Source organism: Indicator indicator, chromosome 2, assembly GCF_027791375.1.
Source record: "Indicator indicator isolate 239-I01 chromosome 2, UM_Iind_1.1, whole genome shotgun sequence".
NCBI classification, from domain to species: domain Eukaryota; kingdom Metazoa; phylum Chordata; class Aves; order Piciformes; family Indicatoridae; genus Indicator; species Indicator indicator.
In genome coordinates, this window is record NC_072011.1 from 18,624,280 (window position 1) to 18,768,458 (window position 144,179).

The window sequence follows — 144,179 nt, forward strand, 5'->3', positions numbered from 1 at the left end:
CGATGATAACTGAGTTTTCCATTTAAGTTTTTGAAAGACTAGAAATTTAATTATTTCAGCAAAATGCACTGTGCCATTCTGTATTTCTGTCCTTGGTTCTTGTTTCTTTTGTGTTCAGTTCCTGCTAGCCTTGAATATTTAGGATTAATCGATTCCCGTTGACTTAAATGGGGGAAGAACCTGCTGCGTGGCTGAACAGACTCAAACAACACAGCTATCTCCATCATCCAAGACACTCTTTTCTCCCTTGAATTTCTGAGCCTATATTGGCTCATAGCTAGTTTGGTTACACAGGGATGTCATCATGATGTAGACACCGGCTTCTGCATGTGGTGAAGAACTGTGATTTTCTGCATAGCAGTTTGTGTCTCTGCTGTGCACTGATCCCTATTTACCATCCTGAACCAAGCTTTGGTCCCACAGAAGTTTGTGCAAGTTTTGTCATGGACTTTAAGAGGCAACTGAATTACAGGAATTCAGTCTGTAATTCTTAGAACAAGTATCTCCTACACAACAGTGTAGGCACATACTCTGTAGTACTACAAGAAGAGATAACAAAGTGATTACATACAAGAAGGGCTCAGGATCTGGGAAGCAATTAATTACAGAACTCATTTGTTATGTATACATTCTCCTGTTGATTGCCTTTGTGACATAACGCATTTCAGGACTCCTTTGATTCATCACCTAATGCATGTTGCATGGGGCTCCTGAATTTATGCCTATGAATAAAGAAGGGAAAATTGGCAAACCTTAAAAAACCCTGCAGAAAGTAACAATGACAGCACAAAAAATGGAGCTTCATCACTGAGTACATTTTATAAATTATGGTATTTGGGAAATCTAATGTTCTGGTCTGGAGATGGGATGGACTGTGCCTTAACAATGAATCACTGCTCCACTATTCCTTGCAGAAGCTGATTGTAAAACTCCCCGAGAAGTGGAGCTGGAATACGAATGAATGTCCTTCTCCTTGGAGATTCCCTTAACAGCTAAGAAAATTCCATGCTCTTCTTATTGCAGCACTATTTGAAATCAGTTTTGTGAAGTCATACTGCAATAGTAAGTGAAGAAATGACGAAGATTTCAAAGCTGAGCTAACAAGTCTTTCTCTTTCTCTGCCACTGTGGTAAACACAGGGAGGCTGTTAGAATGTCTATGGGAAGAACACTGGCTGATGCACAGAATACACACATTAAAAAAGAAAAAAAAAATCCCTTTGAATGTCTTCCAGATACAGATGTCAATAACTGTTCCAAGGTTTGGAGGGATGGTTTTACTTATGCAGGAGGCCATTCCTGCTTCTCCTGCTGTGCAAAGGAGCTCTTTCAGCAAACATAAATGATAGGTTCCATCTCTTCCAACAGGTGGCTTGACTTCAGAGAGCCTGTTCCTCCAGGTCTGCCACAAGCTAAACAAAGTGAAGGTGCTTCCACCTCACATGGGCTATGTAGCACTAAGCACAATTGTGTGCAGGGCAGTGCTTTCATCAGAGAAACTTCAGACCCCCTGCTCCCACTTCAGGGGAGCAAGGGTGTACCTGTGGCATAGACAGGGTCTCACAGCTGGAAATCATGAAGGTCTCTGCCTTAGCTAAACTGGACTCACTTTTACACTCTGACATATATATTGCAGTTCTTTTGTTGGTGAACAATAATAACAAAACCAAACCAAACTAAATAGCAGATCCATATCTGGGTCGTGTAAAGATATTGATTATAAATTCACCTGATAAAATGTGCTATACATAAAGCTGTTGGGAGGAGAATTCCTGAAAACTGTCCAAATCTGTGAGACACTGACATGTCTTACAGCACTTCTGTGATAAGAATCTGATCTGGATCTTACACACATTTTTGGCTATTTTTTCAAAACCAAACATCTTGTACACAAACAAGTAAGCAGTGTTGTAGTTAGCATCCAGAATTTTACTGAAGGTGATAGATAAAAGAGTTTTAAATATTTAGTTTCTAATTTTCCAGTTTAATTTGTTTTAATAGGAAGTTTTGTGCCTAAATAAGAGTCAGGGTTTTATTTTGTTCAGTCTGAACTTACATATTTGGGATTTTAAAGAAAACGTAATTGTTTGGCTGACTACCACAGGTACAACTGAAATTGCTATTTCTCTGACATCCACTGACAGTTAGAGCTCCGCACTTGCAGCTTCCCATGGAGACAGAGCATGAACTCTACTGCATAAGTGCTAAGTGATTACTGAAGTGAGGGTAGTAGCTGTTGGAGGTATCTGTGATAAGATAACAGGGAACTCAAGGTCGCTCTGATCACCAGGTCTGAGGTCTTTCTCATCTTCTGCAGTGCACATATTAGTAACAGTACATACGTCGAGCACAATGCCTCTACCTGCACTGGTAGTGGTTATGAAGCTTGACTTAAGTATTCTCACTGACAGGGAATCCACCACACTCCTTGGGAATTGAGTAATTAATTACTGCTTTTAAAATGACAGCATATTGCTAATATATCTAGCTTCAGTTCAGTTCCCATCCATTGCCTGCTACCACTATGATGGCTGTGCTGACCCCAGGGATAACAAAGAGGTAGGAAAAGCTTTCCCTGTCATGCCAAAGCTCATCTGCCATGAAATGTGCCTTGTGGGGCCATAGGTGGGCAGTGCCTTCTTCCTCCGAGTAGGTCTGGATGCAGCATCCTACAGGATGGTCAGGCAGGGCATGGCTTCCCCAGCCATTGGCATCCTGTGCCTCCTGCTTCTAAATTCAGGAACGTTTAATTCAGCTATTTTGAGTTAATACTGAAACTACTTGTTTCCCTGTAAAATGAAAGGTGGCAACTTTCTTCAAACTGTTTTTTTTCTGCTTATTCATAACAACAAAAAGATAGAAAATAATTTAAAGCTCTGCGCTGGCAACAGGCAGCCTTGGTGGAAAGCAGAACTGGTGCAAATGGCACATTCTCCATTTTCAATGCTGCTCTGCAATTTTCTGACTTCAGCAGTTCAATATTCAAGTTTCTGAGAGAGTGCTTGGACAACTATCTGTGCAAGTTCTTTGTACAGACAGGGTTTTCCCAGTCAGGGTCACTATTGTCCTTTACAAGTGCTGTTATTTCTACCCATCACTTCAACTTCCATCTCTGCCCTGAGGTTTAAGAAAAGTGACAACAGTGACAGTGAGTATTTAATTAACTCTACATCTCCTGTCTCAAAACATGGAGTGGCTTCACATCACCACCTATGGAGGGAATTGCGCAGAGCCCAGTGATGCAACACAGAAACTCTCCTTCTTTGCAGCGTACCCAGGAGTGTGTTCTCTCCCTGACTTCATCGCCAAAGACTAATTTCAAAACCAGACACAACCTCAAGAGAATCATGTATTGTTAGGAAGGAAAGGTGCCAGCCAAGCCAGAGAAGAAGAGAGCCTTGAAATTAGCAAAGAACTGACTCAACACAAACTATGAAGATGACCCTTCAGCAATTCTGGTGAAGCAGTTAAGGTTATCCTATGGAGTAATGCAACTTAACTATTTCTTACAAGATAGAGTGGGGACAGGTATAGAGCTCTTGAAGAAGCTGAGGTGAAGTGAAGCTGCTGACATATCTCTCTTTGCATAGAATGCAAACACAACAGAGTGAGAAAAATCATACTAACAACTTTTTAAAATGTTGGTTTCCTTATAGATTTATCATTAGTTTTGGTTACTGTTGATTGCAGTGCAATAACTTCTCATAAAATATTAATGAAATTGCCTAGCTCACCAGTGGCTTGGCTCATCTACCTATACACTAGAATAAATTTATGCTGGCTGGAAACTTCTGTAAGACTCCCTTATTTAGTATTTGACAAGTGTTTGGAGATTTCTAGATGAAGGCTGCAACAAAGAATTTGAAAGGTAAGACAGATAATTGCGTATGAAATATGCCATTGTTTCTCAAAAACTAGTGATTTTTTTGAGTAATAACTAAATGATAATATGATAGCCAGCTGTTGGAGTTTACCTTGTATGAACAGCATGAATCAACAGTAGCATGTACATGCACACATATTAAAAATCCAGAGGAACATAAATGTAAGCAATTCAAAGCAAGCTAGTATTTATAAAAGCCCATGCCATTGCAGCAATGCAGACTGGCAGTAGGAACAGAACTGCGGTTAGAGGTAAGATTTGGTGTGGTCAGCTACATGTTCATACTTTGTCACCAAGATGTGACCTGAAGAACCAACTTTTTCGTGGATATCTAATAACCAAACAACACTGAACAAAAGATCTGTCTCTAAACCTACTATTTATTTCAGGCCTGGGCCCTGAACAGCTGTTCTTATTTTTGGAATAGATTATTCTCTGCCAAGGAAATGACTTAAGACCATCTTATTTGAACGTGAACCTACATATTCACATACTGCATTCAGTCAGGAAAACCAATGCTCTTGCCTGCTAAACCCATAGTCCACATTAATTATTTGTTCTAATTGTGCAAATACTGAATTGCTCTAAGTCATCAAGGTCAGCTACTACTGTTTGTAAAGACAGCACTGCCTTGGTTCAGATGTTTAATACTGACTTCTGAAAATACTGACTTCTGAAACTTTCCTTTGAAGCTGACTGAAGTGATGGGTGCACTGCAGGTCTCTCCATATTCATGTCCCTTCACAAAGAAGGGCTTGTCCAGATGCCAAGGGAAAGCATGGGGAGGCTTCTCAATGGGCAATTCATTCAAAGAACAAAAAGATGAAACCTCTGCCCTCACTGGAGTGCTGGGAGGTTTCCCTATTTTGTTATGTTTTGTTTTTTAATCACTCTTTCAGCAGATGGGCAACAGTCACACATCTCATCAAAAAAGTTCACCCAACAGGACAGTTGAGCTTCCAGCAGCCTGTGGGTTACCACAGACAAAAAGCTGCTTCTTCAAAACAGGCCCTGCTCTTGGCACAATTCTTTAACATTCAAATGCAAATGGTGCCATGGTCAAGCTCAAGCATCTAAAGTTCTGGTGGGTCCAGCTGGACACGTAGTAAGCATATACCAAATTAACAGAAAAAAGGTCTGCTAGCACAGGAGACTTACACTTGCCCTAGTACTGCTACAGCACCCAGCTTTTGCTTCTGTTTTTCTGAAAATGTTATGATCTTCAAAGTAATTTGAATGGCAGGAATGCATTCCTTTCATGGCAATGGGTTTTTCTTGTATCTCAAATTCTGCCACTGAGCAGGTAATTTTAAAGGTGTTACTATTTCACTTTTTCAAATGGATTTAATTAACTTAAGTGCTTTATTTTCATTGTGCTGAATCAAGGAATACTTCTTATTCTTAGTCATAAGAAAGCTATGTGGTTAAATACAAAGTTTAGGCAGCAAGATTAGTCAATTGACTCTTTGACGGATCTGAAGGTGTGTTCCTCCACCAGTGTAAGCTGACCTAAAACTAGGCTGCTGATAAAAAGATGTTTGTCCTCACCTGCTTCCTGGTGTCAGACTGAACACCTGGCACAAGTGCTACACTCACAACGAGGATGTTTTCAGCCAGAGCAGGAAGCCTCATAGGTGTGCGGATATTGAGGGAGATAGGTGTGAGTGGGGCAAAAGGAGAAGATGGCACTGGTCGTTGGGAGCAGGAGTGCAGCCTCAGATTAGCTTAAATTGATCATCAAACTGCATTAACTGCCTTGAGATGCTGTTGTCTGACCCCATTCATGCTCAAATGTACTGGTATGGACTTCACAGTGGTGAGCACTCTGCCGTCTATACACATGCAGCTACGTAAGACACAGGATAATAGTGATGCCTGACTAAGAGCTTTCAAAGGACAAGGATGCTCCATTGACATGACCTCAGATGTTTGCTGTAAGCCAACCAGAGTGTCAGCAGGACAAAACTCTGCCCATAAGGCAGCACAACCAGGGCTACCTTGTCAGGACCTCATTAATTTTAGAAATGAAATGTGCAGTCTTTGCTGACACAAACTTAACTGTTACATGAAGAATATTTTTATAGTTTAAAATTTTGTCTTTGAAGAAGAAAATAAGAAGGAGGAACGAGAAAGAGTCCAAGTGGCTTTTAAATTCTGATGTACATATGTTCAGCATAATGCATCATCCACAACAAATCAAAGCCAGCTTAGACTCAGCTTTCCTGCAGCTTCTTCCTCCTATACCTTTCCAGGATTACTAATTAATAGAGACCAGATGTCAAATACTTTAGTATAGCCTTAAATCCAGGATGCAAAGATCCTGATCTCCTTAATGCCCTGAGGCCTCATGTGCAAATTGGATTTAAGCATCACTATTTGTTTGCTAACGTTTCCTATCCCTTTGCCTGCTCTAAATAATGTTAAAGGGAGGTTCAAGCATACAACTACCTTCTTCTCTTAACACTTTTTTCCAAATCTTATTCTAAACAGTGATCAATAGTAAGCAGGATTCCAGTCAAAGACTTGTAGATACAACAAAAAAGTAGAGAAAAATCGTGAGAAACAAAATTTTGAATTTAGATCTTTATTATACAGGCCCAAAGCTGTGGTCATCATGCAGTTACACTGTAATGGGAACCATCTTGCTGAAAGGATCTCACTAAGCAAATGTAAAGAGACCACAGGCTACAGCATTCCAAAACCCGTGCACTTTAATTTTTTGAAAGAGCAAAAATAAATAGAGGAATGGCAAGTATGTCCTTTTCGCATATGGTGGGGCAGAGACATGTCCTTCTTTTCTATAGCTACTCAACAGACAAAATTAGCAAATACTGCCCCAAACCACAGACCTTTCACGTGAGGGCTCAGCTTTTCCTGCCCTTGGCTATTAGATCAAACATACAGTGGGATAGGTGCATATGCCAAATGAAATGCAATGTATTTTTTTAATGCATTTAATTTCTACTTCCTGCCCTTTCCTCCTCCTTTCAGACACTAACAGGAAGTAACTGGAGATATCTATTCAAGTAAGAGCCCTGGAACTTTTCCCTTCTAGAATTTCATGATATTCCATATTTTAAGGATTCATCCCAAATCTAAAATAGTTCATGTGTCTCACAAAGAATTTGTCATTTCTGGAATATAGATAGCCACAGTGAAGAGCTGCACATAGACTGCATACATAGTGTTATGTAAAAGTGGTTATCTTTAAAAAAAACTAAACATTTTAAAAATTTTTAGATTAAAACAAAGCATGTCTTATTCCCTACAGGATTTTCTTGCAATCTTTTCTTCAATTATTTGCACTAGGAGATGCTACAAATTATATTAGTTACAATATACAGTCCACTGTCATCTTCTGGTCCAGCAGAAGAACCTGTCTCTCCGATGGACGCAAAACTGTTCATCTGAGCAGATCATCCTCAACAGCACAAATATGTTCTAGAAACTCATAGAGTTTATGGTTTTAATTTATAAAATTAAGCCTGCCCCAGACAGGTAATACTGGTATGTGAGCTTGCCATCCCTGGGTTCTGTCAGAAACGGGGTACTGAGGTGCTCAGAGCCGTCTCAGTCTGCAGCGCTGGGATCCTTCTGGCACTTCAGACCCAAGATGCGATGTGATGCATGCTAGCACATGGGCGCACTTCTCACTTAACTCTGCAGAGCCCGGGACATGGGAAGCTGCCAGAACCTCCTTCATCTTGCCTGTTGACAAAAGGAACAATAACTAGTCATCAGTGGTTGCTGGAGTGTAATTCCAATGTTTAAAAAAGCCCTATAAGTGAGAATTTTTTCCTTTTTTTTTTTTTTTTTTAATTCAACCAGGCAATAGCAAATGTTTCATAAGTAACGGATTTGGGATAAAGTTTACAGTCTCTCTTCTAGCCACAGAATACTTATGATGGAGAAAAGTGTCTTACACTGCATAGTTCCTAAAACGTTATATAGGATTAAACATGTCATTATTTTAAAAATACCACTAATTTTCCTTTTCAGGGTTCAGTAGCTTAGCACTTTAAAACCTTCATTAAAATATTTTCTTTGTAAAGAATAATTTTTATAGCCAAGTTTCTGGCTAAAAATACTACATTGTCTCTCACACCCACGGTACACAATTTACAATGTAAACCATTTAGAGGCTAAACAATTAATGAATAAGAATCCAGCAGATTAATAAATGGTTTATGTAAGTCTGGTGTAGAATTCTCTCTAACACATATTAGTAGTGTCAAATATGTCTTGATAGTAACTACTAATCATAACAACTATTAATCCTTCAAAAATGACTCACTGAATAGGCTTTACAGAACCTAGAATCAGATTATCTACTCTGATTTCCTGACAATTATAGTTTTTCCAGATAGCCCTCTGTGAAGCACAGACACTTTGGTTCTCAGAAAACCAAACTTTTGGTATCACAGAATGAGAAAATGAAAGACCAAGAATACACCTCCAATATATATTTTCTGCAGAAAAGGTGGAAAATAGATGTACCTCTGGAGGGTTATTCGCCCACTCCATTTCTAAAAGATGTCCCTCTTTTTCCATGGACTACAAGCAGACTAAAGACAATACTTTCTTACAGCCACAACTGAGTGCTTTGTATCCTACCACAGGTATCTGACTGTGTTCGTCATTTATTCACATAACCATACACAAAGCCATTAGACCCCAAATAATTTTAATCAATAATGACATGGGCAAAAAGAGCAAAAGTATCACAGAATCACAGAATTAACCAGATTGGAAAAGCCCTTTGAGATCATCAAGTCCAACCTGTTACCCAACACCATCTAATCAACTAAACCATGGCACTGGAAGTTCCTCATCCAGTCTTATTTTAAACACCTTCAGTGATGGTGACTTCACCACCTCCCTGGGCAGCCCATTCCAATGGCCAATCACTCTCTCTGTGAAGAATTTCTTCCTAGCATCCAGCGTAAACCTCCCCTGGCACAACTTGAGACTGTGTCCTCTTGTTCTGTCACTGGTTGCCTGGGAGAAGAGACCAACCCCCACCTGGCTACAACCTCCCTTCAGGTAGTTGTAGAGAGCAATAAGGTCTCCCCTGAGCCTCCTCTTCTCCAGGCTAAACAACTCCAGCTCCCTCAGCTGCTCCTCATGGGGCTTGTGCTCCAGACCTCTCATCAGCTTTGTTGCCTTCTCTGGACACATTTGAGCAACTCAACATCTTTCTTGAACTGAGGGGCCCAGAACTGGACACAGTACTCAAGGTGTGGCCTAACCAGTGCTGAGTACAGGGGCACAATGACTTCCCTGCTCCTGCTGGCCACACTATTCCTGATGCAGGCCAGGATGCCATTGGCTCTCTTGGCCACCTGGGCACACTGCTGGCTCATGTTCAGCCTACTCTCAACCAGTACCCCCAGGTCCCTTTCTGCCTGGCTGCTCTCCAGCCACTCTGTCCTGAGCCTGTAGCACTGCATGGAGTTGTTGTGGCCAACATGTAGAACCCAGCACTTGGATGTGTTAAATCTCATCCCATTGGACTCTGCCCATCTGTCCAGCCTGTCAAGGTCCCTCCAACAGAGCTCTCTTACCCTCTAACCAATCAACACCTACTCCCAGCTTGGTGTCATCTGCAACCTTACTGATGATGGTCTCAATCACCTTGTCCAGATCATCAATAAAGATATTGAACAGGATGTGGTCCAACATTGATCCCTGGGGGACACCACTAGTGACAGGCTGCCAGCTGGATGTGGCACCATTCACCACCACTCTCTGGGCTCAGCCCTCCAGCCAGTTCCTAACCCAGCACAGAGTGCTCCTGTCCAAGTCACAGGCTGACAGCTTGGCCAGGAGTTTGCTGTGGGGGACGGTGTCAAAGGCCTTGCTGAAGTCCAGGTAGACTACATCCACAGCCTGCCCCACATCCACCAGGCGGATCTACTGGTCATAAAAGCAGATCAGGTTGGTCAGGCAGGACCTGCCCCTCCTAAATGTGTGCTGGCTGGGCCTGATCCCTTAGCCATCCTGTAGGTTCTGTGTGATTGCACTCAAGATGACCTGCTTGATGTCTTGCTGGGCACTGAGGTCAGGTTGACAGGTCTGTAATTCCCTGGCTCCTACTTTCGGCCCTTCTTGTGGATGAGCATCCCACTGGCCAGCTTCCAGTCGCCTGGGACCTCTCCAGTGAGCCAGGACTGTTGAAAAATGATGGAGAGTGGTTTGGCCAGCTCATCTGCCAGTTCCCTAGGATGGATCCCATCAGGTCCCATAGACCTGTGGGGATCCAAGTGGCTCGGCAGGTCTCTCTTCTTCCTCCTGGATTACAGAGGGACTATACTGCTCTCTGACTCCGTCTGCCAGCTCAGGAGGCCAGCTGTCCTGAAGGCAACCTATACTACTATTGAAAATTGAGGCAAAGAAGGCATTAAGTACCTCTGCCTTTTCCTCATCTTTTGTTACTATATTCCCCTCCATGTCCACTAAGGAGTGGAGGTTGTCCTTGCCCCTCCTTTTGCCATTAATATATTTATAAAAACATTTTTAATTGTCCTTCACAGAAGTGGCCAGTCTAAGTTCCAAATGGGCTTTTGCCTCTCTAATTTTTTTCCTACATGACCTAGCTACATCCTTAAACATTTCATGGGGCACCTCCCCTTTTTTCCAAAGGTGATACACTCTCTTTTTTTCCCCTAATTTGTTCAGAAGCTCATTGCCCATCCAGGCTGGCCATCTACTCCAATCAGCTCCTCTTCCGCCACATGGACACAGCCTTTTCCTGCACCTTCAAGATTTCTTTCTTGAAGCAGGTCCAGCCCTCCTGGACCCCTTTGTTTTAAAGGGCTGTTTCCCAAGGTACCTTCTGAGTTAGTTCCTTAAGTAATCTGAAGTCTGCCCTCTGGAAGTGCAGAGTGAAAGCTTTGTTGATGCCCCTCTTAGTTTGACTGCATATTGAAAACTGAATTATCTCATGGTCACTGCACCCCAGGCAGCCTCCGACCACCACATCTCCCACCAACCCTTCTCTATTTGTAAAAAGAAGGTAAAGCAAAGCCTTACCCCCAGTGGCCCCACACAGCAACTGTGATAAGAAGCTATCTTCCATACACTCCAAGAACCTTCTAGACTACCTCCTCTCTGTTATGTTCAGCTCCAGTAGATATCTGGCAGGTTAAAGTTGCCCATAAGAGCAAGATTTGGTGATCTTGAGAAAGCCTCTAGCTGCTTAGAGAATAATTCATTAACCTCTTCATCCTGGTTGTGTGGTCTATAACAGACTCCCACCAAGATGTCAGCCTTGCTGGCCTTCCCTTTAAGAAAAGGCTTCCATCTAATTTAAATATGGAAATGATGCAATAATTTCCAGAGCTAATATTAAGTTTTCTGTTACATACCCTGAAATTCTGTGGATATATCTAAAATATTTTTTGCATGCATTGGGATTATCATTATCACATAGATAGAAATCACTAAAGGAATAGGGCTAGCACATAATTTGAGAGATCTCCATGCCCATTCCTGGACCACTGCTGACGTCTATCTAACCTTTTGCTCAACACTGCAAGGCTGAAGTTTCCATGACTTCCCTCTAAACCGCCTATTCCAGAAGTCCATTTTCCCTGATGCTTATATTAAATCATCCTTGTTGATATTTAAGCATATTGTTGCTTTCCTGTACTGACATGACAGATACACAGCAGCTAAATCTCTTCCTCTTTAGAGTCACTCATTGCTATAGAAAGGCTGCTGTGATGTCTTCCTTTCCTCTGCTCATTTCCAGACTAAACAAGCCCTCAACCTTTCCTTCAAGACCCCTGTGTTTTAGAACTTTGTGCCCTGTTTGCTTTCTTGTGGGGTCCTCCCTGAACTGCAGCTCTGACAAGTGGGTAAAGCTCTTCCACTGTGGCCTTACTAGCAGATGAGCAAAATAATTACGTTTCATGCTTAATTACTCCCCTTCCTATAGCCCATAATAGTGCTGGCCTTGTTTGCTGTAGCACATCACTGGGGCATGCTCAGCTTGTGATTATTATGACACTGGGTCTTTACTGCAGAACTGCTGCTTGACCAGTTGTTTCCCATTTGTATTTATGTGCAGCTCATTACATTGAGCTCCGTGACAGTTCTGCATTTGCTCTAATTGAACTTCCGGAAAGATGATGTTTTCTAAGCTACTCTGCTACTTTATGAAGGTCATGTTCATCTCCTCACTTCCAACAAGCTTGTTTTGCTCTATGCATTTATTAAGTGTACTTTCTAACCTTTCATCCAAGCTGTCAGTGAGAATACTAAATATTACCAGAACATGGAAAAACACATGCAGAACTACAATTAATGGTGTATTATTGAGAACTGCTCCCTGTGCATGGTTTCCAAATCATTTATGCACTCACATAATGATCATAGAATCACAGATTCACAGGGGTTTGAAAGGATCTCTGGAGATCACCTAGACCAACCCCCCTGCTAATGCAGGTAATATCTAGATCAGGTTGCACAGGAATGCATCCAGGCAAGTTTTGAAAGTCTCCAGAGAAGGAGACTTCACAACCTCTCTGGGCAGCCTGGTCCAATGCTCTGTCACCCTCAAAGTAAAGAAGTTTCTCCTTGAGTTTAAATGAAACCTCCTGTGTTCTAGTCCAGTTTCCCTAGCACACATGAGAACAGAAACCATTCAAGTAGTCTGCCCTACAGTCTTGTTGAAATAAAGCAGATTATACTAGTAGCTTTTAAAATGAAGTATTGTATACACTTGGAAAATGAAAGCATTATGGAGAAAAGATTTCAAGTGAGAATACAGTCTGACTGACAACTGATTTTACATCCATATATCTACTTCTATGAAATATGTGCTCTACTGGAATATTGTTCAGTTTAGGGTTTCATAGCCTCTTAAAATTGAGTTTTGTTCAGTGGAAACTCCCACTAAGAATGTGACAAAATCATACCACTACAGTACTTCCTTTGGAAATAAATCAGTTTCACAGCTTCACAAAATTCCAAGATGCAAAATTACTGTTTACTATTTATCTTGCATAGCTTCTTGATCAGAAACATACTTAACAAGGACTGCTAAGACCAACAAGACTGATGATACTGAGCCTTTCAAAGAAAGGATCATCATTTACTGAATCTTTATGGAGATATAAGCCAATTTCACAAATAAAGGAGGCACAGATCACTGTTACCTAATATGGGTTATTTGGCAGACCTTTTCTACTTCTCATTCTATGATATATTCTGCTTATGTTATCTGAGCTACTCACAAGATTGCTTCCTGAGGCAAAGACAGAGCCCCCAGTTCCTTCCCAGTGACACACAATATTATATTTTCAGTTCTGGACTGGAAGAATTAGGGGCCAGGAAAAACTGAAATATGAGCTAGTGATTAAATACAACACAAAGTCCATCTTCCCTTCAATTAACAAGAAATTTGATTTTATTTGATATCTAGGGCTACATCCCATTGGATTTCCAGTGAAAGGAATCATAGAATGGCTTAGGTTGGAAGGGACCTTACCATTTACTCCAACCCCCCTGTCATGGACAGGGACACCTCTCAACTAGACTTGGTTGCTCAAGGCTTCAAAAGAAGAGAGATACTGACTTTTCTCCAAAACATATCTGGTTACAGAGAGGCAGCAACATGAATAATACACACAAATACTTTTGACCTTCTCCAGTGCAACAGAAGGAAATAGGAGAAGGAAGGATGGGCAAGACAGCCTGACCGAGGACTGCTCGTGACGTACTGCCTGCTGTCTGACCACCGAGGCAGAGGATTCCCACAAAAAACTCCCTTGTTAGGGGAAGTCAAAAGTCCTGAGGCTGGGATAAACCAGATGTCTGTGTCTCTCTGAGAACAGATCTAAGGATTTTAAATTCAAAGATTTATGAGACTTCACTGGAAAATGTAGACATCCAAATACCAAAATTACCTTTGTCTTTTTGTCAGAGGCAGGGCTAGGATTTCTGACCTTTCCTGGGATCAAGACTTTTGCTAACAAGGAAAGAGAAAGACAGAAACACAGCTTGAGAAAAAAAAAAACAAACAAAACCAAAACAAAAAACTCCCAAAAACCCCACAAAATAACAAACAAAAAACCAAACCAAATCAACCAACCAAAACCAAACACAAACAAACAAAACCCACAAATAAACAAAAAAAACACAAACAAAACAAAACAAGCAGGCAGCATCTGGCTTAGGAGCAGAAGAGCTGATAGCCTTTTGACATGGAAAGATGTATGTGTCATAGCAGCTTCTCTCTTAAAAGATCAACATTGTTCTCTTTGCAATCTAGAAATGAAATCTGCTCAATTTGTCTACTTTACAAGCAAAGGAAAGATGAACTGCTAAGGGGTGAACTCTGCTTTCTGCGCAGGGTATCAACACACAGTCATGACCTGGCAGAGAAAGAGGGATGAAGGGGACTGCACCATACTGCTCAGTAGTTGAACTGCCCTCTCTCTCTGTGGATATAGGCATATCTTGCCTATGGGCTTCATGTGCTTAGAAGAGTCCTGAGCTCCAAGATGTGGACAGGATACTGCTTCGTTCCTCCCAGACCAATGACACCTGCATATGAGGTCATCCGAGTGAGTTCCCAAGGGAGGGAACGGACAGGTGTTAGCAGGGTTGGACAAGATGACCTTTGAGGGTCCCTTCCAACCCAAGGCAATCTGTGAATCTGTTAGCACCAGCTGGCTCATACTGTTACAGTGGGGCACATTTCACAGGCCCAAGGGAATGCCAGGCTCAGCAGTCAAAGCCTGTGATGCCTGAGGCAAAGCTGGATGATTTCAGAGTTGCACCTCAACTGCAGGCAAAAGAGACAGAGTGGATAGGTTGATACTACTGTTACCTGAGAAATAAAAATAATTCATCTGCAGTAATTCTATAGTGGTCCAAAATCCTTGCATGATTATGATGCATGTTTTTGAAACATCCAGTGTATTTTTCCTTACTGATGCTTTTCTATGGTGGCTGAAGTTGCACACAGAAATGCAGCTCCAATGAACACAAAATCTCTTCTTACACCTCAAACAACGTGCAGGGGAGACAGTTCAGTCATGTGGAATGGGGTGGGGGACCATTCACCTCACCTGAGTTGGGTACACAATGATGGCACTCACTTATCTATGCTTAGGTGCCTAGTGCCTTTTCAGACATCCTAAAGGTTTTCTGTCTCATTAGCATGGGAATCATCATAGAACAGTTTGGGTTGGAAGGGACCATAACAATAATCTGGTTTCAATCCCCTTGCCATTGGCAGGGACAGCTCCTACCAGGCCAGGTTGCTCAAGGCACCATCCAACTGAGATTTGAACACTTCCAGGGCTGGAGCATCCCCATCTTCTCTAAGCAGACTGTTTCAGAGCCTCACCACCTTCATGTTAAAGAAGTTATTCCTAATGTCTAATCTAAATCTAAGTTCTTCCAGTTTGAAGTCATTGCCTCCCATGCTATCACTACATGCTTTTGTAAAAAGTTCCCCAGCTATGCTGTAGGAACCCTTCAGGACATCTTTAATGGCACATACATGCATTACTCTTTAGGCAAGCAAACCCATGATACCTGCCATGTGCTCAGCCAGAGTAATCCATAGCCACTCAATGATGGGAGGAGAATTGGTCCCATGCTTGCCTCAGTGTCTAACAGAAGTGGCAGAAGCAGCTGTGAGCTGTGAGCAATTGCTCTATACTACAGAGACAAAGCAGGCAGCCACGCAGAGTAAATGTTCTGCAAGGGTAAGGTTAAGTGAGATGAGTCCCACACATTTTTTTTCAAAAGTAGACAATATGAAACTGGATATAGTGTAGTGTTGGCGTATGGACTGACACTCGGTGTAATTAAGACCATAGTTACCAAACAGAGATTAATAGCAAATGCAAAACTTTCCCTTATATTAGCAAGCAGTGTAAAATTGACAAAATTTAACTGAATTTAAATATCAATTAAAGTTTATGGGTAGAGAGTAGACTACATGAACTACCTTGATCTGATTGTTTCTTGAAGTCAAATGTCCTTTACAGTAAGGAAATGCTGATGATTGTTTACACTTGAATTACATTATGAAGGTCCTGATATTAGAAAAGACTGTCAAGGGAATAACAACATTTGGAACATCATGTGTTACATATTTTGTTGTCATATCTACAAGCAATAGGAAATTTGAAAGTTATAATGGTGCTTTCTATGACTAAGGAGGGTTTGGGGAAAAATGAATAGTAATGTTCAGTATCTGCAAACTGTTATTTCTGTTCCTGTACACAAAAAAAATCTTATAATTGATCATTTTCAAACAAATGAACAGGCAAACATTAAGCAGAAGTACTAGAATATATCAAAGAGACATGATATCATAAAGATATCAGGGATATAAGGAAAAAGGGAAGCCATAATGTGCTAAAATCAAATAACATCTAATTACAATGGATAACTAAACATCTAAACTTTCAAAAAATTTGTTTAGAAATATTCTTTATAACTAACAAGGATCTGCCAGTTTAACAAACACATGAGGCAGCTTAAAATATGAGAAAATACTAGACTAGACAGAGATAGTATATACTATTCTTGAAAGCAATTTAAAATAATTAGAACAAATCCTATATAACATGATTTTTAAATCTGCTTAACATTAAAAGCCTTTCTGCATTGGATATGGTGTCGCACGTGACATTGGTTAGAAATTAACTTTTCAAAGGCATACTGCATTCTGTAATTAAGACTGAGTCAGAAATGATAATCCAGTTGCCAGTCCAAAATACAGACTGGGACAACTTTTTATGGGAGTGGGAGAGTTCTGTGCTGGAGGAGGAATCTCATAGCCTTGCAGCAGTTTCCCTGGTGTGTGACTGAAAACACATGTACTGTACTGCACTGCACAAGTCAACACTGTAGCCACCTCTGACCTCTCCACTTTCTTCCCCTCCTTTCAGGTAATATACGCCTGGGTTTTTTTCACTCCATACATATCTTCCTTCAGCAAGAATTCTGTAATCTAAACTGTATCCTCATTGCAGCTGTGCAAACTCTGGCCAAACTCACTCCTTGGGTTTATCTCATCCATTGTTGGCAACTCTGAAGAGCTTCTCCTGAGCTCCATGATGTTATGTTTTTCTGCAAAGCTTCTCCTTCTGAAGAGAGCTGCTCACGTGAGAATCTGAGTTTTCATCTTTCAGTTTATTTTTTTATACTCATAGATGAAACGAAAAGGTGCAAAATATTATTTTAGCTGCTGATAGGCTCTGAAGAGGCTGAGAAAAACAGAAGGCAAAAGAAAATGGAATTCCAGAGCCTTAATTTTATGTTTTAAAGATTTTGAAACCAGTCTCATAATTTTTGAAGCCACAGTTTTAGAATGTTTGACATTTGCAAGACAAGAAACATCCAAATTTGCTGTCTTACAGCTTTTCAGGCTGAAGCAGTTATCCTACTCTGCCTTGCCATGAGAGAGACAAAGATTTATGTTTGTTATGGAGTATGTCTGTAAAGTTACATGACTGAATCTTGACCAAGAGCCAACTCTGGACATACTTGCTAGAGCACTTCATCTACATTCAAGCCAAACAGTGCTCATCAAGGTGGATACAATATGGCAGAGGGTGTGAGCTGGAAACTGCAAACAACACTTCAAAGTGTTAATGAAGAGCAGCCTTAATCTCTTCTCAGATGAGCTTGACTGCAGGAATGCTTCTGGTTTGCTTCAAGGCAAAGGCATATCCATAAGCACAGCAGGGTTCAACCCTTTTGTGCTGTGCTGAAGTAGTGAAGATGGGCTCACAGTCTGGTGGTGCAGAGAGCTGGTACACAGCATCCTCCTGGAAAAACTGGCTGCTCGTAGCTTGGATGGGTGGACACTTCACTGGGTTGAAAACTGGTTGGATGGCTGGCCCCAAAGAGTGGTGCTGAATGGAGTTAAATCCCATTTGTGGCCAGTCACAAGTGGTATTCCCCAGGGCTTGATATTTGGGGCAGTTCTATTTAGCATCTTTATCTACGCTCTGAACAAGGGTATTGAGTGAACCCTCAGTAAGTTTGCAGATGACACTAAATTGGGTGGGAGTGTTGATCTGCTTGAGGGTACAAAGGCTCTGCAAAGAGATCTCGACAGGCTGGATTGACGGGCTGAGGTCAGTTGTATGAGGTTTAACAAGACCAAGTGTTGGATCCTGCACTTGGGTCACAACAATCCCATGCAACACTACAGGCTTGAGGCAGAGTGACTGGAAAGTTGCTGGGCAAAAAAGGACCTGGTGGTGCTTGATGACAGCTGGCTGAATATGAGCCAGCAGAGTTCCCAGGTGGCCAAGAGGGCCAACAGCATCCTGGCCTGGATCGGGAATAGTGAAGCCAGCAGGAGCAGGGAAGTGGTCCTGCCCCTGTACTTGGCACTGGTGAGGCTGCAGCTTGAATACTGTGTTCAGTTCTGGGTCTTTCACAACAAGAAAGACATTGACTTGCTGGGGCATGTCCAGAGAAGGTCAACAAAGATGGTGAAGAACAGTTTTATGAGGAGCGACTGAGGGACATGAGGTTGTTCAGCCTGGAGAAGAGGAGCCTATGGGGAGACCTCATTGCTCTCTACAACTACCTGAAAAGAGGCTGTAGTAGTGAGGTGGGGGTTGGTCTCTTCTCCCTAGTATCAGGTGACAGAATGAGAGGAAATGGCCTGAAATAGTGCCAGGGAGATCTAGATTGGCTATTAGGAAAAATTTCTTTACTGAAAGAATAGTCAGGCATTGGAATAGGTTGCCCAGGGATGTGGTGGAGTCCCTGTCCCTGGAGGAGTTCAAGAAATGTGTGAACATGGCACTCTGGGACATGGTTTAGTGGCCATGGTGGTCATAGGCTGACTGTTGGACTTGATGATCCTAAGTGGTCTTCTCCAACCACAACAATTCTATCTTCTAAACATGGTGAGAGCATCCCAACCATGCAGCACATGTCCTGTCAGAGAGCCAGCAGTTGACAGCATGACTGCTCCTGTGCTGTGTCAGTCCTGTGAGATAAAGCCTTAAATTAACCTGGACCTCTTCACCTTGCAGGAGCCAGGACAACCTCCAAGTGGCTGTGACTTATTTAAGGGAGCTGTTTGGTGCCAGAGTCCAGGTGAATGCAATTTGTCCCAAACTGCTTGTTTCCCCCAGTGCAAGCCAGCGGGGAGAGGGAGTGCTCCCTGCTGGCACCTTCTGGCCTGACAGGCAGGTTGGGTGCTGTCACCTCCCAGCTGTGGGCCTGGAGTGTTCCTGTAACTGGTTGCACTGAGACAAAGTAAAAAATCATTGCACAATCACTGAAGATCAACTGGAATTAACTAACAAATTGTTTGCCAGCAGCACAGAGCACTTCTGTGTACTGTCTCGAAGCAGTAGCTGATAGTTGGACTTCCAACAATGTGGAGGAAGCAAGATGAAATCCAAATCAGCATCCCTACCCAGAAATGGAATTGAAGCTCATACAATTCTCTGTTTGTCAAAGCTGTATCACACAACCAACAAACTTAGATTTTTATTCTCTCTCACAGCTGAAGTCTCTTCTTGCATTTTTACTGTTGTGTCCCACCTCACCGAATACCTTATGAATGTTTGGTTCCCAAAGGCAATCTCAAGAACATACAAAACTGTCCATAGTCCTTTGCTATATAGAATAGGAGGGGTACAAGTAAGGAGCAGGAGATTGAATAATCTCAGCGTGCAGGCATTTGCTGTTCCTTTCCATTAACTGACCAAGCTCTATCCCTAAAAGTTGAGTGATTTGTTGTTGTGGTTTTTTTCAACACCTTTTTGCTTACTGCTCCAGAAATTCATTGCTCTGATGGCTGGATTTTTTTTTTTAATTTGCACCTTACATTTATTCATGATCAATTTATATCCCTGAGGTTTGTGTCTACAATAAGCATTTTTTCTGTTTTTGTTTGTTTTTGTTTGTTTGGGTTTTTTTTTAGGTGTATACTACTTGAAGACAGTCTCCTTTCCAGACTTCCTTTTATTGGGTTACGTCATCATCCTCTTCCCTCTCAGTTTTTCAGTAGTTTGCCTCTGAGTCTTTTGCAGTTTGACTTGATCTTTCTTGAATGTGGATGATGAGACTTACATACTTTATCCTACAAAGGCCCATTTAGGGGCCTGGTAGAGAGAATCCCTTGGTAGGTAGTTCTGAAGCACCATGGAGTCCAGGAAGGCTGGACACTGTTCAAGAAGGAAATCTTAAAGTTGCAAGAACAGGCCATCACCATGTGCCAAAAGATGAGCAGAAGAAGAAGAAAGAAGGCGGCCAGCCTGGCTGAACAGAGAGATTTGGCTGGAACTGAGGAACAAAAGGAGAGTTTATGACTTTTTGGAAGAAGGGGCCGGGAAGTCAGGAGAGCAGCAAGGGTGTCATGAGGTTATGCAGGGATACAATCAGAAGGGCCGAAGCCCAGCTACTGCCATAAAAGACAATAAAAAAAGGTTTCTATGAATACATCAGCAATGAAAGAAAGAGCTAAGGAGAATCCCCATCCTTTATTGTATGTCAGGGGAAACACAGGGACAAAGGATGAGGAAAGGGCTGAGATACTTAATGCTTGCTTTGCCTCAGTAAGACCAATTGTTCTCAGGGTACCCATTCCTGAGCTGGAAGACAGGGATGGGAAACCAAGATTATGAAGCCTCCATAATCCAAGGGGAAATGGTCAGTGACCTACTACACCACTTAGGCATCCCATCTGTGGGACCAGATGGGATCTACCCAAGGGTATAGGAGGATCTGATAGAAGTGCTCACCAAGCCACATAAAATCATTTACCAGCAGTCCTGGATAACTGGGGAAGTCCCACTTGACTGGAGGTTAGCAAATGTGATGCCCATCTGCAAGAAAGCCCTGAAAAAGGACCTGGGGAACTACAGACCTGTCAGTCTGACCTTGGTGCCAGGGAAGGTTATGAAGCAGATCATCTTGAGTGCTGTCACATGGCATGTGCAGGACAATCAGGTTATCGAGCCTAGTTAGCATGAATTCATGAAAAACAAGTCCTGCTTGGCTAACCTGATCTTAGTGGAAGAGGGAAAGACTGTGGATGTTGTCTATCTAGACTTTAGTAAATCCTTTGACACATTTCCCACAGCATCATCCTGGAAAAAACTGATTGCTCAAGGCTTGGATGGGAGCTTCACTGGATAAAAAAGTAGCTGGATGGCTGGGCCCAAAGAGTGGTAGTGAATGGAGTTTAATCTGGTTGGAAGCTGGTCACAAGTGGTGTTCCCCAGAGCTCAGTATTGGGGATGGTTCTCTTTAACATTTTTATTAATGATCTAGAAAAAAGGTTTGAATGCACCATCAGTAAGTTTGCAGATAATACCAAGCTGGGCATGGTTGTCAATCTGCTTGAGGGTAGAAAGGCTATTAGGAGGGTCCTGGTCAGGCTGGATCAATGGGCCAAGGCCAATGGTATGAGGTTCAAAAAGGTCAAGTGTGGGGTTGGGCACTTGGATCACAACCCCATGAAACGCTACAGGCTTGGGGCAGAGTGGCTGCAAAGCTGCCTAGCCCAATGGAAAAGGACCTGGGGGTGTTGATTTGACAGCCAGCTGCACATGAGCCATCAGTGTGCTCAAGTGGCCAAGGAGACCAAGAGCATCCTGGCTCGCATTAGAAATAGTGTGGCAGACAGAACTAAGGAAGTGATTGTCCTCCTGTACTTGGCACTGGTGAGGCTGCAACTCAAATTCTGTGTGCAGTTTTGGGCTTCTCACTACAACAAGAGCATTAAGGTGCTGGAACGTGTCCAGAGAAGGGCAATGAAGCAGGTGAGGGTTCTAGAACTAGAGCACAAGTACTACAAGGAGAGGCTGAGGGAACTGGGGTTCTTCAGCTTGGAGAAAAGGAGGCTGAGGCAAGACCTCATTGCTCTCTACAACTACCTGAAAGGAGGTTATAGCAAGGACAGGTGTCAGTTACTTCTCCCAAGTAGCTTGTGATAGGGAGAGAGAAAAGTTGTACCAGAGGAGGTTTAGGTTGGATATTAGGAAATATTTCTTCAGGGAAAGGGAAGGATGCCCCAGGAAGTGTTGGAGTCACCATCCCTGAAGGTATTTAAAAGACACAGAGATATGGCACTTAAGAATAGGGTTTAGTGGTGGACTTGGCAGTGTAAGTTTCATAGTGGAACTAGATGATCTTAAAGGCCTTTTCCCAACCTAAATGATTAATAATTCTATGATTCTATGATAAAGGCACTGATAACCTCACTCTCTGTTGGAGATATCTTTCATCCAAAAGGAATTTCAGAAACTGCTTATTTCTCTAAATGCCTGAATTTATATTTGTACTATGACATTTCATCTTGGTCTTTCAGCATCTCTTTGGGATAAAAGGTATCCCTCTGCAGTTGCCTACCAGGGTTTTGCCAATCTGCAGAATGAACATGTTGCTCTGTTTACATTGTCTTCTGCCTGGCTTTAGCCACACAGTGGAGACTATCATCTTCCTTCCTACATACCCTTTGCAGTTTCCACTCTGCAGTGAAATACCATTTCCAATAGCTGCAGTGCAGGAATTGCCTTCCTGGTTAATTAAAAATGTGTGAATAACCATGAAAGGTGAACTTTGCAACCTAGAGCTCCTCATGAAGATCCTGAAATTGCTTGAAAATATCAAATCTACATTTAAATGTAATTATTTATATTTAGCTTTAATTACTGTCTTAAATATCTTTATTGTAGGTGCAAGCTTTGATCTGTCATTACATTAGTGTGGTTTCTTTGTGACCTTAGCTGGTATTGATCAGAAAGCAAATAATTACAGTGCTCATTCTGTCATGTCGAGCCTGGCATTAAAAACATTTTAGCATTCTTAATTTAAAACTTATATATATTACACAAACAGAATGCCTCTTACTCCCATACTCTTGCTATTCTATAAATATCTCTGTATTGATGCTAGATCCATCCAGCAATAAATAAGCAGAAGACACTCTTCCTGTAGGTCATTTTCTTTCAGGTCATTAACCTAGTTTTGCAGTCTGGCTCATCTCTGCAAATTCTAAAAGCAGTGAGTGAATCTATACTGGTGTTACTGTGCATCCATTTCCCTTATTCCAACATAAAAATAATTCCTCAGAGAATCACTACAGGACTACAGAGCTTCAGGGCACAGGCAAGACTCTTGCACCTGCCAAAGGCTATTGGCTGCTAGTATGCCAGCTATGGTCTCTCAGTTACTTACTATTGAACCCATACTGGAGGTTTAACTGGATGAACAGATTTTGTTTCTATGTTCACACACATTACATTTTAGAATGCCTAAATAAGCTCTTTTTTCCCCTTTTTTCCTTTTAAAAAAATCTTCAATATCCTTCTTAATAAAAACCGTCTTTCTATAAATAATTATGATAATTAGCAAAACACTTAAGTAAGCAATGTTATTCACACTACTGCAAGAAATCTTAATGGAGAAGATCAGAGAATGCTATTATTTCACCAATTCCTGAGCCCACCTTTTTCTTCTAAAATACAGACCCAGCCACCCTTCGTGTTAACACAGAAACATCTCCATCACCACTATTTTTCTCCATTAACTCTGACAAAGAGTGTGATTTGTTTTTAAACAATGGTTTTTGCATGTTTGACATCACTGCTTTTAAAATGATCCCTTTTGCACATATCCACTTCTAGAATCCAGTGAAGTGCCAATGTTGTTGGGCATTCAATATCAGATTGTCAAAAACCTTTAGCTTTTTCAAACATATTATTGCCAGCAGATACTATTTTTAAAGAAATGATAGGATTAAAGTAAAATTCAACTCTGGTTGTGCAGAGACAAACGTTTTTTCTAAAAATGACAACCAGAACTATTCTTGCTGATTACTATAATCTTTCTTACTGTAACTACCACCGGCGTTTCTGAAGAGATATGACATTATGAAAAGCAGGAAAAATTGTTTGAAGCAGAGGAAGATAAAGAAACTTCAGACAACGGTTGGTTTCTAATCAGATTAATCTAACATCAAGAATATTAAATTCAAAATAATCTGAAGACCCTTAATTTTACCATGAAGACACATTCTGTTTCTTCTTTCAAACAAAATTTCAGCACAAAGGAAAATTCCTTTACTTTAAGCAAACTTTTACGTAAAACAAGGTGTTGCAGTAGAAGGCATATGAGATGTACTAAAAAGAGCAAAATATCTCAGTGCCAAAATAGCATGTAAAAAAAATTAAAATATGGTAATTGTCTTATTAACTGTTAGGCTGTGTGTGCTTTAGCTCATATCACTAACAGAAAAAAAAAAGTGCTATCAGTATTTATTAATTCTGCTATTTTAAAATGGACCAGTACATTTATTTTCTTCTCTAATTGTAGAACATGTTTCTGCAGTGATATAAATAGCTGGAAAAACCTATGTATGTAGAATGTAATGGAGACAACTGAGCAAGAAGGCTTAATCAGCCAAAGAAAACTTTATCCCATAGCTACTTTATGGAATTCCTACATATGTGGACATAAGATTAGGGAAATATAATATTCATCAAAAATATATACTTGCTATATTTCTTGAATGGTTTCAGCCTAGAAAATTGACTCTGGTGCCTTTAAATACAACTTCTTTGGAGATTCCTAAGAATGTAGAGGACTGTCCACAAACGTTGTTTGTAAAGTTGGGTTTTTTGCGAGTGCAGTGCTGCCAAATATTTTCACCACTAAAGAAATGCTATTTCAGCTGCATTTGAGCAGAGTAATAGTGGTAGCTAATGGCCTATTCAGTTAATCATAGTTATTCACTCCCTGGAAATGCCTCAGAATATAATAAATGTTTTGTTTTCTTTGTGTACTCTTAAATAACAGGCATTATATAATACCCATGATATATAACCTATCACTATGAATACAAAATGAATCCAAAACCACTCCTCTAAAATAATTCTAATATTTGGAGCCTCCAAAGAAAGAAAAATGCTGTTGCTACCCACAGAGCTACCGAAATAGCACTGATAGCAGGGTAAGAAATGGCTATAAAGAAAGTTCTGGTTTAACTAAAATGTGGCTATTTGTCATGCATTTACAGACATCTGAAATAACTATTACAGAACATTTTTTAAACAAAGAAAGCAAGAAACACTCTCCAATAGCTGAACCACATACATCCTCTACCAAAGGATAAAAAAAGCTGCAGATGCAGGGTTGCAGTTTGGCCCATAAGGTACACAAAGTTTTCACTATGAGACCAATGCTCTCATTGGGTGTTCTGCCAATATAGGATTTATCTTGTTCACTTCTGTTTTCAGATCCATATATGTTGCAGAAGTCCCTGTCAGACTTAGCTCTGCTTTGCCTGCTGCTCAATGAAGATTATATTTATTATGCTGCAAGTTGAGTACCTGTCAGAAGGGTAAGGTCATAGTTGGTTATATCCCAACGCTTTGTGGTTGCCATTACACTGATGAGGCATAGAATCTCTTGTAGTTTCTTCAGGAAGTTTCTTCCACATGTACTTTAAAAAGCTGCACAATATGATTTTAAAAAAATTTCAAGCTTCTGAGATCAGAGCAGGCTGTGTTTTTTAGTTGCACCTGCTTTGAAAAAAGGATGAAAGTACTAACTTATAAAAAAATATTCTACTGGCTATTTCTGGGAATGAAGCCAACCTTTAAACCAGCCTTCTGTTGGCTTCCTGGATGGAAGGACTCCTCCATGAAAGCACAAAGAAACTCAAAATCCTTAAAAAATTAGAATGCACACAAAGTTTGTTATTAAATATCCCTTTTATTTCTCCTGAAGAAAGAGATACTCATGTATTTGCTGAAAAAGAAATCTGGCAGGCCATAAAGTAACAAAAGATATTGCACAAGTGATGGTGTTCTAGCTTTCACTTCAGTTTTGTAGAAGAACTGTTAAGAATTCAGTGATTAAAAAAAAAATCAAATAAAACTGATTACAAAATGAGAGATTCATGACTCCTAGGAAAGGAAAAGCAGAGAAATGCTAGGAAAGCACAGGGAATGCAGCTGCAGGGAGCTCCAGGGACTAAAGCAGGATGCCCTCAGGCAAAGGGGGAAAAGTTCAGAGAGAGGACAAGTTTACAGGAAGGAATCGCTAAAGGCACAGCAGCCTGGAGATATTTAATTACCTTAAAGCCCCAAAGGAGTAATTTTACAGGCACTGATAAGTATACACAGCTTAGCATGTTGGGGGACAAAGGGAAAAGAAAGAATATGGAAGAAGAATGATGAGCAATGTTTTTAAACTAGGGAAGGGTAGACTTAGACTGGATATTAGAAAGAAGTTCTTTGCTATGAGAGTGCTGGAACACTAACAGATTCCCCAGAGAAGTGGTGATGGCCCCAACCCTGGAGACATTCAAAGTCAGGCACGATGGGGCTCTGAGCAACCTGATCTAGTTAAAGATGTCCCGGCTACTGCAGGGGGATTGGACTAGATGACCTTTAAAGGTCCCTTCCAAACCAACACATTCTATGATTCTATGAAACATAAGAAAAAAACTTGCAAATGTGTTAAAAAAAGAAGGAGCAACTGTGGTAGTTCAGAATGAGCTCTGCAAGAGAGAATACAGTTGCCATGACCTGCAGCTCCACACAGGCTAATTTCGCATCTGAGTGTTGCTTTTGGTGGAAACCAAAACATCATTTACCTCAGGTCATCATATCCTGTCACAGCAACCAGCAGACAAAAGTTTGACTACATCCTACAACGTAACTGGTGCCTGCTCACCAGAGAGGTGGACACAACCAGACAAAGACATTTCATTGTGTTTTTCAAAACAAGCTAGTTGTAATTCTGTTGCCCTGTGTACTTGTTGATAAATGAGATTAGTAAAATATGATGTGGTAAAAAAATGGGTAAGGTTGCAAGCAGTTTACAAGATTGGCTTAAAGTTCACCAGGATCACAGTAATTGGAATAATGTTTCTGAAATTAATGCATTAGAGAAATGTAAATTACCACAGAAGGATAATTAAGGTGCACAAATATATAAAGGAGCCTTGCCAGGCAGCTATACTGCAAAAAGAATCTGCAGAGGAGTCTTAGTGGTATACAAGCAAATTACAAATCAGGATTATATCCATCTGCAGAAAAGGTAACTTGATATATAGTCATAGTAATACTAGTAAATCAAGTAATTATTTTTCCCCTACTAGCAGTGGCAAGGCCCTGACTGCATTACTGTGTCCAGCTCTGCTGACCGGAGCTGTTGAAAGAAGGAGACAGTTGGAGGGAGTCCAGGCAAAAGCCAGAAAAAAATGATAACAGATGTAGAACAAGAGGAGGTTGGAAGAATTAAATTGTTTAGTCTAGAAAAAAGCAAAGAGTAAGAGAAGACATGATAACATATTTAAAATATGCACAGTTTGTTATGAGCTTTTCTCCACGTCCATCATGCAGAAGACAAGCCCTATTATGCAGCTGAGGAGAAAAGCTTTCTTAACACAATGACAACCAGCCCAGAAGCAGGCTACCTACAGGCATTACATGTAATGCTGTCACAGGAAGCAATGGGAGCAGTTGAGACCAACACCACAAGATGAGGAAAGGTATGCTTGATCCTCCCTGAAAGCAGGTGAGCAGCCCAGGTGATCCCATGTGAGATCATGTCCAGCCTTATGCCTCATGCTCAGCCTCAGAATCAAAGGGAGAAATCAGAGATTTCCATCAAAGAAACAAAATACCACAATGCAAATGACTTGTTTGTTGTTGTTTGCCAGGAAGGACAAAGACTGCAGGACAAGGGATGAATCTCTCAGATCTGTTTAGCTAATTATTTCAATTGGCTGGAAGTAGCAGGGAGCAACCCTCTCAGTCACCACAACATGCTTTTACTTCTTTAATGTGCTCATACCCAGTCACACATTTACTCCACCTTTGTTCCAACAGCCCTGTTTCCTGGTTTGTAGGACTGATCCAGAGTAATCAGGTGTACACTGCTGTCTGGCCAGTGGAGAAATGAGTTGAACAGGCTTTGAAAGAAATAGGGAGGGCCAAGGCTGCAGCAATGCCTGGCAGGAACCAGTTCTCTGATAGCCTAGAGAAAACAAATGGTGTGCAGAGGCCCTCAAGTTCTGCCACCTTTAGAAGAGTCTGAGCTGTAAAGATGAGGGTAAAAGGGCATGAAAGGTCCTGTCCAGTCACATAAGGGTGATGAGCTCCAGCATGAATACCCTCAGAGCAGCCTTGCCTTGTACACTGGTGTATTCAAAACAGGTCTCTATTATTATGTTTTTTTCTGGTCAGAGGTGTAGAATTCAACAGAAGTTAGCAGGGATTTTCCAAAACAAACCCATATGTAAGCTGGGGAATTTGGCTCAGCCATTCAGAGAGGAAGGGTCTGCATGGCTAGAAGGTGCTTCTGGGGTATGTGTGTGGTGGTTTTGCCAGGGCCCTCCACAGGTTCCTCCTTGCACTACAATCACACACCCTGTGCCTGACTACAGCCTGTCTACAAGATAAGGTACTGCATACGCTGAAACTTCTCATATGACAATGCAGACTATAGCTCTTGCCCTGGGAAAAGCAATTTAATGCATAAATGGGACTAAACTGAACCCATCAATTATTCAATTGTTCTTTCTACTTTCCTGCCAAGCCTAACACCTTGCTGAAAAAATACCTCAGGTTAGAACTGAAAAAAACAAAAGTTCATACTTAACCAGTTTTAATGATGATTTACATGTTTTTCCTGGCTTGACATCAAAAATGTTGTAATGGCATTAGTTTTTACTTTCAAATATACACCACTATGGATACTGTACATTTTACAAAAATTCAGATTTGAATCTTTTAGTGGTCCCTGCAGGGGAAGAAAATATATATATATATATATATATACATATGTATATAAAAGAAATCATATAATAATGATACAGAAATGTTTGTAATGCCACGTCCTGATTACTATTCCCTTTCAAATGCACTGAGGTAACATTTAATTGCCTAATGCCTTTTAAAACTGATGTAAATTTAACAGTTGTTTTCATCACTTCAGGGGATGGGATGCACCTCTAATTCTAGAAATGAGCAATAAAGCAGTACTTTTAAGAATTATTTCCTCCTTTGTTTCCTCAGCTGTTCTAGAGCCTCTGCAGATCTCATTTGCATGGGTAATGATGACTTATGAAGAAGAACAGTTCTGAAGGTGAGTTCTTGATAAACTGATGTAGATAAGTGGGACATTCCCAGAAAATGTCTGGAAAATGCCTGCTTTTCTTCATTTTGTAAGATTGCCCTAGTGGGCATCTACTTTAGTCTCTCCACTGAATGCCAGCACCAGCTAAATGCTATGAATATAGTAAATATTCCTCTTTTTGCTTGTATTATGTCATCTTCAGATTGCTGCAAGTTGAACAATGATTATAAACATTTATGGTGGCATAAACATCTAAGAAACCATGCCGACTAAGGATGCAGAAAAGAAATACAGGCTTCCAAGTACAGAAAACTTGCCTGTAAATGCCCAAATTACAGGATAGCATCCTTGTCTTTCTTAAAAAGTTGTGTCAAAGTCTCCTTGAAAGCATACAGGATGAGAAGGCATCACAAAATTGCCCAGTAGTGGCAGTAGGACCCAAATTTGTTCCTAGTGCTTCTGTAATGAAACCTACCACACACATGCAAAAACGTTCTTCAGCTAAAAATGATCACACTCAAAACAGAGAAGATAAAGAACTGAAGGAAAGGAAATGCCACTGCCATCCCTTTATCACAGAAAACCAAGGCACTGAAACAGCAAGTAATACCTTCAGTATCACACTGAAAGCCTACAGTAAGCCACCAATGATCTTAACTTTAGAGCACTTAATCCAGCTCCCATTAAACTACAATTCATATAACAATATTCCTATGAATTAGCACTATATATAGGACAAGGTGTCAACACAGGCAAAAATGCCTGAGTTCCCTGACTTTTCTGAAATCATATCATTGATATGTTTAAATCAGAGCCTCAGGTCCCTTCCAGCAAGAAATAAAGCAGGAATGCTTCTCATCTGAAATGGAAAGTTTGAAGTACATAGAAGAGAAACAGGCGCATGTTAGTCAAAGTGCTCAGGTGATGACATACAATAAGGAGAAAAATACAGACGTAATGAGGAATCAAGATTTATGAAAGTTAATATTGTATTTTCCTTTGATCTCTGCAAATCAAAGAGAAGGAAGAAGGAATTTGCAGAAAATCAGCAGACCTAACACTCTAACCATCACCACAACATTTTGAATTTTGTGATTTTAGTGATTTATCTGGCAGGTATTTTTGCATGAGAGCCTGAAAGATAAAAGAGTACATTTGTGTACCTGGCCATGATTCAAAAAGAACACAGACTTTTAAGCATTGCACTTCACAAATTAAAATCATTGGACACAAATTTAAGTTCCTTGAGAAATGAGGTGATGGTGTGTGGAAGAGCAGGGCAGTTCTATAAGAAGAGGAAGCCTGAACATAAGTGACATTACACTTTGTGGGAGGAGACAAAGAAATCCAACATGCCAGACTATGTAAGTGCATATTTGTAAGCATGCACAGAAAGCTTATTCTGTCATAATCCAATCCCAGATAGGCTGATTTCAGCACAACTACCAGGAACTATCAAACATTTTGATTAAAAATCTGCTTTACTTCTCAAGAGCAATTCCATCAGAATTTACACCCACCTGGTGGGGAACACAATCTGTGTCTTTGAAAACTTGTGCTTTTATACTGTGCACTGTATCATGCCCGGGGTGAACAGATGCCTCAAAAGAAGGGAATGATGGAGTTGTGTAATGTCTGACACTGAAATTACTATTTTATCTTTAGTACTACAGGCCAGATTGCCATGTCTTGTAATTGCTTACTATTTGTAGTTACACAATCATAAGCTCCTGTGCTGAAAAACAAGTATCTTTCAAGGGGAAAGAATGAAGCGGCATTATCATATGCTGCAAAGCTGAACTGATCTATTACGGCAGTGGAGTCCTTTTTTAATGTGATGACACATTGATTTCTGGAGGCAACCACAATGCAGCTTTATTTTGTATAGAAACTTCCATACAAATCATGTCTTCGTTTGAGTCTTCTTTTGTTTAAACAGTGCAGTAATTCAATAATACCAAAGTTCATGTAAAATAAATGCAGATAAGGAGGCAAATTAAGGATGCATAACTATTTACATCTTAACTGTCCAATAAGGACTTAAAAGTGCTTCAACTATTAAGTCTGCTTAAGAATCAAGCTAAATATCATACTGGACTAGAAGCAGTCAGACACCAGAAAGACCATAATTAAAACCTCAAGGATCTTAGTGACAAGATATTTACTCAGACAATACCCAGGCTTATGGACACTCATTTGTAGGTATTGGAATATGGTTCACACACAGAAATAAAACATCACTAAAATCTGTGTCAGTTAAAAAGCTTGCAGCCTGAAAAACATACTTGCTTTATGAGAAGCTAATAGAAGTTAAGGAGGGCATCATATCTAACAGAGCTAATGAAAAAAATCAGCATTTGTCTAACTTTATATGGAACTGAGGGAGATCAGCTCAGTTTCATGACTTATCAGGTGCTTTAAAAATGTGAGTAGTATTGCACGCTCTAGCATAGAAAAAATGGTTTCATTAGAAAAGCAAAACAAAACAAAATCTGAAAAGCTCATTTACTTTGAACTACAAGGACAATAGAAACCTGCAAAACAGAAAAAAAAACCACCAACAACAAACCACAAAAATCAAAACAAAAGGGAAAACTATTGGTGTGGTTTAACATATTAGACTTTAAAACTTGTCACTGCTTTATCAATCATGCTTACCCCAAGTAAGCAAATTATCAAGTTTATGTAAGTATTGTTTTTTAAAACTCATCTTTCATTTTTTAACATTATTTTCTATTTCTCCAGATTTGCCTTATTTATCCTTCTTCAAGTAGGCAGTATTGAAACTATGCACTCATGTGCTTAAATCTAAGCACAGAAGAAATTCAAGTTAGTCAGACTAGTTACATTTTATGTGCTTTTCTGTATTACTTTCTAGATTATTAAATTTTATGTTAACCATAAAAAGGAGTGGTTAAAACAAGCAGCACAATCAGTGGGGGAAGCAGTGTAACCCACATTTCAAAGCAGTAATGATAAATGAAAGGCATTTATTATGATAAAATTTAAAGCACTGCTGAGTGTCTATCTGAGCACTCTCACAGTTGACCATGTCTCCTAACGGATTATTTTTATGCTCTCTTTTTGTCAGCATTGTTCTTCAACCTCTTCAAATGTGGCCTGATCCTAAACACGGTCAAGGATTAAATAAAAGTGTACAAAAGATGTCACGAAAGCTTTCATCATTTTAAAGTAATGTTTAATTACTGCTTTCAGATAGTCACTATTAAAACCTTACACAGACAAATCAAATGTGCCACCAAATAGCCACCAAACTGACATCCATTCCACCCACTATCGGCTTACATATATGGGAAAAAAAATGCTATCAATGCTCTGCAATGGCAGCAGGAACTGGTCATAAGTTTTCTTAAATTCATCGACCTGCCCTCTGATAAGGAATGGTCTTATAATCTTCAAACCATCTCCACTAGAGGAGAACCTAATATAAGCATTGTCCTGATTTTGCTGGGACAGAATCACAGGCCTGCCATGGACTGCAAGCCACTAGCAGTTCTGAGCCAGCCAGGACAGCTGACTGGAGTTAGCCCACAGTGAATCTCATACCATAGCATCACAGTCAGCATGAAGAAAGAAATTTGCTGAGGAGAGGGGAGCTTCCTGCTAGAGCTCCTCCTTACCCTGTTCTTCCTTCGCCTGCTCTTGAGGACAGCCTTCCTGTGTATTGTGATTACTGCATTTTTGTTGGGCTGAGTATAACTTTATATACTTTGTATTGACATTGATACCAGTTTGGATATTCCATTAAATCCATTTTAATTTCATAGATCTTCTCTCCTTTTTCTGATTCCCCTTCTCTTCTGGGGAGAGGTCATCGAGTGATAGAGTAACTACTACTGTTTAGACCCAGATATGGGCTAAATGTAGACAACTGTAAATATCTGTGTACATAGTTGGGCAGTATTTTGTTTCCCTAGTATTAAAACTAACTTTATACTCTGTTGAAATGTGTATAAACAAGTACTGATTGAGGTAGGGTGACAGCTTGGACTCAGCTTCTTGGCCAGTTTGAAGGGTGCCTTCCTCATCCTCTCAGGAGGTTGGCTGAGCAAGATGAACATCTATTCCTCGTACCAGAGCTAGCATCAGAGAAAATAACTGAGTTGCTTATTTGACATCAAGTAGGAATTAGGGAAAGAGGTGAGGTAGATATCTTGCCAGTCTGGGAACAATTTCTATCATAATTAAGCCTCGGTCTCTATAGTAATCTCTGAGTTAATTTAAGTTAACATCTCTAGTTGTGTTGGTGCTAAATATCTAAGACATGCTTTAGAATAAGACATTTTTGTTAGGTATATAGAATGTGCCTAGAACAACTACAGGGAATTGTGATACCCTTGTAACTACAAAGAAGTCCTTTTAACACAGAGCCCTTTCTCTATTGGTTCCTTTCATACATTCCCACACCAGCTCAGACTTGCAGAATCACAGTGTAAAATATGAATGTTTTATAGAAGATGTGTAGCTCCTGCTCTCAAAATCTCATTCCTTTTCTAGACAGCTAAGTTTCACATGTTGGAGACTGAGAATTGTATATATCAATAAGCAGATTTGCTGACTCTTTCCAAACAATACCAGGATTTCTCCTAGGTCTCTCAGATTTTTGTAAATGTCTTGAAAGATAGAAGGGCTGTAAAATTAAATGAGAAGCAGCATTTTTTTCAAGATTTGTCAAGTAGCCAGGAGAGCTGTTTTCCAGCAGGATGAGTCTGAGATTTTGTGTTTCAAAGAAACACCTTTGGAAACCATCATCTTGCTGGGGCTTTTGCAAGCATACCCACTGGTGGACGAGCAACAGTAAGGTAAGTGGCTCATGACCTAATGACATGAGCATGTGAAAAAAGAATTTTCTTCTTAAGTATCTTTAAGAAAGCTGACATTTAGAAACTGACACCATTCACTGAGCAGCACAACCTTATCTGGAATATCCCAGGGAAAGCTTGCACTTTGCTCTGACAGCAATGAGAACTTTCTGCACCTGCATTTACTTGGCCACCAAAGAGGTGGACAGACAACTTCTTTGTTCCTTCCCACTCCACCACAATGGCAACCTGTGATTTTGCAGGACAGCCCACAAATCAAACATGGGTGACAGCACTGTTAAGCATCCATATCCACAGCACAGACACATGAAGCAGGAAAAGCACCCATTGCAGTTGTTCCCTGGACCCTGTGCCAGGCCTCAGCACCAGAAGGAGCATCAGGTCTAGCATTTACAGAGTCATTGCAAAACATGGAGAAGTAAAATTACTTTTGGAAAGACCTCTTAAGTTAAAAACAAAATTTAAAATAATTACAAGTTATTTAAATCAGAAAAAAAGAATCAAAAAATACTTGTTTTCCATTTGTCTTTTTTGCTGTGTTGGGTTTTTTTTAGTAAGTATTACTTCACCTGCTGTGGGAATGAAGTGACTCTACAGAAGCCCATCCTCCTCCTTACTTCCCTGACGCTGCTATGGAGAGCAGTCTTTGTGCTCTTCTGTTATCATAGAATCATAGAATGGTCTGGGTTGGAAGGGACCTCCAAAGGTCACCTAGTCCAACCCCCTCTGCAGTCAGCAGGGGCATCCTCAACTAGATCAGGCTGCCCAGAGCCCTGTCAAGCCTCACTTTGAATATCTTCAGGGATGGGGCCCCAACCACCTCCCTGGGCAACCTGTTCCAGTGTTCCACCACCCTCATAGTAAAGAACCTGTAAATCTACTCTTCTCTAGTTTGAAGCCATTGCCCCTCATCCCATCACTACAGGCCTTGTAAACAGTTTCCCTCCATCCCTCTTGCAAGCCCCCTTCAGGTACTGGAGGGCTGCTATTAGGTCTCTCCAGAGCCTCCTCTTTTGAAGGCTGAACACCCAGCTCCCTTAGCCTGTCTCTGTAGCAGATGTACTTCAGCCCCCTGATCATTTTTGTGGCCCTCCTCTGGACCCACTCCACCAGGTCCATGTCCTCACTCTACTGAGGGCTGTACGTTGCTGGTGTGTTTCTCCACACAAGCTGTCTTGGAAGCCAGCCCACTTGCCACATCTCCAATCACTATTCACTAAACATTCAAATGCTGCTTCTCCTGTCTCAACAGCAGCTGGATAGCCTGATCTAGAAAATCTGGCAACTAGAAGACTTTTCCTTCTCTCTGCTACAGTAGGAGTGCAGAAGGGTTCTTGAGAAGAAGGTACTGCAAGAGATTTTACCATACTGACATGCCCTCAGTAACACAATGGCCTGATGATAAATGAGTAGAAAAATCCAAGACGGACAAACGACAGTAGATTGTTATGAATGACACAGCTGCTGCCCTTGGCTCCACACACAGAGATCTGTCTAGATATGTCTAGATCTCTGTGTAGATCTCTAAGTCTTCACGGCACCGCTCAGATAAAGGTGTTCAAGCAGGAATCAAATACCCAGATTTGATCCAGCAGAGGTTATGCTATTGTGGAATGGAAAATACTCTGTTCACCACCTTCACACAAACAATTCTAGCAGGCGTTTCTTTCTTTGATACAAACAAAACTGCAAATGTGCCTCTTTCCTAGTGTTTGGGACAAACTAGGATTTTGGTTAACAGAATAAACAACAAAAAAATCTACTAGTTTGGGGTTTTTCAAGCAATGGTTTTAAAAAATACCTTATTAAATCTGTATTTGAAAGGACTTCATGTCCATGTAAAAAGTGAGAAAGTGTATTTAAAAGCCCAAGAGGTATGTAAAAATGGAGTCTCCTTCAATTCACAGTAAAGCTCATAATATATATTCTGTAGCTGCAGAGAATACTAGAATCACATTGGTTTTGAACAGTGAGGAGATATTTGATGTAGTATGAGGGGTAGGGGAACCAAATAATTAGAACATCACACAAGAACTGCAAAAGACTAAAGAGATCAGTATGAAACTAGTCTCGATGAAGGTTATAACATGAAAAATTTCTAGTTTTCTGGCATTTCCTTTCACATTTCAACATTATAAGGATAAACTCACAGGTTGCTCTTGATGCATTGAAACAAAGGACTGTGAAAAACCTGAAATACAAATCCAACAGGCATTCCAACTGGACTAAGGAAGCCAATGCAGATACAACACTCTCATTAAGGAAAATCCCAACTTACCCAAACTGTACAGAGGAGAATTTTATGAGTGAGATTAAAATTTTAGTAAAGAAAAGCAGACCTCAAATCACTTGCTCTTTTGGATGCAAACCTCCTGTCATCACCCCTCTTTCTAGACATTGCAAGTCAGTAAAAGAGAAACTGAAGTTAAGTCAGTATAATGTCACACTTCAAACCTATTTTGCTAGTACTAGATGTTGCATTTCCCTGCAGAACTACAGAATTACACAATGCTTTAAATATCATCTAGTCCAATCTTCCTACAATAAGTAGGTACATATTTAACTAGACCAGGTTCCTCAGAGTCCCATTCAACCTGACTTTGAATATTTCCATGGACGAGGCTTCCACAACCTGTGTGGGCAACCTATTCCAGTGTTTCATCACACTCATTTAAAAAAATTTCTCCTTTACATCTAGGCTAAATCTACCCTCTTTTAGTTTAAAACCATTACCCTTGTCCTGTTGCAAAACACCCTGCAAAAATGTCGTTTCCCTTTTCCTTCTTAGAGGAAGTACATTTAAGTACTGGAAGGCAACAATAAGGTCTCCCCAGAGCCTTCTCTTCTCTAGGCTGAAAATCCCTAACTCTCTCAACCTGTCCTCAGAGAAGTGTTTCAGATCTCTGATTATTTATATGGCCCTGATCATGTGACCTATGTTGTTCTGCAAGCACAGCCCCCAGAGTCAGAGACACAGGCTTTAACTACCTTACCGGCACCTGAACATTCTTTGAGGCAGAAATGGTGTTTACCCAGAAAAGAACGAACTGCTGACATCCATCATGAGCTGCCCAAGTCGTGGATTTCCAGCCCACACATCCCAGACATCAATGGACCATGGTTTAGAGAGTGAGGAAATAAGTACCTAAGGAAAGCAAACCCCATCACAAGTAGGCTGAAACTTGCTGTTTGACATTAAAGTCACTGATTAACTTTAAAACATTTTGAGGGATATCAGCAGGCTGAAGAACTTTCAAAATTAGAGTTTACATCAGTTATTTAAATTAATGTTCTCTAGCGCTGGTTTGAAATTTTCCTACCTCTACAGGGACAGTTAGATGCAGGGTCAAAGGAAGAACATAGGATGATGTCTGTAAAAACCACAAGAAAAAGTTTTCAGGGTAAATGCAGTTATGGATTTACTTTCTCTCCTAAAAGCTATAAAAATAAGACTCAGTTGGAATAACTGAAGATTCTTCTTATAAAGCAATAATAGAAAGAATTGTTTTTAGAACTTTGAGATCCACAGTTAATTACAGTGCAACTTAGCTAGAAATGAGCTTGGCCTGCTAGAAATAAGCAAAGACCAATTGGTATTTGATACAAGCATCTTGATTTCAACAAGCTCCTGGGAGAACAAGATGTTTTTGAAAAAAAGTTACAAATAGGGGAAATTACAAAGCAGAAACATGTTAAGAAGAAATTCAGTTAACAAGTGGATTTCTGTGACTTATAGCAGGCTACCTGACAGAATTAGGCACTTATTCTAACAACCAAGCAACAGAAACATATCGCCAGACATAAGGGTAAAATTAAACAACAGGAAAAGAGTGCCTCACTGTGGACAAAAAAAATTCCTTCCAAGTAGTGTTATGCAACTGTCTCACACTGATGATAAATTTCTGCTAAAATTTACATGATGAAACTAAACTACAGATTGTTTTCCCCTCCTTTCCTTAAAATAATTCTTGCAGAAATTAATTTATGGCTTTTGAGGTGTCACAGCTGCAACATCCTACACATTGAATTTACAAAGACTCCTTTTACATCTTCATGAATACTACCTGTGAACTATTTTAAAGTATGGTGCTGAAACTACATATAAAATGTGCTCATGATACTTAGAGTATTGAAGATGTTATTAAATATTAATGTATAGCTATCAATAATTTTCTTGTTACATCCAATATTCACTATTGCAATACATTTACTGTTAAAACAGAGTTCATAAAGGCAATCATTTCATTAAGAAATCTTTTAGATAAATGTGGTAAAATAAATACTACCCATTTTGAGCAAATGTGTGATTAAAGCCAAAGGACTACCTTATTCATTACGACATCATCATATAAATGACAAAACACTATGCAAATAAATTTGTAAAGCATTCGTAGTTTTTCTTACAGGAATGATGTTAGAGACTGGTTTGTAGTGGAAAATAGAAGATTACAGCTACTTTCCCATTTCTGAAGTACTGCAGGTGGTAGGATATACAGATGGACATCAAAACAGCAACATAAATGGGACTGCAGGGACAAGCATTGCAGCAGCTCTTGAGGAATGGTAATATACATGCAGCCCTGCCAGGAGGCAAGAGATAACTGCCAGGAGAAGAAGAATCCCTGTTGGAGACACAGGATTTGAAAGGGGTCTGTTACTGAGAGCTGCTGATCTCCAGAGTAGTACTTGATTACCTTGTCAGCACACCGACTTCCTACATAGTTGATAATAAGAAACCAGAAGTGGTCTAAACCCGACGGAAGTACCTGTCTGCTGAAAGGTATCATTCAATCCACTCACATTATCCAGAAGCACTTAGAAAGTTATGAAAATATTTACAACATTCCCAGTCTAGAAACAAGTTTTATCAGCATTTTACTGGGGTAGAACACTTCTGTAACTGTGCCTGGAGAAGGATGGTATATTACTCTAAATACATGCACGCCCATTAATGTTACTCTTGAAAGAAAACTTATCTCATTGAGAGTCTCTATAAATACAGGAGAATAATAAGCAAGAGATGATAGGATCAAAATCATCCTACTAAAAGCTGTGACAAACCTACAATGCACCTCAAATCCTAACTTTCAACACTAGAGCAGACAGCTTTAGGTAAAAGCTCTTCTCCCTTCTTGTTTCCAGAGGCATACTTAGCTGGTCCCCCCCCCAGACACAATACTTTACAAAGTCAAAACAAACCAGAACACAAAACCAACAAAAGAGTACTCAATATAATAAAACTTGATATATAGTAATTAAATAGAGTGTTTCTACATGAAGGAAAAAACCCACAACATAGTCCACAGCTAATTACAAATATATTGCCTCAGTTACATTTCTTAACTGAGCCCTCCTGACTACAATTCTCTAATAAAAAATATTTTTTTTAAAAAAAGATCATGCAGAGGGGAAGCACTCTGACAAAGCAGCCCAGGACTTGTAAAAGGAAACAAATTTTTAAAGTTATCTAAGTGCTTAAGCTAGCATGTAATGAGCAGATAAGAAAGAAACAGGGAGTTAGCATTAATTACAGCAGACATTTAAAGGCCAGGTATGAGGAATTCGTACATTACCCTGAGCCTGGCATACAATGCAGGGCAAAATTGCCCCCAGTTAGAGCGTAGATGCAGAATTGGATGGAAACCACTGAAGCACGACAGTGAACTGCTTTGAATTGTACTTAAGTCATATGGTAGGTACTTCACTTGAATAGGGATTAAGAGGACAGCTAGCTACCGGTTTCAAGTTATCAACCACTAAGTGGACTGTGAGAAAACAGCCACAACTAAGTATGTTCTGTGCCCCCTCTGCTGGTTTCACAGCAGCAAGCAACCACATCTCAGGAAACAAAGGTAATAAAGCAGCAGCAAAATCCAGGAAAGTAATTTTAACTGCAAAGCAATAGTTAAAAAGAGATACCAAAATTACTTTCAAAATTTGAAAGAAATAGATATTTTTTTAAACCCTTTTCATTTTGAAATTACAAAAAGAAATCTAATTATTGGGTGGTGTCCCTTGCTGAAAGATACTTGCTACATGTTGTAAATTACTGGCCCTATGTTTCTACTGAACCTTCTTAATAGTTGCTTAAGTCTACCTGCATTTTTGAAAAATGCTTTAAAGTGTTTGGTTAGATTTCAGTATTCTGTTCTTTTTCAAGAGAATAAGTCAACTAGAGTAATCTTAAAGATCTTAGGAAAGAAACTGGTGATTACTTACTGTTTGTTTAAATAAGCCAGATATTTTCCTACCAGCTATTTCAGCTGTTTTTAATTACAGTTTCTACCAAACTAATAAAAACACTCATACACATAGGACTCAGCATTTCTGGTTTTCAGAATTGCTTATTTCCCCCCATTTAACATAGCTTTTACAAACATCCTGGCTTGTAATGATCATTTCTCTTTAGTTTACAAGGTTCCTCCTGACTGTTCACGGGGTTAAACATGAACCTCTATGGTCTGTAAAGTGGGCATAACCCAAACTCCTGCATGTTCGAAATTACCAAAATCTAAACCAAGAACAACATACCAAGCCATAACAGTATTAACTCCCAACAGCAGCTAGCTGCTTAAGCACCAGTCCCACTTTATAACTGAATGACCCCAGTAACTCCACATAATATCCTTTAATCTCATAATTCTTCAGAAACACAGTAATCTCCCTTTGGTCACTGCTGACACTTCTAAAAAATGTATTTAATCAGTATTAAAACACTAAAGAATGGAACATCAAATCTCAAGTTCATTGTGTCACTAACAAAATCAGCAAGTGCTTAGAAAATTTAGAATATACATCCTTTTGCATCGTTGTGAGAGGAGCTTATGTACTATTTCTTAATTTTCACGAAACAAGAATCTCTTAAAACAAAAGTCCCTCTGCCATGTTCCAGCTTGCTCCTGCCTGTGGATTTGATTACAAATGTGTTCATTTTAAGAGTGCAGAATGAAATATTACAGTGTTAACCAGGGATAAGTTGATCCAGCTCCAAAGACTTCTCCTTCCTTCTACACACAACTCACTCAGTTCTGCTAGAATATATTTCCCAGTTCCTGTGCTAATCTGCTTTGTTTGGCTGCTCATTGTTGCATCCTACTCTCACTCCATTATGTTGTGACACACTCAGATGGAAACAAATGCAGAAAACATAATTTTCCAAAAAAGAAAATAAACTACTACTAATTTTTTTCAAGGAGCACACTGTACATAGAACAAATGAATAGGGATATAGGAGACAAAGAATAAAGTATAAAAGGCAGAAGAATAAAAAGAAACTAACTCAAATTCCTCATACCACAGTCTGTCCAGCCAGAATATACAACTTTGTTTCTCGAAACCAGATGTAGTCACCACCTGAACACAACAAATTAATTGCACTGGTGTGGAGTATAAGATCCTCTCCACATCAGTTACTGCTCTAAGCAGGAGACAAGCAAGTCCCCTCATCACTATCGTAATTCAACCAGCTTTATTTTATGCAGGAAGGAATTAAATAGCAAAAATGCAAGTGTTTCCTTTTTAAAGAGACTGTAAAAGAAATCGAGTGCTTTCCTCATGTCACAGACAAGACCTAGCAACACCTGGTACCTGCATACTTCACAGGTAACAGTAGGGTTCACAGCTTCACTTGGTTTTTCAAATGATTAGAACAAACGTCGGAACTGGCCTCACTTCACTAAAGGACAGACAGCTACTGGCCTTCCAATGCATACAGGGTCCCTGAGCCTCAGCACAGGTGATAGTTAACTAGCAGCACAACTCATCCAGTTGCCCTTCTTATCTTCGTTTATCTAGGGGCTTGCTGCAAAGAGAAGTTCAAAAATTAGGTAAGGTGTCCTGGCAAGGCAGGCTCACTCTGAGAAGGTGCTCTTCCCAGGAGTTGCAAATGTCTCCTTTAAGGACACAATGGACCTTCCCTCTTAAGAAGGTGAGAAAGTAAGCTGCAGTGGCTGGTTGGACACCACTGTTTTATGTATGCATAAACAACAGTAGTATATGGATATATATGTGAATAGCAAGAGTATATGGAAACTGTTCCTTCAAAACCCATCAAAACTTTCAGACTGAAGATGCTGGAAACCATATTATAATAACCAGCTTTGAAATACTCACTGCAAACAGCTTTCAGCAAAGAAATAAGAGCTAAAATACGAACTACAAAAGTATATTATCACTTCAGGAGAGTTTGTCCCCAAAGAAAATATACCAAATTTCCTATTTCAGACTCCTTAGAAATGGAGACCAATGACACCAGGACACAAAGGCCACTGGAAGAGATCTAATAATATTTTGGTTAGGCACAGTGGTGATGATGTGACATAGCACTTTTGTGCCAGTTCTTACCAAACATGGTCAAGACTGTGTGAAGAATGGGAAAGCAAATGTAGGTGAATGCTGTATTTGAGGCATCCACCTACTGCCTTTCAGGTCAGAACCCAGAAAAGTTTCAGAATTTAACTCTTAAGCTTTTCCTATAAAGTGAGACCCAAAAGTAGGAATCACATGACTTACAGCATCTTTAGATATAATTCTGTTTCAGAACGATCCAAACAAACACCTATGGTGGCTTAATCATCTCTCATCTCGTTTGTGAGCAAGGTTCCTTCCAAGTACAGCACCTGCTTCACAAAAGGACATGTCAGCATTAACTTGAAAAATGTATTAACTTTAAATACTTTGCCTATTTATCAGTATTAACCACAAGACGAAGTTCAGTATAAGACTACTCTGCTGCCTGTGGTAGAAATATTATTATTGTGGCCCATGCAGAAAAGCAAGCTTTCATCCCCAGGTGAGTGGGAGCCCTGTGTCTATCTGGGTCAAGACTAGCCCACTTTCAGGGCATCCACCTGTGCACCTTTAAGGCACAGCAGTTTGCCTGGACATGTTTGCAGTCCGTGTGTTACCTCATAACTGAGATGAAAAGTAGCAGGTCGTTTTTTTTCCAGCCAAGTGCCAGAGTAATTAAGGCTTTTGTCTGTCACAGTTCAGCAGAGCACTTTTTTCTATAGTAAAAGGCTGGGAACTTTACATAATAAAATCAATCACCAATGAGACTGAACCTTTCCTACGTAGATGGCAGTATTTTGCTAAAAAAAAAAAAAAAAAATCTTAACCACAGAATGGTGTAAAAGTCTAGTGTAACCAACCAAATATTTTATAGCAATCTAAATTTAGATCTTGAACTTAGTATTTAGATGTTTAAATATTCACCTGATTTTCAAAGATGATGTGAACTGAAGTCTGTACATGAACACGTCCATGTCTAATTTTGACTCTTTTTGAGACAGTAAGAAAGGAAGACAAAGATGTACCAACTGCAGGAACACTGTGTGACATGTACAGCAAAAGGAAGAGTTCATATTGTACTTCGTGTTTCCTTCCATATGATGTAAGCTCTAAATACTGTGGCTACGCTTTCCAGAAGCTTCTACCAAAAGGATATAAACACAATAAATTCTAATGTATCGTTTTATCCTGCGGTATGTGGTTCATATCAATGATAGACAATTATTTTAACAGAAGAGGTATCACTTCAAAATTGTATTACAAAATGCTTAATAATGCCCAGTTTGTGATTGGGTTTTTTATGGTTTTGTTGTTTGGGGGTTTTTTGTTTGGTTTGGTTTTTCTTTTTAAAAAGACAAAACAGTGGAATTTCTATGGAAGGACTCGTAAAAATATAATTTTCAAATAGATGGCTTTCAAATAAAGCCACTACAATGGTTAAGCTACTACTTAAAATCTTTACAGTTCTACAGCACAGAACTGTTTTTTTCTTACTCATCAAATGCTAGAAATATTTAGAAGACAGCTGTCACGTCTTCCTTATGATGTTTTATTGCTTTTTTGTATCAATACGAGAGAAATTTAGAATAAATACTCAGAGTTGGGAAAAGTGAAATTCTTCATCATTTTTAGTCAATACGTTGGTTAAATTGTTTCAAGAGAGACTAAAATATCTGGCAAGAAGGTAAGGAATAGAGAAGGGAAATGCACTCACTAAACTGTGCAGATGTTGCATGGGACAGCTCCTGAGGTTGCTCTAACTTGTAACTTTTCAAGTTGCTACCAGAGAGAGCACAAACTGTTAAGTGGTGTGAAAAATATGCCGGTTTAGTTATGTTCTTGAACACGCTGGAACCAGACTATCATGACAAAAATGTGTAATTTTGGATAAAAATTTTATTTCTTTTTTTACATATCATCCATTCTTATTTCTATTCTATACAGAAAGGTAAGGACTTTCCACTGGAGAAGGAAATTTATTAATGAGAGTTAGGCAGCACATTCTAAAATGAAATTAAAAAACTTTATTAACCTAGTGCATTCATTTTTCTTTAAATCGCTTGAAGAAAAAGCTATTTAAATAAGATGCTAAACAAATACCAGAGACTGTGTATTACAGGGCTGCTCTATGTACTGCAGTGAAAAGACCTACTTAGAAACTACAATCATTTTGGGAGAGCCAGAAGACCAATGCATTTGACTAGCTTTAATTTACTTGCTTTCTTTCACTCCATGAAGTTTCTAGCACAGGACTAGATGAAGTGTAGAACTTGCAGGTTTTCTTCAGACATGTTATACTGTCTATTCCACCACAAGAGATTCACAGGATCTCAAACCAATCCTTATTAGAGCTGCCTGGTCATAAATACTTATACAGGGAAAGAGGACTTGAAAGAAAAAAAAAATATCCCCTAGAAGGCTTTGGGCATGTAAGCAGTAGAAAAATCAATGAAACCAGAACCACAAAATCTTCTATCACCAGCTTTTCTAAAGGCCACTGACAAAGAAAGTGAGATGTGCAAGTGTTTGAAATTCTGGATCCAATGAAGCCAATAGCAATGTCCACTGGCAAACTAGTAAGGCTGCCTATCACATACTGGTTTGATACTATGAATAAAGTAGCATTATTTTAAAGTCTCTAGAAATAACATGAAAGGCAATGTAGAAATTTTCCTCATGAAAAGCGTATTTTCTACAATAGCAGAAAGCAAATGATACTGCAGCAAGAAGTTTCTGAAATGGGATACTACTGTGAAATGTACCCTTCCAGGTACTGAGGTACTCCAAGGTAATCAGTAATTCTCTCTGTACCAAGTACACATTCCTCAACAGCAAGGTTTGAGATTGGTGGTTCACACAATTCAGCCACTTCCTCTCTTGATTTCTGATGGTTTTGACCCAAAAACATTGCTGTCAGTGTCTGTATTACAGTGATGTAATACATATCCTGCATTACATATTAAACAAAATAAATATTAATCAGAATATCCTCTAATTGGCATTCAGCAAGGAACCTCAAACAAGGTCAGTAATTGGACTGGAAAAAAATAAGTAACAGAAAAATCTTGGATTTTACACTGACAGCTCAGTCCAGCACATTCCTTGTGAGACAGTTTTTATTATGCTTTAACCTGGGTTCTGCAGAATCTACTACTTCAAAATACCCAAACAGGTATATAAATGCATGTATCAAGTTATTTCTACAAGAACTTTGTAATCTTATAAATACTCAATCCTTCCTGGGGTTTATTTTTGCTTGTTTGCCTTATTTTGTTGGTAGTTTTTTTGTTTGTTTGGTTTTTTTTTTTTCAGTTTTGTTGAGGATTTTGTTAGTTTTTAATTAACACAGGAGCAACATCAAGGAAAATGCTCAAGACTGCTTAAAATCTTTGGTTGCTTACTTGTTAATTAGTAAATATTTAATTAGGATGTGTGCATTCACTTTTATTAGATCTAACAAAGAAAGGCTTATTCACACTTTACAGTTCAGGTTTTTACCTGATTTCAAATTAGGCTAACAAGCTATGGACTCTGAAACAACATTATCTGTCCACTGGTTTACATACAGATCAGACCTGTACAGCATGTTTGGTGTCTGTTAGAATTTACCATTTCACATCACTTTACTGCTTTCCAAAGTGGTTCTGATCATGCAATGAGGATTGCAAGTGTAAAACACGTATGAAGCATACACACAGAAACTGCAGACAACATGTACACAAAACTGAAAGCCTACCCTGCAATGCTTTGCATAAATAACGTATTTATCCTAATAGCTTTAAAGTATTACATTTAATAAAAATATTGAGTACCTCACTCATTTTATCAATTCATAAACCTACAGTCCATCAGATTATTATTTTGATATGAATTTTTAATTAACATGAAATTTCACATGAAATGCCATTATTTCACTTTTAATAAAAAAAAAAATTTCCAATTTAATCAGCAAGCAATTTGTTTTCAGTATTTTAATGACAGATAGCTTGAACAGTAAGGCTCTCAATAATAAATTACCTATATTGGTAGTCATGCTGTACGAGAGATCTGTGAGTTTCAAGAGAACGACTTATGACTGTCCTAGATATAAATAACTCGTTTATGCAACTGAATTACATAATTCAAAGGTATTTCTAATTTGTGGCAAGAGAAATTGTGTGATGGCACCCCTTGAAAAAAATAATGTATTGCAAGCATGTGAAAATAAATGAAAAATTAACTGGACAGACCAGCATAACTTTCAGTAAACATTTTAAAATTTGAGTGTCCATTTCATATTTATGTATTTATACCACTAAAATGACAAAGATTTTCTTGAAGAAAATCGCTGAACTCAAAATTAAATTTCAAATTCTACAGACAAAAAATTTTGTCCACATTTCTGTCCAAAGTTTGGAATACATCCTCCTTTTCAGAAGGAAACATCTTGAGGCACACTTAAAAGTGCATTTCACTGCACTGCTGAATGATATCTGATTACCTCAGACAGCAAAGAAATCTAAAGTATTTTTTTCTCTTGATTAACTGAACAATGACAGAGGACAAAAGTGTACGGATTTTTACAAAGGGCTTTAAACACTAAGATTTTATTTCTACTTAATTTCTGCTGTTATGAAGAAAAGGCTGAATTTCTTATTTTCCCATGTGTAATTAAAATATGGTCCCTCCTTTAGTGTGGAACTGACATTCAGATCCAAGGTCCCTTCATCTATGGCCTACATTAATCCAATCTATCTACACCCAAGTTAACGATTCTACATCTATTTAAAATGCTTCACCCATTAAGGATTTTTCGTACTGGCTTGCTCACAATTGTAACAGTCCTACACAATTATAATGCTCTGCTACACAAATCAATATTGCTGTGAATTTCACCCTAGTTTTACAAACATATCAAGTCGTCTGCCTTAAAGAACTTCTCCATTTTCCTGCCATTCAACAGAAAGCTTGATTCATGCTAATGTGAACACATATCCATTGCAAGACAGATATGCATACAGAAAATCATTCAAGAAAAAAATTGCAGCATTAAAAAATTAAATCAGGAAGGAACAAAAACAAACAAACAAACAAAAAAAACCCCAACCCTATCAGCTAATCTATCTTCAGGTTAAAATATGCTCTGGCCAGATTATTATTTTTCGTAAAATACAAATTAGTGCCTTGTCTGACAGAATAGGAAAAACAGAAAAATTAGCATTAGGAGTTAACTTTAAAAGAAAAATGACAAAGTAGAGAGTAACAAACCAGTGACACCAGCAGTATCATTGCTACTATGCAAGTGCTGAAATGTACATTTCAAACTTTTTAGAAAGAGAAAATACATTCATATTCAACTGCAGAACAGATCTAAGAGTGCACAGTCCTTCACTTCCTCTAATCTTTGGTAGCAGAGAACCTAAAAGATACTAAGAGTAGGATATTCAATGAGACTACTCTTTTTCATCAAGTTTGTGCAAGATCAAAAGGAATGTAGGAATTATGGACAATATAATTTCACAGCTTCGCAACTTCAACAAACCCCCTATCAACAGACTTTCACACCATCTCAACATTGACAAAAATCACTTTTCGGATCTTATACACCTTTTGCTGGAAGTTATTACTCATAAAGGGATGTCACAAATTTTCTTTTCAGTATCTCTATTGAACTTTTCTTGACTGTGAAATATCAAGTACATACATTACTAATATTCAAAATGTTTACTGAGTACCCAAAGAGTCCATAAAGACTAAGTGGAATGAGTAACATCACTCAGACAACCTTTCAAGGAGAAGAGTAAGGCTAATTACAATTAAGAAGTCTTGTAGTATGATACCCTCTTTGCCACTGCAAAGTTTCTGCTGATGCAAATGTGAATATAGTCAAGTATCACAGCAAAAAGATGTTTTTGCCATTCTTGTTCAAATAAAGAGTTTCAAATTAAAAAATATCCTGCCTTTATGCCTTTTAAATAAATCTCTCATCTACAAAAGCAGATGGTTCCACCGTACAAGTGCTTACTTGTGAAATCTCACACTTGAATGGAAAATGTGACTATGGTAAAAGTGAAACAACCTGCAAGATTCTTCCATTACCTGAATTAACAATAACAAAAACTTGTTCTAGTTGCTCATGATGACTCCTGATACTCTGAATAGGTTTTAAAAGTATATCTGCTTAGATCCCGTTATCAAGAACAAAAGAGTCTTATTATCCTGTTATTTTTAAATACAATACTGAAAATACAAAGAAGAAAATTTTGGATCCATTTTTACCAGCTTCTGATGAAATGACCCAAAGATTTAATTTGTTTTGGGGGAATATGAATTAAGAAAGAGAGTACTTTAAGTGCTGACTAGCACAAAGTATCCTTGCAAGTATTCACAACTGCTGACACTGCATTTTGAGAAAATTCTACAGTAAACGGACTTATTTTATAAATACCTTCCATAAATATCTTATTTGAAAATTTTCCAACTGTGCTTAAGTAATCTGTGCATGCTACACCACAGGCTGGATTACAGTATTTCCATCTTGCCTTATGCAGGGAAAGAGTACCCTAACTTCATAAATAAAGCCATTTAAATCACTGAAATGGCTTGAAGAATGGTATAGCAATCTACTGAAGCAAACAAATCTAACAACATCTAGTCCCTTGATTTTGTAATAACAATGTGAAGCATAACATACAAAAATGAAATTGTAGCAACATTTCCACAGGAAAAGGCTTCACCAAAGAATTCATGTCCTTAGAGCAACTGAAAGCTGTATTTCCTCTTTGTAATATTTAGGAACATACCATTATGCTCAAATGCAGTACAGTAAAAGATTGCAGGCTGTTAATAAAGGTAATAAATCCATCAATCAACTAAGCATAATATTTTCAAGTAAATGTGCATTCCTAAATACACTGTGTTGCCTGCAAAGCCACCTGCAATATTTTTCAATATGTATATTACTTATAAATAGTAGGTCAGCTTCCTCAGTTGCTTATCACTAGATTAAGCTTTAAACAGGCATAAGCCCAAATTCCTGCCCAAATGCCTGGCCTCCATCTTCTTTCTGTCCCATACTCACTCTTTCTTTTGCACCATCAAAAATTACATATCACTACTATGAACTGTACCAAAGAACTGATCTGGATCTCAGGATAAGAAAAGGAAAGGAAAGGAAAGTCTTCACTTGAACTCTGAAAGAGGTCAGAAGTCCTACTGGCAAGATAAACATTCAGCTGTTTTGGTAATACCAAGTCCCTTCTGAGTTTCTGAATATGTCTATCTTGGTAATATTTGTCTGCAGGCTACGTTAATAAGAAATCAAACAATCCTAGCTGTAAACATGATACAATTGAAGACTGTACAACAAACTTTTATTCTATGTAAAAGTAAAATAGCTGTTAAAAATTGATGGTGTTAACACATATGTACAGTAGCCAATTTATTAATGTTTGAAAAATATTAACAAAGATGAAAATTCATTAAATAATACATTATTGCATACCACTATCAACCAAATTGTTTAACATCTCTTATATGGTAATTTACCTAATTAAACCATGCAATTTAGCCTACTGCCAGTCCCAGTTTAGAAAAACAAAATCAGATTAACTTCCCGTTTTAAAGAGGTGTTTACCAAAATGATGAAAAGCTACTGCCAATATGTGTTTGATTCCAAGTATTTATGTGGGCTATGACTGAAGCCTTTCCAAACTTCACATATTAAAATAAAATACAGAAAATCCCTTAAGTTCATAAAGTACCCTTTATAGCTATTTTGCACATTTCAGTTTTCACGTAACCATATTCACCTGATCAGCACACTACCAGTAGGTGATGCAGCAGTATCAGTCAAGTTTTTTGAGCCAAAGTCTGCTCATGAAGATATTTTATCTTAAACATTGTTCATCTCGACTCTGGAGACACGTTCTGCTAATAAACACATCAGCAAGGTCTATTACAAAGCAAAAAGTTATTTAACGCATACCTCACTACTTCCTAACGACTACTACTTGCACAGTAGATAAGAATCATTAATGCAAATCCACTCTTTCAAAGGGCTGCCTTCATTAAGCTGATAGTTTGTTTACTATCCAGAATAAAAGTCTCTGTAATTAAAAAACTGAGCCATGACACAGCATGAAAAATACTCCAGCTCCCAGAGGGAGAGGGCAACACACACATGCGTAACTTGCTTCTACATTCAAAGGCATGCTTATGCTTTACACTCACGTGACATTCTCATACTTTCATCCCTTTGGGGGAAGCAGAAAGGGAATTAAAACTTGCATGTTAACACTTTAATGGTAAAGATCAAAATTCTAATCTGAGCTAAAAAATGTTTCTTCTACCAAACAGGTATTCATGTAACAGAATCTACTCTTAGATCCTATTATGCAAGAGAAAAACCAACTTTCTTAGAACTGAATGAACGGATGCTTTCAGACACAGAATTTCACAGAAGATACGTTGAAAGAAGTTGGTGAAATGCACTTGAGTGGAACAAATTGGAAATCTGGCATTATCCCATAGCCAAATCTTTTACCACCAATTTAAAGGATACCCAAGCAGTAAAGCAGCTGAAACAGGAGAGAATAGCGCTACTATTTTACCTAAGCAGCCAGTTAATCTCAACAATGTAACAAGAGGCTCTACTTCAATATTAAGCCATCAAAACACAAAGCTCCCCTTATTTCTGTCAAAGACATGTAAGGGTTTTTAGTCCAACAACAGATTTTTAGTTTTCGTGCAACATTCCTGGACTTTGAGTCACTGAAAACAACCAACCACAAAGTACTGGAACACTGTCACTATCTATCCAGAATACCAAATATTTTACAAAATAAAACAATGCAAGTATTTGCTTAAGTTTTGGCTTCATGCATATCTGCACTTTAAAAAGTAAGCTAAAATCCTACTGTATATTCTTACAGAATATCATGTTCCACCTTCTATAAGTAGTAAGAACATCGTAACAATGAGCATGAGAAGGTAAATATAAGCTTGCAGTGAAATAAGCTTTATCTTACTACCTAAAGAAGGTGAAAGGTAAATTTTTACAACCTAATTTCATTTCAGTTTTATTGAACTGTCTACAATATTCTGTGAGTGTGTGCACATACACAGGCACGCACAGAAAAAGTGGTATCTTCAAACAGTTTACACAAAGTATTTACATACATGTTATTTACATAAACTAGTATGGCTGCATGATTTTTGATGTAAAAAACCATATGCTTCTTGCACATATGACTGTTGCATTGGTCTTACAAAAGTAATATAAACCTTCTGCAACAACTATCTAAGCACATATCATATCTTGCATGTCTTTTAAAAAAATACAATACCTAGAACACTGTTATCAAACAAATATGCTTTATTGGCATCTAAAAACAAAATGCACCCAACATTAAAATGTATTTTTTCATTTTTTTTTAAACCCACTGCAGTACGAGGAACAAATCACAAACACTTACTTTAGAGAAAACAGAGACTATAGTGTAGATTTTACAAAATCACTTTTAATCTCTGTGTTATGCTCCTTAAATAACATGGGCCGTTTCTTTTTCTGCCGAATTGTAGGAACATATAATATGACAGCTTTGTCTATACTTTAAAACTCTGCAGCAGCCTAAAAACACGGACAAGATACACCAGCACCTGTTTTCAAGTATAACAATTTCGATAGCCAACCTAAGGGTAGTATCTAAAAAATTCCATTTTCTTCCATAGGAAGTCTTTGTTTGACAAGCTGTTATTTTATCTTTGTGAAATTAAAAGCAAGTGGGGGAAAGTTTAAGCTTTAGCAGAGAAATTTAAAAAAAAAAAAAAAAAAAGCTCACCTACCATGTTCAAATTAAGAACAGTGTTCTATACAAGTCAGTTGTACAGTTATTTAAGTGAAAGATGAACATGAACATCAGATTAACTTAATTCTGGCAGACAAAAGTGAACTGCTATGGTCCAGTCGGCCATTTATCTATTACAGAGAGATGACAACTTTACAAAAGGTATCTTTTACCTACTGAGTGATGATTATGTCCCCTCAGTTTCTGTGCTTTCTACCACTGGTTCACTTTCTATATCAGCTTCTGTGTCACTCTTCTCTTTGTTTATCTCGACGGAAGATGTCAGTTTTTCATAAAGTTCTGGATCGTCCTGCACCTGTGCAGTTGGTGGTTGACTTTCTGTCTCTGTATTTTCACCATTTACCTGGGGCATACTATCAGCTTTGCGTTGGGAAGTGGCCCCATCAAAATATTCAAAAACCCGTGGATGTGGAGGAGGGATCCAGTTGTTTGACATTCTGTCTCTTCCAAACCTGTTCCCATTAACTTCTCTGCAAAAATTAAAATCTCTGTCATCCCTATCCCTCTGTCTTTCCCAGGGTCTTCTGCGGTCATCAAAATCTCTGTGAGCATCTTGTTCAAATCCTCTATTCCAACTGGGACCACTTCTGCTATCAAATCTATAGTTTACATGCCGAAACCTCTCTCTGTCTTCATGGAAGCCTTTTGGGCCACCATAAACAGGGAAGGCATGGTGCTCTCTTTCATCATAATCTCCTCTCTGCCCCCAGTGCTTGTCTGAATTGAAACCAAAATGCTCTCTTCGACCAAGGTTATCTATACCTGGTCTTCCAAAATTTTCCCTCATGTCTACATGCGGTCTTGCGAAGTGTTCTCTTCCATCTGCTGGAGGCCTTCCTATACCCTCCCTTGGATCAACTGGTGGTCGTCCAACAGAATCTCTGACATCTACTGGAGATGGTCTGTTAAGGTTATCTCGGTTTTCCACTGGAGGAAAGCGATAATCTCTGTCTCCTTCCTGCTGAATGTTATCGCCTCCAACTGACAGCCTTTTCTCTGGGTTAGAAATGCTATCAATATTTTGTCTTCCTGGTGTTCCAAAAGGTCTTTCTGTTTGATTAAAAATATCTCCTGGAGGAAAAGGACCTCGAGGTGGTGGGTGAAGAGATGGATCAAGGATTGCAGGAGGAGGAATACTACGCTGTGGTGGGATTCCTGGCTGCATCAATGGAAACCTTGGTCCAGGTGAATGGGGCATTAGGCCTGGACGGATATCTATGAGAGGCATTCCTGGCATCCTTGGACTACTAATATTTAAATGAGGCATGTTTTGAACCCCAGCTGGGTGCTGCATTGCCATAAGTCCAGAACTACTTGAAATATTTGGTGGTGGCACTCCCATCAGTCCAGAACTACTTGAAACATTGGGTGGTGGCATTAACAGAAGCCCAGAATTGCTTGAGACAATTGGTGGCTGTACTCCTGCCAGAACTCCTGAGCTGCTTGAGACACTGGGTGGCTGCATTCCTGTCAGAAGGCCAGGGCTGCTTGAGATGCTGGGTGGATGCACTCCAGCTAGAAGCCCTGAGCTATTCGGGACATTTGGTTGCTGCACTCCAGCCATAAGTCCAGAGCTATTTGAGACGCTGTTCGGCTGAACTCCACCGCCAAGAGAAGAGCTACTGGAGACAGTAGGTAGCTGCACTCCTCCTGCAAGCCCAGAACTGCTTGAAACGATGGGTGGTTGCACTCCTCCCACCAGTCCAGAGCTGCTTGAAACACTGGGCGGTGGTACTCCTGCTGCAAGTCCAGAGCTACTTGAGACACTGGGTGGTTGACCTTCTCCAGTAAGCCCAGAACTGCTTGAGACGCTTGGTGGCTGCACTCCTCCAACAAGTCCAGAGCTACTTGAGACATCACTTTGCACTAAAACGCATCAACAAGAAGGACAGTTAACAGAAAATGTCAGTGAAACACATAGCATTCATAACAAAATGCAGCTTAATTCATATTCAGTTAATGCATTCAGTGATGATACTGCTGGCGAGGTCTATATCAGCTTTTGTAACAAACACACATAAATCACGCAAGCAATCACATTGGTGATAAACAGACTTTATGCCACAAAAATTAACATCTCTACATAGCAAGGAATGTACAGCAGCTTAAAACTGACAAATCCTACAGCTATTACCAAATTTATGAAGGGCAGTATTAAAATCTTTGATAAAATTCTATACATTTATACTGTCCTACTCTCTCCTGCTCACTGACACTTGTGCAGTAAGAATGCACTTTTAAAGAAGTTTTCCAAAGCACTCCCAGTCACAGCTTTAGTTCTTGAGTGCATGAAGAAAATAACCCTGAGCATAAGCTGGTAGAAATCAATGACCAGATGATGACAAAGATGATTCCCACCAACCCTCAACTTAAACTGAAAATGATACAGAGCCTGCAACTTCATGCTATGTAGTTATTAGTGGAATGGACTATGATCTGCAAAAAAACCCTCAGAAGTATGATGTTTCCTGTATGGAATTGTATCAGACAACAAAAACATTTCTTACCGGATCTGTTGTTTTCACTGGAAGAAATCTGCAGGTCTGTAAGATGTGATCCCTTTTCATCTGGTTCTGGTTTGTTGACCGGCAAAGGATTAAAAACGCTTCCAGCAGATAACGTTGGAGTAGCCAGATTACTAGTAACTGTGCCAACTGGGAGAACAAGGCCAGCAAAAGGGACATCCTTCATTGTCTCTTGTGCAATTGGTAATGGAGGTTGTACTAAAGCTGTAGAGAAGTAACAGAAGTGTACCACAATAATTATATATTCAAGCTTTCAAGACTAGTCTGGTAGAGGTCAAGATGATAAATTGAAGTGAAATTAATTACCCTAAGTGTTATAGGTTTTAATAACAATATCTGATTCTCAATCAGCACTGCAATATTTAATGTTTTAGTACAGACCATGTTACAGTCAGGTTCAAATATGAAAATATGCATACAATAATAAATAATTTAGCCCAGTCCCCCCCCCACTTTGTTTTTTTCTAGTTAGTACATAGTAAACTTTTTGTAACACACAAACAAGTTATTAGAAGAATCAAACTTACGTGTTGGAACAACTGGTGGGACCACAGGTGGTGGGACCACAGGTGGCGGAACCACAGGTGGAACTGGGGGAGGCATATAACCTATGTGGGAAAAAACCAACAAAATTATTACAGGGGAAACAAATAAAGTTTTGCAGTAAAAGCTTGTCCACATCATCCTGCAAAACTGCATCACGGAAGTCTAGCAAGCATCAAATGAGTGGAAAGAGACAATGGCAGTTATTATTTCCAAACCCAAACCCATCTTACTGTAGGTGATCTGCATGTGCATCTTTAGAATTGATTTCTGCCAGCAATATCCAAAGAAGAAAATTAAGAGCTTCAAATTTCCCAAGAAAAGAGGTTAATCTTAGGGATTTTGAAATTTTCATTTTTATCAAAATAAAATTTAAAAAAATTAAAATTTGCTTTAATTCCTATTCTCAATAGAATATACTGGTAAGAATAATATTCAGTTAAATGTAAGAAATTTCATACTAAAGAATCAAAAGTCAACTGGCTCAAACAATAACCAATAGCCAATGTAAAACTATACAAAGCAATGTACATAGAAGCACACAAACTGAATATACTCATTACATATTCAGCTTCATTTTTACCAACTTACCTGGAGGGGGCTGCGAAGGGTTGAAACTTGCTCTCAAGAAGGGAGGAGGAGGAATTGCACTATAACCAGGAGGAGGGACAGACATTGTGACAGGAAATGCAGGTGGAACCAAGCTAACAGCAGGCACAGCTGGAGCCACGGGAATCTTTATTCATGGAAAAGAAAAACCAAGCAACTTCAATACTTAACAGTGGTCAATGACATTAAAAGAAGGATAAACTGATTCAGCTGCAATTCATGTTGAGCAGTAAATGTACCAAAGGCTTTGTCTACATTCTGAGCGCTCTAAAGAATTAGACTGCACTCTGAAATGGTGAAGATCATGCTGATATGGTGGTACCTACATTACAGGTACACACGGATGCTAGAAGAATCCTGTTGTCTTTATTCTAAAAAGAACATTAAAATATAATTAAGCACTATACTTATTCAAGAATTTAAAAAATCCTGTGGGAGACAGGTGAATGCAGAAAGGGAGATAGAGAAAAGTTAGGAAAATACATTAGAAAAAAATTAAGCTCAAAAGTCAATGCAAGTAAGTGAAACTATGTTATCTTCCACAGTGATTTTATGCCAGCTCAATTACTGGAAATATCTACACATGTTAGGAAAGACAAAAAAGTAATTATATGAATAGGAAAAAAAATTGTATTAAGCAAATGTTTCCCACTTTATGATTTCATATGGTCACCATAAAAAGGATTTAAAGAAGTTTGCCAAAAATGCATTTGTACTTATACTTGATAAATGTGTAGTGTAGTATACTCAAGAAAAATGACACTGTAGTCTTCTAGCCTTCCACAATACCTTGTTACTGACTGGATGTTAATAATTCTCTTTTTAGCAGAAGAAGAAAAATACAGGAGAGAATTAAAGACTCTCATAAATTACTGTGTACAGAGTGCAACCACACATTAATTCAGTAATCATATCTTTTGAAGATTACAGTCCCTACAAAATCCTGCCCAAAATTATTGAGAAAATAATTAAATTTGTACTCAAAGCTAATATAGGGAAAAGCAGACAAGTAGAGAAGAAACAAGCACAAGTGAAAGAGAGAATATTTTATTGCTTAACTTACAGAAATATATCTTCCTCTAGCAGCAAAATACTTTCTGTAAGCTCCTTTTAATTTCTCCTTAAAAAAAACCCTAACATGCCAGTTTGGTGGGGGGTTTTGGGTGGGGTTTTTTATTTGTTTGTGTTTTTCTTGGAGGGGTGATTCTTGTGTTGATTTGGTTTTGTTTGGATTCTTTTCGGCGAGGGATAGGACTGGTTTTTTTTCTTTGCAATTGCTCTGTCTTCAATATCTAAGCCTTCAAGCAAATTCTACACAAACTTGGGCTATGTTGTGCACATGAAACTAAGATTTTGCTCAACCACAGCAACTGATTCTACTCTAAAATATTTCAGATAAACACATATGGATGCAGAACTTAAGTATTGGTGATTTAAGAACTTTAACTCAGCATTAAAATTTAACTGTACTGAATTAAAAGTTTCTCCTCCAGTTCTGTGAAGGTTTTGCAAATTCAAACTTATACAAACCTGCAGCATAGTGACTGGCTGCGTGTAAGCTTCTGTCTGTGTTGTAATAACTGTACTCTTATCAACTTCAGCACTCTGAGTAGTTTGAGTATTTTCTTTAGCAGCTTCTGAGCTTCTGGCTGTTTCCCATTCTTAAAAAAAAAAAGGTACATATTTAATATTAAAATGTAATGAATGAATTATTTTTGTTTAAATACTACAAAGTCTTCTTAAACAATAAATTGTTATCTGGTATATAGACTGAATACAAATAACCCTCAAACTTATTATGAAAAGAAGCAAGTGAAAATGTTTATGATTATATATTTTAAAGAACATAAAATATCTTTAATCACTGCAATACTGTTTAATTATGTCTGCATACAAACTGTTTTTTCAAAAGTTGCCAAGTTTTTTCACCAATCATTCTGTTATGAATTTGTAGTAGAGTATACTCCCAAAACTGCTGCTGTCAACATACACGTTATCATCTGGCTACTGTAGAGTGACAGAGAATCTTCATGTTAAACAAACCTCATCCCAACCCTTCCAGTTTTTTGGTGCTAGATCTGATTCAAAAACATATGATACTCATCAATCTTTTACAAACCTATCAAACCTCATGATTAAATGGATTTCAGAGTAAGGTCTAACATTGCTTGATTTCCTCTCTCTTTGATTTTCTGGAAAAAAAAACCTTAAAGTTCAGCTAAGATATGCTTCGCTTGGACAAGTTCCCACTCCAAACCTTATACCTCAATATAACACTTTTCACAGTCATACCCAGATCTATTTTACATGGTTTGAAACTAGTACACAACAAACTGTTTTTAAAAACGCTTTTAACAGCTTGCTTAAATTAATTCCACTTTGCCACTGGTGCCTCATTGTCACAATTAACAAATTACACATCTACAATCTAGACTTCAGGATTACAGTGTCATTCATATTGTAAATAAGTAACTAGTAAAATTGGTGTAAGCTGAACAGAAGCACATATCAGCTAAACCAATGAACTTTCTAATGATTTGTGATTACCAGAATAAACACATTTTCTAGCTATCAGAATCACTGTTCATGTCCATACCTGTATTTACTGTTTCCTGGTCGATCATGCCACCTTCAGCAAAGCCCTCCAAATCATCTAATTTTACTTTCTCCCAAGGAATATATGAAACTCCCAGATCTACATCCCAGAACTGTTTGTATTCTGTTTTCACACCTTTATTCAAAGCCCAGGCAATCTGAAAATAAAACCCAACCAGATAATCCAATTAAACCATGCAACCTGTGAATAGAGAATTTCAGGTAATTTCCTTTATACTTCTGTCATGATAGATTAAGTGGTAGAAATCGCAGAAAATTTACATGGCCTCTGCAACAGCTTTGTCAAAGATTAATTACATTAAAAAACATTAATATCTTCTACATTAATTCTAACATATAGATAGGGAAATTAAAAATAGCAGTATTTGAAGCATCAAAGAAAGCATAAAAAAGTTCAGCATTTGATCATATACTTAACCATAAGAATACCACCAAAATTAATATGAAGTGATTCACACAGTCTAGTACAAGACTCAGGTTGTTTATAGTCTTGTATGCCTATCACTAGCACATACATGAAATGCTCTTCAAGTATTTCCTGAGTAACAATTCCCAATTTTGTTTTATTATCTCTCAAGTCACCTGTTAAAATCTCCACCTTACAGAAAGAAACAAACAAACAAATTACATATTCCTGTTTCATTTTTCTCCGTGTTGCACACTCGATTAGACGCAACTAAAATTCACATTAAGGGTACTGTGCTTGAAATGGACAGCAACCTTGGACAAAAATCAACTTACCTTAATAATTTTAGATCCAATTTTATAGGACCCAGAACTAAGTTTCTGAAGAGCACGATATGCATCTTGTCGATGAACCATACAGACATAAGCACAACCCCTTGGGGGAATCATCTATGGAATAAAAAAAAAACAGTCTTAAAAAAGATGAAAATTGTTACTTCAGATTATGTAACTACACTAAGTACACTAATACTGAAAAATGAAAGGCTTACACTGTAAACAATTGTTACCTTAATCAGCAATGTTAACACTTTTGAGCATCTGCAAAACTTTAGAGTCATACTGGCATGGTACTTCAGGTATAAAACTTTCAAGAAACTCAGAAAACTGAAGAAGAGGTGCTAAAAATGACATGAAGGATTTGAATGACAGGGAGCAGGAAAGAACTGGGAGCTATACTATGACAACTTCTGAAAAGCAGAGGTTGCCACCTCTTATTAAGCTCCAAAATCACTGCAAGCTTTAATAGAGGTGCACTCTAGTAGTTATCTTGCAGTTCTGAAGGGTAGAGTCATCATTCCTGGAGCATGATTTCCACTACCTTTCATGTTTTATTTAGGAAAGAAAAGTACAATGTGGCAAGTAATCTTTGGAAGTGGGCAAAACACATATGACAAACGCTTGTTTTAGTCAAAAACATGTGTGTGCTTTTATGCTTTTCAGGAGCACACAGTAAGATAATGAACAAAAAAGGACAGATTTTAATGCAGTTCCTATCAAAATATGTTATACAACAAGATATACAGCAGTATTATCCTTGTTACTTAAAGCTTTGTGGAATGCATGGGCTAAGCAATTTTCAATATGCTCTGCCTCTGAAATGTAACAGGCACTGGGCCATTATCGTTGTTACATTACTTTCCTTTCAACTTTCTTAATTGATAGTCCCTGCGATTCAAAATGAGGCATAAATATCAGGTTATGGGGTTTAACTTGAAGCTTTTAAAAATATTCTGTAACGCCACAAAAATATTCCTGATAAATATTCCTGATAAATTCCTGATATTTGAATATACTAACATAATAGAAAAAGCAGTAAAAATATTATCTCAAATTAATCAAATTGCTTGAGAAACACTTTAAAGCAACTAAAGAAAGAGACAAAAATCCAAATTTCTTTCATGTGGATATGAATTATGCTGGATTATATGCAACACTGAAGTTTGACTCTAAACATTTAAATCTAAATTACTCTAAATAATAAGAAATGTACATCCTAATTAAAACCATCTTTTTAATTATCACATTTTAGAATAAATACTTGTTTACAGTATTTTTTTTTTCAAATGTTTTATTCACGTTGACTTCAATTAATGAATCCTCTGTATGGGATGCAATCAAGAATAATCATCATGGAATCATGGACCACTGTGGGTTGGAAGGGAGCTTAAAGATCATTCAGTTTCAACCACCCTGCCATGGGCAGGGACATCCCCTACCAGGTTGCTCAAGGCACCATCCAACTGAGATTTGAACACTTCCAGAGTTGGAGCCTCTCTAACTTCTCCGGGCAGCCTGTTTTAGTACCTCACCATCCTAGCATTAAATAAATTCTTCCTAATGTCTAATCTAAATCTAAGTTCTTCCAGTTTGAAGTCACTACCCCTCAGCAGTCAGCATGGATTTACCAAGGGGAAATCATACTTGACTAATCTGATAGCATTCTATGATGCCATAACTGAATGGGTAGATTCAGGGAGACCAATGGATGTAGTCTACCTTGACCTTAGCAAGGCCTTTAACACTGTCTCCCATGACATCCTAGTGAGCAAGCTCAGGAAGTGTGGGATGGAAGAGCAGACAGTGAGGTGGATTAGGAACTGGTTACAAAATAGAGTCCAAAGGGTGGTGATCAATGGTGCCAGGTTCAGCTGGAGAGCTGTAACTAGTGGAGTCCCCCAGGGATCAGTGCTGGGTCTGGCACTGCTCAACATCTTCATCAATGACATTGATGAGGGGACAGAGTGTCTGCTCAGCAAGTTTGCTGATGCCACCAAACTGGGAGGCTTGGCTGATGCAGCTGAAGGCTGTGCGGCCATCCGGCAAGACTTGGACAGCCTGGAGAGCTGAGCACAGAGGAACCAAATGAGGTTCAACAAGGACAAGTGCAGAGTCCTGCATCTGGGGAGGAATAATAAACTGTACCAGTACAGGTTAGGAGGTGATCTGCTGGAGAGCAGGCCTGTGGAGAGGGACCTGGGAGTCCTGGTGGATAACAAGTTATCCATGGGACAGCAATGTGCCCTTGTGGCCAAGAAGGCCAACGGGATCCTGGGGTGTATTAAGAAGTGTGTGGCCAGCAGATGGAGGGAGGTTCTCCTCCCCCTCTACTCTGCCCTGGTAAGACCTCATCTTGAGTCTGTGTTCAGTTTTGGGCTTCCCAGTTTAAGAGGGACAGGGATCTGCTGAAGAGGGTCCAGCAGAGGGCTACAAGGATGATTAGGGGACTGGAGCACATGCCTTATGGGGAGAGGCTGAGAGCCCTGGGGCTTTTCAGTCTGGAAAAGAGAAGCCTTAGAGGGGATTTAATAAATGTTTATAAATATCTGAGGGCTGGGTGTCAGGAGGGAGGGGACAGGCTCTTCTCACTTGCTCCCTGTGATAAGACAAGGAGCAATGGATGTAAGCTGCAGTCCAGGAGGTTCCACCTCAGCACAAGGGTGAACTTCCTTACTGTATGGGTCACAGACAACTGGAACAGGCTGCCCAGAGAGGTTGTGGAGTCTCCTTCTCTGTAGACTTTCAAGGCCTATCTGGGTGTGTTCCTGTGTGACCTGAGCTAGATTGTATGGTTCTGCTCTGCCAGGGGGGTTGGACTCGGTGATCACTTTGGGTCCCTTCCAACCCCTGACATCCTGTGATCCTGCAACTACATGCTTTTATAAAAAGTCCCTCTCCAGCTGTCCTATAGGCCCCTTCCCAATACTCTAAGGCTTGCTATGAGGTCTCCCTGGAGCCTTCTGTTCTCCAGACTGAACAACCCCAACTCTCTCAGCCTGTCTTCACAGGAGAGGTGCTCCAGCCCTTTGATCATCTTCACGGTCCTCTGCTCTAACAGTTCCATGACCTTCTTGTGTTGGGAGCTCCAGTGCTGGACACAGTACTCGAGGTGGGCTCTCATAAAAGCAGAGAATGTGGGGAGAATCACTTCCCTCAACTTGCTGGCCATGCTTCTTTTGATGCAGCCCAGGATACAGTTGGCTTTCTAGGCTGCAAGCACACATTGCTGGCTCATCTTAAGCTTCTCATCAACCAGGACTTCAAGTCTTTCTCCTCAGGACTGCTCTCTGCCCAGCCTGTACTTCTGCTTGTTTCTGCACTAATGTGCAGATTATGACCTTGCACTCGGCTTTGTTGAACATGAAGTTGGCACTGGCCCACTTCTTAAGCCTGTCAAGGTCGCTCTGGATGGCATCCTTTCCCTCCAGCTTGTCAACCACACCACACAGCTTGATGTTGTTGGCCAACTTGCTGAGAGTTCATGCAATCCTGCTGTCCAAGTCACCAACAGCACGAGTGCTGTTGCCAACCCTTTGTGTAACACTACTCATCACTCGTCTCTGCTTAAGACAGAGTCATTGACCATCACTCTTTGAGTGTTATCATTAAGTCAATTTCTTATTCGTCGAGTGGTCCATCCATCAAATTCATGTCTTTACTATTTGGAGACCAGGATGTCATGGAGGACAGTGTCCAATTTTTGCACAAGTCCAGACAGATTACATCAGTTGCTCTCCTCTTGTCCATCAATGCTGTTACTCGATCACAGAAGGCCACCAAATTTGTCAGGCACGATTTGCACTTGGTGAAGCCATGTTGCCTGCCACCAGTCACCTCCTTGCTCTTCATGTGCTTTAGCACATGATCTTGCCATGCACAGAGGTGAGATTGACTACCCTGTAGTTCCCTGGGTCTTCCTTTTGTCCCTTTCTGACACTGGCAGTTATGTTTCCTCTTTTCCAGTCACTGTGATATTCACCAGATTACTATTACTATTGCTTTTTAAATATGATGGAAAGAGGCTTGGCAACTTCATATGCCAGTTCCCTCACGACCTGTGGATGGATCTCATATGGTTCCATGGACTTGTGTACCTTCAGATTCTTTAGGTGGTCTCAAACCTGATCTTCACTTACAGTTGGAACTCTTTCATTTTCCCAGCTCTTGTTTTTACCTTCTGTAACTTGGGAGGTGTGGTTAGAGACCTTCCTGGTGAAGACTGAGGCAAAAAAACAGAGAGTACCTCAGCCTCCTCCTTACTCTGGGTGACCAGATCCCCCTGTTTCCTTCCAGTAAGAGCCCACTTTTTCCCTAGTCATTCTTTTAATACTGACATACCTACAGAAGCCTTTGTTAATGTCTTTGACGTCCCTGGCCAGATTAATTCTGAGCTTTAGTTTTCCTGACTTGGTCTCTGGCTACTCAGACAACTTCTCTGTATTCCTTCGAGGATACCTGTCCTTGCTCCCATCCTTTGTAGGCCCCCTTTAATGTGAATACACAACAATATGTGTCCATTAGTCCAAGGAAATATGATGCCTGTGCTGTCTCACAACATGAAAAAAGACATAACTTCCTTCTTTGTTAAGACCCTGGTTTAAAAGACTGTGTAAATTGTCAGTGCTTGGGAAAAGCCAGTTTACCATGAAGTGTACAGCTTTTAGTGCTTCAGAAGTCAGCACACAGAAACCAACAAGCAAATATCAAAGCCACAGTTTTTAAACAGTGATAAAAAAGTGTCCTCAATAAAACCTTAAGCTGCTAAAAGGAATTCAGAGGTATAAGCACATTTAGGTTGCTAGTCTGTAACCCCATGCTTACTTACATTTATTGACTCTATTTGTCCAAATTCTTCAAACAAGTTAGTTAAATCTTGCTGTGTTGCCTTCTTGTCTACTTGACCCACCCAAAGAGTAGTGCTGCAAACTGTCAAGAGACACGTTCACATCAATCAAAAGACTAGAATGTAAGCTTATAAAACACTCTATAGCATGGATATAAAAGGTTCTACAATTACACAGAAATCACTGATCAAAGAGCCAAAACAGTAAATTGATGACTTATTATACAGAAAATAAGTACATTTACGAACAGGTATTCCCCAAACAAATAGTAGAAGTCTTCATTCATCTTATTTCATTTTTCTTTAAACACAGAAGTTGTTATAAAAGAAATTAAAAAAAACTGTAGATTTTCACGTGCTACAGTGAACTGCAGTTGAAATTACTTCGGAAAAAGAAACAAATAATTTCTATTTCATGTTCTGTAAAAACATGCCTCTAGGATTTAGTCAGTTTTAATGAAGTAAGACTAAGTGCTAACTGGCTAGAAATGTGTAACAGAAGGAACTTAGCTGCAGTACTATGCACTGCATTTTCACTTGAAAGAAACAGAAATTTGACTTTACCTTGGGTATAACAGTTAAAGACAAACTTATCTGAGGCCCATCACTGAGATGAAGTTATCCACGATACTTCTGACTCTTGTCAGTTCCAATACAAGGCCAGACCCCTGTAATTTCTCTCTGAAGTGCCTACCACTCCCCGCCTCACCAAATATAAACACTGACATGTGAGCTAAAACTTCCTTCTCCATACATACATGGATCCAATTCTTTTTTTCCCCCAAATATTAACCAGTTTATGTGCACAAGTCTCAATGAAATCATAGCAGTTATTTCCACTTAACACATGATGATCTAAATCAGCAACAGATCAGGCCAATGTTGGTGGTTTTCCTCAAATATTTTACTACCCCAAGTAACCTACTCAGGATTTTAAAGGACCTAAGGCAGAACAAACCTAGGTCTCCCAGGCCTGCGCTATCCTGAACCAAGGAAACATTTTTTCTTCATCGTCATCTTGATATATCACACATCCTTCTTGTACCAATCTTGGTGCACCAAACTAGAAAACCAGAGCTGTGCATTCCTATGTCAACGAGTATTTCCCGTGGATAGCAGTACTGAGAAAGACTAGCCTTAGGACTTGGGCAGAAACAGTTCCACTCATGCCTGTAGATGACCTTTTTGATTCTCATGGTGTTAAGCTCTATGAAGCAATTCTTCAGACATCAGCAATCGGTAACAGCGGCTGTCACTAAAAGAATTTCATGAAGTAAAATGCTTGTCAGGTGAAATTACCTACCTACCTACCTACTAACTTATTTATTTGTTTAGTTAGTTAGTTCTTTTTACTCTAAAAGTTTCCACACTTCCCTTAGCCACCTTAGTACCTTCTTTCATGAGCTGGGTCACTTCACATGACCTCATAGCTCCCTGCTTTGTGGACTATTGGAAGAAATCTAAACTATAAAACTTAGGTGATTCTTTTCATGTGAAAAACAAAAGAAGAAAAAAAATATGTATCTTAACTGTAGTTCAGTTCCAAGTTTAAAATCACCTTGGAATGATGCAAAATATGTATGCAAAGAGAATAGAACACTCATTTCAAAAAATAATTTTGAACTGCTGAACTTCTCAGATAAATGAAACAGTTTTAAAACACAAAATAAATGCAGAACTACACCAGAAACTGTGTATAAAATATCTAAACAAATTTGGGAGTTCGTTACAAAAATAAGTACAATTTTGCATCCCAAGAATTCAGAGTCCTGCTAAAAGGAGCTACGAGATATCCTGATACAGCACCAGGTGACTACACCCAATTTCACTGTTTCTAGCACTCATTTCAAAGGACACTCCTTTTGATTTAAGCAGCTGTGTGGAGGAAGTTCTCCTTCTCCCTGCTATCTTCCTTCTTTTTAGTATGCACATTCTCTGTAGAAACAACAGTGCGCAGCAACGCTCTGCAGAAGCTGAAATCCAGCTGGGTTTTGGATACTTTCTTGGGATACAATCATTAAGGTCTGTCTTACGATAGCAAATTACTTGTTTCATGTTCCTCTCTGCTTTTGTTCTGTGTTCCTGCTATGTAAAAAGCACTCTAAAAGTTTAACAAAACTCGCCTCTGCTTAAGTTACTCAGCAAAGTGTCCAAAGTGTATATAACATATTTAAATCTTATCACGTTATCAATTTTCAGATCAAGTGCTGGCCATCCTCAAATGCCCCATCCCATAGAAGAGAGCATGAAAGAGAAAGCACACTGGAACTCAGGGACAGCCTTTGCTACCCTATTCAGAAGTAGTGTCACTGATGCAACAGTATGAGCAAAATCATCAGTAGAATAGCATGATACTTGCTTTACTCTATGATGAAATTATTGTAAGTTTCATAAATGGTAAAAAAAAATTATGGTTACCATATCTTGTAACAATACTCAAACTAAATGTTGTTCTTTCAATGAAAAGCAAGGCCTTTTTTTATCCTTTAATACTACATTATTAAACCAGTAAACAGCTTCCACTCACCACTTAGTGTTTTTGACCGTATAGGAGGCAATCCCTTTTTCTGACGCTCTTTTTCCCTTTCCCTAGCCCTTCTTTCGCTGGAATATGACCGAGACGACTTTCTCTTCCTTTCTCTTGATCTTGACCGTGAACGTTTTCTGTGTTTACGCTTACGAGAACCAGACCGTGATCTAGACCTTCGCTTTCTTGGTGACCTACAAAATACTTCATTTCAGTATGCTGAGTTATAGAGTAATTTTAAAAAAATCTAATTCAGTCATCTGCTAACTACAGACTTGACTTGGTAGTTAAATGATACAGACATTTCTGTTATATTTTACATATTTAGATTTTTCTGTTATATTCACGTGTACTGCTTCAGGAAATAAACTTCATGCTATCAGTATTAAGAATAGAACATACCACCTTGAGCTCAAAACCAAACCCATTCAAAGAGTTTCATGACAAGATCTATCTTCTGGCACAGAAAATCTGACCAGCTGCTAGTGTTAGTTATTTTTGCTACCTGAATAGGGCACAAAAAATTTAAAGCAGAACACAGATATGCTAAATGAACTGTCATACAGAAAGTCTGTATGTTAACACACAAATACTAAATGAACACTTTTTCCACTGCCATAAACTGATCATAACAATTTTGGAAAAGACAGAATTCAGAATGATAATCACAAATTGAATTGCAACTTTGTTTCAGAAAATGTTCATTTACTTAATACAAGTTAATTATGAAACCTTGAACGAGATCTTGAACGGGTTCTTGATCTTGAATGAACAGCTGATTTCTTTTCTTCTTGCTCAAAAATCTCTTCTTCAGCAACATCCTGTCCTTCATCTATGTCCATGTCCTAAAGTCAGGCATAACAAATGTTCAATAATTAATAAATGTAATCACAATATGTACAATTATATTGAAGCATGCATCCATATTACTCATTCTGAAATCATCTGAGTTTGTGCTTTCCTTTCAACTTCTGTAATCAAATTTAAAATTGGTTTTACCTGTTGTTGAATATCCATTGAATCATCTACATTGGTTTCTACTTCTAAAAACTGCTGCTGACTACTCCCTTGTGATGGTGAGGCAGAGTGCTCTGAACCAAAATTTCCTTCTTGGTTCTCCTCAGGGCTTGCCTAAATAACAAACAATCATATGCCATTAAAATAATAATAATATTCATGACTATAAAAATATTACTATTTTCTGAATTAAAAAAAATCAAAGTATGACATTTGTTTCTTAATATGGCTGGCTTGAAAACAAAAACTCACAGGAGAAAGAATAATTGTAGCAGCCATACTGACACTGAAAGATACCCACTGGCAACATATCCATTCACATGAAGTAATAAATTACATGCTGTTATTAATATAAGGGAAACACTACATTTAACTCCAAACTTTCTTACAGTCTGTGACTTTAGACAAATCATTACAAGATGATGCAGGGTGCTGTGTCATTTCTGTCAGCACATCAATTACAAGACCTAACAAAACAAGCAGTTCTGAAACCAACAAATTTAAAAAATCTAAACCTACTGTCTTCTTGATTTCCTAGAGAAAAAAAATATAATGGCCTGTACTTTGGATGGAAAGTACAGCTTTGCAATAAATATTTGTAAGATATGAAAGAAATTCAATAAAACCAGGAAATACAATTAAAATACACAGAAATGCTAACAGGATAATTTTGAAAAGTAATTTTCATCTAGAATCCAATACTGCAGGAAAACATTTTGGTAATTCTCATTACACTTTCACTTCAAGTAAAGAAATCTAGATATTCTAATCAGCAGAATGGTAGAAAGTTAGCAGAATGACAAGCAGTTCCAAGGGTTTTTATTGTTTTGTCTTCATATTGTTAAACATCTTATAAACAAAAAAATCTACTACAAGTCAGTTCCTGCATTTTCCTTTCAACATTATCTGTTTCACCACATTTTTCCTTTTTTCAGCCTGTTTCTTGATAATCAGTTCCTACAAATCGTGTTTCTTCTTCTGCCTCTGTCCATCCTCTCCTCCTTGCTCTGTGCTCCTAATTTTTCCTTAATAATTTTGGTTTGTGTTGTATGTTCCTTCTCTTCCCTTGATCTTTCTCACTGATGCTTAAACATGGAATTAAAGAAAATCTCACTCATAACACGCTCCAGTCATTACAGAGTAGTTCCAGCAGAAGTTTGTATTTTTAGCTGCTATAAAGGTGAAAAAAATTTTCCTCTGTGTAGTGACTAGACAAGAAGCTGAGTGGACCAGAAAGGAAACAACTTCTGGACTTGGAATAGAAGATCAAATAATAAGGGGTGAGTCATATGAACATTCTACCCGTAAGTGTACTGTAACCTACTTTCAGAGATTAAATTAATTCAAACTCCATTTCTGCTTGTTTTACAGTACGGTAGGCATTCAGCATTTTTATTTTCAAATTTGATGTATGCTTTTAGATACATCACATCAAAAGCTCTTAAAACAGATGTGCTATTTCAAGTTATATTCCTTTACATTTTTTGGTTTAAAGCCAGAAATTGCTAGATATCCACCAACCCCAAAACCTCCTTAGTCTGTAGCTATACTGTACAACTTTGTCAGCTGCATCACTCAAATGAGAAATGAAAATGAAACACAGTAAAATAAAGCAGTAGAATAAGAAAATAGTATGTAGTAAAAATTAAATTACTATTTTTCTAAACACTAAAAAGTCAAAGTCATAAATACAAAACTTAAACAACATTCTTGTTTGAAAGCTGAGCAATTGCACCTTTGCACAGGTTACACTAAAAATCCTAACAGCAGTTTGTTAAGTTTGTCCCCTAGACTATTCAATCTAAGATTTCTATTTTACTGTGAAACAAGATCTAAATACTTCACAGAAAGTGTACTTCTATTCTGTCTTGATATTAAGCAGATATCATTTCTGGTTTTTTTTCTAATGGGATCAAGATGGGAAAAGAGCAGCTAAATACCAAGAAGTAACCTCAGAAGAAATAAGCTAATTTACTTTCATGTAGAAAGGACTAAATTCACATAGTTAAGAAGGAATCTTAAGTTGTCTTGAGTATCAGTTCTTAATACATCAGCTCTCCAAAAAAGGACTTCGGGTTACTGGTGGATGAGAAGCTGGACCTGAGCTAATAACGTACACTTGCCAGAAGGCCAATCATGTCCTGGGACTGTATCAAAGAAGTGTGGCCAGCAGATTGGGAGGTGATTCTGCCCCTCTACTCTGCTTTGGTGAGATCGCACTTGGAGTACTGTGTCCAGTTATGGGACCCCCCAACACAAGAAGGACACAGACCTGCTGGAGCAGGTCCAGAGGAGGGCAACAAGGATTATCAAAGGGCCAGAGCACCTCTCTTATGATGACAGGCTGTTGAGCCTGAAGAGAAGGTGGCTTTGGGAGGATCTTATAACTACATTTCAGTATCTGAAGGGGACCTACAAAAAGGCTGGGGAAGGACTCTTTAGCTGGGAAAGGACTCTTTAGGGGGACTTGTAGAGATACAATGAGCGCAATGGTTTTAAACTGGAGCAGGGTAGGTTTGGCTTGGACATAAGAAGGATGTTCTTTACAATGAGAGTGGTAAAATACTGAACAGGCTGCTGATGGATGTGGTTGAGACCCTGTCCCTAAAGACGCTCAAGGTCGGACTTGATGCAGCCGTAGACAGCCATATCTAGTTGGATGAGTCCCTGCTGACTGCAGAGGGGTTGGACAAAATGATCTTTGAGGGGCCCTTCCAACTCAGTGCAGTCTGTGAATCTGTGAATATATGTGACTCTATTCTTTAGCTCAGATTCTTCAAGAGAAAGCATATTCACTAGCCAAGACTTAAATGTTTAGTAGGGTAAAGTAATCCACAATCTCTGTTCTGTCCTCTAAGTTGTTCTGCAGCAGCAGCTTGCACACTGCTCTCCCATTAAAGACAGGAGCATAATCACTTAAGTGCTCACCTTCTCTTTTCTGACAACAGGGAAAAAGGTGATTTTCCCCTTATAAAGGGCTGAATAACTGAAGCACTGTCAGTCTTTCCTATGAGAAACAAAATGTACACCCTGCACAATTCTTTTTTTTTTTTTTAATCTGCTTTGGGTACTTTCTTCTGCTTATTACACCTATTCTGCAAGCTTCTGTTAGGTGATCAACTAATGACAAAGACTTTCATTACAACAGAAGTGTCAGTAACAAGGCAATGTTTTTGTTTTAGAATACAAATTTTTTGATCAGTGGAGAAAATAATTATTATGACAGCCACAAGGTGGAGTTCTTACTTTTTGAGGCGGCTGTTGCTCCAGAAGCTGTTGTCTGAGATGTTCTAAATTTTGTTGCTGTAGCTGTTCAGCTAGCTGGTGAAAAAGTGAGTTGTTCACAGATTCTGGTACTAAAGGCCTAAAATGAGATAATTTAAATTACAAAACTACAAAAGTTATTTTCTTGAGTTAACTAGTTGGTAAATAGGTCTTCACAGTTTAGTTTTAAGTTTAACTAAAAGTGTAAAAAAATCCACCTTTATCAACTTTATCAAATTTAACACTATGAACATAAATAGCAAAGCAAAGAACATTCTAACTCTAAGATAAGGCAACAAAAAATAAGAATTTTAAGAATACTTAGTATGTCTATGTGCCAGATATTTCATTAATTTACTAAACTCTATTCTCTACTTACTGTTTTAGTATAGTTACACTTCAGGATAAAAAAAAACCAAACAAAACCACAAAATAAAACATTTTCCTTCCTACTTAATCCTAATGTTAACTAGCATCAGGCAAATTTTAGCATTTTCCATAAGAAACATAGCTTGATCTTACAGTTGAGAAGTGGGAGTTTCCTTTTTAGGCTCTTCACTTTGTTCAGATTCTTCCCCAAAGTCAAACCTGTCCATCAGCTTCTAGGAGAAAGCAAAATAAGCATTACTCACTACTTCTTATATGTCACTTTGTGTATTTACTTTTCAAAAGAAAAAATGCTCTTATTTCTCAATGTTAAAAAAAAAATAGCCCAATTAGAAAATTAAATGTCATACTGCTTCAAATACCAAATTTTGTCCATGGCTTTCTTGAGCCCTGGCTGCTGTTAAATGTACAACTACGTTTTCTTTCAATAGCAAATAACAGCTATTTGGAGGAAAGCTTAAATAAATAATTAATTTTATGTAATGGTACCTTTAATTAGAAGAAATTACTACGAAGAGGCCAACTATTCAGTCCTTTGGCAATCAGCAAACTGGTCTGCTCATATCAAGAGAAGACCTACAGCTTGATTACTTTGCAAAGAATTATTGTATTTTCACACACATGTGTCATTTAGACAACCTGAATTCCTTCAAATATACTGTTCCTTGAAAACAACTTCTCACACAGTCTGCAAAAAAAAAACCAAAGCAAGGTGTTATCATGTAAGAGGAATAAGCCTCCACAGGGATAAAAATAAAGGTATCTGACAGGGAAAAAGAAGACTTTGATAAACTTCCTGGTTTATCTGTAAAAATGTCTACACTGTAGTTTGGCTGAACAAAAAAAATTTTGTTTTGTTTATTAACTGAAGACAGAACTAAAGCATGAAGTAATACAGCACACATTATTTATTACTGAGATTATCATTTTTCAGTAACTATGTATAGATAGAGCAGTGCTATCAGACCCATGTCCATACATTTTTACACCTGGTAGTCCTCTGAAAAGCACTCAGTGTTGTACTACAAACTACCATAACTTCTTCTCAAATCCTGGTCTCAAGAAAAAAAAACAACAGGATGAGAACATTGGGCAGTCATTTCAAAATCCCAAGGGAAAAACATCTCCAGTAACAAGCCATGATGATTCAGTAGCCTATTTTGTTTTTCACGATGTTCTGTTTACCCTGTTACCAGACTCCAGCAAGAGTAACAACGGATAAGAGAAGAAGAATCATCAATCAAGAATTTCTAGAACTATTTTCTCAATGAAATTATCTAATTTATATGGAAGTAGAACTGAATATGTTTCTGCAAAAATGCAGAAGCATAGACCATTGATCTTATGTGAGATGAGATGCTAAAATCCAGGTTAACTTTCACCATATATATTGAACTCCATTTAAAGCAAGCTCACCACCTTCTTTTTATATTTTTTTTCATATTCTAGACCATTTTCAAGTAAAGCATTTCCAAAATGCTGCTGCTCTGATAAAAATACAAGTTTTACAAAAATAACCAGTCTCATCTTTAAAATCTTATTAATCATCATGTATCTTCCATCAGGACAAAGTAGATAGGAAGATAACAGAATACACACTACTTAATGCTCTGGAAAAAAAAAAAGAACAAATGGAAAGCAGTCAACAATTTATGACATGCAAAAAAATGATTTAGTTAAACTGAGGCCAGAGAAAACCAAAAATACTTACAGCCAAGACAGGCAAATGCGCAGCATACTTTTTGTTTACGTTTGTTTTAAATAACATAATAGCTATGGAAGGGAAAATTCTGAACTGAAAGACCTTTATTAATAAATTGTAACTGGTTACTCTCTATAATAGAACAACAGAAATTAAAACAAATTAAGTATTAGGATACCTAAGTTAATCTAACTATGCTAGGATACATACATTCATATGCTACATGCATATGAAAATACAGAACTTTCCATGAATGCTACACTTGTTACTTTAATTACTTAAGACAAGAGTATGTTCACATATGGCAATGAGAGAAATTAAAGCAATGAAAAAAGCTTTTTATTCCAAAAGAAATAAATTTCTTTATAAAGATCATAATACTCTCTTTAAAAATTAAAACAGAAGGAATAGAACATAAATGTATAGAAAATGTTGATGAAAAAATCTTTCTTTACCATAACACAAGTATGCAGTCACGTAGCAAGATTACAAAAGACACACATTTGATGCTGACAAAAGAAAGAAGCTTTCCACATAATGCATATTAATTCGTGCAACTTACTACAAGATGCTATGGAGACCAAAGGGCTTGAAAACAAAGGATTGGAAAAATTGCCACACTTATTACAAATAGGGACTTTAAAGGAGATGTGTGCTTATGTATTCATCAGATATATTTTCCTGCACTGTTTACATCTGTTAGCCAATTCACCATTATTATATCATGGAATGAGAACTAAGCCTCACCATTTTCTTTGACTCATCATGCCTAGTGTTTATTTATCATAAAAGCTGTCTTTTTTTTTTTGTCTGCCAACTCAAAACACTTAGCTTTTGGACACTGCCTTCCATGTAAGTATTTGTATATCCATTCCATTTTATATATTTCATCACAAGCCTATTCAGTATCTTCTATAGAAATTACACCGTATTTCTAATTATTGCTTTTAGGAACAGCTGGATTCTCTAATTTTGCTGCTGCAGCATTTTAAGATGTTCAGGACTGGTCCCTGTACCTCAAGTACCTTCATCAATTTCTCTACTAGATGACAGTATGTCTTTCAACCCATTCCTCAAAAAATTTAGGATCACACAACAGTCCAGTCTGAAAGAGACCTCAGGAGGTCTCAGTTCAACATTCAGATCACAGCAAGCTTACCTGTAACCTCAGATCAGGTTACTCAGGGCTTTATCCAGTTGAGTCTTGGAAACGTTTTACTAAGACTGCAAAATCTTTCCAAGCAACCTGTTTCAGTGCTTGGACTTTTCTCATGGGAAAACAGGTTTAACCCATACTCATTTCAAACCCTTTTGTTTCTTTTTCTCTGTAGTCTATAATCCCGCCACTATGCTGTGCTGTGGAAAGCTGACCTTCCCATAGGTCCCTGGAAGAGGAAAGCTGGGGGGGGTGCTGACAATAACGTCACACATACAACTGCTCATAGATCTGCACCCTAAAGCTACCCATTCCCCAGGCTGAACCACTTCCAGTCCCACACAGGGTGAGTGCCCCAGGCCTGACCAATTTGGTGGTCCCCCACTAAACTCACTTCAGTTCTCAATGTCTTTCCTCTGTGGTGGCAGGGGCAGCAAAACTGGATGTGATACTCTAAATGCAGGCTAGAACAGATGGGATGTCTACATGTGAGAATCCTTTCCATTGGTCCTGGTCACACAGCTCACAATATTGTTAACCTTCTCAGTGGACAGGGCACTCTGCTGGCTCACTCTGTTGTTTTAAGTTAACTTGTTAACAATTTATTTTATACTTTGTGTTAAATAAAAAATTATTGTAAGTTCTCTAAAATGTATACTCTAAAATGCAAACTCTAGAACTTCAGAGCATTCTAAAAGATCACTAACAAAGATCTGCATTCGTTGTCGAAGCAAAGCATACCCAAAAAATTCCTCTTAAAAAATCTGATTTACATTTTTTATTCAATTTAATTTGGGCATGCTATTTGGACTTTGTCAATAGTTACTTTGAAGCAGCTCCAGTCTGGCATTTTTAACTGAGTGCTCATGCTCATCAGCAGCTGCAGTATATAAGTATATATTTTGCTTCATATTAATCCAAATGAATCCTACTGTAAGCACTGAAGATTGCTCTACTGTGTGAAATGTGTAGGACATTGAAACAATCAAAAGTGTTGCCTCAAAAGCATGCTCCTGATGTAGATGCTTCCTATAGAAGTAAATATTGCCTTTTCAACAATTTTATTAGGCTGCCATGCCTGATTAAAAAAAAATACACAACTATTTACACAATAAAATGAAAGTAATGAGTCTAATAAATGTAACTGTATCATTATGACTCATAGTCTTCATCTACTGAGAAGTGAGATTCAGGTTGCAGTTGGTATTGCAGCTGAGAAATCATTAAAAAAAAAAAGAAAATAAAAAAAGGAAAATTTGTATCCCCAAAACTTATCATTGCAAAAATAATTGTCCATTAATGCATATATATATATATCAATGCATATTCTTCTATAATGCTTTATAGAAGAAGTTGAGTATAGAAATCCTCAAACTAGCTATGATAGCACCAACATTACATTAATAAAAATACATAAATAAACTCTAAATCAATATGGTATTTCTGTTTGTCAAAAATAAGCAGCCTATATAATCTCCGAGTAAAAGCCTCAATGGACTAACAAGACATGAGGTATCAGTTCACTCAGAGATGCTACAGAACACTGAACAAGGAATCTGAGATGTTTTAAATTGTAATACACCTAACGCTACTCACATAATGCAGAACTGAGGCACAGATCACATAGTATAAACACAACTCTTCCACAGCTTACAAAAATGGATTAACACAACCTCAAAACCTACTGAAAGCTTGTAAACTATCACACTGCCACAAGAATTCCTTCCACAACATTTACCTTCAAAATCCAAGGTATCTCAACCATGTACGCTCACTTTGCTGACAACTTCCAGGACAACAATGCTCCTGCATACTGTCACTGGCATAAACCAACTAAAGGAGCACTAGGCAGAAGCCTCTCAAGGTATATAAACATCTTATCAGAATGCCTACTCTTCCACTTTGAAACAAGTTGTCCAACATTCAGGACAGCTACAGCTATCCATATAAATACTGGAACTGAAACCTGTTAAACAAAACCACAATACAACATTGTATTCTTCATTACTTTTTGCATCTACACATTAAGGCAGTCCTTATTAACTGATGCATTCATTCTCTGTGAATACATACTGCTCGAGCAGATGGTTACAAATGTGATAGATACTCTTTTTTCCCAGATTTAAAGAAATGTATGATAAATTGTCTTAAACTTTAAACTCAGCACTTCTTAAGTTCTGAGCAGCTATCTGCCCCCAAAAGAAATTTTCTGGTTTAGGAAAAACAAACAAAACGAAACCAAAACTACCACGCCCACCTGTTTTGCTTCTCTAATTTTGTTATTCTTTATTCACTTCAGGACAATCCTATAGAGATTATCCACTCACAAGCCACGTATATACATGTCTGTGTGTTTCCCTTTCATTAATCTGGTAATAAATAATTTCCTACCTCACATCATAAACACAGGAATGGGAAATACCAGACATGCTCAGTTCTCAGGGCTTCATTACAAAGGGTGAAGGAAAACAACATAACATTGGCTTAAAGGCTTTATAGTACATTCATGTATTTTTACATCTCTCAAGTCAAACCTTAAAATCCAGAAGAAGACTCGCATCTATTGTAAGAATAAAAATTTCTTCAAACTTTACTATTCTACTTCTACCTTATTGAAAGAGACACTCTGTTCCAGTGGATTAAGTGTGTTAGCAGCAGCAGCTGCAGCCGTAAGTTGTGCTGTGAGAGCCTGCAACTGAACGACAAGACCAGCATCCAGGGCTTGAAGCAGGGAAGGCTGAGGTTTCTGCTGCTGTATCTGCAGTGTCTGTATCAACTGCTGAAGCTAAGAGAGAAAAGATAGTGAACACATTAATTCAGAAAAAAGAAAGAAAACGAAAGAAAACAAACAAACAAACTAGTCTTTCCCTTTACACTGAAAAATAACCCAAAGTCAGGAATACAGTATCGTCTAACCTATGCTATCATTACACCATAATTTCCTTTCATTTACAGGAAATTTTATTCCCACTTACTGCCTAATTTGTTTGATGTGCCTAGTAAGACATGTAGACACTTCTTTCTCCATCATAAAGCCTTGCTCTGACACGTTGTGTGATGATCAGTCACCACTCACAATTCACTGCTTTCTAGGGTTTCCCCCCTTCTGTTTCACTAGTTTGATTCCTTCTGACCTGAAAAAAATCTTTTAGCCTACTCCAGCTTCCTAAGGGCCCATCTATATGAGGAAAATCTGTATGCTTTAATATTTGTGTAGAGAAGATTACACAGTTACAAACTGTAGTTTAGGATGATACAACATGTATCACAAAGACCTGACACTAGTGTCTCTGGATTAGTTACAGTGAAACTCTCACGCTCAAAATCAGGTTTGCACCGATAGAATGCAATTCCCCTGCTATGTTAAAAAGCAAATCAAGCAGGAACTGGGGATGTAACTTGATTGCCTGCAATGGCAGAGACTCTAAGATCTGTATAGCACTATCTGAGGATAAAAATTTCCTAGATGCAATGCTGAACCAGAAGCAGCACCTCTGGGGCAACAGACATAGAGTAAAAACAAAGTACATTACAGTAAAAACAAAGTATGGGTAAAGCCACAGGGTATGTGTTAAAAAAATATGATTTAAAAATAGTGCTGAGTGTTTCAAACATTACTTAAAAATAGTTTTGTGGAGTGGTGGAGTGGTTTGGCTTGTTTGTTTATTTAAACAACTCCACTCTGCAACTCAGGAAAGGTCTAGGATTATAGTGGAAAGACTAAGTACTACGAGAAAAGAAACTTTCAAAAGCATAGTGAATGGATGTGAGACATTTCATCGGTGTTTCAGGATACCCTAAGAGTCTGTCTCCTCCTCTAGATTTGGAGAAAAACAAAGAAAAATATAGTATCTTCCATTTTTTTTTAGAACAAATGTACAACCCAATTGCCCAAGTGTATCTTTTTTCCTTGCTTAAACTTCCTATTTGTGTATTTTCTAAATGAACTGTCCTAATGAGCAAATAAAAGACTTTTTCATGTGCAGATATATTAATCTTCTAAACAGAGATGTTTCCATAAAATTGTACAGATTTACCTTAACAGAAAAGAAAAAAAATATTATCCCTATGGAAAGAAGGCCTCTTGAAGTACTATCTAATTAGGGGAAGTAGTTCTTTGACCTTCCATTAAGTAAACCCCTGGAGTGTTACCTTCAGGTGAAAAGGTTGAGCAAATCCAGGTAGTTAAAATTATGCTGACTTAAATCCCTCATTATCCTTATGTTCATATTCCATTTCCCCATGAGGTTTACCACTGAACTCTTACAGGGTTCAATCCTTCCCTTCTTACTAGGGCTCACCCTACATACGCTGATTAGGTTGATCACCTTTTCCACAATTCATCAAGAATGCATGATCCTTTCTCAAGATGTTTTGGTTTTTTTTGATAATATGAAGCAACTCTTTCTGTTCTTTCAAAACATTTATACAGACTCCTTGTACAGCAGTCTGAAAATGCTTCAATTACCGTTCTACCTCACCAAGAGCTTTGACTGATTATTGCAACAGGCAAAGCTGAAAAGCTCCCTCCCTCATTCTTGACTGACCCACAAAAGATGAGCAAATATGGCTGATCCACCTCATGCATTGCTCTGAATAGAAAGGAATCAAACTGAAGAAGCAGATATGGAAGCCTTAGAGTGGGAAAATCCTGTGTAGTCATCATTCTAGCTGTTTTCACATTAATCTGCCCTCTCCTATGTCTAGACTCTCAACTGTCTGCACACATTCTCACCTACAAAACACTATCTTAAGATGAATTCAAAGATACTGGAACTTGGGGGAGTGGAGTGCATGGGCACGGAGTAGCTTGAGGAACAGGAAGAAAAATGAGGATAGAAGCAAATATTGCAGTTCACCTACCAGTCCTAGAAATTTATTGCACACCTCATCTGTCTCCATACTTCTGCTTAAGACCATCTTTTTCCTCGCTCAAAATCCATTGTTCCTTATTTTACCATTTTGAACTAAATATCCAAATATAATTTCTTTGTGATCTGTCTTTAAAACTCCAATTCCCTTTTCATCTTCATGTTTTTCTTTTCTTGTTTGCTTTTTTTTTGTTTGTTTGTTTAATACTGTCCAGGTAACGATCTTTGAAATTACCTTACTGACTTTCCACATATTTCCCATTCTCACTTCACATTGGTTCCCTGTTTATGAGCTACTCTGCTATCTAACCTCACAAAGCATTCCACAAACTTGTTTTGCTTTGCTTTTCAACAACCCATCAATTTCTTTCAGTGTAATCAGATGAAAATATCCCTTTTGCTTAATTTATGAGCAACTACAAATAAATCTGGTTAGCTCAACACTGTAAAACAATCTCACGAAGTTGTTATTATCGTCACCATTGGTGCTTTACAACAGCTCATTGGTGACTGCTGCTCATTCACACACATGGGACTGTTATTTAGTAGTCCAGCAGGTAGAGCATCCTATTCCTCAGTCCAAATAAAAATCATAATGCCAAAGTTACGCTGGTGTCAGAGTTCTAGCATAAACTGAAAAATTATCTAGATTTTTACACAAAGTAGTTCAGGTGCACTCAATGTATGTGGCTGTGGGTTAACAGGACAAGCAGTTCAATATATGCTTCACATCAAGCCACTTTCTTGGAGCTGAGAAACTGAGGAACACAGTCACTTTTAAGACCTTATTTTTTGATGCTGCCAAATAAAAACTGTATTTTGCTGATGGAAAGAATCATCACAATGCACTTCCAGAATAAGTACGTTACCATTATTATAACTCTGTACAATGTTTAGCTTGGGTATCCAGCAGAAAAATAAGCTTAAATTGGCATTCCATTTTCTCCCTCCACCCACAAAATCTCAATGCTGCTCTACTATCTAGAAAAGTATGTATTACAGCCCATCTTACATGAACTCACATTATGCGACACTTTTAGGGAACACACAGGGCTGGTTACAAAAGGTAACAGGAAGTTTTAGCACATCTAGAACTTACTTGTGATGAGTAACTTCATGGGACAATAAACATTTGATGCCAGACACAAAACTGTGAGATATTGATGAAAGCAGTATTTCTTAAGTGTATCTTAAAGACACAAGGCATCAAACAGTGTACTACAAAATAGTTACCTGCTGGCCTTGAGGACTCTGTAAAATCTGTGCAACAGCAGCAAGGGTATCTGTATTAGCAATCTGAGATACCCAAGGATCTGGTAAACTCTGTACCACATTGGCTGGAGTAACTGGCGTCACAGGTGTTCCTAAAACAGACATAATCCAGTATGTTGAAATATTTTAACACATAGACTTAAAAACAGTGTTAGAGAAGGAAAAAAAAAAACAAACAAAACCACAAAGACTTGCTGTAAAAAATTACAAACCAGATATGAATATTCCTATTTATTTTCTACAGTAAAGGGTTTGGGATTGGAAAAAAACAAATTGTAATGATACTACAATCTTTCTAGGACATCAAAACAGGATCACAGAACTGTAGGGGCTGAAAGGGACCTCTGCAGAGCATCTAGTTCAACTTCCCCCACCAGAGCAGGTACACCTACAGCAGGCTGCACAGAACAGCATCCATGAGTCTTGAATGACTCCAGAGATGGAGACTCCACCACCTCTCTGGTAAGCCTGTTCCAGTGCTGTACCACTCCCAAAACAAAGACACTCCTCCTCATATTTAGATGGAACTTCTTATATTCAAGTCTATGTCTATTACCTCGTGCCCTGCTAGTGGGCACCACTGAAAAAAGACTGGCCCCATCCTCTTGACACCCACCCATTAAGTATTTAGAAGCATTGATAAGATGCCTCTTGGTTTTCTCTTCTCCAGGCTAAAAGCCCCTCACCCTTTCTTTGTAAGAGATTTTCTAGTCCCCTAATCATCTTTATAGCCCTAAACCAAGTTATTAAATACAAAGCATACTGCATTTACATCAATTTAAACTCATTTTCTGACACAGAGAGAGCACAGAAAATACACAGACTTGGATCAACATTTCTCAAGTGTAAGTGTAGTTCATAGCTCTTTGTGCTAATAAACTATAGGAACTGCTAAAAGAACAAATGCAAAACAAATAGTTTCACAGAATAATCCAAATAATATAGTGGAAACAATATACAACTAATTATAACTGTTAGCAATCTACTCAGAAAACTCCAACCAGAACATTAAGACCAAGTCATCAACATGAAAATTAGTTTTATGCCATAATCCAAACAAATATTACAACTCTGAAAATACTCCTTCTAGCAGAAAACTAAGGAACACTACATTTAAATGACTAGTGTTTTTGAAAGACATCAGACTTCCAAACAGCATTAAAGCTATGGTTTCCACAACTGAAAGCAATCAAATTAATGAAAATAGAGATACTGAGATAGAAGATGCAGTAAATCCAATCCAAGGGCTGGTACTTCCACTTATTTACAGACACCAATTTAAAATAACGTGGATTTGTCCACCTCACTACTTTCCAGCATGGAATTAGCAAAAAAGGTGGGTGACAAAAGTGATGCCAGACTAAAGTGCCAGAAAACATATTTTAAAATTCCTGATATATCCCCATGTTGAATAAAAAAATTTCCACAAAAGTTGAAAAGCCATCTGTCTACATGAGGAAGAAAGATGCTTTACAACACAAAATGGTCAAGTTTGCATTGATAATAATGTTAGTGCTAATTTGGGAGATACTCCATGAGCACTTTTTTGCCCACAATTCTTCAGTATGATTTCTGGCCAACATACTTCAGATTTGAGGGAGAGGGAAGTATGATACTGGCTGCAGCTTGAATTGTCAACATTTTCCCTCAAGATAATTTCCTGTTGGCCAGCAAGAGTAAAGGACCACTGTCTGTCATGATACAATCTCAGATAGCAAGAAGATACTGATGTATCGTTTCTCTCAAATGTGGCACCGCTAATTAACAAAGATTGCATTAAGTGCTGTGCTGTGTTTTTAAAGTCTGTCAGTGACCTACTGATTTTAACTCTGAAGTACAAAACTAGGTCTTATTGCAGTGTTACTCATTATAAATATAATAAACAGTTGGAAAAAAAACACAACAGTCTTCTTGCTGGCTTTCCTGTTTTTCTGATCTGGATGCTGGCTAGAACATAGCTCTTTCTAGCATTCATTTGAATTGTTTTAACCAGTGAGATTTTCCAGTATGTTAACAGACAACCTAACAAAGCTGATTTTAACCTATTTTGTTTACCTGGTGTATTGTTGCTCATAGCAGCTGTAGTGCTGGGTAAGACAGGGGTCACAACTGGAGGAGGAATTCCTGCTGCCATATCCAAGAGCGGCTGAATAATTTCACTCTTGAATACATTATTCTTCTGCCATAAATTTAGCACTCTAACAATTTTACTCTAAAATGAAGAAAGGATAACAAAATATCTGAGTCATGCTTATCTTTCTTGTAAACAGTAGTTACATTGGGTCACACCAAAAAAGTCCAGCCTATGAACCTGAGGCTGAACTATGCAAGATGCCTAGGCAACAGTAAAGACACACCACATACACTGTGATAGTCTTCTCCACAGAAAATGAAATATAGTAAACCAAAACAGAACTCAATAACCTTATCTTACACTTTTATACTTTTATTCTTGGAAGACAGTATGGAAGGAAAATTATTTTAAAGAAACTTTTTAAAGCATTTACTCTCTTAAACTTTTAAAGTCAACATAATTTAATGCAATGTTGATCCACCTATGAAAAATTATTTCTCTCCATTGAAAAATGGGCCTATACTAATAAGACTACTTTATTAGGAAAATAGCTCAGTTTTTTGCAAGCCCTCTTGAAGAAGTGAGGAATTTAAACTGGATTCCATGCCTATTTAAATTACATAACAGTATTAAAAATGTGGATCATGAGAAAGAAAAAAAGTCAAGATTTCATACAATTCCATGAGATCTAATTAATTTTTCAGCTTGTAAATATATTTGTATTCCACCATTTAAATTTGCTTCCCAATCTTTTCTTTCCTAACATTCACTTCTATCCATAGTTTTGATCAGTCGTGTATGTGATGCAAAAAAGACACTTTACTTATCTGAAAGGGAGAAAAAAAAGTGAGTTGTACTATAAGAAACAAAACGTTCTTCATAGGATCTTTTATTTGCTGTCATGAAGATGGTTTAATTATTTAAATTCTATAAAACATAGAGAGTACTTAACCATACAGTGTTTAAACCAATGGAAAAAAATTTCTGCTTGCACAGAATTCCAAGTGGATCTTTAAATTTAATAGAGAGAAGTGATGAATTTTCACTTCTTGCAATATATATAATTCAGTGTTCTTTTACAGAAATCTCTGAAGGCTTCCATTCAGTATTGCAGTATAAAAACCTTTCTTCTTTGGAAGTTGTTTTTTAAGGCAGTGACTGCGAAGTCCATCCCTCTTCTCTCCAAAACAGGAATATAAAACTATTTCTGCACCTCAATATCTATCTCCCTCTTGCATTTTCCATGGCTGATCCAAAGACATCAGTGGTGGGGTTTCTGTGCCTTTAAATAAAACGCTACTATATGTCTGCTGTTTCTTTGTTACAACTTTTAATCAGATTAACCATAAAATACGAGAGAACACAGACATAACCTTGCTAGCTTGAACAGCACGATTTTTTGCTGGGTCAGATACATGGTAACTGTAACTGCTTCACAGCACAAAAACTTTCCTGTAACACCAAATCCATATATGCAACACACTGATTCGCACTGAAGGTACTGCTACTATGAAAAATTACTTAATTCCTTCACACTCCACAAAATGTGCTTGTTCATTTTCTCACTGAAGAGGTGAAGATGACAGTAAAATACTGACTACAACTCCCTGTCTGACCAAATACCCATGATTTTTTCCCCATCAAAATACATTAACTCAAATCCATTCTGTCTTCCTGAAAATCTTTTTCAAAATTCTAATGAATCTAATTAGATGTGTATTCTCATATTCCTACAATCAGGCAAATAAAAATTAAAATAAATACATATGTGTAAGTCTATGATTAGGTCTACTCTAGCAAGCAAAATATGAGATCAAAATTTTTATTCTTAATAGATAATATGCTAAAGTTTCTTTAATTAGGAAAGCACTGTAAGTGATTTACCTTGTCATCTCCAGGACAACGGTACAAGTTTTGGAAAGTGCTGATGATGTTATTGCTGAATCTTGGAGCAAATACATCCTTTTCTTGCCCAAACTGATGCCGGGACTGTCTCACAATGGAGTCAATCACATACAGACCAGGAACCTTATATTCTGGTTTGCACTACAAAGAATAATAATTTAAGATATACGTAGGTGAAGAATACCAAAAACCATGAATGGCAAAGTAAATACGAGCAGGTAATGTTACTTAACAATTAAAGCTATTTTTTGCCTTTAATTGCAAAGTAATTGCACCAGACTAGTGCAAACAATTTTAAGACAATGAAAAGTGGTACAAAAATACACTGAAGCCATTACCAGAATATACTATGGCATGGATTCTCTTCATGAATATTGGCTGTATACAATTATCACACAAGGTACTATGGAAAACATGGGAAAGTACACCCATTCACTCTGTGGTCCAGACAGTCTATAAACATATTATGTAACACACTAAATTCATCATCTCTAATAGTGCCAAACAAACTCTTCAGACTAATTTTATCATAGCCTAGATGCAAACTTCCTGTTTTGAAAAGTGTAATTTGCTAACATTTTCAAACTTGATAAAGCATTTATTGAGGCTGCTGGTCCAGTGTTTTTAAGTATAGCATTCATTTTTCTAAAAAAAAAGAAAAAAAAAAGTGTGGCATCCTTTTAAGAATAAATGTGCGTTATTAAAACTATGAATTAAAATCTAATTGCATATAATACACTATCTTCAGCTAATCACTTTGATGCATTGTAGATATTCAAATTTTAGCTAAAGTAGGATAAAAAGTAAGAGTATTCTGCATACAGAACAGACAAGTCTATGACTGCACAATACTGAAATTAATAAACCCAGACAGTAAGAAGACTCAGTAAATATGCTATGCAACATGCAACATATAGAAAGTAAAAAAGGATTATAATTAATATAATAATATAGGTAATAAAAAAGGAAAATAAAATAAAATATAAATTAAATATAAACAGAGAATGACAGCTGAAGCAGTAAGCCTGCATATCCCCTATCTGAGATGAGACAAGCTTATACACAAGTGTTAACTTATTTTCCTAGTGAATAATTAAGAAATTACTCAAGTCTTGCTCTCTCAGTGGAATAGTCTTACATATATGCAATGTGGTTATTTTATCCATGAAGTAATGTTTTGACAGAGAATAAAACAGTAAAAAAGTGATAATAGACCAGTAAGTTAAATGCCACAAAACAAAGAATGCTAAGGACGAGTCTGTGGTAGATTTTAATGGAAGATTCAGTAGTTTTAAGCTTCAACTTGAACTGACTGTTTCCAGAAAAATAATCTAATTCTCTTCCAAACACATAACTTAAATGCATAAGTATGAAATGGCTAGAGCAGAGATTTCATCTGCTGAAATTCTGTTCTTATACAGTAAGACCCTACTATTTGATGTTATCAATAATTTGCATGTTTCATTAAATACTGGAAAAAATACACCAAGCTCACCACATGGGCTAAACTGACAGCCGCTTTTAACATTAAATAAATACATACAGAGAAGTAGTATTAAGACACAAAATATCCATGACTGACTTACCTTTTGAATGAATTTCTCAACACTCTGTACAACATGCTTGTAGAACTGGAAAATAAAACAATATTTTAATAGGGGAGAAAATCCAAAGATACGTATATTTAAGTCACGCATTACTGAGCGTAAAACCAGAATTAGAAACTTTGTTTGATTAACCAGAGATCCAACACCTACTGCTGGGTACTTTGTCTTCCTTGGAACATTAAACAGCACATGAAAAAAGCTAGCTTCACTCTACATTGCCTTTTGAAGGTGTTTCACATAGAATTTTTTTTATTTTATTTTTTTAACATAGCATGAGCTTATTTAGTGAGAGCTAAATCCTTCAACAAAGTATTGCTAGTTCATTGTATACAACTGAAGATGTCAGCCAATACTAGGCATAGCACTTCTCGGTACTTTGTTTATTTTCCAAGTGGTTACTTTCATAACCTAATAACATGAGTACATCAAGACTCAATAACATTTACTGAGCACATTTTCTTTAAAATTGGCCTGTTTGTTGGTTTTTTTATGAATCTCATATATCATCACAATGGCTCTACCTTATCTCAATAATTGCTCTACACAATTAAATGTTGCTACTGAAATAAGAAGCAGAAGTTAAATAAAACCAAAACATTTTATTATTTGTTTAATTTATACAATCACTTACCATCATTTATTATTTATGTTCAATACAGATTTTTAGCATTTCCATTATACTGCAACACTCTAATTTACACAGATTTTATATATAATATAGGAAAGCCAGTGAATTTCACTCTTTTGTCAACAAACTGCTCTCTCTCCAAACTACAGAAAATCCCAATACGGATTTCATTATCTGAAAATGTATCTGCATTCTCAGCAGAGGAAGGTAGGAGAAGCGTAAGTTCACAGCTTTTTAGCTTTTATTCTGTCCCCTTTTTCACTTCTAGCTTTCATTGAGTTTCCATTTGTTTTAATGCTTAACACTAACGGCATACTTCTTTCCATCATTTTTCAGTGCTGTTTTCTGCTGTTCCATTGCTGTTTATCAGTTAGCTTTACTTTATGGAAAGAAAAGTCTTTAATTAGGGTATTAATGCCAAAACTTAAGAACAATTTGTACCAAAGCAACAACAAGAGTAAAAGCCATGAACAAACTCATGAAAAGGCATCTGAGGAATTTATAAAAATGAACTGTATTAATCCAAAGGCACACATTCTGTATTTTAAAGGGTTGGGGGTGGTGGCAGTTGTAGTTTTATATTTAATTCATCTGTTCTCAAGCAATGTCAGTGATTCTTTTTTAAGCTGAGGAAAAACACTTTTACAGATCTGACTGAAGAGTCAAGTTGGTATAATTCTTTCTCATGTATGAAAACTAGCAAATGAAAGTCACACATCAAATTAAACCTTCTGTTGAATTCCTGAAAACTCCATCACTATCACATTTGATCATGACTTGGAAATTGTACACAGAACAAGGAAGATGGAAAGCTTTGCAGTAAATTCTTGGAAGCTATTTGGTTAAATTGACAGAGGTGAAAAAGTCAAAAGAAATTAGCCAGTTTCTTACCTTTATAGCCTTGATTGCTGCCTTCGTGATCTGTGTCATTTTAGCTTTAGAAATGGGTGGCTTATAATCATTTAGCGAGTACAACTGCAAAAAAAAAAAAAAAAAGTTTTCAGAAAGATACTCTGCCATTTTAACTAGTATAAAAATGCATTACATTTCCACAAGAAAATACCACTTTTACATTTTCATAGGATTTTAAGTATATATTACACCAATAAAGACATCCTCAATTAAGAAAAAAATTAAAAAGCCCAATAAAATATAATGTAAGATCCAAAGTCTTACATTAAATCCATGCCTGAAAGATAACAAGGTTTTCTTTGCAACAGTCACTAGTTTACTGGCTCTAAATCAGCAGACACCTGCAGGGGAAGTTATAAAGAAAATGCATATGCAAATAGAAAAATTCTCACTAGTTTTTCTTTTTAGGGAAAAAAACCTAACATGTTTGATTACCATTATGGAAGTGCAACAGATTCTTAACCAAATTTTTAGTGTATTCATCATCATATGCCTGATAGATCAAATTTATTTTCCATTAAACAAAGAAGTCCAACCCACTGAGACAAACTATGTAGCAATTTTGCTACTTAAAACAGCAAATTTGGAAAAATTGTACATTTCCTTCATTCTCTGCATTAACTCAGAGAAATAATATGTCAGAAGTATTACAAATGCTTAAGAAAAAACCCAGATAGGTTCTCAACTGCAGAAGCAATCCAGCATGACAGATACTCATCAGAAGTTTGGCACATAGTGAGAACTGTACTTAAACTAACTTCACGGCTATGATTGACAAGTGATAATTGAAAAAACCCTCCTTCCTTCATATTGAGTCTGGACTCCATCATTTCACTTGCTGTGATAACCCCTTTCAAAGTATGACTTTAAACGAAATGCTGCTCTTTTCTCCTTCAGCCAGAGGTGTTAATAGGCAAAGGACTGTCTGGTACTTGCTTTCATAAAGAAAAGAGCAGATACAAAATGCCAAACTAGTTTTGAGGATATTCTTAACTTGCATTGCACTTCTGTTTACAAAGCATGTGTTTATAAGCATGTTAGGTCAAAAATAGAGCCCTGATAATGGGAATGACCACCCGCAGACAGTTTTTTAATTCCTTCCAAAGACAGCAAGAATTGGGAGTTTTTCCATTAAATTGTCATTGGAACAAAAGCAAAGTCAAAAGACCACTCTCCTCTCATACTACCCATTCTGAGCAACACAATACATTGAACCAGATTAATATCTATAATGATATTAATAGCATCTTTAACTTTCCAAGACAAATTCAATTTTCAGTACCTCAAAACCCATAATTCAGAATTGCTTACATTTAACAAAGTAAAATGCAACAGTAAGCAGGATCAAACACCAAAAAGGATTAAGAAATCTTTTTAAGTCATGCTCATCAAATTGATCAAAATAATTTATTACTCTAAAGCTAACATGTGGATATTCTGCAGTCATACTGGAGTTTCCAAAGGACAAGGAATTCTTCTCCCTGCCTCCTTTCCTGACTAAACCAATTTTAACTAAAACTTTGCAGAGCTGTCAAAAGACAAACTGAACAAAAAAAAAAAAACTAGTTTGCCCACATACAAATATCAGTCTTCTCAGACTGACTGAAAGGGTTTCACTTAGAAGAGTGAAATTATTATCAGTTTACAACTAGATATCCACTTTTAAAACAACTGTTACTACTTCTCACTAATGCTAACTGCTATTGCAAAATATTCCAAATTACTTATGTGCTTCTTATACAACAAAGAGCAGTAAATTTCTAGAATTCAAATATATCAAAATGCTCTTCACCACCATGGAGGAAAGGGAAGAGAGAGGCAGAAAAAAAATCTGGATTCTCCAATCAATTTCTTCTTCTTCTTCTTATACTCATAGTTCAGTGCTCAACTTCACGTTACCCACATGTGATTTACCAGACTGTGGATCACTCGTCTTTGCTACTGCCTTTGCTGGATGATATACAATGAGAGCTAAACTATTTCTGGGGCCACTGTAGAGACAGAAACATTTTGCTTACATTCAGGCAGTGCCTGATCAGAGTCAGTTGGAGTATTCCTGTTCAGCACTCTCAAAGCCCAAAATACTAGTAAAAGCAATTCAGCGACATGCGACAGAACATGAAATCAAGCTGGATTCAAAAAGCCACCTTGCCAGTCCAAAAACAGTCCCAGAAGAGAGAGCAGCAGGAGCTGCTTCAGCTGTGACATACACAGCTATGAGAAGACAGAACAGCTGACTCACATAGATATGCCAGGACCACATCTGACCAGTCCACCAGCTTTGAAATGATCAGGGGGAAAAAAATCAGAACAGGCCAGTTCAAAGCATCAGGAATGCTACAACACAGTGCTGAGAAACACAAAATAGAAGTACAAAACTGGTTCTGAAGCATCAGCTGCACACAGTCAGATGTCTTAGAATGACATACCCAGAAAATATCAAAAAACAACAGGATAATATAAGTTGTTACTAGCATCTCATTACTTTATTCCAGGTAGCAGAAAACCAAATTTAGTGAGTTTAAGGACAGGTAATTCAAAAAGAAAAAAATGGAAAAAAAAAACATAAAAAAAAACCCACAGCAAAAGTAAGGAAACTAATTAGAGAAAGGCTTTTTGGACAACGGCCATGTAAAGAGAAAAAAATTTAATGGCCATGTAAAGAGAAAAAATGGCCATGTAAAGAGAAAAAAAACAACACAAATTACAAATTTAGTAGTTGGAAGAAGCCAAGAAAAACATTATAATTAAAAAAAATCAGTCTTCTAAATTATTTTTGCTTAATTGCCTCTAAGAAATTTTTCATTTCCTATAAATACATATAGTTTTGAGAAGTACATCCACTTAAGAGAACTATTGATTTAGGTCTATCAGTACACAGTAGAAGCCCCAAGCAGCAGCATTTGTCATAGGGAGAAACTGAGTGCCCATTGTAAAATACCTACTGGCAATTTTGAAACATTTAGTATACCACTGTTTTTTCACTTTTGAAAACAATTTAAGTTTTGTTTACAAAATTAAGAAATACGGCCTTCACTTCCCCAGGCTTAATGACCTCAATTTTCAGCCTTCTTTCACAGGAGACACTCTTCAGCCCTCTGATCGTTTTTGTGGCCCTTCTCCGGACCCATTCAATGAGGTCCACAGCCTTTCTTGTGCTAGGAACCCCAACATCCTGTACCCTGGATGCAGCACCCAAAGGGATCTCACAAGAGCTGAATCAAGGAGCAGAATAACCACCCTCAACCTGGTGGCCATGCTTCTTTTTATGAAACCCTAAATCTGATTGGCTTTCTTGGCTCCAAGAGCACATTGCTGCTTCGTGTCTGATTTTCCATCTACCAACACCCCCAACTCCTTCTCTGCAGGGCTGCTCTCAATTCATTCATCTCCCAGCTTGTATGGATGCTGGTGATTGCCCTGATCCAGGCATAGGAGGACCTCGCACTCAGTCTGTTTGAACTTTATGAAGTTCATATGGACCTTCTCATCCAGTCTGTCAACACCCCCTGGACAGCATTCTGTCCCTTAAGCAGATGAACTGCATTGCTCAGCTTGGTGTCATCTACAAACTTGTTGAGGGTACACACAATCCCAAGATATAATTGATAAAGATACCAAATACTATCCATCCCAACACAGAGCACTGAAGTACCACCACTTATCACTGACATCCATTTGCACATTAAGCCATTGACTGCAACTCTTTGGATGCTGCCATCCAGCCAAATCCTTATCCATCAAATAGTTCACCCATCTGCTCTACTGCTAGACTGGCTAAAGAAGTTAGGCTTTTTTGCTTCCTTAGTAACAAAAATTTAGGGTTTTTTCATCTAGCAGAGATGATTTTAAAGACATGAGACATTTAAAGGAATCAGTCAACCTTCCAATCTAATTAAAGCAAAATAACCAGGAAAAAATAACTGAAGAAAAATTGTAGAGACATTCTATACCAGAATCCTCTTCAAATGTGTTTATAAAAACGTAAGGAACAAGCTCACAGTGTGAAATATAATGAAGTGCTAGAATGGACCTCAAAAATGAAAGATCTACTAGGTGTGATTCATGAATTCGCACTCAAACAGTTTCAATCATGTAGTTCCAAAAGATGGGAAAAGGCAACATGAATTTCTGACACGAGTTCAAAGGGAGAATCAGGAAAAAAACAGATGTTAGGTTCAATGTTTGCACCAGCGACTGTATATTTTACTCGAAAGAGAGTAATTACCAGGCACACAGAAAATTCCATGCAGCTACTGTAAGGAAAAGCCACATCTCAGTCTACTGTCCCTCCTCAAAAGTCTTAATGACCACATTGAAAAAATCACTGATATATTCCACCTGGACTACCAAATGACACTTCCCAAAGATGTCTCACAAAGGGATGACATACATAGTGGAAGTATTTGCATCATTTCTTCTGTGGAAAAGCACAGAAACTTGCTGTTGAAATCTGACACACTGCTGTAGAAAGCACCACAGTGTGGAGTCTCTTTTTAATATGTGCTCTAAGAGAATAAAAATTTCTCTCCAAACATTGCACATCTATTACAGTTGATTATACATACATACCAAAATGCAGTTCAAAGCCCACTGAACTTGTTGGATCAATTAATTTTTCCCTCTCGTTCAGTAATTGATTTTGCAACAGAAATTAAGAAGAATACGCTAATCTAAACAAAACCAATACTCATCTCCCAGCTACCCTAATATCTAAGAGGGATAAAAGGTCTACTGATATTTGCCTGGAAAAGAACATTGATGTGAAGAGCTGTGTATTCACTCAAGGATCATTCTAGACAAAAAGGCTTTCCTGAGCTAAGTCACCAAAACAGAAGCACAACATCTGGGAGAACACTGCTCCATTAAGACCAATTGAAAAATAAATTTGAAAGGTTGAATCCTAATAAAAAAATATCAAAAAGTGTACAACATTATACAAATCTTTGTTTTGTACTGCCCATTTTGACCATCACTCAAAACTAAAAGTGAGGCACACCATCTTTAAAGGTACATGGCATTTAACACAATTAAATGACTCAACCAAGTGACAGAAAGAAATGGCATGTCTGATGCTAAAGAAAACAAAATTAATGACCTCCAAAGAACACAAATGTTAAAAAGGAACAAAGACTAAAGTTCTACAGAATTTCATGCACGTAGGAAGTCTAACAATCAGCGACAATTCACTGGTAAGACAAATGATTTCCAAACTGTTGGCTCAGTTTTGGGGTATAAAAACCCAAGTGTTAAATAATCAAGTTAGAACATTAAATACAGGCTTCCCATATGACCTTTTGGGAATAACTCTATATTCCTCTGCAAAAAAAAAAAAGCATAGCAAAAATAAAGAGTGTAATTTCAGGTTACTGTAAAAAGTGCCAGTGATTTTTCAACTCAGTACACTTAATAGTAGTAAACATTTGCTTGTAGCATCAATGAAAAGTTAATGGTCTATTAGTTTGTTCTATAAAGCTGTGGACAAGACAGCCTGTCTCAAGCTGTGAACAAGAACTGCCTATTTCAAATATTCTAGATGACTGAAAATGCTCAGATCCCAACACACTGCAAACACTACCAGAAACTACAAAATACAAATTAATAATCTTCCCAACTCATTTATAGGTAAAGAAAACATCAGATCAATTTGCAGTGAAACTGGAAGGAGGGGGGGTGAAGTTGTTTTACTGCTTCGCTGTAAGGTGATTCCATCAAGCTGTGCCCTACGCACATCACCATTTTGATAATTAGGTGGGGATCAATCAATAGAGCTTTGAGAGAAGTATGCAAGTTTGATTAAATTCCAACTATAAATCACAGGAAATTCTTAAAAGGAAGTCTTAAATCGGATTGGCACTTCAGGGGCAAAAGGAGTCCACAAAGATACACTTATTACCAAATCCTTATCTGTCTCAATGAAAGCAATTCCCAGGGTAATGATCTTCCAAAGTAAGAATCAGATACCAGCCAAACTGCCACGTAAGCACGTAACAGCTTATTAGACACATGGCACTTAGAGTCTTCAAGATGATCAAAGTCATAGGTACTTTTTTCTCTACTAAGACTCTCTCTACACTCATTCCATTACCGAGTTGTAAAAGTAAATTGTGTTGTGTTACAAGATCTTATCCTCACAAAACTCTCAAAAAATGTAACAGGGAGACATAAAGGGTCAAACCTGCATCACAAAACTACCAATAATTCCTCCCCATGTCTCTTTAGTAGGGTACATAACAGTTAACCAATTGAAATCAAGAGTTGGAATACTTCTTTATCCAATCGTACTTCAGTCCCCTAACTCATTGGCCTTGTGTCACATTGAAACATTTATAGCATGACTTATTGACATAAGCAGGTGAAAAACATCAGTGTGTAGCTTATGTTCTTAACCAAGTCTATTGCTTAATAGGAATGTGAATTGGGAAATTCTCAGGGAAGGATCTGAGACAAACAGACTAAGGTGTGCTTGTGGAAACTTGATTCATGAGAGGGGAAGACCCTGTATAAAAACATCAAATCGTGGTATCATGAAGGTTGAAAAAGACCTCCAGGATCACAGAGTCCAGTCGTTAAGCTAACACTGCCAAGATGACAGTGTGCCACGTCCACACATTTTCAGAACATTTCCAGGGACTGTGACTTCTCTTCTCCGGGCAGCTTCTTCCACTGCTTAACTACTCCTTCAATGATTATTTTTTTCCCAATAATCAATCTAAACGTCCCTTGGTGTAACTTGAAGCTGTTTCCTCTCGTTCTGTCACTTGCTGTAATATACCAGATTCCTTTACCAATTCCTCTAGAATTTCCTGAAATTGCATATATATATTCCCTTATCACCCTCCACACCCAAAGCCTTATCAAGTCTTGAATGTTCTTGCCAACTTCACTGAGCTCTAGTCCGTGTGGACATTTCAAGTTCCCAGAAAAGCATTGACAATTAAGTGGGGGACATCTGGTAATCAGGTGAGGGGCAATCAATGAACCTTTGATAGAGGCATGCATGCTTCTATCATGTTGTTAATTAACAGAGATCTGGCAACTGTTTCAAGCTCCCTGCCTAACCATGCCTCTGGGTTGAGCATCACCAAGGAGCAACCACTTCTTCTTGGACCCTACACCAAGAAGTGATCATTGCTATCAGGACTGCCTGCCTCTGTCTCTCTCTTGTTCCCTCTTTTTAATTTTTTCTATTCTTTCTACCTTCAGGCAATAATTTTTTTTTGCCATCTCCTCCCTCCTCCCTCTTTTTTTTTCCTTACTTCTCACTTCCCTTCCTTTTCTTTGAGCACAGGCATGGAAGAAAATACATTATTACTGATGCATACCCACAAAACTTTAATCTCAGTTTTTAGTACCATATCCTAAACCGAACATTTCTTCCCTACCACTCTCTCCATTGCAGTCAATCAATTATCTGTAAATAGATGGGAAATTGTCTTCATAGGGATTTTGTATGCATTTGTTGAACAATGAAAAAACTGGTATTTCCTCAGGCATCTCCTTCAGAATTAACAGCTTCCAAATGCAACAAATTACATAGATTTACTACAGAAATGCACATTCAAGTGTTAATTTCCCAGAATAGACCAGGCTGTCAAATAAAGCCAATTATAGTAATTTTGTGTTTCCCTGTATCTGTTAAGACAATGTCATAATTTGCACAGTAAAAAGCAATGGTGTTGAGCATTAAAAAGCTAGGTAATAGGCAATATTCCAGTGTACATACAAGTTAGACTTAACAGCACTATTTAAACTCCTTTTCCCCAACATAATTTTTAATAAACAAAGTCCTATTTCCAAACTTTGTGGAGAAAAAAACAAACCAAACCAAACCAAACCAAACAAAAAAAAGGCAAGCAATGAACCAACAAACCCCAACAAAAAAAGCACTGGCTTGCTTAAAGATTAAATGAATTATATAAATATAAATTATATAAATTTATATATAATATAAATTATATTTTGGAAATAGGGGACAGTCAAAAGGTCAAGTTGCTGCTATAGATAAAAGCACTGAATTTCTGCTCTGTATTTTCTATTTAATGCTGTTAAGAAAAGTGTTCTTCAGGAGCAAAAAGTTAATTCTATTGTGAACAGCAGCACTTTACAAGGCAGTAGATGCTACATAATGTTAAGCAACGGTCTAAAGTTCCTCGAGTGAAGAGCAGGCAGCACATACAAACTACAACCACTGTTGATGGTCAGTGGCTTACAGAGTTAAATTACATGGAAGGCAATGGCATCAATTCTACAAAGCCCAGCACTTAAATCCAAGATCTTTCAACATTCTTCAACAGACAAGAGAGCCAGGCAGTTGCTTCCATGCCAAAACTTTCAAGAAAAATCAGAACAAAGTACTTTATTAAAATACAGTTTCATTAGTAAGATATCCCTTTCCATACCTCTGGCCACACCTTACAAAGGCAAGGAAAGAGCGGCTAGGAAGCAATTTTTCATTTAAGTCTAATTTTGCCATTAAAAGGTTTGAAAGCGAAGAACACCTCTGGCTTCATGTGATCCACACAAATAGATATTCATATAGCTGGCTGTTACATTGTTACATTAAGTAAGGGAATAAATATTTTGATATTGATACTCTAGACTCAAAACAATCTCTGAAATTAGGGCCAAAGTGGTCTCAGGGATACCAATTACGCCATCTCTCCTGAAATAATTTTATTTCTCTGGCTTTTATCAGGTCAAAACATTAACCAAACGTTGTACATAAAAGTAAATGCCTAAAATTCCAATGTGCAAAAGAAAAAAACTAGAAGTCAAACCTAATACAATATATCTTAACAAATTAAGTTAATTTCTTTCACATTTCAATAGCATTAAAATAAATCAAATCCAATTGTATATACAGAAATAGTCACTGAATTCTTACCATATATTTATATCCCCACATTGTAAAGAACAAGAGTATTGTGTCAGTTACTGCTTTAAAAAAAAAAAGGATAGAAGCAACAAACTTTAATTATGTTGCATTTTACACAAGCTCCTGAAAATTAATCTTGAGGAAGAGTTACTTTAATCACGTGAGTGCATCCCCCAGTGAACAGGATTTTTCCTTGATCCTGACTAGGATATACTAGTGAGAACTGCTATTTTAACTCAATCAACACCTTGTTGCTTTCTGTGCTGCACAGAACTGTTAAAATACATACCAAAGACTTGCATGTAAGATGACCAGAACTGGCAGACACTCCATTCTGTGTAAAGTATTTTAGTTTGGAAGCAAAACACAAAATAGTTCTTTTCTTCCAGTAATCAACCAAAACAAGTTGCCAAAATCCAACACAAAAAACACAAAACAAAACCACAACCCACAGAACAAGAGAGGGAAGGAACTCAACAGCAACTATTTAAATACAACTGTTTTCAAACACTTGAAGTCTATGATGTGATTTAAATTAATAAACAAAAAGTAATAGCAAATATGTTTGAGATCCCGGTGTGTGTCTTCCTATTACTGTTGCATTTAAATTATTTATAAAGAATTTAAAAGCCATCAAGAACACTCACACATCAGTGTATTAAATGTCCCCCACACATCAGCTGTATTAAATGCCACTTCACATATGTTTATATTTAAGGAGGACACCTGAGTATTCATCACGAGTGTTTTAAGCAATGAAGTGAAATAAGATGCAAACGTAATACAGCAGTCTCTCTAGCCCATCACATTTCATCTCATGGAGAAGTCAGGTCTTCCCATCACTGCTTTTGCTCAGTCCTCCTAACCCTTTCATTTTAACAAAGCAGTACTAATTTGGACTTCCACATATACCAAACCTGAACAATTTGAGATGGAAAAACAAAAATCCATTTTAGTTTTAACATATTTAGGCCAATTGTAAATAGGCATATTACAGCCTATTTACAATTTCCTCCTCAAGACCACTTCCAAAACAAAGCTTCTAAGTTCTGTTGGTACAGCCGTTGTACAAATTGCTTATGATTGTAAAACTAGAATTTAAGGAAATCACTTGGATTCAACTCTGTAGTCTTCTGAATTGCAGGCAACTAGGAAACAGATGTTTAGTTGAGAATAGTCTCTGCAACATACTTAATTTGCTCCTAGCCCTTCACATGCCATAAAATACAATTGCCCACTTTCTCTTCATAGTAACTTAGGATGTTCACTGCAAAGGGAAAAAAAAGCTTAGAAGAATCCAGACCAAATACAACAGCTAGGTACTTTACCAATGCTCAAGATCCCAACAAGAGAAAGGAAAGATTGATCAGAAAGTCTAGACAATCTTTGAAAGTTTTTAACTTAAGGAAAAAAGGAATATAATAGGGGCATTTCAATTTCTGCAATTTTCTTATTGTTCCTGCCATATGGCTTATTTTCATCATTAATATTTTGTCATTATTTTACAGCTAATTCTAGATCACCAACATGGAAATTGATCAGCTTCAGGTACTATGTTGATTTCTACTGATTTCCAGAGGCAAGCTTGTGAACTGGAAAAGTATCTGTTTTCTTTTTGCAGTGCACTGGTTTGGTAAAGCATGGTGCAGTATGAAATTGAACACCTCAGAGAAGTCTAAATACAGTCACACCTCTGCAACTGTGAGGTATGAAATACAGGGACAAATCCTAAACACCATGAAAATCAATGACTCACACATTTTCTCTGCCAATCAGTTTTAGGACTCATAACAAAAGCTGTCCCATCATACTGATTTCAAAATAATTTCTCCTTAGATGTGGTTTTAAATCCATTGCATTCACAATAAAGCTTCAGGATTTATATTTTTTTTTTTAAGTCATGGTTTATAGGGGGTTGGATTTCTCCGGACCAATATAATCATTATATAAACGTTCCTCCTTTCCTGTTAAGTATTCCATTTCACTTTTCTGAAAATTAAAAAGCAGTGACTACTACTGCGTATCTCATAACCAAGATCAAAATGTTATCTGAAGTTGTAATTTTGAGGAGATTCAGAGAATATCCTATTCCTTTCACATGAACCAGCTCTGATTTGTTAATATGTACAGGAGATTTGGTATCCTGAAAGACTTCAGTAGGATCAAATCTTTCCGTGGACTTCTAGCAATCTAGTTAACACATTTAACCTCTGGAAAATCCAAATACATTTATAAGTATCATTATTTCTCTTTTTAAAATTGCAATCACATCAATTTCAAAACATTACAATTGTATTTTTATCTATCATACTATTCATACTATATAAATTATTTGTCAAGAGCGCTCCATAAAGTCAAGCCATGAGGCAAATATTTTTAAATCGAAAATTTCATAGTGAGCAAAAATTTACAGTACTTTGTAATTCATTAAAGAAAAAATGTGCCATAGAATAATAGGGATGGAAATCAAAGGATGCACATAATTAATTCTACTTCAGTTTGCAAAATTAACAGAAAAATAAAAACAGAAAAACAAACAAATAAACCCAAGGAAATCCTTACCATTGAACTCCAAATGAATGAGTATTTGGAAGCACTGAATCCCAGGCCAAATAACACAAGAAGAATGATCTTCCGAAATATCTTACCCCATCAAATGCATGTCTATTTCAACTTTAAATTCCAATTCAAACATGTAAGACAGCTGTTCATTGCCTTGCATAAAATAACTTGTGCAACTCTCATCGGTGTTTGTAAAAGAGTATTTACTCCAGTAATTTAAAGCTAATGTTATAGACAAAACTTCAGAATAAACAGGTACCTTCCTGGATCTCAGCCCACTGCTTTGACACACCTTTCGTGCCTTCGTCGTAAATGGGAATCAGAGCACTCTCTGGCAACCCTCAAAACCCATCAATAGAAAACACAACAAAGCCTTACTGTCCACATATGTATTTCATTATATTACATTTCTGAATGTCAAAGCATCAGAAAAATGCTCATCAGCTACCTGCTTGTATAATCACAAAACTAGGATTAAAATATAGCCACTATTTATTTGGGACAACAACAACAAATCTCATTCAATCAAGAATTGTACCCACCAAAACCATGCAAGCTCTGTAGGCAGTCTTGGAAAAAACGAGTGGAAACAAAATGATCAATTATTTTGCATCCATAGTTGCTATTTCTGTATAAATGGCAGCTAGCTTACTTGCCAAAAGCATAAGGGCAGGCTATTACCAGAAATATATATTATGGTGGGGACAAATGTGACAGAGGGCGATGGTGGCAATGCAGTCATTTCCTCATATTTGCTCCAAATTTTAACAATTCTTTTAAAAATTCTAGTTTAAAAAATGTCTCCTTTTTGTCAATACAACTGGCAAGAACAGGTGAAGATAAGAACTAGCAGCAGCTGAAGAGCCTCTTCATCTCTTAAAAAACACGTATTCTACAGCACAGAAGCTGAATAAGGTTGTAAATATTACCTAGCTTGACAGCCACTGCTGCCAATACTCCTAGAGAAACACTGCAGAGAAGTAGCTCCAAAGAAACAACAAAATGAAAGGACAGCAATGCATATGCAATCTGTGAAAATCTCTGAAACACCTCACTGAACTCTCAATGCACGTGTGAACATACAATTATGAACCATTGTCCTAAGCCTCACAACAGAGTTACGCCAGCAGTCGCTGAGGCCAGAAACACAGGCTGTAATCAAAACTGAATCAGCTGCTCGGGATAAATGCTTTGGTAGCTGTCCAGAGGTAAAATGATGGATCAAGTTTACTGAAGAAAAGGGTGGGCCTCTTCCTAAGTGAAAAAAAAATCCTCATTAAAGTAATTAAGTGTCTAGAACGTATTTTAAGACCTGCTTTATCAAATACTTTCCTTCTGAGTGCCTTTCTTTTCCTGTAAGAAGGCCATTTGGATTAATAGAGTCTGCTTTTATAACTGCTATGGGAATACAGACTGCTGATGGCAAACTCAAGACCTGTTAAGATAATTTCAAGTAGTTTGCCAAAGACTGTAGCCCTCAGTGAGTAGGTGAAAATGAAAGGATCTGAAGTCATGAGAGTTCAGAAGTGCAACTGTTTCAAACTACAAAATGGCTCACTGCTCTCTAAATGAGTAGCAAGCAGGATCAATAGTCACACTTTTAACTATTTTGTTACAACTCAAGAGTGTTACCAGAACCCAGAGATCTACATTACCCTTCTAATGTAGATTGTAAGGCTTGTAGGAGGGATCTATCTAGACCACAGTTTAAGAAGCAATTTAAAGCGTACATATTGAAGACAGAAAAATAATCATCTGTCCTATACTACTTAATGAAAAAATTAGGTCCTTGACTAAGATATGCACACACAGAGAAAACCCTAACATTTTGTGCTTTTAATGGAGCCTTGCATGATCATGTCTTTACAGGGCCAGAAAATAAGATTCTGTGGATGGTGAAAGTCTAAGGTCAGATTAGTCTTTGAAAACATAGTATTAAAACTATAAATATTTATTCAACACACATGGAGACATTTAATTAGATAAACATTAATTTAATATTTCCTGTATCTTGAAAAGGGCTTTATTTTCCTATGCCTTTCTAACAAAACACGAACAGTTCAGTCAGCAAAGTTCAGCTCTTGCAGAGATGCAATAAAGTATTTACATGTCACTGATACCACTCAATGCTCGGGGCAGTCAAAGGGAAATTAACACATTCTTATATATTTTGCTGTATCTTAAGGGAACTCATGCAGTTTATAAAGATTCTGTGTTTATTCTCCGAGGAGCACTATGGGATTATACAGCAAAATAAAACTGAAGAACTTTTTCCTATCTATCCCATAGCTTAAGAATGAAAAACAATGAAAACTTTTCAGATTCATGTGTGTCCACAGGCACATACAAATACCACTGAGACAACTTTTTATTCTGAAAGATAAGAAGTAAACAAAATGCTTGCATCTCAATTTGCTACTAAAAATCAATCCTAAATATAAGACTGTAAGTACAGTATCAAACAACAAAGAAAAAAGCTTTGAATATATCACAGTTGCAGAATCCTCCAAAATATGTGATATGAAAGAAGATTGAACTATTTTATGAGTGGTAAAAGAAGAGGAAACAGACACAAGTTTTCTTATTTTCTCAGCAACTAGGAAAAATTGCTCTGCAGTCAAGTGCTTCAGCACAGGTGAAACATGCAGCAGAATCTAAAAAAAATAATATGTATCTTGCCAGGGAGTAGCTTACATGGTCTTCACCATTCCCTATACTTAACTGGTTCGATCACTACTTACACTAATCAAAGCCCTGGCTCCTCATTTCAAAGAGGATCGTTTTTTTAAAGAGGATCCATGATCGTTTTTTCCCCACTTTCCCCAGCTATTCAGCATCCATCTCTAATTAGCATCTTAACTAAGCACACCACTTTGTTTTTGTTTGGGTTTTTTGTTGTTGTTATTGTTGGTTTTTTTAGCACTGGAAGGCCACCTTTTCTGAAAAAGCTTCTTCAGTGACTTAGGATATGGCATTTGTGTGTACCTGCACTCCAATGCTCAGTAATTAAAATGTGGGTTACTTCCAAGGGTCACATTTCTGAAATTGTAGTCTACTGAACTGCTCCCCACTACCACTTAAAACATACCTTCTAAAAAACCCATCATGATAAAAGTGATCAACAGACATGAAGTGCAAACAGAGTATACAGAGAACAGTATTGAAAGTAAGTGGTTAGCACTGTTACATCCTTACCACTGACAAATTTCAGAAAAAAACAGTTAACCCAAAAGTAGCAATAATCACTTTATGTATTGCTTATCATTTTACATGGCTCTCACCACTCTGCACACCAAAAGCTCAGTGACTGTGTTTTAAAATATGAGGATCATAATTTTTACTGTCAGTAACAGATGAACCCCAGCCTAGCAATGCTGTGGACGTTTTAATTATGACTCTCACACCATAGAAGACATTTAGATTAGCAAAAGTAAAGGCATAGAAACCCACATTACTCTTTAAGCAAACTACCTGTATCTTAGACACTTCATGTGCATTCTCACCTTAAAGCACCAAGACAGATCATATTCCACATCTGCCTGATGACCCTTAGAGTTTTCCGTTCAATTCCCTGATACATGAAAAGATCACCACCAAATTGTACTGGGGAGAGGAATTAAACTTTTCCTACAAAATATGCTCAAACCAACCCGTACAGCATTTCTGAAAGGAATAAGAAGACATATGAGCTTCAAAGGAGAAGCTCTGCCTTATACTTTATTTGTTGGGATTTTTTTGTTTGGTTGGTTAGTTGCTTTTGGTTTAAGTATGGTTGCCTCTCCAATATCATAATATATTGTGTTGCCTGACAAGTATGAGACTGTATTTTTTTACCTTTGTAGCACTGGACATTGACAACTATTGTCCACTGGATTCAACAATGTGCATTCTACAGCTAGGTATGTTTTGAGATTTGTTTAAGCTATAAAACTATCCTAAGTTGGTTTTACCATTACTAACCTTCTAAGTTTGCTGTAGTTAAAAACTGCAGAGGTCAGTCCCAGCAAAACGTACAAGTATTTTCAATAATTTGATCAAAGGATGTATAGCTTATGCATGGAACATTCTTGCTTGTTTTTAAATAAAGAGAATGCAAAACCAAATCAAATCAAAACAAACAAACAAAAAACCCCAACAACAAAAAGTCCAGTAAGGGCAGTATCATGGCCAGCAAGACTTAACAAAGTTCATACACAAAGATGTGTGTCTGTATGTGACTGAAGATACTGAGAAATTTGAAATAGAAATGCTATGTTTAGTTGAACTACATCAGTGAATGACTACTGTATTTTTTAAAGAAATAAGCATCTAAGCTGAATTTGCCTCTAAAGAAATTTCCTTTCAAGATTTATTCAAGTTAAAGATGCAGTTAACATGGCTAAATAAAGTATTACTGCAAACACAGCTTGTGTTGTACTTTCATTTGTGATCTCCATTTACTTTCAAATAAATTTTCCAGTCCTGCACCTCTTTATGTGTCTGTAAAACTATTTACATTTATTTTACAGATTCATATAAAAAATACTAAAAGTATATGTTTCAGAATTGAAGCATGCATACTTTTACACTTGTCTGTACAAACTCTTCACATCAATCTGTCCTCTTTAATATCTTTATCAATGATCTGGATGAGGGGATTGAATGCACCCTCAGTAAGTTTGCAGATGACACCAAGCTGGGTGGCTATGTCGATTTGCTAGAAGCTTTACAACAGGATCTGGACAGCTTGGATCAATTCTATGAAGTTCAACAAGGCAAAGTGCCAAGTCCTCCACCTGGGCCACAACAACCCCATGGTAAGCTATAAACTTGGGGTTGTGTGGTTGGAAAGCTGTGACTGGAGAGGCACCTGGGAGGACTGGTTGACAGTCAACTGAGTATGAGTCAGCAGTGTGCCTAGGTGGTGAAGAAAGCCAATAGCATCCTGGCTTGTGTTAGAAATACAGTGGTCAGCAGGAACAGGGAGGTGATCATCCCCCATGTAGTCAGCCCTGGTGAAGCCACACCTCAAGTATTGTGTTTGGCTCTGGGCCCCTCACTACAAGAAGGACATCAATGTGCTGAAGCATGTCCAGAGACAGGCAATGAAGCTTGTGAAGGGCCTGGAACACGTGACCTGTGAGGAGCATCTAAGGGAGCTGGGGTGGTTCAGTCTGGAGGAGGCCGAGGGAAGATCTTATCGTTCTCTGCAACTACCTGAAGGGAGGCTGCAGTGAGGAGGGGCCAGCCTCTTTTCCTTGATGTCAAGTGACAAGACTGAAAAAATGGTTTCTAACAGGGGAGGTTTAGGATGGATGTTAGGAAATACTTCTTCACAGAAAGGGTTATCAAACACTGGAATGGTCTGCCCAGGGAAATGGTGGAGTGACTATCCCTGGAGCTTTTTAAGTGATGTAGAGACCTGGCACTTGGAGACATTGCTTAGTATTGACCCTTCAGTGCTGGGTTGAGGGTTGGACTGGATAATCTTTGAGATCTCTTCCAATCCGATGTATGCTGTGATAAAGTGAAAAAGAATTTGAAAATACAAAGCTTGCTGCTACAAAAAGGACAAGTATTGCAAGAAAACTCTGAGGAGTGTAGTACCCAAACCCAATACCTGGAACCAACCTGAGAATGGCAACACTTGAAGCTGGTAACAAGACTTTTAACACTGAAGTGACTATGTAACAAATACTGAGCTTTTAATTAGGTAAGTCTGCAAGTAAAACATTACTATCCCAGTGGTGGAACTGTGACTGCCTTTAGTCTGTTTCAATTCCTTTTAGACCATTTAAAGAATTTGAAACATTGCAGTTATTTTCTTCTTCCAATGCCTGTTCTTGACTTTGATGTGCTTTTCACAAAAAGAACCTTGGATTTGGAGGAAAATCATTCTGCAACGGTTAGCCTTCATGATGTCAACTACAGCAACTGCCAATTCCCTCAACACTATACTAAGTCAGTTGTCTAATATTCTATTTTTCAGTTGCCAAGCAGTTTTAATCAAATATCAAAACATCAATCATTACATGAAAACAAAGAGCATGTTTTATTTTAGAGTGTGATTATTTCTCACTTTTAAATTTGTCTTTCCCAAGACTTTAAATGTTAGGGCTAAATATATGATTAGGTACAGCACTGACAATTCTACATATCATTGCTAGATATTGAACAGCTTTCCAGAACAGCTGATATTATTTCCAATAGACATTTACATATTTCTTTCTAATCAAGTTAATGACAAGCCAATGTTAATCACTTCAAGTCTGACTATCATATAGTATAGCAATAATATATCGCGCAGCTCACATACACATTTGAAGTAACCTATGTTACCTAGAGGGAGAGCTAGGTCCCTTCAGCTTCACTGCAGAATACAAACACAACTCATTCCTTTAACTAAAGAAACAAAATGAAACAAAAAACCCAACCCAAACCAACCCCAGAAGTACCCAACCTGCATTGTTTGAATGTATTCAGTATCTTCTTTCTAAATCGTATTTCACCAGTAAATAACATAAACTGTTTCAAATTGATTAACTGAAGGTAAAAGTATAGTAAAAGTTCTTGTACAATTTAGTCTAACCCACCTGCTGCTAAATTTAATTTTCATTTTAAGTAAAAAAATCTCTAGAACAGAACTCAGACATAATTTCTTAAGTATAATATGACTTTAAAACATAACAAAACCAAAAGTTTTAGATGTGAAGTATTTGTAAGTTAATCAAAAACATCTAGTTATAGCACAAACAATAATCTACAGACTCATACACTTCAGCTATTTTAAATACTTATTAATCACTTTACAGTTCTAAAATGCACACTGTGCATAGGTCAGTTAGACCAGAGATAATGATGAAAAGTTAAATTAAAGATGACTAAGTTCTGCACTGTGTACAGAAGTGTTAAGAATTGCTAGCAATGACACCTAGGATTCCCCAAATGTAGCAAGTCTTGTACCACTTCCAGGATCAGACATCTTTAAAGCCTCCCTATCAGTATAGCCCTGCTCAAATTAGCCCCAATTTGAGAGAGAATTAGTTAAACCAAAACTAAGAGAAGACACAAACCCTGGTGTACTCATAGATGATCTCTACACCACAGGAGAGAAGTTTGTTAAAACACCATTGCCCACTCTTCTGCATTTTCTTTTCCAGCAACTCCAGGTTCATTGTTTATCAAGCATTTTGAAGGTTTCAGGCATATTCTAAAGCTCTCCTCTTCCGTAGTTTTTACCTTATGTCTTCAGAGTTAATTATTTTTATGGTACTTAACACTTGAGTGCTCAGAAAGTCAGCCAGAAGTTGGTTTTCAATATGAAAGTGAAGACTTTTGCTCACTAGTAGGTAAATACAAGAAAAAGGTTCTAATCTACTTATGTGCTGTCTCTGTGATCAGATTCTTCCTTTTCTCACTTAACAATATAGCACATAAGCAAACCAAATAATAAAGAGGGAAAAAATATTTTCCAGTATTTGTCTTGTAGTGAACACAATGTGATTCCTACTGAAGAATTCAAATTGCAAGTGCAACATGCACAGGAGTTATGGCTGTTCAACCACTCCTGATTTATTAGAAAGTGTCTGCCCATTTTAAAAATCTATTTTATTGCAGCTTTTAGAAACAACATGGTTGGCACACTGTTCCATTACAAATCAAATAAGCATTTAAAAACCCCAAACCAGTACTGTATTACTTTATACCATGTACTGGGGGTAGCAAGAGCTCCAATATGTAAGCCGTCTGTGGAAATGTACACTGCAACTAGAGGTAACACTTTCTACAGTTAATATAAGTAAAAATCTTTTTCTAAGACGTATAACTTTGCATAAAGAAAATACGTGTTTATTTCCCCTCTTCTTACATTAACTTCAAAATATAAACAATGCAAAGTCTTGCAATGAAGAACCAAGCGGTTGCCACAAGAACTACCTTGCAATAAAATAAACATTCACTACCGGTACATAAGGAAAGGCAGGTGCTGTATTCATATCTGAACCAGTATGCATGTTTGCGGACGCCGTAGCCCAGTTTAAGCATAGTTCTTCGGTGGAAGATCTGAGCTCTTGCGCAGCACACTGGGAATATCTGCTTCCATCCTGACCACTGCGAATATTGTATTCTCAAACACAGAAACGAGCCCTCAGGCCTTTGTATTGCCATCCCCAGATTTAAAAACACAGCTCCACGAGGTGTTAGAAGTGCGCACTGGCGAGGAGGAAGAGCGGCACCAGAGGTGAAGGATGCGGGAAAGCGCACCGACCCCGCGCCTCCGACTCAGGAAACCCCCCTGCCGCTCCGCGCAACCTCCTCTGGTCAGCGCGTGAAGTTACCGGTCATCACCCGCCCCACCGCACGCCAGGCGCAGGGAAGAGGCCTCCTCCACCTTGGCCTCCTCCCCCCTCTGCCCGCCGCCAGATCTATTCTTCTCTGTTCAGTCTTCCCCAGCCTTACGGTGGAAAGAGTGGGAGCGTGTCTCCATTACCCTTTCCCCCCCATCCTGTTTCACAGGGACGATGACAACGGCCCGCTCCCGCCCGACGGGGGCGGGGGGCTGGGAAAGCCCCACGGCTGCCTCCAGAACCGCTCCGCCACCCCCGGCCCCCGCCGTCTCGCTCAGCACCCCCGGTTTCTGTCCCCTCCCCGCGGCGAGGCGCACGCAGCGGGAGGGGGCAGAGAAGGCGCCAGGGCCCGGGGCCCCGCCCGCTCCCCGACCCCGCGATGAAGGAGCTGAGGAGTAGGGGGGGGGGGGGGTACACACCTCGCTATTAAAGGCTTTCACGGCCTCCATGTCGCGGCAGAAGCGGGAGCCAGGCGGCTTCTCTCCGCTGATGGCGGCCGCACCGGGCCACGGCCAGGAGGGGGCTAGTCTTGGTCTGCGTGTGCGCCTCGCTCAGGGGCCGCCAGGCCTCCTCGCCATGGCGGGTGGCGCAGGGGGCGGGAGCGGAGGGACGCGAGCCGCTCGTTTCCGTCTCCTCCCGACAGTGCGCGGCCTCCTCACCCCGCTTCCCGCCCGGCGGCGCCGACGTCCCCTCCCCCGCTCGGCACCGCTCGGCCGCGCCGGCAGGAGATGGAGGAACAACGCGCAGCGGCTGCGGCGCGGGCTCCAATATGGCGGATACACGGAGGCTCCTCGTAGCGCAGCTCTGAGAGGCGCCGAGAGCGGCGCAGGAGGCTACAGCGCCGCCTGCCGGGCAGCGCCCGCCCGCCCGCCGGGCGCTGCCGGGATGGAGGCCAGAGCCGCCCCGCCCGCCTCCGCGCCCGCCCCGGCTCTGCGAGCAGGCGTGAGGAGGGGAGTTACGGAAACGAGGTGTTAAGCGCCGTAGTGTTTCGTCACCAGGGGCAAATCCAGGAGTTCTCTGGACAGCGCTTTCGCAGGTTCCAGCTAAAGGCCAGACTGCCGGAGGAAGACGACCGTTTGTCTCCTGACACCTTGCCCGCAGAACCTCAACTCCCAGCAAGGAAACCGGAGATACCGGGAACAGCATCAGGCTTGAAGAAAAACAACTGTAAAAAGAATCGTCAGGACGTAGACGGGAAAAGAAATCAAAATTAAAAATATCACAACCAATTAGCAAACGATATAATTTATCAAGAGGAAAGAAGAAAAGAAAAATAAGTAGTGCAAATCAATCACAAATTCCACTGCCCTTACTACATGAATATAACTTGGTAATCTGACAACACAAAGTCTCCAAATCCATCCCCAGGCATTAAGGCATTATTGTTCCTTTACCAAGGGCATACTCCCAAGCTACATCTTTGACATGGTGCTTCCCAGTGCACGGGAGTGCTGTCTGTATTCCCATCACCATTCCTGCCTCACCTGAAGCACCAACACCTCAGGTGGAAATCCCAGCAGGAACAGCTGTATCAAACAGGCAGAGTTGCTTTCACAGGGCATAGATTTTTATTCTCTCAAACGCAAAGGCTGCCATTTGACTCACCTTCTCCAGGGAGCAAGGAGCTCTGAAGCATTGGGGATGGAACCTTGGATTTGTCTTTAGCTGCTCTTTTTCTTGAGCTGTTTTGTTCTTTCAACTCTGCTGACACAACAGAGCTCTGACAGCATGAATTTGGCTTCAATTCAAATTGCATTCCATCATTTTCCAGTCAAGACTCTAGGCTGTGCTCTTTAGAGACTGCATACTCATGCTCTCACAAGCACCCTTCAGACCAGAGCCACAGGGCAGTGAATACTCCCACTACAGGCCAGAGTCAGGGACTTCCAAACTGAAGCAGGCTTTACTCCACAAACAAGGTAATTTATAAATTAAAATAACCCCAGCATTTGTTGCAGACCCGAAACTCAACATCTCTATTCTTGCAGAAACACAAGAGAGATTAAGGATTTTCCCCCCCAACAGGATTACTTAGAGAAGCCCATCTCTAGTACTAGTCACTGCGGTTGCAGTATTGTGCGATAACTGCCTGGCTTGCTGTGTGACAGGAGTGCAGGTTAAGTTAGTGCACTTTGGGAGAAAGATCAAGATACTTACAACCAAGGGATGTTCATCTCTGTGATAGGATTAGGGGTAGGTAGTGTCTTTACAAAGGAAGAATTGTCTAAGAGGGAGTTGAAGAGAAAGGGAGGAACCAGACAGTTTATTCTATGTGCATGTTAACAAAAAAGGGGGGCCTTGGCACCTTGTCTTTAACCTTGCTGTAAATCATTAGGCAGTCTGTCAGAAGATGACAGACACTGAACACAGCCTGAACTTCTGAACTTTTAGGAGAGAGCACAGGTTTAATAGACTACTGAATATTAACTTCTCCACCCAGAGAAGAACCTAATTTAAATGAACATACGATGTATAAAGCAGGGGGGTTCCATGTGAAGGGGGACATGTAGTAGGTGTTTCGGGAAAGACTGTAAATCCTGAGTACCTTAGCCAATGGGGAAAGGGAGAGGGAAATTAGTGTCTGGGAATTTAGGATAAAAGGGGAGCTGTGTCTCCCAGCAATTTGAGAGACCCCACAGGGAACAGTCCCGTGGACTCTCCCTTTATTCAAACAAAGTTTTAAAATACTCCTCTGTCTCTGTTGTGAACAGGAACTTCTAAATTAGATTAATTTTTTCTTATATCTGGAACTGGGAAAAAAGATCCATGAAATTGGCCTGCCAAATAGCTGAAGGAAGGAATCTTGTGAAGATAAGACCTCTTGCTTTGCCTCAAACCATTGAAGCAAGGCTAAAACAACAAAAACAATTAGCTTCAAAACAGATTTTGAAGGCTATAGGGCCCAAGCAAAAACCTTTGCCTAACTAACTGCAAAATTAATATTAAAGTCAACACCCCTCGGTATGATGAGCCAAATGGAGTACGACTCCATTACATACGACTACATTACTCAACTCTTCACTCACATCATCCAAAGTGTCACCTAGAAGGCAGAGATAGCTAGGGTTAGGATATTAAAAACCACAAGAGGTGGTTTCTGGGTGAAAAGCTGTGGATTTAGCAGAGAGGAGGACAGTTGATGGGCTGTGTTCCTTTTCCTCTGCCCAAGACAGGGACACCTTTCTTGGTGAGAATTGCATATTCAACATATAGTTTAACTTTTGCCAGCATTAGTATTACTGTTATGTATCAGCACTATTGCAAAGCCTTGCATCTTTGACTTCATCAGATGATACCCAAGATTTATTAACTTGATCTTGATCACTTGCAGTTACTGCATTTATCACCAGCAATCCCAAACCTGTTGTATCTGTTGCTTTAATAAATTAAACCTGTTATTTTAATGTTCTGAACCAGTGTCAGCGCAAGTCCTTATCGGGGCACTGCAAAAGAGGTAAGCATTAATTTTGTCAAACAGTGTCAGTAAGAGTTCTGGGGCTCTGAGAGAGACAGACAGCAGGATCTTACTCATAATGCAACAAGTATCAGGGCCACCATGAGCACCAGGAGGCTAGAGCAAATGCCCTGGGTCTGGTCAGAGTGAAAAAAAAAAAAAAAAAAAGTGGTTATGGGATAGAGAAAGCAACCAGTACCAGCCAACACCTGCAACATAAAATGACTGAATAATGCTCAATTTTTATTCATTCTGAAGCAATTAAATAAAACTCTCTAACAGAGATACACAGCAGGAGGTCAACAGGCAGCAGTCTCAAATTAGAACAGAGGAGGTTCTGACACAGTTGGAGGAAAACCTTTCTGATGTGAAGATGGCCAAGCAGTGGAACATGTTCCCCAGAGAAGCTGTGCAGTCTCCATCCCTTTCCAAGGTTCTGTGGAATAAAGGTCTTAGTAACCCACTCAAAGCTGACCCTGCTTTGTGCCAGAGATTGGACTAGAGAACTCATAGGTCCCTTTTAAGCTGGGTGGCACTGATACTGTGTGAACTGCATAGCTCAGTGCAACTCCCTGGCACTCCTCTGCCAGAACTGCTCCTGTCTTCACAGATGCTTTAAGAGAAGCACACCATGCTTCCTAGGAGGAACAGGGTCTCTGTTCCTCTTCTGTTCTTTCTTTTCCTGTGGAATTAAGAGTAAATACAATGTAAAGAAGCATCTCTGTTCAAATTATTGCAAAGGCTTTTCATGGGATTCATTGTACTGCAAGAATAACTGGTAAAAATCATTGGCTTTGTAGTCACAAACCTCCAGGAGCTTTCATTTTAGGTGAAATTGAAACAAGTCTAGTTTTCGTTATTAAAATGGATGGAGTACCACAGTGCACAAGAAAAAGCTTTGCAAAAACTGCTTTGGAATTGGCCTCAAAGTGACCACAAAACTCCCATGCAATCACTTTTCCAGAATATTTATTCCAGACATATAAATTATTCCTGGAAAAGAAGGGGAAGAGTGAGTAAAGGAGAAACCAGAGAAAGAGGAGTAGGATTTACACTTAGGGATAAATGCACAAAGCCTTGACCTCAAAAGCACAGAGCTTGAATTTGAAGCTAAGTGGTTCCCCTCCTCCCATATTTAGCCTGTTTGCTGTAGGTCTGTAATAAACATTTAAACAAATATTTTTACCACTTAAAGAGTTCAGATAAAAAGCTCTTTTAACAACCCTATTTAATTCCAGCAGTACAAAAAAAACATAGGAGCAGAGTACATCCCTGATGAGCTAGCTATCGTCCAAGAGTAAGAAATAGGTTACAGAATGAATACTGCAGTTTATCTCCAATTATAACTAAATGTTCTAAATCGAACAAGCATACAAATTAAATAATATCAAAACAGTATTAGTGCAGAAACATTGGCTCATTCTGGGGCAAGGCCACCTTGCCCCCCAAGAGTGATTCGATGATTTGCATTGAACACAAAGTCAAAGCTAGGAGATTTCTCATTGTGTTGTGGAGAAGGATGAGTGTCAGCTTGCTGCATGACACAAGCCTTCTCCAGTTCCAATGCTTTGTACAACTGCTGAAACTCATACCAGAAACTTCAGTTTTGCAAATAAGATCCTACTTGCTTTCCGACAAGTCAATTAATTATATGTGGGGTTTGCATTGATGGGACACATTTCCTGTGTAGATGCAAACAGATTTGCAATTCTGAGAGAAAAGCAAGACTGAATAGATATTTAATATGATATTTAGTAATTTTTCTTCCATAAGAGAAGGTAAAATATGTAGTCTTTTTCCTGTTTCTAACTAATCCAAATACACTCACAAGATCAAGCATTGTAGTGGCAAATGCCATTAATAAACTACTACCTAAGTGAGCAATTCTCTGTTGTTTTCTCTCAGCAGAGGAAATCACATGTGAATGTTAGGAGGGGGACCTGGTGTGCCAGTAGACATGGGGAACAGAGGAAAATTGATCTGTTATTAGCCACTTGTAGCTTCAGGTAAGATGTCACTAAGTTTGTTTCACAGTAACTCTCTCTGCACTTATTTGATAGCACAACTACATCATCCTCCATGTACACTGCCAATCTCCACTTATTTTTTCAGTGTGTTTTCAAAGAGCAGCTCATATTTTTTACTGAACTTTAGGATGTTTCTCTCCTTTGTCCTCCTTCACTAACTTTACCTCCTCTTCCTCTTTGATTTCCATATTCAAGTTGTCATTCATCCTGCACTATAACCATTGTAGAAGCTCTTAATTTGTAACTAAAAGTGTAGAAATTTTTCTATTGAACTTTTTCCTGAAAATTTTAGGGATGCATTCATATAAGGAACTAGGTTTTTTCAAGTACTTAAGAATCTGAGCCATTGCAAGGGAAATTTTGAACCATGATATTTGTAACTACATGCTGGTTATGATAGCCTGATAATTGGAAACCCCAGTTAGCTCACTATGCAATTCCTTCTGGTCAAGCTTGACCTGCTCTGAATATCTTGCATTTGCGGCAAGAGGCACAAATTTGCACAAAATGCATATGGCATTTGTGGCACTGAATATCTAGCATGATGGTGTCAGACTCTCTCAGCACACCACCACAGAAATTACCTCAAGATTATTGAAAAAAACACATTTAAAGGAAATTGAAGCTTTAATTTATAGGCCAGATTCTGCTCTTTGATGCGTATTCTGTAAGCCTGTGTTGATTTCAAAGGGAAATGCTACTCTCAGTTAACCAGAAAAAAAGACTTGGAAATTACTTTCAAGTAACATTTCTCAGACTTGCTTGTGAAAATTTTGGGTAACCTGATATAAGTGCACTGTCAATGCAAGTCACACCTACTGTGGCATTTCCAACATTGCTAAAATCAGCCCAGCCATGAAGTATTTTCTAATGCTTTCTTAATTCTGTATGGGGTTATAATCTTGAAGTTTGAACTTTGCACCATCCTGTTTCTGATTACAGTGTGGAATCACACGCTAGAGTGATTGTTGTTTCATATAGCTCTGTAGTCATCATTTTAGTTCTGCTCCTAACAAGACAGTTTAAAATAAAGGCCAGACAATGGTTTTGCAATAGCAATTACATCATGCTTACCTCATTTTAATGTAATAGAACTAAAAGAATAGAACATTCTTCTTGTCTCAGCTTGCAAATACCATAAATATTTTATAGCCCATTCCAGCTACAAGCATATCCAAAGAATCCCACAGAAATAGTTTTTCAGCAGAGATATGTACATAAAGAAATATATATTAACATTTTCTTGAATAATTAAATTCCAGCACTAAGTAAAACTTTCAAAATATACTTCACTACTTAAAGGAAAATCCAAAGAGGATTCATTGATAAATTTCAGACTTCATAAACAGGAAAAGATTACTTATTTGGGGTGGTGATATTTGTAAATCAACAAGCAAACATACGATCGGAAAGCCCAAAGTGAGACCATTAGAATGACAGACTGAGAATACTTTTTCATTAACAAAAAAAAAAAAAAGAAAAAAAAAAAAAGCAGAGGCCATGACACACAGACATGACACAAGGGATGGGACACATGTTTACCACCCAGTTCATGTTCCTTTTAACCACAGACTGACAGCAAGAACAGCAGACCTTGACCAGCTGTTTCACGTTATGTTAATTTCTCTATCCTTCCTATACATACCAAATCTCCAGCTTGCAATAGAAAGGCTGTAAAACTAGAGTTTTTTCTCCCAGTCTGCTAAGACAATTTCATTACAGAGCATAACAGAAGTGACCACAGTACACTTAGAGAGATTTCCAGGATTTCTGCCTTTACCATCTCAAGCAAATAACATATGAAAATGAGCAATTTTGGTTCAAGACTTTTTTTTCTGATTCAAGTTTGGCCTAGACTTACCACATCCATTGTCCTAAAAAAAATAAAAAAAAAATTAAAATTCTACATAGACATGAAATCGAAATGTTATCCAACACTTAAAATGACTTTTGATAGAAAAAGTAAGAATACTAAATATCACAATAAAGAGAATAGAATCAGTAGGCAGATCCCCTAGGCATAGGTCTTTGCCACAAGTATATGTAGAATAGGGCAAGGTTTTCTGCAGTGGTTTGTCCAGACTCACTACATGCATCTGTATCCTGATACCAAAATCACAATCTCTAAAGGATGAGAAATGAAGGGAGAGCCAAGGTTTATTTCATTCTGCTTAAAACTGTTTTCAATGCCTGACTGTCAAAACATTTGAGAAAGTCCCCAAAGAAGAAATATGCCTTCTCATCACGTTGGCAGTTTTCTCATCATGTTCAGCTGTTAAACCTGATCTTAAAGTTTCAGAACTTCTGGCAAGTTATAACCTCATTACAGTCGTATCAAAGGCACTGTTTTGTTTAAAAATACGGAATTCTTATCTGTTTTAGAGCTTTTCGGTAAATAGTAATTCCAGTTGGTGAAGTAAATTATTTCTTTTCACTTACTTCCTCTGTTAGATCTTGGACAATGAGGCTCAGCTCATTAGCAATTCACAGAGCAGTAAGAGACCACCAGAAGTCCATGGTGGCACAGACTATACAGAAAATATGTTTTCTTCTCAAAGACATGCTTGTGCTCCATAAAAGAACAGGTCAGTCTGAATCAAAGCCTTACACTGAAAAAGTTAACTGGAAACAAGCAGAACACAAATGATTACACGTGCACACACACAAAGGTGCCAGCAATAAAAGTCTAAGGAATTTTAAATAGCCACCATCTTACCTGTGGTGATAAGAAAGATCCTAGAAATAAAAATATAATTAAAAAAAAAAATAAAATCACTGGCTACTTACAACTTTTGCAAAGGAAACTTACAGAGTTATGCTTTCTTTATACTTTTATATTCCCATTCTGATATGTTTACTGGAAACACATACTAGAATAATAAGATTTGCTATTTACACTGGTAACTCTTTTTGAAGTAATACAGCCATTAATATTGTGTCAACGTGTAAATTTCTATCCAGATGTCCTAATAAAAATTACTTCCCTCAATTCAAGCATATATGGTTGAGACGAAGCAAGGAAAAATAAATTAAAAAATGTAATGCTCAATTTTGCTTTGCATGAGGAAACAGTCATCCTCCTTGAATGTTATTACACAACACTAGCACTATGCTTCAAGCAAGGCATGAGAACATGTTTACTAATTTTCACCATTAATTAGATCACCTGACAACCAGAAGATCAGAACTAAAACAAAGGAATGTTGGCAAATCCCTTTCTTCCTCCTACAAGAATAATAATTATCTATCCAAGCTCACAAAGACAACACAAACAATAAAGAAAATTGCATAGCAGATATTTAAGAATAAATCACATGGTCTACAGATCAACCTGCTATCCTCCTTTTCAAAGTGTAGGCATAAGAGAGCAGAATCCCTGATGTAGCAGGAGATGATAGTGTTGTACACATGGAGCTTGACAGGAAGAAAAGCAGACACTTCCGGTATGTGCATAATCTTTTGTCTGATAAATAGCTCTAGAAATAGCTCTAAACCCTTCAGCTATCCAAAATATTCAAGAGTCCACAAACACAGACTCCTTACGCATCTTTGTTATCTCTTTGCCAATAACTAGCCAAAAGAGCAACCAATAAAAATTGTTTGTAAATTCCATCCAGGGGGAAAGACATTTGCTGCTTGAGTATAGTTACCTTTAACACTCTGAGCTTGATGCTTATTTGACTCTCATTAGCTACACAACACATATACGTGTGTGTCAACATACTTAGAGCTCTTCATTATGAATAATAACAAGAAACAAGGCAAACTAAAAGTACTGTGAGGCTCAGCAAAATACCATCTAAACAGCAGTTTAGCTCTGATTGAGCATGGTTAATGCTCAGAGCTACTAAACTCACCTGGGCTGAGCTGACACATGCAGTTATTAAAGTGTCAGGACTCCACTTGCCAAACTCTTGCAACCTCCACAGGGAAATTAGCTCCTCCCATGCATCAAAATTGCTCCAGCCTCCAGATGCAGATCCCCAGAATCAGAACAACAGGAGTTGGAAGAGACACCTGAGCATCATCTAATCCAATGTCCCTGTTAAAACAAGTTTGCCTAGAGTAGAAATACATTCAAATGGGTTTTGAAAGTCTCCAGAGGAGAATTCACAATCTCTCTGGGCAGTCTGTTCCAGTACTCCATCACCCTCAAAAAAAAAAAAGTTTTTCCTTATGCTTAGGTGGAACTTCCTCTGTTCCAGTTTGTGCCCATTGCTCCTTAACTTGTCACTGGGCACCACCGAAAAGAAAGAAGCCCCATCATTTTGACACTGTCCCTTTAGTTATTATAAGCATTGTTAAGATCCTCTCTCACTCTCCTCCAGGCTCCTCTCTCAGCCTGTCCTCATGAGATGTTCCAAGTCCCCCTAATCATCATAGTAGCCCTTTGTTGAGCTCTCTCCAGTAGTTCCTGATCTCTCTTGAACCTGCGAAGACCAGAGCTAGACACACTACTCTAGATGTGGCCTCATTAGGGCAGAGTAGAGGGGGAGGAGAAACCCTCTTGATTGTTAGCCACACCCTTCTTAATGCACCTCAGGATGCCATTGACCGCCTTGGCCACAAGAGCACACTTGGTTAACCTGTACAGCAGCACTCCCAGGTCCTTCTCTACAGAGACACTTTCCAGCAGGTCAACCCCTAACCTGTGCCTAAGCATAGAGTTATTATTTCTCCTTAGATGCAGGACTCTACGCTTGCTTTTGTTGAACTGCATAAGAAGTTCTATCCAATTCTTTAGCCTGTCCAGGTCTCTCTGAATTGCAGCACAGCCTGATAGGGCATCAGCCACTCATCCCAGTTTCATATCACCAGCAAACTTACTGAGAGTATACTCTGTCCCTTCATCCAGGTCATTGATTCAGACATTGAAGACTGGATCCAGTACTAATCCCTGGGGAACACCACTAGCTACAGGCCTCCAACCAGACTGTGCTGCTGATCACAATCTCCTGCGCTCTGTCATTCAGCCAATTCTCAATCCACCTCACTGTCCGCTCTTGTAACCCACACTTCTTAAGTTTACCTATCAGGATGTTATGGGAGACAGTGTCGAATGCCTTGCTGAAGTTGAGGTAGATAACATCCACTGTTCTCCTCAAATCTATTCAGCTAGTCATACCATCATAGAAGGCTATCAGATTGGTCAAGCATGTTCTCCCCTTTGTGAATCCATTCTGACTACTCCTGGCAACCTTCTTTTCCTCCTCTGCTGGCTCAGGTATAGCAGAGCTTAGCAGTAACATTACCAGATCTTTCTTCAAATTTGTTAAGAACCTACATCTGAGTGGTCCCCAAAAGAGTTCAGTTAAACCAACATAATACTTTAGTTCATTTGCTTCTCCGTCTCACCTGAAGCTCTGATCTCAGACCAGAGAAAACGCTGTCACCAGAAAATATGCATAAAGTATTCTGTGAAGTTCAGAAAAGTTTGTATTCTTTAAGTGCCTCTAATGGAGAAGTAAGTGTTGGGGTTTCTTTCCACTGATACACTGAAACAGTTACAAAGTTGCATTTTTCCATTGTAATCTATCAATCATTTGGAGGAAAAAAAAACTCCTCCAATATAATTTAATACATAATTTGTTTTGAAAACAACTCACTTTAAGAAACAAACTAACCAAAATAAACTTATGATATTGATAGTTTCCCAGTCCAAGACTGTGCTTGCCAAAACACAAGCTGTACAGAAACCATCCTTCTGATTAACTCTTACAATCACTGTCTTGTGACCATCAAACCAGGGCTACACAAAATAAAACTGGAAACAGCACACAGTATGCTGGTAGTGGAATCCGGCACATTGCTTAAGATAAAGAGCAAAAGTTTATGCTGCCTCTGTAGAAACACTGATATCTATTTCACAGTATAATCTGTTTGTTTTAGCTTTGATCCAGGACAATTTGTAATCCACTTAGCCTTTTGAGTAAATACTTTTCACTAACAAAGTACGCTTTTCTTGATAGCTTGATATCCCTCAGTATGCTCCACCTTCAACTGTCAGGCTCTTAAAACTTAGACTTCTTAAGGGCATTTATAGCCTTAATGGAAGGTAATGAGTTGTATATGGCCTATATAGCCTTTCAATTCCATATACAGATACAGATCATAGAACCATAGTATCAGTCAGGGTTGGAAGGGACCCCAAGGATCATCTAGTTCCAACCCCCCTGCCATGGGCAGGGACACCTCACACTAGATCAGGCTGGCCAGAGCCTCATCCAGCCTGGCCTTAAACACCTCCAGGGATGGGACCTCAGCCACCTCCCTGGACAACCCATTCCAGGCTCTCACCACTCTCATGGTGAAGAACTTCTTCCTTACATCCAGCCTGAATCTCCCCACTTCCAGCTTTGTTCCATTCCCCCTAGTCCTGTCACTACCTGATAACCTAAAAATTCCCTCCCCAGCTTTCTTGTAGGCCCTCTTCAGATGCTGGAAGTCCACAATAAGGTCACCTTCTCCAGACTGAACAGCCCCAACTCTTTCAGTCTCTCCTCATAAGAGAGGTTCTCCAGCCCTCTGATCATCCTCATGGTCCTTCTCTGGACACGTTCCAGCATGTCCATGTCACTCATGTAATAGGGGCTCCACAACTGGATGCAGTACTCCAAATGGGGTCTCACCAGAGCGGAGTAGAGGGGGAGAATCGTGTCCCTCAAACTGCTGGCCACACTTCTCCTGATGCAGCCCAGGATCTGGTTGGCTTTCTGGGCTGCAAGTGCACATTGACAGCTCATGTTGAGCTTCTCGTCCACCAGCATGCCCAAGACCCTCTCCTCAGGGCTGCTCTCCAGCCAGTCACTGCCCAGCCTGGATTTGTGTGCTTGGGATTGCTTCGACCAAGATGCAGGACCTTGCACTTGGTCTTGTTGAACCTCATGAGGTTGTCATGGGCTCACCTCTCCAGCCTGCCTGGGTCCCTCTGGATGGCATCACTTCCTTCCAGTGTGTCTGCTGTACCACACAGCTTGGTGTCATCAGCAAACTTGCTGAGGGTGCACTCAATGCCACTGTCCATGTCACCGACAAAGCTGTTGAACAAGACTGGTCCCAGCACTGATCCCTGAAGGACTCCGCTTGTCACCAGCCTCTGCTGGGACATGGAGCCATTGACAGCCACCCTTTGGGTGCAGCCATCAAGCCAGTTCTTTATCCCTCTCGTGGTCCACCCATCAAACCCCTGTTTCACCAGTTTGGAGACCAGGATGTGGTGTGGGACAGTGTCGAAGGCTTTGGTCCAGGTAAATGCGAATGCAGATATGAAAATTACAGCTACAGGGATGTAAATACTGAGAAACTTAGTATTTGCTTATCAGATTTGTTTTTAGAGTAGTCAAATTGTGGTATAGATTTTTTTTAATTAAGTAATAACAGGTAGATCCTACACTGTTCAGAAGTTATGGAATAAGACTCAAAAGATCTTTGTCAGGCTTTTTCAGACTTTGTATGTGTAAGATCTGAACTGCTGACTCTCAAAGGGTTTTGAAAAGCAACACAGCAGAAGTCATCTTGTTGAGCTTGATACATTTTATAATGGCAAATCTGTTTAAGGCCAAGCCTTAAGGAACTAGCACTGGTATACTCTTCATGTCTTAGCTGAAAGATTAATTTTGCCTAGATAATAATATTACCACACAAACATGAACATTGAAGAACACACTATCATCAGTTTTGGTCTTGATCCGAATGCATTGGTCAAAGAATTGCTCTCATTAAGCACTGATGGAGCTAGCCCAGATCACTCAGAAATAGCTAAATTCAGAAGCACAGTAAAGACATATCAGAGGCCAAGTTTGGATATGCTCATTTCAGTTTAACAGCAATGTAATGTTACAATGATTCTTTAAAGACACACCTTCCCCAAATCCACCCAAGAAAAAGATAATAAAAGGACAAAAATAAAGCTTACCTCTCCAGACCAGAGCCCAACCACTGGTGGAATGAATTGTTACAAGCCAGGTGATCCTTCTCAGTCTTGTGCAAAATTCTCAAACCAAGATTATATCTTTTAAAAACTCTTGCACAAACAGAAATATAGCATATGCCTTACTGGCCAAAAACCTCATGACTAAATTCAACATTTCAGCTTCATATGCATCTCTTCAAATAAAATCAAAATTACAAGAAGCTAACCTACAATCTGAAAAAGTATCTCTCTTGAATGTCTGATCTAAACCCACTCTGGTGATGGTACAGAGACCAGTGAAATGCAAGAACATTTGTTGACAAACAGCATAATTAAAAAATCATGATGTATTAATAATGCTTGCTCAAGTTTCAAGATTTCAAATGCAATATTGCCATGGTTTTGCTCTATTTAAATCCATATACAGAGACACACTAGGATCTGTTCTTATGTCTTCAGATGAGAGATACTGAGAGCTGTTTCTGAGAAAAGCTTTCCTGAGCCTCATTTTCTCTAACATGCCAGCAGTGTTACTGAACACATCATGGCACCATCCCCAAAAGAAAATCTTCACCTCACAGGCTAAACGACTAACAAAATTCCACACTCCTGGCTCTTGACTTTTTTTGGACCACTGCCCATAGACGCTTCCTCTGTTTTGTGTTGACTTCTTTACCATCAAAACCTTTTTCAAAAGCCCCATGACAGAGACAGTTCTGTGGAGCTTATCAAGTTGCTGTAAGCTATCACTAGAGCATCACGGCAGGTAACAGCCTGCACCTGGACTTGGGCTTTCAGCCACGAACTGAGAGTTGAGTAACGCCGACGGCAGTTTTAAAAGTGCTAAAAGACATTTCTGGGTTTCAGTAGGCTTAGGCTGCATTTACAGCCTGCAACTTTTTTGTTTATTTTTTTTATCCCCTGAGAGACTAGAAGTCAGCCCCGGTTTTCCGTGGAGGCAGCCCTGCAACTCCCGAGAGCAAGCTCGGCTCTCAGAGTCCCTCCAAAAAGCAGCAAACGTCGGGCCGTCTTGTTGCCCATGGTTCAAAACAGTGCTTAAAGTGGGCAGCCCAACCACAGGCCTTTCCCTCGAAAACGCTTTCCCCGGAGCAGCTTTGCTTCGCCCCTGCAAGCCGCGGGAGGCTGGCGTGGAGCGGCGTTGCGCGACCCGGCCCGCCTTGGCCCGCCTCGGCCCGCCTCGGCCCGCCTCGCCTGCCGCCACAGCCTGGCTCCGGCGCGGTGCAATGGCGCCACTTGGTGGCCTCGCCGAGGAGCAGCTCCGCAAGAGGAGCAGGCGGGCAGCGAGGTAGGCCCCATCGCGTACCGGTGGGACGGCCCCTGGCACAGGGAAAAGGGAAAGAGCACCCACGCCCTCTCCCAGCAGCCATTTTTTCACATCTTTATGCTCGAGGGAAATACGGTTCTTTTCATCTGCGTACGCGTCCCTTGCATGCCTTCTTTCCATGTTCAAATAAAACCCTCCATACTAATACCACTCTGAAGGCCTGTTTCCCTGCAGCCACCTCACCTGTTTCCCTGAAGCCAGCAGCTCACCGCGCTGCCTGCCCACGGTACTTTGCAAGAAAAAGCTGAAAGACTGTACCTCACTGCTCACCCACAGGTGTCCTTCACTCCAGATTCTCACAAATAGGACATCCTCTCCAAGAGCATGGTTAGACAATGCAGCTGAAAAGAGGTGATTGTTTCAACATTAACAGGACAGATAAGGCTTTTTATTTTTCAGAAAGCACTCTCTCCTTTCCTTCCCTCCTCAGGTGGAAGTGATTTAAAAGGAAAAAAATTCTGCTAACGATCTAGTCTAATAAAAGATTGCCCTTAGTTGTATACTGCTATGTTATGTTAATTATATATGCCATATCAACCTAAAGCCAAGTCATTAACAAGAGATTTGCACTTCAGCAACAGTTTTCATTTATCTTTAATCAGTTTAGGTACTCCAGCTCCTGTGAATTCTGCATGCATTTGCTTTGGTTTAATAACAAGATTATACCCAGTGAGCTTTGCATGAAGAGGACCAGTACTCAGCCTTTGTCCAACATCGCTCTGTTTCCACAGAGCTCTGCTGAAGTAAATGTGAGTCATGAACCACCTCTGCTAAAGATATCCTGGTTTATCTCCTCTAGTAATTTATGGAGAAATTATACAAAGTAAGTAGATACAAAATGGGAACCCAACAGTCCATTAGTGCATTTATAAACTCATTCTCTTTGGTTTTCCTCTTCTAATTTTTCCTCAAATTTTGAACTCTCTGGTTCAGTGACAACCTACTAAGGATTAGGGTAACAGCTGCTTCTCAGTCAGCATACAAAGATAGGACTTCAGCCTTTATTTTGACCTCTCAAAGCTTCTAGTCATTAGTACTGGTGAATTTTCAAGCTTCTTTACACAACTCTGAACCCTCTGCTGCAGCATATGATAGGGTTGAATCTCCAATACAATGTAACCAGGCTGAGGTTACATGTGCATGATAACCATAGGCATAAGGTCTGTCAGCTGTAAAGGGAACCCAGGTACTAGTAAATTATACCTGATGGTATCTCATGGCAGTGTGGCAAATGATGATCCAAGTACAAGAAAAAACACCCCAACTTCTGTGTATGTTAAAAATCCAATGAGCTTTAATTGGTACTAAACAGTAATAAAAATAACAAAAGGAGAATCATTAATAGCTATCCAAAAATAGTCACAAACTAATTAAATTCACAATTGCATATTTATCAAGTAGTAAAAAGTTAATATATGACAGTCAGGTAGGCTAGGCATGCTGTAGTAGCTCTGAGTAGTAATAACTATGGACTTGATTTCTGAATCTTTAATTGAATAAACTTTTGAAAGAGAAAAGGAAGTATAGTATATGGCTAACTCAGCGTGTTTGCCTTATTCTAGAATGCTCTCTGGACAAAAAGAGAAAAATAAAAAGCATGTAATCAAAGTCTGGTCCTAATAAGTGAGAACAGTAATTCTTCTCCCATCTAACATCAAATTGTTTGCTTGAGTTCATAGACCTTGGGCAATCCTCTGAAGTTTTACATAAAAGAACAAAGTGGCATCCAATTTTATGATCAGACTTTGTACAACTGTAACTAATGTTGACAATTCCCCAGGACTTCTCTTATAAACTATTTGAGAAAAGATTGACTGAAGCTGAAACACAAGAAATCAGTCACAGGCAAAGTTAAATTTCACGCTTCTGTTTCTAGTAAAACTACAACAAGGAGCAGTTGTTCCTCTGATAAAGAAGGTAGAATAAATGCTATTGTACACAGTCACTTTATCACAAGTTAGATGCAGTCCTTAAAACTTTGTCAAGTTGCCAGTGCAATCCTTCACACAGAGTTTACCTACCATGAAATTAGGACTGCGTTTTCATCTTATGTGACTTATTAAATATTGTTCTTCCTCTAATACCTGAGCTAGATGTGGATTTTCAGATTTGAGGGAGATGTGGACAACTGCAGAAAGAAGAAAATGCTACAATAAAAGAACAACTTCAGAAAGGAGGTTAATACTAAGTAGATTGTAGTTAGAAACAAACCAAACCTATACAAAAGTCATAATATTCATATCACTAATCCTGTGTTCAAAGGTCACTGCTATCTAAACTTCACTTAACTGACTAAGGGTGTAAAGATGGCTTGCATTCATTTACAGTTATTATTAACATGGTTAAATTGCATAAAATTGAAATAGTTCTGCACATTTAAGCATCATTACTAGTGATACAGTTCCTCTCCCAAAACCATAATGTAACACCTTACACTTCCAGGCTAGCAAAAGCCTTAATGGAACTGCCAACTATACTGTTAATGCTAGGTTTTGAATTTGATTTCAAGAAGTACAACATCAGTTTTTCCACAGAGGTACATATAATAATCACACAGGGAAAAAGAAGAGATGGATTTAATCAGTTCATATTCAAGGAACATAATGAAGAATCCTTCCTCCTGAGGAAGAAGCCTGACTTAAAATTGAAGCATGCAGCAAATATTGCTTCAAGAAAAAAAGCGTTGTTGTTTCAACAAAAGCTTTAGTTAAAAGTTGTGCTGAAGATGTTAAGAACACACCACAGGATGATCACTGTATTCCTTTTTCCCATTCTCCTCTCTAGCAGTTCCCCAAAAAGGCTAAACATTTACCTGAAAAAAAAAAAAAAAGTCTCTCCTAGAATAAGAAAGACAGTTAATACTCAATGCTAGCAAATGAACACTAATCAGTAAGAAATGGTATTGATCCTGTCACAAAGCATTTCCTTCTTCCACAAACCCAGCAATATTTACTATGAAGTGCAGAAAACAGGGAGAGGGTGCTCTGGTTGATCCAAAACAGAGGAACTGGAAATTCTAGAGGAGCTTGCACTCTGAGTTCCCACAAGAAAAAAAAAAAATCCTTTCTTTTTCACTCTACAACAATTTATATACAAACAGTATCTATGGAAGACAAAAGTTTGTGTCCAACTATTTCTCAGAAGAGAACGAAAAAAACCCCACCTGCTTCGCACCCAGGGCAGATACTTTCCTCACCTCAGACACATAGATTACTAACAACTCCTACTTTACTGAACACACCTGAGATAATTTAATCACTTCAGTGAAGTCAGTCAACCACCTCATTAACTCATGAGCAGACTTAGCTCAAATTATTTCACCCTGGTTATTTGTCCTAGCCTTGAGAAAAGTACCACTGAGCCACGAATAATAATCTTCTGGCTTAATAGGTTGTAGTAATGCACATTTAATACTAGTTGACCTTAGCATGGCAAGCTGTAAAATAAGTTAGACTGGCTTTATGCAGTTTAGCTTTCCCTGCAATGAGATAGCAGCCACCAGAAGAGGGCGAAGTGCAGGATTAAGTTGTTTTTACATTCCAGTTCCACTTGTATTCTTGAGCACTATTGGATGTTAAATTAGCAGTAGTGGAATTCAAACCAAAAATATCCATTCTTTAAAATTTACAGTACTTTAAAACAGCAATGAAAATAGCGGGTTGTTTTTTTGGTGTTTTTTTTTTTTGTTTTTAATCACAACCAAAATACCCCCATATATTTATTTGAATATATTCTAATCTACGTTAATTTAATATTATTCTAATAAATTCTAGTCTATGTTACTGATTTAATATAGAGGCATATAAACATCAGATAAGTACAACAGCCTCTTTGTTTTACTGTTTCTCCTGTCTTCTCAGTGATATTGTGGGAAAAAAACCCTAAACACCTTAAAAGATAACTTAATCTGCTTCATGAGAATAGGAGGGACAGAAACCTACTTAGATGGTTTGTTGAAAGGAGGCTATTACCCATTTCAAAGGGTAAGTTATTAGATAAAAAGCAATGCTATTGTTATCTCATGGAAGGAAGTTAAAGAAATTTTTTTGATGTAGTGTGTGTGCAGATTTTTTCCTTGTAAGTTTACTCTTTCCTTTTGAATACTGATCAAAAATCTGATTCTAAGGTTTTGCAGCTGAAATGTTCTGATTTGTGCACTCCTGCTGATATAAAAATATAGCTTGTATACTTCTAATTGAAAGATATAGTTACCTCTGAGGACAGAGGAAATAATGCTGTGGTTGTAATTAAGAATGTGTTTGTCTACAAATCTTGTACAGAAATAAAAGTCAGTAATGATTAGAGGTGGTGTATTACTGCTAATGTTTCATACTGTGTTTCTAGGTAGCCTTCTTGCTTGTCACTAATCAAGATGAATAGTAAAAGTACAAAAAGAAAAGAAAACCTTTTGCTTTTTAGATAATGGACTTTATTGTGTAGTTTAATCAGTAGCTAGTGCTTCCAATATAGTGACTTGATATGGTATAGCAGACTTACTGTAGCATTCAGCAGTTTTAATGAGTTTGTTTTGTTCAAGCTGTCTGTGCATGCTGTGTAGTTGTCATGTTTCATTTTCTCTAAAAGCTAGATTAGACTGTCTGAAATTGTAAGTAATGAAACTTTAAATGATGAAGTTTATAATATTCTATATGTTAAGGGGAGTAATAATTAACTCAAAAAACTATTCCTCCTGGAAGTGAGATATAGCATTTCATATGGAAATACTGATTTATTCAAAGGCAGTATTATCTTTAAGCTAACTGAATACTCCTGAATACCATTTCCTGCGAGATTGTACTTGCTGGGGGTCCTGCATGTTTTTTTCTTTTTTCTCACAAATCTCAGTAAAAATATTGTAAGCATGATATAGAAACCAATTAATACTTCCACGGAGATATCCAATTCATTACAACATAGGAGAAGTTTAGATAAACTTAGCTTAATTTGAGCAAAATCTGATAATGGTGTTTAAACAAATGTAATCTTGGTAATAAAAGAAGCTATACAGTCCTTGTTTCAGTTACTTTCTTGTAGAATGCACCTGCAGCTATTGTATGGATTACATGGACTCCTTATAGAGTTTGAGCTTTGGATACAGGCATTTTCAAAAGCAGTAGTACCCCCTTTTCATTGAAGGCTTATATTATATACACAGCTTTATAGAAAACATTGCCAGCATTTTCCTTTGTGCATTTTATTGTTGAGTTCCAGTTTATGCGGACTCAGTAGTTCATAAATTCACTGAAAGATTTTGTCAGCAGAAGTAGATTTTCTTTGTTATTAATTAAGAATGTAAATCCTGTGTTCCTGGATGCATTGTTTGAAATAAGATGCATGCTTTGGGACAGGCAGGAAGAAACTAATAAAATGTGTATTCTGTTCAACATCATCTGGTCTTCTCATGTAGCATAGTAAGTCCTGGGGAGTTATTATAGCCTGGCAGGGTTTATTGCTAGGTGGTATATGGATTGAGTAGAAAAGAGGTTTGGTTACAAATCTACACTTTTCCTTTATGTGGCTGTCTCTGATGAGAACCAGGCTGCCTCAGGACAGCATTGAGTCCATGTGTCAGACTCCTGCTGTGGCAGGCTTTATGCTGTGCTGGGGTAAGGACCTATGCTCAGGTAAGAGTCAGAGGTGGTTGTTCTGATTAGTTAGTCCTGTGTAATGGAGTCCTTCTGTAAAAAAAAAAAATCCATCTATCAGTGCAAACTGCATATAGAATCATAGAATCAGTCAGGGTTGGAAGGGACCCCAAGGATCATCTGGTTCCAACCCCCCTGCCATGGGCAGGGACACTCCACACTAGATCAGGCTGGCCAGAACCTCATCCAGCCTGGCCTTAAACACCTCCAGGGATGGGGCCTCAACCACCTCCCTGGACAACCCATTCCAGGCTCTCACCACTCTCATGGTGAAGAACTTCTTCCTTACATCCAGCCTGAATCTCCCCAATTCCAGCTTTGTTCCATTCCCCCTAGTCCTGTCACTACCTGATATCCTAAAAAAGTCCCTCCCCAGCTTTCTTGTAGGCCCCCTTCAGATACTGGAAAGCCACAAGAAGGTCACCTCGGAGCCTTCTCTTCTCTGGACTGAACAGCCCCAACTCTTTCAGTCTGTCCTCACAGGAGAGGTGCTCCAGCCCCCTGATCATCCTTGTGGCCCTTCTCTGGACACGTTCCAGCATGTTCATGTCCCTCATGTAATAGGGGCTCCATAACTGGACGCAATACTCTAGATGGGGTCTCACCAGAGCTGAGTAGAGGGGGAGAATCACCTCCCTTGACCTGCTGGCCACACTTCTCTTGATGCAGCCCAGGATCTGGTTGGCTTTCTGGGCTGCAAGTGCACATTGACAGCTCATGTTGAGCTTCTTGTCCACCAGCACCCCCAAGTCCCTCTCCTCAGGGCTGCTTTCTAGCCAGTCACTGCCCAGCCTGGATTTGTGCTTGGGATTGCCTCGACCCAGATGCAGGACCTTGTACTTGGTCTTGTTGAACCTCATGAGGTTGGCTTGTGTCCACCTCTCCAGCCTGTCAAGGTCCCTCTGGATGCCATCCCTTCCCTCCAGTGTGTCTGCTGTACCACACAGCTTGGTGTCATCAGCAAACTTGCTGAGGGTGTACTCAATGCCACTGTCCATGTCACCGACAAAGACATTGAACAAGACTGGACCAAGGATTGATCCCTGAGGGACTCCACCTGTCACTGGCCTCCACTGGGACATGGACCCATTGACAGCCACTCTTTGGGTGCGGCCATCAAGCCAGTTCTTTATCCATCTCGTGGTCCACCCATCCAACCCATGTGTCACCAATTTGGAGACCAGGATGTGGTGTGGGACAGTGTCGAAGGCTTTGCTCAGGTCCAGGTAAATGACATCAGTTGCTCGCCCCTCATCTATTAATGTTGTCACCATACAATGCATATCTATTTTTTTCTGTAGTGCTAAACTTGTAGCACTTACTCATCGTTTTCTCTGCCTGTGCTGCTGGAGGGATGTGTATGTGTGTGAATTCAGGTACCTTTCACAGAATAGGTCTGAATGGGTTTTCAGTCTTGGTTAGCATCCAATAACGCCAGAGACTTGTGAATTCAGTCCTGTTTATTCTCAGTAAAACCTGGGTATCTGTTCTCTCGAAAGCCTTGCAACTACTTTATGTTGTGTTGCGTTAAAGTAAAAACAAGAAAATCCAGTGGAGGAAAAATGAAAGAACAGAACAAATCTTGACATGCATGCTGTAAAAATCTGTTAAAGCTGTAAAAGCAGTACATGGGTGTGCTCCAGTTTGCTTTCACTCTTCACCTTAGAAGGTGGATAATCTTTATTCTGGTATAACGTTACTGTGTGAGATGTGACAAGTTGTCCCCCTGACATCACATGTCTAATTAGGGCTCTTGAGTGAATAGGATCTGGCCTTTTAGCCTATCCTGAATGCACTATTGACTTGCTGACTGAAAGCCCAATAGCTGTAACAAAGGAAGAAATGATTCAGCAATCACTGGAAGCGCTCCCTTGATTTCACATCTGCTAGTCCATCTATTTACATGCCAGCAGAGATGCCTTTACATAAGGGCAACGTCTCTCATTGCTCACTGCTTGGTTGCTCTCTCTTTTTCCTTTTTTCTTTATACTTTAAAATGTCACATTTTCCACAGGGACTATCAAACCCCAAGTAAAACAACTGCTAGGGTGATGGAGTGTCTAAAAATATTAACTGCTGTCTAAAAATATTAACTGCTGCTCGCTGCAGCAGAAAACGGGTATGTGAAGAAAAAGTGATGCATTATGAATGAGAGGGTGATTTCCAAAATTAGCTTAAGAAAGTCCAAGGGATTAGGGTATTGTCTTACAGAACTGTGGCAGACTCTTACTGTCTCTAGGGTGACTGCTGCAGCCCTTTAATAGCAAAAATCCCAAATCCTGTTTTAGATAAGTTGGATTTGTTTTGTTGCTGTAACAAACAGGCACCATTCAAGTTTAAAATGCTTTTGCATTGCACTGCAGTACTCAATGTGCTTAAGCAGCTAAAAAAATGCTAGGAAAGTATTTTATTTTAGAAAGAAAGTATTAAACTCAGGCTTTCTGTTGATCCATGTTTCTTGTGAGAGTACAGTGTATGCCAGCATTCTTAGCATGACTAGGAAAATTCTTTTGCTGTATTTGGGCAACATATTCACCAGGGCATTTTGTACTTATCTGGATGAACTCAAAACATCATGTTCTGGTGTAGATATTGGAATGATGTCAAAATTATTAAATATGCTTGGAAGTGTGTAAAAACAGCTCACTAGCCCTAATATGTTTATTTTAAAACGTTTCACATATCATAAAGGTTACATACCTTTGTTTTAATGCAGTGCATGATGTAGGAACATACAAATTACCACATACAATCAAAGCAATTTTCCATCTATTTTGTCATTTCATCTCCCAATTAAAACAAGTTTGAGGTATCCCTGAAGTTCTGCTCTTTGCTCTACTTAAATCAAAAGGGAAGTACCATTTTCTCTGCCTGTTCATAGGGAACGCTGTCCTCTTTCTGAAGCAGCTTAATTTTAGCATGTTGTGCCTTGAGTGACTCCTTGCGCTATTCCTTCTCTTTCATCTTTTTTTTTTTTTAATGTGTCTGTTTTCTGTGACATTATATTGCTGCATGGATTCTGATGGTTTTATGTTCTCAATTTAGGCCTCTGGATTAGTTTCTTTTTTGTGAGAGAGGGTGTAGGAGAGTTGCAGATTGTTCACCAAATCATCTTAAGGACCTGGTGTGAAAGCTTTCTGAAGGGCCAGAGGAAATTTTGGCAGGCTAACTCTCCTGTGGAGGCAGTGTGGTTGCAGTTCTATGTTGGAGGTGCTGAAGCCTAGGCAGCACATGGCAAATCTCCAGTTAATTTGATCTCGGGAGAGCATAAGAAGATTATGTTTAAAATAATGAAGGTAAGCCCTAATTTAAGGCCATATCTTTGGAAATGGTAGTAGTCAGTCACCACTGCAGGACTCTATGCAAGATAGGATGAGGGTAGCTAGGAGAAGGGCAAAAGATACTTTTCTCAGTGGCTTTAAGGTGGTTGTCTCTATATTTTGGCAGGGTTGATATGGAATGAAGTGTTAAACTGCCATTAATCTACAAGTGAAAACTCCACCCATATATTCCAAAGTATCAGTATTTCCGGCAGTCTGACATACAGTTGTGGTCATCAGTTCGATTTTTCTGGAAAGGGGCTATGGACCCAGAAGGTGTGAGGCCTTTCCTAGCAGTACATTTTTGGTCTTCTCAGCAGAAGTCACAGAATTCACACAATTACTTGTTAGAAACATTGCAGGAAAGTTTCAGAAATCCTTCAACTTTTATGGAGGAAAATGACTCAGGAATACAATTCCAAACTGAAGGGAATGACAATCTCTAATTATGCCTTGCTTGCTGTGTATAAAAGATCAATCCATATCTTATGGCAAGCTAGGAATAAAATAATCATAAAACATTGGAGAAGAGCACCAGGGATGTGGGGGGAAGAGAGAAAGAACACGTTTACAGAGTGGGATGTTCCCTGTTATCTTTAAGCTGTGAAAGTGAAATGAAGGTATAAAACACCACCTTCATTGCTTAGGGACCTTCATGTGTCATATCCATTAGAATTGTTTGAGTTACCAGTGTTTCTGGCGTTTTACCCTCATAACTCAGTTGCTGTATTGTCTGTTCCGTGCTGGTATCAATTAAAACAAGAAGGAGTCAGTGAATTATGTGCAGAGAGGTGCTTTTCTGTTGGACAAGTGTAAATATTTTCTTATGCAATTTCGTCTGTATGTACACACATATGAATAGAAATATAACAATGTATGTTTCTGTATATAATCAATAGAATATATCTAGATCAATTAATACAGATTTCTACAGATACTTTCACAGGCTATAGACATCTATGAACGTACAGCTCTCCTAGACCTGCATGTTCCTGTAGGTACGATCCCAGGAAAGACGTGGTGTGGCATCAGAGATGCCTTTAAGGCTAGGTGAGAAGGGGCAGACAGATGGAGGATGCGTGAGGGTCCCGGCACTGGGGGGCAGCGCTGCCCCGCCGCCGCCCTGCTGGAACCTTCCGCCCTGGGAATTCGCTGCCAGTTCGAGAACGCCAGCGGTGCTGTCGGGTTCCCTACCTCTGCAGGGCAAGCAAACTCGGCCCTGGGCAGCTGCCTCGCATGCTTCACCCTCATTATGTAAAATGAGAAGTGCTGTTTTCCTTTTGCACCCCTGATGCGCTCTAGCCGGCTAGAGGAGGGGAGCGTGGAAGCTCGGGGCCGGGCTGTGAGCAGTTAACGTGCTGAGCCGTCCTTCAGTCCGTGCTGGTAGAGTAGGCCTTCTGGCAGAAGATAACGGGACCCGCAGAGGCACCAGTGGTCGAGTCCCTCAGGTTCCCTAGAAGGTCTGGAGCGTGCAGATTGCACTAGCACTACAAAAATGGAGACATCAGGGGATCGGTTCAGTTGCCCCAAGCACAGTCCGTGTCCAGCTCCTTATAGGAAGTATGTAGTAACACAGTGATTAGTTCTGTGCTTCTGCAGGTTTCATCTTGAAGTTTCTAGCAGCCTAGTGAATGAATGCTGGAAAGAACCACTCTCTTTCGCCTCGTTTCGAAAAGCAGTCTCTTACAGGAAGTTGCACATTATGCTTTGCTACGGAAACATTACTTATTCCCCCACCCATATGCTGATATTCCCCCCACGAATTCGAAGTGACTTGAAACTTCCGGCTGTTCTCCTGAATACGTGAAGTATTAGCTAATGTGACAGAAGATGTATCCCATATAAAGGAAATTCTTGATCACTGACAGTCCATTCTGAAGAAATACTAAATATGTATTGAATGCTGCTCCTAACATGAACTTTTTAGCTGCCCTGGGATAAAAGGATCGTAAACAATGGTAAATACGTTCCGTAAAACTGTATATGGCATCCAGATTTCCCCCCCCTCCCCCCCACCCCGGCTCTGAAGAGGCTCAAATTCTTTAGGAAGCATCTTTTATTTTTCTTTTTCTTTCCCCCCCTGCCAGATTAGTTAAGTGATTTATATGTTGTTTCTACCACTGTGTTATTTTCCCTACTAATTTTAATTTGTGTCACCAGACAATTTTTCTCTTAGCTGCTGTTAATGCTTTCTTTAGTCTCTAGAGGTCCCCGGGGAAGCGGACCCCTGACACCCTATTCGTGTAACAAAGCACAGTGATTACTTACTGACTTGACTTCGTTTGTATATGTAAAGATTGCGCACGGTGCTAAGATCGCTGTGATCAAGCCATCTCTGTTGGCGTTTCTTACATTGTGACTAATAATGTGCCTCCTCCTTTCAGTTTATAAATGCAGTTGTTCTTCTCATGTTTAAAAATGGTGCTGTGTATGAAGCGCGTTTGTACGTTTTGTTTTCTGATGGAAGAGGTGTGTATATTCCTTGTTTATTTTACAAAGCCAAATTGTGAACGTTTTATTTTTAGCAATAAAAACAATAACTGGTTCCTGTATTATGCTGTTGGATTTATTTTTTTTTTCCCATTTCATACGCAGGGAACTGAGGCACAGCAAAGGAAAATGAATTCCTGGAAAACACCCAAGAAGCACATGGCAGAAGCTGGAAAATAATCAAGTATTCTCAGTACCAGTCATCTGCGTTGTGCACAATGGTTCTCCTTCATTAAAACTGGAAGGATTTTCTTTTCTTTGGAATGAGGAGGTCAAGCATTGTGTGAAAGGCATTTAAACTCTAATGAAGCTTCAACTAGATAAAAAAGAAATTAAACAATCTGCACTTTATGAAATGTCAATAAATGTAAACATTTTATGAAAAAAGATGTAATAAAGGGAAAGGACTAGAAGATGAAAAGGCAAGGGAAGAAGGGAATACTAGTAAAAAAGTGAAATTGCTGTTATTATATTGCTATAAGTAAGCTGTTCTAAGGGTTTGTAAACTTGTTACTTATCAACTTGTTACTAATCTGACAGAGCTTTCTTGGCCTGTTGAAGGAACTCAAAGCTCAGGCTAAACTACATTTTGTAAATACTTGCGGTTACTTTGTAAGTACCTGCATTATTCTTTATTTCCACAGTAAATGGGTAGCCTGTCCCCATGTCTCCATGCTGTAGGTGGTCCCACAGCTCTGAAAGATGAATTACCCTGTTTACAGGACAGGTGCCATAAAGCACATGCTTATCAGCCATGACTGAGTAAAGCTTTTGATCCTGGCTGGTCACATTTTTTCCTTTCAATCTGCAAGTCAGAGAAAGTGCCTTGTGATGTTGAAACTTTTTTCATAAGACATCAAACCTCCCACTTTAAACATCAGAAAGCAGTCTTGCTCTGTTGGACAGAAAATAGAAATGCCTCTTCTTCCATCATCTGCCTCTCTGATCTTGTGCCATTAGGTCACAGCAAAGGTGTTTGTTATTGTGGTACTGATGAATCCCACTTTTCTTGTCATCCTTACCTTGTGACTCAGGAGTGGTGTATTCCCACAGGACCACTAGACTATCCTTCCATTAGTCCTTCAAGGATTTTCCAGCGGACCTGGCATTCCCTGTGATACTTCATAGTTCATAGAATCATAGAATCAGCCAGGTTGGAAGAGACCTCCAAGATCATCCAGTCCAACCTATCACCCAGCCCTATCCAATCAACTAGACCATGGCACCAAGTGCCTCATCCAGGATTCTCTTGAACATCTCCAGGGTCAGCGACTCCACCACCTCCCTTGGGCAGCCCATTCCAATGGGCAATCACTCTCTCTGTGAAGAACTTCCTCCTAATATCCAGCCTATACCTCCCCTGGCACAACTTGAGACTGTGTCTTCTTGTTCTGCTGCTGGTTGCCTGGGAGAAGAGACCAACCCCCACCTGGCTACAACCTCCCTTCAGGTAGCTGTAGACAACAAGAAGGTCATCCCTGGGCCTCCTCTTCTCCAGGCTAAACAACCCCAGCTCCCTCAGCCTCTCCTCATAGATTCTGTGTTCCAGACCCCTCACCAGCTTCATCACCCTTCTCTGGACATGTTCCAGTACCTCAACATCTCTCTTGAATTGAGGAGCCCAGAACTGGAAACAATACTCAAGGTGTAGCCTGACCAGGGCTGAGTACAGGGGCAGAGTAACCTCTCTTGTCCTGCTGGCTACACTATTCCTGATACAGGCCAGGATGCCATTGGCTCTCCTGGCCACCTGGGCACACTGCTGGCTCATGTTCAGCCTACTATCAACCAGTACCCCCAGGTCCCTTTCTGCCTGGCTGCTCTCTTGCTACTCTGTCCCTAGCTTGTAGCACTGCATGGGGTTGTGGCCAAAGTGTAGAACCCTGCACTTAGCCTTCTTAAATCTCATCCCATTGGCCTCTGCCCATCTGCCCATCTGTCCAGGTCCCTCTGCAGGGCCCTCCTCTCCTCCAACAGATCAACACCTGCTCCTAACTTGGTGTCATCTGCAAACTTACTGATGATGGACTCAATCCCCTCTTCCAGATCATCAATAAAGATATTGAACAGGATGGGGCCCAGCACTGATCCCTGGGGGACACCACTAGTGACTGGCCACCAACTGGATGTGGCACCATTCACCACCACTCCCTGGGCCCGGCCCTCCAGCCAGTTCTTGACCAAATTCAGAGTGAATCTGTCCAAGCCACAAGCTGCCAGCTTTGCCAGGAGCTTGTTGTGGCAGGCAGTGCCAAAGGCTTTGCTGAAGTCCAGGTAGACTACATCCACAGCCCTCCCTGCATTCACCAGGTGGGTAACCTGATCATAAAAGCAGATCAGGTTGGTCAGGCAGGACCTGCCCCTCCTGAATCCATGCTGGCTGGGCCTGATCCCTTGACCATCCTGAAGGTTCTGTGTGACTTCATTCAAGATGACCTGCTCCATAACCTTGCCTGGCACTGAGGTCAGGCTGACAGGTCTGTAGTTTCCTGGTTCCTCCTTCTGGCCCTTCTTGTGGATGGGCATCACACTGGCCAGCTTCCAGTCATCAGAGACCTTTCCTGTGAGCCAGGACTGCTGATAAATGATGGAGAGCGGCTTGGCCAGCTCATCTGCCAGCTCTCTCAGCACCCTAGGATGGATCCCATCTGGTCCCACGGACTTGTGAGAATCAAAGTGGCTCAGCAGGTCCCTTGTCACTTCCTCCTGGATTACAGAGGGACTATATTGGCCCCTGGCTCCATCTGCCAGTTCAGGAGGCCACTTGTCCTGAAGACAACCTGTCCCACTGTTGAAGATTGAGGCAATGAAGGTGTTAAGTACCTCTGCCTTTTCCTCATCTTTTGTTACTATATTCCCCTCCGCATCCAATAAAGAGTGGAGATTGTCCTTGTCTCTTCTTTTGCCATTAATATATTTGTAGAAATATTTTTTATTCTCCTTTACAGCAGTGGCCAGTCTAAGTTCTAAATGGGCTTTTGCCTCTCTAATTTTTTTTCCTACAAGACCTAGCAATGTCCTTAAACTCTTCCTGGGATACCTCCCCTTTTTTCCAAAGGTGATACACCCTCTTTTTTCCCCTTAATTCCTTTAGAAGCTCCTTGCCCATCCAGTCTGGCTGTCTCCCTCGTTGGATCCTCTTCCATCACATGGGCACAGCCTGTTCCTGCACCTTCAAGAGTTCTTTCTTGAAGTAGGTCCAGCCCTCCTGGACCCCTTTGCTTTTAAGGGCTGTTTCCCAAGGAACTTTCTGAGTTAGTTCCTTAAATAAGCCAAAGTCTGCCCTTTGGAAGTCCAGTGTGGAGGTTTTGGTGATGCCCTTCCTGGTTTCAATGTATATTGAAAACTCAATTATCTCATGGTCACTGGACCCCAGGCAGCCTCCCACCACCACATCTCACACCAGCCCTTCTCTATTTGTAAACAGCAAGTCGAGCAGGGCTGCACCCCTGGTAGGCTCACATAACAGCTGGGATAAGAAGCTATCTTCCATACACTCCAGGAACCTTCTAGACTGCCTCTTCTCTGCAGTGTTCAATTCCCAGCAGATGTCTGACAGGTTAAAGTCACCCTCAGGAACAATGGCAAGTGATCCTGAGGCAGCCTCCAGCTGCTTGAAGAATAATAAATCAACCTCTTCTTCCTGGTTGGGTGGTCTATAACAGACTCCAACCAGGGTGTCAGACTTTTTGGCCTTCCCCCTAATTCTTACCCATAAGGGACTCATCCTGATCATCCTTAGTCTCTACTTCCATGACTTCCAGAGCCTCTCTAATATACAGGGCCACTCCTCCACCCCTTCTCCCTCTCCTGTCTCTCCTGAAGAGTCTGTAGCCATTGATTACAGCACTCCAGTTGTGACAGTCATCCCACCACATATCTGTGATGGCAACAACATCATAGTTTTCCTCCTGTACCAAGGCTTCCAGGTCCTCTTGTTTGTACACACACTTCATCTGGGCTGCTGGTTTTACCCCTGTCTCTGGCTTACCACCCTCAGCCTCTTTCGGTTCATCTCTAGGGCTGTTGTGTTTAATCCCCTCCCCTTTCAAGCCTAGTTTAAAGCCCTTTCAACAAGCCCTGCCAGCTCGTGTGCCAGGATCTTTCTCCCCCTCTGAGACAGATGTACCCCATCTATTGCTAGCAGACCCGGGCCATGACTGAGTAAGGCTTTTGATCCTGGCTGGATATATTTTTTCCTTTCAACCTATAAGTCAGAGAAAGTGTCTTGTGATGTTGAAAGTAGTTGGGCCTTTCTGTTTACACAGAGCAGTCATGTACTGCTTGCTCTGAGCATCTGTTGATCACCAAACCACTGTAGAAGCAGATAGATAGCTTTCATCAAGTGGAACTTCTACTGGTCTGTTGGCTGATATTTTGATATGGGTAACCCGACCAAAATATTACTAAGAGTCCACAAGGAGATTCATGTTGTGGTTTAGCCTTACTACCTTCTCAACAGAAATATATCTCCAAAGAAATGCTCACTTGAACACAACAAAGGTTCAAGATTACTCTGAGACTACTAGAAAGTATTGGTACTTCTGTCTCATGGTCTTTCAGAAAGTGAAAAGATATGCCAAATTTGGTGGGATTAAGTAGGCAACTGGCAGATAACTATGGCCTTGAATACATGATGCCTCTTCACTGAGAGTATGTTAAAAGAGAAGCTGAATCATAGTATGGTCTGGGTTGGAAGTGATCTCTAAAAGACATCTAGTCCAACTCCCTCTGCAGTAAGCAGGAGCATCCTCAACTAGATCAAGCTGCCCAGAAAGCATACTGGTTAATATTGGTGTGCCACAGTGACAGAGAAGGGAGAGAAGTGGTACTCGGGTCTTGCACACTGGAAGTACAGGATGGAATTTGTGAATTACTGATTGGAAAGGTAAGCGCTGCTTTCCTACTCAGACTGAGCTAGAGTTCTATTATAATTATCTCTGGCAATCACATGAGTTTGGCAATATATTATTATTTAAGAAGGTAAAATGATTTGGTGATAGTAGGAATAATTTGTTCAGTGTTAAATTTCAGTATTACATTCCCTATAAGCCTGTACTTTGATTATGAAAATGTAGTTGGAAAGTTTATTTTAATAAATGTCTGGTTTGGGTTTTGAGTTGATTAGATGGTGTTGGGTGATAGGTTGGACTAGATGATCTAGAAGGTCTTTTTCCAATCTGGTTAATTCTGTGATTCTGTGATTCTGTGAATTAAAATAAAATCACAAACCTTTTTCTTTCAATGATGCAAGCATTGTTCATCTCTAATAGATACATATTTGAAGGTTTTTATTTTAATTTTAAAAACATTTTTGAATGACCACTACTGTATGTGGAAAATCCTCAAATCTTAAAGATGCATTTAAGGTGGAGGTGGACGTTTGACAGATTAACTGCCTGCTAGCATCTTGAATGATTTTTTTTCTTTTTGAAAGTAAAAATGAGTGTAAATGACAGTTTACTTGTTTTCAAATGGTTGGCATACATTTGACTCCCCAACCCCCAGTCTAAACTAAATCAAAATACTGCAAACCGTTGCTAACTTAGGGAGGAGGGTTTTAAACCAGGTCTGTTGAGGGAAGAGTGACTGAGAGCTATAGGTGAGAGAAAAACATTGCAAAGGAAGGTAGAGACATGCTCGACTAAAATTTGTGAAAGCAGGCTGACATCCCATGCAGAAGTGAGAGTGCTCAGAGGCTTATTTTATAGATGCACTAACACATGAAGGTAAGATGGCAGACAAGAAGGGCTGGAGATCCATACACAGTCATAGGCCGTGTGTGGACAGATTGTGCAAAGTATCATGATAGGAGTACTCCAATGATAGTTTTGAAACCAGACTTTTGAACTGGTCGAGCATGTCCAAGTTCTACAGCTGTGCTGGATCAGCCTAAGGATGGAGAGAGGATGCAGGCATATTTTAAAGTCTTTTTATCCCTTCTCCAGCTTCCAGTACTTCATTGTTTGGTCAGGGCAAAGAATCTGCTGGGTTTCATCCAGTTTTCTCTTCTTCTTAGACTGCATTTACTAGAGTTTAAGTAACAATGAAATCTGAACTGATTTTGTCAGTCTGGCTGCTCTATAGGTCTCGGACCTCTTTGTCCATTTCTACTCCCATAAGGAGCCTTTTTCAAAAACAATACAACCACATATCTGGCAAACCAGGATGCTGCTAAAAACAGAGCTTGTAGGAGTCAGATTCCAGGATGGCAAAGCTGCTGGCTCATGGTCTGCACTAAAGGTCAAACTGTGGACAGTTGTGGTATTCGTGCATTAATGTCAGTAACTCTGCTTGATGCTGGTTTATGTGCTCAGACCTTTGCATCCAGAATGCTTCCTAGGACAGCTTTGGCCATGTGTAGTAGCACAGCTAAATATGTTCTAGTGCTCTCTGAGCTAGCTTTATCAGGAAACAAGAGGAATAAGTCCAGTCCTCAGGGAAGGCTCCTTCTAAATGACATTAAGAAGTAGAGCTCATTTGAAGGAGAGAAAAAAAATAATTTCCTTGTTACTCAAGTGCCATCTCTGACCAACCAGTTGAGGAGTAATTGGTGTGGTGCCTCAGCTTCTCCTGCTTACTAATGACCCCCAGGCCTACTCTGGAAGAACTCTGGAGAGCTGCTACAGAGTTCAGTCTCTTTATGCCCCATGTAGTTGGTGAGATATGTACATGTGATAATGTGTGAAGATAGAGACCAGCTGACTGGAAGAAGATGTGAAAAAGGCTAATGATGTGAACAATGTGAGCTGGAGCGACAGTTCCTTTGAGTACACTCAAAAAAAATCTCTGAATTCCCCTTCTCAGCCAGACTTTTCCAAACTTAATATCTGCTCTTTTCCCCCTAATGTGCTTTTTCTCCAGTACTGGTATGATCTGAAACAAGGTAAGTTGTTCAATCAAGTACTAAAAATTTAAGAGTGCTCTGATGCTCACAGAATGGATTATGGCCTTTGTAGAACCTAAGACATCAGTTAGAACTTGGAGGTTTGCAGGAAGCTGACCTGCTATGGAATGCAAAAGTCTTACCGGTGTTTTTTCTTTATCCCCAGCAATGGATGCTTCCTAGTGACTATTAAAAGGGATAAAATCAGAAGATAAGAAGGACAGGCTGCAGCGAGTTTGTAGGGGTTTGTTTGGTTTTTATTTTTTTTTTGTTTAGTTTTGTTTCAGCTGTTTTGTTTTGTTTTTTAATCAACACGTGAAATAGCGTCTTGGTAGAGGAACCGAAGGCTGTGTAACAGTTTCTTTGACAGTTTTATCAGTGCAACTTCTTCAGAGTTGCCTGTAGCCTGATATTTGTAGCCTAAGGACTCCTGTCCACACGTGCTCAGCCATTAAGCAACTTCTGAGCAGGCAGATAGGTTTTTACAGCACATATAATTTGTATAGAACTGGGGAGGGTATTTACAAAATAGGCATCAACTAGGGACAGAAGAGGGTTTGTCTTGACAGAGTTTTCTGGAAAACAAAGTGAAAGGTGCCAGAGGCACCAGAGATAACCCAAAACAGCCCCTTCCTTGTTCTGCAGGAGGCTGAGCATACCACCTGCCACTGGTTCGCAATCATGGGGATTCCTGCAGGGGTCTGCATCTGCGATGCTCTGCTTTTAGGGGCTGTGGACACATGGTACTATCAGGCAGTAAATGTTCAGAAGTTAGAAAGACATAACTGATCAGTGGCACTTTCCTGCAAGATAAACTGGTAGTGGATTTGACTCTTGTCCTTTTCCTTTGTTTTAATTACTCTAATTCGTACAACAAAGGTTAATAGGCTGCTCTGTTTATTTTTAATTTTGAGGTCCTTAAACCAGCACCCTCTGCTCAATGTGCACAGTACAAAAAGTAGGAAAATCTCTTGTGGAAAGATGGGTTTGAATTGATGCTCAGGAGATTTTCTGAGTTCTAATAAGATTCAGCTCATGGTTTTGACTAGAGCACTGCAGCTTGTGATGAAAAAAAAAGATTTAAAAAAGGGTTTTATGCATAGCCGCAACAACAGTCCTAAGGTAGTGATGTTATCTGGAGGTATCATGTTCAGAGTGAGTGCAGCTGGTAAATCTGCTGTGCAAACACCCTGCCAAAAAAAGAAAAGCAACAAAAACAGCTACAAAAAAAGCCAAACAACCCCTCCCTGCTTACAAAAGTTCCCAAGTTGCAAAAGTCCAAGTAGCTAAGAGAAAAGAAAGCAGTCATTGAAGCACCTTGAGATTTGCTATATGTAGGAAAAAGAAGATAGTTTGCTTAAGCTATATGCCTATCTCTCAGATGGCTAGAATATAGAGAACCTACAGGAAAGTGTAAATCTGTTCCTTCATGTTTATGAGGCTTCTCCATGGCCTGAGAATACTCTCTGATGAAAACAAACTCCAACAGGGTGAGCATGCAGTTACACCTGTGTCAGAAAACCTTGTAAAAACAGTGTTTCCTCATTCACTTAGCATTGGATATGGTCAATGGCAAATTAAGTGATGAGAAACCTCTATGGCCAAGCAAAAGAAAAAGTTCCTATTTAGGAACATCTTCTGTATAGGAAAGAAATGCTAAGTACAAAACTGTCATTGCAACAGAAGCACTAGTGTATATATTGCTTTATCTTGGATTTACCAGGAGTTGTCTAGAATATAAAATGATGGAATCATGTGGGCTCCAAAGCTATGTACAAAATTTCAGCAGAAGGCTAAATTAATTATTCTGTTGCCTTTTTTGCAAGATTAAGGTTGTGTTCCCACTCATTGTCACATGCTGGTGTGTACCTTACAATTTCTGTTTGCTCTTAAGTTGGTTTGGGGTGAAGTATTGGGGTGGAGGTCAGCAGTCTACCATTGCTGGGATGCTGGCTCTGATTTTCATGTTCCAGCAGGCCACTGTTCTTAATCCTCTTCCTAAACTCACTCCTCCTCAGCACAGAGAAATGTAAAAGTCTTCCAGACAATAGCTTCTGTATTCTGTAAACACGCCAAAGGTCATAAAAATATACAGTGCTAACATTAGCTCTGCTTTCCAGTTTCTGTTACCCCTGTTTGACCCCATATAATTCTGTAAAAAGGTGAGTAGTCATCCTCAGGCTTAACAGTGAGGATAAAGTGAGTTTGGTCACTTCAGTAATAGGAGAAAACTTTTCTCAGCAGGTGTTTGGGGAGTTTAGTTTGCTTTTTATTTTTGTCTGTCTCACTAGCACTGAGGACAACAATAATAGACTTCTGCCCAGAGCTTTGAGCAGTCAGAAAAGTCTTCAGTTACCTAGGATTAGAGGTGATTATTTTACCCCTTGGTTTAAATTTGCATACTTGCTGTCTGGGATCATTCATTTAACCAAGTAAATGACAAATGTAGCAAGAATGGAACATTTAGCAGAATATAAACACTAAATGGCTCAGGCCTGCCCTCTCCCAGTCTGATAGGGTTATTGTTCTGTAGACTGTAAAAGGAAAGAAAGGGATTTGGGCTCTCTTAAATATTTGATAAGCTCTTCCAAGAGAGTCATTAAGTAGCATGTCTATAATTGAATCAGGCCAATAAAACTGAGCTTTGGGTTTTGGTGGCATTTACAGTTTTCCAGGCTCTTTGCATGTCTTCCTCAAGCCTGGCAAGGCAGTGAGTATGTATGTTTCTGTGAATGAGTAGAATGTGCTTCGCCTGTGGTATTTCAGCCTACAGTATCATGTTTTTGCTCTAAGCTTCCAGGAAACATTAACTTCTGTATGTTTAAGGCCGATGATAATGTGAAAAGTTGTTTCTGCTGCTAAGTATTCTGTCCTCCTCCCTCCATTAGAAGTGTCTTATCTAACTTGTTTGACAAAAAACAATGTGAAGGTGATAACTTGCCCCAGCAAGATTCTGCCAGATTCTGAGATCTGTAGCCTCACTGGAAGCTGATGTGTCGAAGTCGGCTGTTTGGAAGAGCTGCATTCAAAACTGGAAATTAACATTTCAAACTCTTGATTTCAATGTCTTTCATTTGGAAATGTATATGGTGTCTGCTGTTTTATTTAGGATCACTAGGTTTGCCTTTTTGTCTTGCTTCCTGCATTTAGCTGTGAGGAACCAATCTGGCCCCATCACAGTCAACAGTAAAGTCCTCATTTGACATCATTAAGAACAAGATTGGACTCCCAGTGCTCTGTTTCAGACTCCTCAACTTTTTCAGAGGTTGGTCCACATAGGATAAATCCCAGAAGATGATGAACTTGGGGACTCTCTATTTCAGCCCAGTAACTGTGTTCTCAGAACCCCAGTTTAGACAGAGACTAATCCCTAGCACTGCAGTTCAGGGTGATGACCACAGAACTGTATGCCTCTCTGAGGCAGCAGCAGGGGCCTGTCCCAGGGCAGGGAAGTCACATCCAGCCCCTCTCCTTCTTGCATTGAGCTGAGGGAACTGGGACTCTCCAGAGCATATAGGAGGCTGGAGTTTGTGACTATCCAGGCTGCTGCACTACTGGAGCTGGTGCCACCATGGGTGCTAGGGTAGTATTCTGCAAACAAGCAGGGCTGTTCTCCCCCATCTCATGTATTCTCTGCTCATTGGAGCCATGGAGAAAGAATGACTTTGCTTAGGCTGTCTTAATGCTTGCAGGATCTCATACTTACTTGGCTCAGCTACTTCTTTTACATGAGGCTTGCACCCTCCCTGGTGCGGCTCTGTACCTCTGGCTTCCTTGTTAATACAGTCTTTGTTTTTGGACTGCCTTGAAATCCAGACAATTGCATATTGCTGTCATTATTCAGAGATGCAACTCCGCACCCCCTTAAAATTCTTTTAATTATTTATCTTTGCACTAAAAGCAATAATAGCTTAGAAATAAAACAAAAAAGACCATACTTCATGTAACCCAAACTTCAGCTCCTCTAATTTTTGGCTCCGCTTTCCCAGCTTGTGATGTTAACAGAAGCATTAAAGATTAAAAGCATATCAAATTTCGCTGGCTGGCTTACAGTTACCCTAGTGGGAAATGTTGCAGACCCTTTTTTCCCTCTGCCAAGTTAAATTCTTAAGAAGTTTAATAAATTAATTAAAAAAAAAGGTGGAATGTTAAGGCTTCTATTGAAATGAAATG

At 39.0% G+C, this 144,179-nt stretch overlaps 1 protein-coding gene across 1 annotated transcript; it reads right to left on the bottom strand.

Annotated features, from left to right (window-relative positions):
• Positions 1-51,935: 51,935 nt before the first annotated feature.
• SCAF8 (SR-related CTD associated factor 8) lies at positions 51,936-106,594 on the bottom strand. The gene is made up of 20 exons (XM_054393914.1): positions 106,544-106,594; positions 87,143-87,226; positions 85,603-85,647; positions 83,996-84,157; positions 82,093-82,249; positions 79,999-80,129; positions 76,503-76,679; positions 71,172-71,251; positions 70,632-70,749; positions 67,368-67,499; positions 67,101-67,213; positions 66,369-66,562; positions 63,824-63,924; positions 58,996-59,109; positions 58,235-58,391; positions 57,169-57,299; positions 55,621-55,765; positions 55,014-55,094; positions 54,469-54,690; positions 51,936-53,827 (listed from the first exon to the last, which is right to left on the bottom strand). The coding sequence occupies exons 1-20, from the start codon at positions 106,592-106,594 to the stop codon at positions 52,128-52,130; spliced, it is 4,095 nt and encodes a 1,364-aa protein (XP_054249889.1). The 3' UTR covers positions 51,936-52,127.
• Positions 106,595-144,179: the final 37,585 nt, after the last annotated feature.

Bases quoted from the DNA above. Each gene is read 5' to 3' on its own strand.
- SCAF8 (XM_054393914.1), bottom strand. From the start codon at position 106,594: ATGCATACTGGTTCAGATATGAATACAGCACCTGCCTTTCCTTATGTA. The intron at 71,252-76,502 runs GTAGAAGTAGAA...GCTTTCTCCTAG, and splicing joins AGAGTGTCTCTTTCAATAAG to AAGCTGATGGACAGGTTTGA. The intron at 58,392-58,995 runs GTAAGTTGATTT...TTTTATTTTCAG, and splicing joins TTGGATCTAAAATTATTAAG to ATTGCCTGGGCTTTGAATAA.